At 45.0% G+C, this 123,700-nt stretch overlaps 2 protein-coding genes across 3 annotated transcripts; both read right to left on the bottom strand.

Annotated features, from left to right (window-relative positions):
* Positions 1-8,595: 8,595 nt before the first annotated feature.
* On the bottom strand, positions 8,596-48,706 carry LOC135235617 (LIM domain kinase 1-like). 2 transcript variants are annotated; one of them, XM_064301289.1, is made up of 17 exons: positions 42,668-42,917; positions 36,479-36,575; positions 26,999-27,137; positions 21,838-21,947; positions 21,117-21,314; positions 20,086-20,191; positions 19,726-19,892; positions 19,341-19,530; positions 17,699-17,785; positions 16,054-16,185; positions 15,107-15,166; positions 14,770-14,835; positions 13,760-13,928; positions 12,970-13,025; positions 11,989-12,146; positions 10,676-11,783; positions 8,596-10,266 (listed from the first exon to the last, which is right to left on the bottom strand). In XM_064301289.1, exons 1-16 carry the CDS (start codon positions 42,720-42,722, stop codon positions 11,621-11,623), a joined length of 1,953 nt encoding a protein of 650 aa, XP_064157359.1. In that variant the 5' UTR covers positions 42,723-42,917; the 3' UTR covers positions 8,596-10,266; positions 10,676-11,620. The 2 variants fall into 2 exon arrangements, 1 of the variants encoding a protein (XP_064157359.1); XR_010324418.1 differs by lacking the exons at positions 8,596-10,266; positions 10,676-11,783; positions 11,989-12,146; ... (11 more) ...; positions 26,999-27,137; positions 36,479-36,575 and adding exons at positions 40,842-40,856; positions 45,842-45,898; positions 46,219-46,263; positions 48,337-48,381; positions 48,602-48,706 and having other exon boundaries at positions 42,668-44,832.
* A 31-nt stretch (positions 48,707-48,737) lies between these two features.
* LOC135236737 (elastin-like) lies at positions 48,738-110,220 on the bottom strand. The gene is made up of 50 exons (XM_064303250.1): positions 109,780-110,220; positions 91,715-91,780; positions 91,299-91,334; positions 90,906-90,962; positions 90,078-90,104; positions 80,764-80,826; positions 80,587-80,667; positions 80,249-80,284; positions 79,710-79,799; positions 79,281-79,328; positions 79,050-79,112; positions 78,698-78,733; positions 78,343-78,417; positions 74,652-74,693; positions 74,257-74,418; positions 72,895-72,945; positions 72,145-72,210; positions 70,580-70,663; positions 68,183-68,215; positions 68,017-68,076; positions 66,736-66,765; positions 66,140-66,172; positions 65,226-65,465; positions 63,330-63,362; positions 62,911-62,988; positions 61,989-62,021; positions 61,158-61,178; positions 61,028-61,042; positions 60,462-60,518; positions 60,336-60,368; positions 60,219-60,233; positions 59,376-59,432; positions 59,250-59,282; positions 58,981-59,085; positions 57,924-57,965; positions 56,963-57,001; positions 56,591-56,611; positions 56,461-56,475; positions 55,902-55,958; positions 55,776-55,808; positions 55,659-55,673; positions 55,491-55,505; positions 55,372-55,392; positions 53,600-53,623; positions 53,119-53,160; positions 52,439-52,462; positions 51,953-51,994; positions 49,964-50,005; positions 49,810-49,848; positions 48,738-48,775 (listed from the first exon to the last, which is right to left on the bottom strand). Exons 1-50 carry the CDS (start codon positions 109,853-109,855, stop codon positions 48,738-48,740), a joined length of 2,544 nt encoding a protein of 847 aa, XP_064159320.1. The 5' UTR covers positions 109,856-110,220.
* Positions 110,221-123,700: the final 13,480 nt, after the last annotated feature.

Here is a 123,700-nt window from a genome sequence, read left to right as displayed (position 1 = left end):
ACTCGATATGTTTTGTGTTTGAGGATTTGAGTCTGTAATCATTTGGTGTTAAAGATGGCTGCATCCCTGTGGGGAGGGGGGGGGTGTCAGTGTCTCTTTACCGCCCCCCCCCCCCTCCTCCTCTTGTCTGCCGGCGTTTGGCGCTGCGCTCCGAGCCCCCGGGGACGACGGGGACCCTGGGAACCCCAGACGGCGGGATATTTATAACGCCGGCCTGGCGCGCGGCCTCTTCGGGGCTCGCAGGCATTTCCGGGTCGGGGTTGTCCTGTAAACGGTGGGACAGCGACACGGCCTGCGACAAGAGCGCAGTCACGGCGGGGCAGGGAGGGAGGCGGAGTTACAGACCCCTCGCTGAGAATAACACCGGGAGGTCATTAGCGTCACTCCTAATTACCCACAACCCCCCTGGGGGTGGTGGCCAGAGCCCCTTATAAAACTGGCATCACCTGGAGAGACACGTTTCAGTGCTACTGTAATCGTCTGCAGAGCCATGTTTCAGTGCTACTGTAATCGTCTGCAGAGGCATGTTTCGGTGCTACTGTAATCGTCTGCAGAGGCATGTTTCAGTGCTACTGAAATTGTCTGCAGAGGCTCGTTTCAATGCTACTGAAATCGTCTGCAGATGCATGTTTCAGTGCTACAGTAATCATCTGCAGAGGCTTGTTTCAGTGCTACTGTAATCATCTGCAGAGCCATGTTTCAGTGCTACTGTAATCATCTGCAGAGCCATGTTTCAGTGCTACTGTAATCATCTGCAGAGGCATGTTTCAATGCTACTGAAATCGTCTGCAGATGCATGTTTCAGTGCTACTGAAATCATCTGCAGAGGCATGTTTCAGTGCTACTGTAATCATCTGCAGAGCCATGTTTCAGTGCTACTGTAATCATCTGCAGAGGCTTGTTTCAGTGCTACTGAAATCATCTGCAGAGGCTTGTTTCAGTGCTACTGTAATCATCTGCATAGCCATGTTTCAGTGCTACTGTAATCATCTGCAGAGCCATGTTTCAGTGCTACTGTAATCATCTGCAGAGGCAGGTTTCAGTGCTACTGTAATCATCTGCAGAGCCATGTTTCAGTGCTACTGTAATCATCTGCAGAGGCAGGTTTCAGTGCTACTGTAATCGTCTGCAGAGGCATGTTTCAGTGCTACTGAAATCATCTGCAGAGGCATGTTTCAGTGCTACTGAAATCGTCTGCAGAGGCTCATTTCAATGCTACTGAAATCGTCTGCAGAGGCATGTTTCAGTGCTACTGTAATCATCTGCAGATGCATGTTTCAGTGCTACTGTAATCATCTGCAGAGCCATGTTTCAGTGCTACTGAAATCGTCTGCAGAGGCATGTTTCAATGCTACTGAAATCATCTGCAGAGGCATGTTTCAATGCTACTGAAATCATCTGCAGAGGCATGTTTCAGTGCTACTGAAATCGTCTGCAGAGGCATGTTTCAGTGCTACTGAAATCGTCTGCAGAGGCTTGTTTCAGTGCTACTGTAATCATCTGCAGAGGCTCGTTTCAATGCTACTGAAATCATCTGCAGAGGCATGTTTCAGTGCTACTGAAATCGTCTGCAGAGCCATGTTTCAGTGCTACTGAAATCATCTGCAGAGGCATGTTTCAGTGCTACTGAAATAATCTGGAGAGAAGCATGTTTCAATGCTACTGAAATCATCTGCAAAGGCACGTTTCAGTGCTACTGAAAACACCTACAGAGACATGTTTCAGTGCCATCGTAGCAGGTAAATGTTTATCTCTAGCTTCTGTTATTTGTGCTGTGGAACATTCTACAGCTAAACAGGCATATTTCGGGTGGCTTTCCGGTAGTACTCAGTGCGAGATAAAAATAAATGGGTGCGCTAGCAGATCTCTGCTCAGGACTGATCATTAGCATGAGTCATCACACCCAATGCCTTTCCTGCGCTGCCCCATTCATCTCAAAATGACGTGGGAGCTACACGCTAGCGCTGCTCGAGTTGAGCTTCCTGTCTTTTCCATAATTTAGCTTTAATACCGCGAGACAAAAGACGCTTCATAAACGGAGCCCATTAATATTACTGTTATAATTACAGTCAATTACTAGGCGGTGATTGCTAATGAACACACAGATGCTAACTAGTAGCGCAGAGTGTTACTAATGTATACGGTCTCCAACCTCACTGGCTGCCCAGGCTTGGGAGGGCTCATTGGCTGCTGAGAGACCTGCACTAGCTCAGCTTTCCACTGGGAAGCAGACTCTGGGCTGTAGCGTCCAGCTGATCTCTAATAAAGTCCAACTATAGCTCTGGCCTGCCTGCGTTCGGGCGGGACCGTGTGTTAAATAAAGCCACAGAGGAATGCTGGGATTGGGCCGGGATAGGCCAACTGTACGCACTGTTGCGGTTCGACTGGCCCACGATGACATCACTTCCCCTGGCAGCCTTCATGCATGCACACACACACACACACACACACACATGCACATACATACACACACACACACAGGCGTGCACACAGGCGCACACACACACACACTAAGCATGGGTTTCATTTGTGGTTTCATGGTGTACCACAGTTTTAAAAATTCCAGGTTCTGAAAACACTGAAACTTCCCTTTGTACTGTTCCGACAGTATCAGATGTTTTTGAAATTTAAAATGACTACTCGCAAAGTAGTTTCTATATTTAGCACAGTCAGGAGTTGGTGCTCTTTGTACTGAAACCTTTTCTGTCACGTATGGATAATAAATAGACATCTTACAATGGAAAAACATTCCATTCGTTCAACCAGGATTTACCATCAGCGGTTTAACAAAACAAATTTCACCAGAATGCAATACTGTAGTATAGTCATATTTTGATCAAGGTTATCGTAACGTCAAAATACCATACTGGCCCTTGGCCACCACTCACACAGACAGACAGACACACAGACAGACAGACAAACAGACAGACACACACACCACACAGACAGACACACACATAGACACACACACACACAAAGCACACATAACGCTTCGTGCTAATTAAACAGCTGATGAATGAACGGCTCCACATTCTGCCCCCCTCACACCCAACAAAGCGTTTGCCATTTGGAAACGCCCTTGAGCCAAACACAGCTGCGCAGGAGGCTGTCCCTAGAGCTCCGCACACAGGTGTGAGGCCCAGCACCTCCAGCACAGACCCAATCAGCCCTGAACACATGCTCAGTGAGCACTGCTCTCCTTTCCTGTCCAAATGCAACCACGCAGAATATCTATTTATGTTTTTATGTGGCTGTATGTCTCTAAATGCACAACATTTTAAATATTATTTACATCTTATATATGGAATGAGAGCAAAATACAAAGATGAGAGGGATGGGAAAAATCATTTCAAATATTTCAAATGAAGCAATAAACCTGCTGGCAAGCTTGGGTGATAGTGAAGCCTGTGCTTCCCAGTGACAGCGTGTTGGTACTAATCCCAGTAAGTAGTACTACTCCCAGTGAGTATGCTGGTACTAATCTCAGTGAGTATGCTGGTACTAACCCCAGTGAGTGTGCTAGTACTAACCCCAGTGACAGTGTGCTGGTACTAACCCCAATGACAGTGTGCTAGTACTAACCCCAGTGACAGTGTGCTGGTACTAACCCCAATTACAGTGTGCTGGTACTAACGCCAATGAGTGTGCTGGTACTAACCCCAGTGAAAGTGTGCTGGTACTAACCCCCAGAGAGTGTGCTGGTACTAACCCCAGTGAAAGTGTGGTGGTACTAACCCCAGTGACAGTGTGCTGGTACTAACCCCAATTACAGTGTGCTGGTACTAACGCCAATGAGTGTGCTGGTACTAACCCATGTGAAAGTGTGCTGGTACTAACCCCCAGAGAGTGTGCTCGTACTAACCCCAGTGAAAGTGTGGTGGTACTAACCCCAAGAGAGTGTGCTGGTACTAACCCCAGTGAAAGTGTGGTGGTACTAACCCCAAGAGAGTGTGCTGGTACTAACCCCAGTGAAAGTGTGCTGGTACTAACCCCTGTGAGTGTGCTGGTACTAACCACAATGAGTGTGCTGGTACTAACCCCAGTGAAAGTGTGCTGGTTCTAACCCCCAGAGAGTGTGCTGGTACTAACCCCTGTGAGTGTGCTGGTACTAACCCCAATGAGTGTGCTGATACTAATCCCAGTGAGTGTGCTGGTACTAACCCCAGTGAAAGTGTGCTGGTACTAACCCCTGTGAGTGTGCTGGTACTAACCCAAATGAGTGCGCTGGTACTAACCCCAATGAAATGTGTGCTGGTACTAACCCCAGTGACATGGTGGAGGTACTAACCGCAGTGACAGTGTCCAGGTACCCCAGTGGCAGGGTGTTGGTAATAACCTCAGTAGGTCTGCCGATACTAACCCCAGTGAGAGTGTCCAGGTACTAACCCCAGTGAGTGTGCTGGTACTAACCCCAGTGAATGTGCCGATAGTAATCCCAGTGACAGCGTGACGATACTAACCCCAGTGACAGGGTACTGGTACTAACCCCAGTGCCAGTGTGCTGGTACTAACCCCAGTGACAGGGTACTGGTACTAACCCAAGTGACCGTGTGCTGGTACTAACCCCAGTGACAGGGTACTGGTACTAACCCCAGTGCCAGTGAGGTCTGTGCTGTGTTTAAGGTTCACAGAGAAGTGCTTGTGGTGTAGAACGGATCAACGCCGATGGAGCAACTGTAGCGCACCACATAACTCTGAACAAGAAAAACTTGCTCTCTACTCTCATACATGGATATGCGCTCACACATACACACACACACTCCCACATACACACATACACACACACACACACACACAAACACACACACAAGAGCACAGGACGTATTAGCAAGACAAGACCCCCCCATGGCAGATGACCCATGTCTATGTATGTGAGAATGTTTTTGTGTGTGTGTGTGTGTGTGTGTATATGTGTGAAGGTGTGTCTGTACAGAAGTTTAAGGTCACCAGCAGGTCCTACCTCATCCTCTGAAGGTGGGGCAGGACCAAGTTGAGGGGCAGGATCAGTAAGACAGGTCACACACACGCAGCAAAAAGGAAACAGAAAACAGAGAGCATTATTCCCAACACACACACACACAGGAGTTATCCTTCACACCTATTACATACACCAAGGTTTATATGAAACAGGGGCGTCAGCACTTTTTACTCAACTCTACGTGAATGGATATTGCCCGACTGCTCTGTCTGCACTTTTCACGCACCGGAGCCGAATACTGTGTTAATGATAATTTGAGGGACAACGAGAGTATTGATGTTTCTGGAACCACAGACAGGAGACTGGAGAGGTTCTGCTGCACTGTCAGTAGTACTGCAGGTAAACTGTGTTTTCCCCCAGAAAGCTCAGAGACGTGGGATAGTATCACTCTAGATGTGCATCGCACACAGGACCACTACCCTGACCCTAACACCATCATCAGCTGTTTAGCACTGAGAGAAAGCGTGTGTGTCTGTGCGTGATACGTACTCATTTCTGTCCTGCCTCAGACACATGCAGGAGAGAGAGAACTATAGAGAGAGAGCGAGAGAGAGAGAGAGATAGAGAGGCAGAGAGAGAGAGAGAGAGAGAGATGGAGAGCAGATGGAGACTCGGTGTGCTGGTGATCTGCCCCCTGTACTAAATTTCCTCCCTCTGTCTTCTATCCCTCTCTCTTTCTATCAGTCTCCCTCTTCCCTATACATCATATATATTACATTTGCTATCTTGCTATGGGAAAATGAATGTACACTTGCATTGCCAAAGCAAATACATTCATAATACAGAATGACACACTGTGATGTCAAACTGATACAATGCCCCCAAGTAGACAACCAACGGTATGAGGAGCATTTCACTGATGTCATCCACATATCCTGCCATTCGCCATCAGATGCAACGGTGCAACTCCTGTGAAGCATCTGGGGTTGTGGCTACTGTGAAGCAGATCGGATTGTGGCTACTTATAGGCAGCTGGGGTTGTAGCTACTGTGAAGCAGATTGAATTGTGGGTAATGTGAGACAGATTGAATTGTGGGTAATGTGAATCAGTGAGGATTGTGGGTACTGTGAAGCAGTTTGGATTGTGGGTACTGTGAGACAGATGGGATTGTGGGTACTGTGAAGCAGATCGAATTGTGGGTAATGTGAGACAGCTTGAATTGTGGGTAATGTGAATCAGTGCAGATTGTGGGTACTGTGAAGCAACTTGGATTGTGGGCACTGTGAAGCAGCTTGGATTGTGGGTACTGTGAGGCAGATGGGATTGTGGGTACTGTGAAGCAGTTAGGATTGTGGCTACTGTGAAACAGATTGGTGAGTCTAACAGGTCCCCTCCCCGTGCCTGGGGGATACAGATGATAGCAGAGCTTTCTGCTGGAGTGATTCTGTGCCACACGTTTGCACCCGGAACCCCCTCATAGCTGTGCTCAGTCCTGGCATTTCCTGTAGCGAAAGCCCCGCATGCTCTCCTGAGCGGAGCAGGGCGAATCGCACGCCTGCTGGCTTCACTTACATTAAACTTCCATTACATAAGTTTAGCGGGGAAAAGAAAACAAGCAAGCAATTGTACAGTTTGGACATGACCAAAGAGAGCCAACTACATAACTGGACATTAACAACTGCAAGTAAAAAAAAAAGCAGCATGTGACCTGTGACCTTCCGCTTTTATAAATATACAACTGCAGAATGAGAGCGACATTGGCGGAATTTTGTCCTGTTTGGGAATTCTCCCTCAGTCAGTCAGGACACCAGTTTTTCACCAAATGCTTAAGGAATGCATGTGTTCTAAATATAGGCAAGTGTGGTAACCGTCACAGGCTTGGGGAGGACCAATGGGACGCAGCAGAGCGATTTTCGGTGTGAACTTGAACATTCAACACACCCCGCAGTGACATTTAAGACAAAAACCTTTCCTGCTCCAGTTAGTTTCGATTAAATGTATATTTAAATAATACTGCTAATTTTCTTTGAATGTCCAGTTCACACTGTCAACGACAATTTGGAGAGAGAAGTTATGCACAGCCCCGTCTGCACGTGCACTTTTATACTGAGAAAGTTAAAACTACAGTCACTCAATCGAAGCTATCAGTGGGGAAACTGACTGATACCGAGATTCTTCTACGCGGAGTCAAGAGATCCACATGTGTTAAAATTTATCACCCAGTGCTGAAAAGGGATACAGCTGGTGGTATGGTGTGCTAATACTGAACTGATGTTGATACCTATCCTCGATAAATTCCACAAAATGTGATTCCATGTCCGGGCCCCATAATTCAGACTAAAGAAAATGTACAATCGGTCTTCTACTTGACTAAATAAATAGGAAACTGAAAAAGACCATCAGCGCATAAGACGCGAAGTCGCAGAGCAAACGTTAAGTGACATAACCAAAGCTAAACACAAATATTGTTCTAATTTAGCGTTGTTTGTTTTTTTTGTTTTTTTTACCTTGGCGATAGTGGTCACAAATAAACAGCATAATTATATGTTCTTAAAATCCACTTAAATGTCGAAAACAATCAAATTGCTCTAAAATTACAACTCACCGTGATTGAACATTGTAGTCCTGAATCTACTATTGGCAGCCGAGTTGTCCATGTTAAAGGCTTCTGGTTGATGAAAATTAGATTTCGTATTTCTGCGTTTTGAAATAGGTTGCTGTAATTCCTCTGGTTTATGCTGGGAGCTAGACGCGGCAGATGGCGATTAGGCGAAGTCTGCAGCCTGTGATGTTTTGGTGCAGAAAGCCCCGCTCCTGCACCGCGTCTCTCCGGACCTAGCGCCACAGTACCGACTGACTGCAGAAACGCTTCTGGAACCCTTTAAATTTAACACAGCGCGAGCCAGACTCCTGTGACGTCATGAGGTGCAGCCAGCGCTGCGAGAGGAATGAAAACAGTCGCACATGGGAGTCACAGTGACGTGTGATAAATAAACCTTCCTTTCATGACCAAGATGGCAGGTTTACACTAAAAAAACACTGAACGAGGGTAACACATTGTGTGTTTGTAAAATACGTTTACGTCATAAAAGGTGCAAATTAGCTGAAGCAGACTCCTGTTACGATAAAACGCATTGTCCCCTTAAGGGTACAGTAGAATATACATCATAAACGAATTCTTACATTAAACGGTACATTTCTTCGTCCGGGTTTGCACAGGAACGGTTGCAGCTTTACGCATGAAACGATTCTCCTTACTTTTTTCCCAGACCGCAGGATAACGAACCAAATATCCTGCTGCCTTGCAAGTTCAAACCGCAAAGGGGGCGAAAAAAAACATTCTATAAATTCCTCCCAAAATACAGCTTCACTCATGCCTCCCTTCTGGCGGACACCCGTAAAGCTGTCAGTTATCACAGCCGGAACAAGACAGGAGCTAGAGCGAGAAAAAAATTGAAATAATTTCATAATCGGCTTTACGAATTTTTTTTTTTCCATATGGCTTCGTAAAGGAGTAAATACTATGCAATCCATTACAAGAAAAATGTGGGATCGTCTGGACAAAATTTATTCTAAAACATGAAATAAATTAAATTAAATAAATAAAAGAAAAAAAAGATAAATCTTTAAAGAAAATAGTTTAATATATATATATATAAAGACAAGCAGACAGATGTTTTTAAGGAGAGGTCATTTAATTCCAGCTGTAGTGAGATACAGTCCTCTCCTCGGATTCAAATCCTTAAATAAAGTGCACACTTGTTTTCACAGCTTGTGTAAAAAAAATAAATATACAAGAAGAAGAAAAAAAAAACACAATCCCCACATTTAAATGAAGACAATGGATATATGGAAAATATGGCCCGGGGAGTATATAATAAAACAGGATATCAGTGATGATATAAAATATATTTAGGCATACATTTATTATACAAAATCATTTTTGATAAACATGCTACAAGTCGTTGGCAAGACTAGCTTAAAACAAAGGCACAGCAATGTTGGAGGTAAGGATCCTTTGAAAATAAGAATTAGCAGTTTCCTGGAGACATTCACGCAAACACCATGCCTTGTCCGACTCCCTCCAAGAAGTACATAAAACCCCTCGATTGCGTCTTTGCGCGTGAAATGGTAATGGTCGACACAGTGGGACTACTGCCCTCCTGCGATAGCATGGCTTCACTACAAACACCACGACTCCAGTACATTGTTACCTGAGCAGAACATTCGGGTTTCCAGTGTTAAAAGAGTACTTCAAGTGCGTTCTGAACGAGGAGCGCGAACGGGGCTTTCATTGTGTGTCGTGAGTTCGGCGCGTGAACAGGCTCGTGACACATCGGCTGTGACTGAAAGGATCGTTAGCAAGGCAGCAAAACCGGGGGGCATTTATGTGGCAAATAAAATTAAATATTTAATACGCTAAACTTTAGTCAAAGCACCAAACACCATGCGCCGAGACCCTCAAACTCCTGAGACACAATAGAGAAGCTGCTCTTCTAGCCACAGGGCACACCTTCCTGAGTATCACCAGCGAACATTATACAGCATCGTAGTGAATTCTGTATCCAGAAAGCGCAGAAAAGGTCAAACTACATGCACTGTACATTAGACAGAGTTCTCCAGTATACCCATGTACTCACACTGTAAACTGAAGCTCACATAGTTTTTGTTTACTCATGTAATGGAAATCAACTAACAGAAGCAAACAGTGGGTTTCTCATCTTTGATCTATGAGTTACTACAGTGAGACCTCCCTCTGCTCAGAGAGACCTCCCTGTGCTCACAGAAAGACCCTGACTCTGCTTTGCTCATTACCCAGAGGGCAGCTCCAATAGGGCCTGTTGACATTAGAACTCATGCTTATTTTACACCAGAGAAAATAAGCATAGACCTCAGGGCTGGCTGCTGAGAAAATATAGTGCAAATTATATTAGAGGAAAATCTATATAAAAAGATTACACTGGTTCCATTTGAGGAAGATTCAATGAGATTATTTTTATCCTTTAAACTGGTCTATGTGGTCTGTCTGCTTTTTCCACCAAGGTTCTGCATTTGCGATTAAATCACAGGCAGTACTGGGTTTAACAGAAGGGCCCGGTCCGAAGCAGGCCAGTGACCATCCATGACACTGAGCAGCCGGTCAGAACCGGTTGGGGTTTCGGTACGGGCCGACATCAACACGTCCTTAGTGACGCCATTTACGCACATGCTCACAGTGAGCAGGAAGGCCCAGGGTGGAACACAATCAGATTTCAGAGTGGGGGTGTCTCCTGCCCCCCGTCCCATTCTAAATAGGCACCTAGGACTCCTATCACTCAAACTCAAAATGCACTCGTAACAGCATTAACTATTATTATTATGATTGCGGTACAGATAAAGGGGTGTCTGTTTTCCTTGCTGCTGAAGCCCTGTATTGGTGCAAACATGCAGGCGCTTGTGAGTACATGGACCTGCTTGCGGTTACAGACCACGCCCCACTAAACTGCACGGTTACCGACCACGCCCCACTAAACCGCACGGTTACAGACCACGCCCCACTAAACTGCACGGTTACAGACCACGCCCCACTAAACCGCACGGTTACAGACCACGCCCCACTAAACCGCACGGTTACAGACCACGCCCCACTAAACCGCACGGTTACCGACCACGCCCCACTAAACCGCACGGTTACAGACCACGCCCCACTAAACCGCACGGTGACCGACCAGCCCCATAAACCGCACGGTTACAGACACGCCCCACTAAAACAACACGGTTAAACCACCCACTCAACCGCACGGTGACAGACCACGCCCCACTAAACCGCATGGTTACAGACCACGCCCCACTAAACCGCACGGTGACCGACCATGCCCTGCTTGGATGCACCCCCACCCTGTTCACTGCCACAGACAGTTTCAACCTGGCGGTTACTAAAATATGGCGATGTAGCATCAGTATATAAAATATTTCTGTACATACACATAATTTAAAACATTTACAACACATGATATTGTAAGCTATACAACGTGATTTGAACACTTAAGGTGGGCTTTACACTCAACACAAAAAATAAAATCAAGAAATTACGTAGATTGAGGAATTGCCAGAGTAACACTACAGTACAAGTAATTATCTCAGTGTCTCACACACACACACACACACACACACACACACAAATCAAACAGACTTAGGGTAATGTACACATAATTAGTCTGGCAGATTTCACAATCTCACATTTTCACATGTTTTTCCCCCCCAAGCATAAATAAATAAAACAATGTTATGAGTTCTGGACACTCACTTCTATGAGGGAGGAAAAGCCCTCTTTCAACTGAGTGTTATCTGAGGACTGAATTCCAGGACGGTATGAAAACATTAGACATGATATGCTATTATGAGAATAATAAGTCTTTAAGTGCCGGACCTGCAAGGGGATGGTGTTTGGTTTCAAGCCTCAGTTTAAAAAAACAAAAACAAAATGGCGGCGCAACAGAGACCTCACATTCAGCAGCAGAACCACTCAAGACATTCTGGCTTTGACGGGAGGAGGAAATGATTACACACGGCACAGCTTCCTCAGTCCACCACAGTGCCCCATGTGGCAGGAGCATGTAACTACAGCTCTCCTGTCAGGATCACATGCTGCCTCCCCCACCCCCACCCCCACCCACGCCAGTCCACTGGAGCCCCTGGGGTCCTCTTGGGCGGAGCTGGGCTCACTCGGGCTGCTCTGGGTGAGCGTGCAGCCCGTTCTCCGGGCGAGCGTGCTTCTCCCAGAATGCCTGCTGGATGTGGTCCAGCTCAGAGACCAGCGGGAGCCTGATGTCTAGGTGCATCTTCAGGTTCTCAAACCACTCCTCCAGCTTGAGGAAGGAGGGGCTGCAAGGGACACAACCAATCAGGTGTCAGTATCTGCCAGACCGCATGGGCACACCAATACACAAACGAAGAAACAAAATTCCCACAATGCAACAGAGTGAAATTAAACAGATATTAACATGTGTATAGTCCGACACTGGGAGTAAACGATAACAATATTCCATGCGGATTCTGGCTGGAAAGCTGCCACCAGGGGGCGCCTCACCGCTTCTCTGCATCCAGGTCACAACACAAGGCCGCTATGGGGAAGAAGGATGGGGGGCAGTCCGGGGGGCAGTAATGATCCAAGAAGCCCCTCACGTTCAGCCCAAAGTCCCTGGCGCGGGGAAGGTAGTCAGGGTCCGCATTCACTCGACCAATAATCTGCAAGAGAAGGACAGGGAAATAGTGTGGCGTGAGCAGGCATGCAAGCAGCTTCCTGTCACAGACAGCCTACAGACAACCGGTCTACATACAACCAACCTACAGACAGACAACCAACATACAGCCAGCCTACAGACAGCTAGCCCACATACAACAGCCAACATACAACAAACCTACATACAGCCAGTCTACATACAGTACAGACAGCCTACGTACAGACAGCCTACACACAACCAGCCTATATACAGCCAGCCTACAGCCTACAACCAGCCTATATACAGCCAGCCTACAGCCTACAACCAGCCTATATACAGCCAGCCTGCAGCCTACAAACAACCAGCCCATATACAGCCAGCCTACATACAACCAGCCTAAACACAACCAGCCTACATACAACCAGCCTACACACAACCAGCCTATATACAGCCAGCCTATAGCCTACAAACAACCAGCCTATATACAGCCAGCTTACAGCCTACAAACAACCAGCCTACATACAGCCAGCCTACAGCCTACAAACAACCAGCCTACATATAGCCAGCCTACACAAAACCAGCCTACATACAGCCAGCTCACTCCTCAGCTGCCCAGCATATCCCTCAGTAATGAGCTACTGCTCAATCCACCCTGTTATTTCACTTTTACTGCCTCATTCGAGCAAACGCACTGGAAACCCAGCTAATGGGCCCCACATCTGTGCCTGTGTCTGCCATCAAATAAAATTCCATGACATCTCGGATGGGAAAAAAAGTTATTTTAAACTTTAACACTGATTATTCCCCCCTCGCCTGGCCTCGCCCCGGCCCTGCTCCGAAGCACTCACCTCACACAGCATGATGCCGAAGGAGAAAATGTCCACTCTCTCATCGTAGCTCCTCCCTAAGGCAGGAAAGAGAAAACCAGCTTCACACAGAGCACCGCCATTATGGCTCAGCTAAAGCTCTCATAGCTGAAACATACATGAGCTGAGCACCGCCATTACGGCTCAGCTACAGCTGTCATAGCTAAAACATACGTGAGCTGAGCACCACCATTATGGCTCTGCTACAGCTGTCATAGCTAAAACATACGTGAGCTGAGCACCGCCATTAGGGCTCAGTTCAGGTATCACAGCTGAAACACACATCACAAATTATTACTATAGACTAACCCAATGGTAAACTCTTGTAATCCCAACATCCTCCCTTCTTATTAACTACAGGATATTATGGTTAATAACAGGAATTTCTGGTGCCTCCAAACCTCCTTTGCCATAGTATTTCATTTCTTTGCGCTCTTTAAAGAATTCTCAGAACGTGCATGGATGTGTTAGCGTCAACGGAAGAGGAACAGAACTTTCAATGGTGAGAAAACAGAGACGAGCATCTGCATAGCCTTCAGTAATACCTGTGTGCACGTGAGGTGCCTGGAGACAGTGCTAAACTGGGATGCAGGGATAAATCGCTCCGATTCAGGGCACGCGGAAAATGATGCAACAGGGATGCAAATCTTGAGATGCAGACCCCTAAACTCCACCGACTCCACTGCCCGGGACTCCTCCCACCTCGCACCCCTAAATTCCTCCCGCTCTCCGCCCACCAGTTCTGAGGTCTTCAAGCTCATTGGCTGCTCACCGTGGATCATTTCGGGGGCCATCCAGTAGGGGTTCCCCACCACCGTGTACCTCTTCCTGCGGTCCGGACGCTTCGGCCGCGAAAGCTTTGCCCCGGACTGCGTCTCCTGGGCCTTGTCCTCCACCATGAGGCGCGCCAGCCCAAAATCCGCCACCACCACGCTGTCATCCTGCACAGAGACACAGAGTCAGACCCTCCCACTTCTGGCCTCACAGTTAGCCCCTCCCACCTCTGACATCACAGTCAGCCCCTCCTCCCACCTCTGACGTCACAGTCAGACCCTCCCACTTCTGGCCTCACAGTTAGCCCCTCCCACCTCTGACCTCACAGTCAGCCCCTCCTCCCACCTCTGACCTCACAGTCAGCCCCTCCCACCTTCAACCTCACAGTCAGCCCGTCCTCCCACCTCTGATGTCATGCAGACCTCCACTTCGCCCCAGTACCCTCCCACCTCTGACCTCACAGTCAGCCCCTCCCACCTTCAACCTCACAGTCAGCCTATCCGACCTCCAGTCTCACAGTTAGCCCCTCCCACCTCTGACCTCACAGTCAGCCCGTCCTCCCACCTCTGACCTCACAGTCAGCCCCTCCTCCCACCTTCAACCTCACAGTCAGCCTATCCGACCTCCAGTCTCACAGTCAGCTCCTCCCACCTCTGTCCTCACGGTCAGTCCCTCCCATCTCCATCCTCGCAGTCAGCCCATGCAACCTCTGACCCCTCTGTCAGTCCCTCCTCCCACCTCTGACCTCACAGTAAGCCCCTCCCACTTCTGACCTCACAGTCAGCCCCTCCCCCTCTCCGTCCGCACGGTCAGTCATTTGTGAATCGTGGGTAAAAATTCCACTGCAGGACCCAAACCTGCGCAGTGACAAAGGCCTGACTGTGGCCGCAGTCTGCGATTGCGCAGCTCCGTCAACGCAAACGTCAAACTACCCGTCACCTGGAAAGACAGGTGCGCTGACTAAACCCCAGAGAATGAAGCAGGTCTCTATCACACCCCGATACTTGCCTCTCGCACAAGACAGTTGTGTGAATTCAGATCACGGTGGATTACGTTCATGGAATGCAGGTACGCCTGAAAGACGGAAAAGAGAACAGGATCAGACAGAGCGGCGTCGGCTTCGCTTTCTTCCTTTCCTTCCCTCCTTTCTCTCTCCCTCCCCCTCTCCGACCGAAGGCCATGATCTGGGCCCCGTACGGATCTGAACGCTCGCCGTTCGAGAGCTCGCCGCCCTGTCAGGAGCCCACTGTGGGCACTGCGGCACTAATCCGCGAGGGGCGTGACTCCGCGCAGTGGCTGCGCTCGGCCACAAGGGGCAGCGTAAGCTCGGCGGCGCCTCACTCACCATCCCGGAGGCGATGTCCTTGGCAAAACTCACTCTCTGTTTCCATGGATACATACTGTCCTGTTTAAAAAAAATAACATAAAAAACAGAACCAAGCCCAGTCAGCAAAAACACTAGAACACATACATGCAAATACATTATATGTCATGGGGTAATTCAAGAGTGGGGTGCCTCCTAGCTCCCTGTCCCATTGAACTCAATAGAAAGGTTAGCATGGACGAACCCCACTGCTTAAGTACCCCCTGACATATTGAAACATGGTGTCAGAAAAGGTGATGGTTTTGGGCATTCTGCAGCACAACACACTGCACAGCTGAGAGTCAAACAGCAGTGAAAGACTGACAGAGCTGAGACAGCACAGGATGGTCTTGACCTTCCCCCAGGCAATGTGACAGCCTGTTCAACACATACAGGAAATATTTAGCTAGTACAAAAGATGGTTTTAGCATTAACTGAGGCCAGGGGGGCAAGTACTTTTCCGTTTCAGGATATTAAATGCCTATTGATTTTTTTTTTGTTAAGTAGATAATGGAAGGGTTGTAACTTTATGTGTTATGTACTGCGTTATATCACCTCCTAACTACACCGGGAAATACGCAATGTTCAAATATCCTTTTGACTGAAAATATGCCAAAACCAAATGAGTTAGCAGGGTATTTTGCTTCTTCATAGCATTTATTCTCTTGCACTCTCTAAACAGACGCATACAAAGACATACGTGCACAGACTCACACAAACACATTACACACAGGTGCAAAGACTAGCACAAACAAACACACACACACAGACACACACACACACACACGCACACACACACAGACACACACAGACACAGACACGCACGCACGTACACACACGCACGCACACACACACACACACACACACACACGCACACACACACACACACACACACACACACACAGACACACAGACACAGACACACACACCATGTTTTTGATGATGTCGCGTAGCGTTCCGCCTCTGATGTACTCAGTGATGAAGTTGAGCCTCTTGTCCTTGTAGAGCACCCCGATGAACCTCAGGACGTTGGGGTGATCCAGACAACGCATCACCTTCACCTGGGGAGGCAGGTTAACAGGTTAAAGCCAATTCAGCAGGTAACAGGTTCACCCATTCAGATTACTGCAGTGCTGGTAAACTTAACAAGGCTTACGTTCTGCAAGTCACTGTGGTGCTGGAAATGCATGCACCACACCCGATTTACACGACAATATTATGAACGTTTGTCTGCTTTATGATGATTACTTTATGCTTTGGAATTCTCATTGTTGCTTTTCTTAGATAAATGTTCATTGTGTTATAGGGACGGTTTAAAAATCCAATCCGACGCAATCCTAATTTTTTAAACAAAAGAAACGATTGCACACCACGGTTCAACACCTAATTTCTTTAAAACCCCTTCAGAGCATGAAAGAAGATTTTCAGCAGAAATTTGTGGAAAGACATCTTCTCTACTGGGTCTGAGGTAGGCAAAATTTCATAGTTTCAAACATTTAAACTATTATTGAATTTTCACTGTTCAAATATAGAATGTTTTTACCAAAATATAGTATATGCAAACATGATCTATAGTTCAAAATGAAACGTATACAAGAGACTGTCACATATCTAATTGGGTGTAATTAATCAGACATCCAAGAAAATGACAAATTTACTGCTAGCCATTAACCAGTTAACACAGCTGTCATCACAGCCATAAAGAAACATAATTAGCATTATAATGAGCCCTGCCCTGCTGCCCCATCCTGGAGCTCTGGGGCGTGGCAGATGGGCGTGGCACAGGTGCTTCCTGCTGCAGTGTTTGCATTCTTTCACAGCACAGAACATTCCAGAGCACAGAGAGGACATTTCAGGTTCTTTAACAAGCCATACCTCCCTCACACACACACACACACACACACACACATAATCTCTCTCTCTCTCACACACACACATGCACCCACACACACACATGTAATCTCTCTCTCTCTCACACAAACACACACACACACACACGCACACGCACAACACAATCACACACACACACACACACACACACACAGGCGTGACCAATGTAACGTGAAAAACTCATCCCTGCATCAAAGATGCAATGCCACATATTAATCTGAATGAGGAAATGACATTTCCTAATGAATCAGTTGAAGCCAAACAGGTTTGTTGAGAAGCCTGAGGAAGGGAGTGTTCCTGTGTACCACCTTTGCCTGAGAGAGAGCAGTGTCCCTGTCAGTAACACACTCCAACGGCCATCAGCTCTCACTCCTTACCTACGGTTTAACCACTCACCCCAACCACTGTTCCAAACATAACAACAGACTACAAGTGCGGCGACAGGATAAAGATATTTAAGAGGACAGAAGATTAGAAAGAAAGATATTACAAGAGAAAAGAATGGTTTAGAGGGACATCAGAGAACAGTCGATTGGTTAGAGCAACACCAGACGAGATACGACTGGTTAGAGATACAAGATGATTGGATACAGAGATACTGCATAAAATATCACAGGATACAGAGATTATAAGAGATAACTTAGTCAGACATCAGAGGGATTACTGTGATTGTGTCAGACTTGCCTCCTTCAGGAACAGTCTCTGGGTCTCCTCGTCGAACCGGATCAGCTCCTTCATCACCATCACCTCGCCGGTCTCCCGATGAGTCACCTGACCACACAGAGGCGTGATGTCATCATCCGACAGCAGCAACAAAACCCCGTTCCACTGACGGAACCAGAACTCCACCGGGCCAAACCATGCCTTCATGTTTACGTTACGTCCACTTTCACTCGTTAATACTCACAAAACATCTGATCTCGTTAGTGCCCACTCCAAGTGAGTTTCCAGCTCATTCAGAGCCACACACATCTTACATCCGTATAAACATTAAACTTGTCTTTTTTAATGCAATGTCCTATAACCTCAAAGTACTGTTCTGTACAATTGGTGAATGCTGCCATCTTCTGGCCATAAGGGAAATGACAGCCGTGACTTCCGCTCCAACAACAGCACGTTTCATTCAGCTCAGTGTCCCCTTGCTGACCCCCCCACCAGACAATGACCAGCAGGTCAAGAGGAAAGAATGGCAGGGGGGTGGCCCAAAACAGCAACACAAACGCAAGAGAGACAGAAAAGCTCCCTGTCGCCAGCTTTGAGGAAGGCCCCGTGCTGGAAGAGAGACCTGAGCCCTAACACTGAGAGGGCCCAGGCTGGGTAGAAGAGGGCAACAGTGCTGCGTGAGACAGGGCAACAGTGCTGCGTGAGACAGGGCGACCGCGCTGGGTAAATTAGGTCAGTGTTGGGTAAGAAGTTAATGTGTTGGGTAACACAGATGGCAGAGACGGCAGTGCTGGGTAAGAAAGATGGCAGTGCTTGGTATGAGAGATGACAGTGCTGGGTAAGAGAGTTGGCAGTGCTGGATAAGAGTTGGCAGTGCTGGGTAAAAGAGATGGCAGTGCTGGGTAAGAGAGATGACAGTGCTGGGTATGAGAGTTGGCAGTGCTGGGTAAAAGAGATGGCAGTGCTGGGTAAGAGAGATGGAAGTGCTGGGTAAGAGAGATGGCAGTGCTGGGTAAGAAAGATGGCAGTGCTGGGTAAGAGAGATGACAGTGCTGGGTATGAGAGTTGGCAGTGCTGGGTAATAGAGATGGCACTGCTGGGTATGAGAGATGGCAGTGCTGGGTAAGAGAGACGGCAGTGCTGGGTAAGACAGATGGCAGTGCTGGGTAAGAAAGATGGCAGTGCTGGGTAAGAGAGTTGGCAGTGCTGGGTAAGAAAGATGGCAGTGCTGGGTAAGAGAGATGACAGTGCTGGGTAATAGAGATGGCAGTGCTGGGTAAGAGAGTTGGCAGTGCTGGGTAAGAAAGATGGCAGTGCTGGGTAAGAGAGACAGCAGTGCTGGATAAGAGAGATGGCAGTGCTGTGTAAGAGAGACGGCAGTGCTGGGTAAGACAGATGGCAGTGCTGGGTAAGAAAGATGGCAGTGATGGGTAAGAGAGATGGCAGTGCTGGGTAAGAGAGATGGCAGTGCTGGGTAAGAGAGATGGCAGTGCTGGGTAAGAGAGATGGCAGTGCTGGGTAAGAGAGACGGCAGTGCTGGGTAAGAGAGATGGCAGTGCTGGGTAAGAGAGACGGCAGTGCTGGGTAAGAGAGATGGCAGTGCTGGGTAAGAGAGATGACTGTTGGGTAACAGAGGCTGCGCTGTGGGGCAAATGAGCTGTACCTTTATGGCCTGTCCGAAGCAGCCTTTTCCCAGCACTTCGCCGTGGATGAGGTCAGAGGGACGGAAGATTCTGTGCGTCCTGTCGCTCGACACGACGCGCAGCGACTCCGAGCGCCCGATGTCCTTCCTCTGGGACAGCGGGGAGGCGGCGGCACTGGACCCTGGAGACTTATCAATACTACAGCTCCGCCTGCAGGGGGAGACAGAGAGCTATCAATACTTCAGCTGAACCAGCAGGGGGAGACAGAGAGCTATCAATACTACAGCTGCACCAGCAGGAGGAAACAGAGAGCTATCAATACTACAGCTACTCTATACAGCTATAATACAGACAATATCTCAGTTTGCTTCCTAATAATATGCCTAATAATCACTCAGCTCTTACGTGATGGCTCGAGAGCGGAGGCAGGTGATGTCGGGGTGGGGGGAGCGTATGATTGGTTGAGGGGGACTGGGTCCATCCACCTGGTCCCCCGAAACAGCAGGGTCGTGGGGGTCATGCTCGATCGTCAACTGCAGTAGCCGGCTGGTACTCTGAATCAGGAGATCAATCTGCACACACACGCACACACACACACACACACACACACACACACACACACACACACACACACACACACGCACACACACAGACACACACACACACACACGCACACACACAGGCACACAGAGGGATGTCAGCACTGGAAGGACAGGTAGGCGCTTTCAGGGACAGGCTGTGTGAGATGGGTGTGGCTGCCATTACCTCATCGAGTGGAACATTCCGGATTGGGGTCCCGTTGATCTCCAGGATACGGTCCCCTATGTGAATGGAGTTCCTCACGTCCGGACTGATGCAGTCAGCATCCACCCTGAAACACACCGAGAATGAGATACGGTATGCGCAGACATAGAGAGCAGAACAGTGTGTGTAGCTCTAGTGTAGCCATAGAGGGTACAGTGTGTAGCTCTAGTGTAACCACAGAGGGTACAGTCTGTAGCTGTAGTGTAGCCATAGAGGGTACAGTGTGTAGGTCTAGTGTAACCATAGAGGGTATAGTGTGGAGCTCTAGTGTAACCATAGAGGGTACAGTGTGTAGCTCTAGTGTAACCATAGAGGGTACAGTGTGGAGCTCTAGTGTAACCATAGAGGGTACAGTGTGTAGCTCTAGTGTAACCATAGAGGGTACAGTGTGTAGCTGTAGTGTAGCCATAGAGGGTACAGTGTGTAGCTCTAGTGTAACCATAGAGGGTACAGTGTGTAGCTGTAGTGTAGCCATAGAGGGTACAGTGTGGAGCTCTAGTGTAACCATAGAGGGTACAGTGTGTAGCTCTAGTGTAACCATAGAGGGTACAGTGTGTAGCTGTAGTGTAGCCATAGAGGGTACAGTGTGTAGCTCTAGTGTAACCATAGAGGGTACAGTGTGTAGCTCTAGTGTAGCCATAGAGGGTACAGTGTGTAGCTCTAGTGTAGCCATAGAGGGTACAGTGTGTAGCTCTAGTGTAACCATAGAGGGTACAGTGTGTAGCTCTAGTATAGCCATAGAGGATACAGTGTGTAGCTCTAGTGTAACCATAGAGGGTACAGTGTCTAGCTCTAGTGTAGCCATAGAGGCTACAGTGTGTAGCCGTGTGTAACCATAGAGGATACAGTGTGTAGCCGTGTGTAGCCACAGAGGCTACAGTGTGTAGGGCAGTAGAGTGTGTAGCACACTATCTAGTGCACTGCACCTTATGTAATACAACAGAATGTGTAGTGCTATAGTTTGTAGCACAGAGGAGTATGCAGTAACTCACTCAGACACGCGTACAGTGTGGCCATGTTCAGGGAGAAGGCCATTGGGGGCGTGGTCCTTGTCGATGGACACAGACAAGCCCCGCCTCCCCTCGCTGGAGGCTGGGATTGACACAAGCGTCACCGTGTGCGGAATCCTGGAGCACGGGGAGTCCGGCAGGTTCACTGGGGTCACGATGGTCTGGTAGTAACAGTGCCCACTGCAGGATGGGAGGAATTACAGCAGGACCAGAACAGACAGGGGAGGGGAGAGGGATAATATTAATCAGTTAATGCATGAGCACGCATGTGTGTGTGCGTGTGCTCATGAGTGTGTCTGTGCACATCTGTAAGTGTGTGTGCTTATGTGTGTGTGTGCATGTGTGTGTCTGTGTGTGCATGTGTGTGTCTGTGTGTGCATGAGTGTGTGCCTGTGTGTGTGTGTGTGTATGTGTGCGTGTGTATGTCTGTGTGTGTGTGTGTATGTTTGTGTATATGTGCTTGTCTGTGTGTGTGCGTATGTGTGTCTATGTGCATGTGTGAGTGTGTGTGTACGCGTGTGTGTGTTTGTGAGTATGTGTGTGTGTGTTTGTGAGTAGGTGTGTGTGTGTGTGTGCATGTGTGAGTGTGTGTGTACGTGTGTGTGTGTTTGTGAGTAGGTGTGTGTGTGTGTGTGAGTGTGTATGTGCGCGTGTGTGTGGGTGTGCGTCTGTGTATGTGTGTGTTTGTGGCTGCGTCTCTCACCAGTAGAGCTTGGACCTCTCCACCAGAGCGTAGGTGTCTCCATCGCCGATGAAGGTTCCGCAGTTCAGGCAGGTGAAGCACTCTGGGTGATACTTCTGTTCGCCTGCAACCTGCCAGACAAAGTTCAACACTTTCAAATTTACCGCCAGTACAGGCAAAACATCTAAACCAATACTAGTACATGTTCTACAAATAAGTGCACTAAATACTGAAAATATAATTTATCATTCAAAATTGCATCTTTGTTATACCTATCACATTTAAAAATATTTTCTGTAATCATAATGCAGCAATCGTTATCACAGCATAATTTACATATGGAACTGTGTGGGCGTTGAGGGAAATTCTGGCCCCTAAGAGTGAATGGATTTTGTCTCAATTTAAATCTCCATGAGCCACAGGCCAGGAAGTGATGAAACATTCCAGCTTCCTGTTAAGTGAAATGGTGAGAAGATCAGAGCTTTTGAACGTACGGGAACCCACAGAACATTGGGCACATTACCCCTGACTTTGGCCTTACGCTAATATTTGTTTACATTACATTATTGAGCCAAATTACATCTGCTCAAATGACCCCTGCTTGCATATTCATAAAGAGCCACGAAAAGACATTACCAGCTGAGAGTTCAAATGTTTTTTTTTTCCCTTACACAGAGGAAGGCTTGTATCACCAGACTGCACCAGCGTCCTGTACATCACATGAAGAGCATAACCCCCCACCCCCCCACCCACCCCAAAATGTAGCACAAGGCCTCCACAGTGACCACATCCCTCGCGGGTGGACCGGGTCTCAACCACAGCTCACCTAAGCCGTGTATTTAGAGTGATGTGTGACAGGGGCTGTGACACATGGAACACCACAGACCCAATCAGGCATACGGACGGAACGAGTCACACAGTACACTCACACCCCCCACCACGCGCGCACACACACACACACACGCCCACACACACCACCCTCCCCCGCTCACACCCGCACACACACCACACACACACACACACACACTCACACACCCTCCTCCCCGCTACACACACACACACACACACACACTCACACCACCCTCCCCCCCCGCCACACACACTCACACACACACACCACACTCACACACCCCCCCCCGCTACACACACTCATCCATCCACACACACACACACACACTCACCCCCCCTACCACACACACACACACACACTCATGCACACACTCACAACACCCTCACCCCCGCTACACACACTCTCCCACACACACACACACACACACACTCAGACATGTACACACACACACACACACACACTCATGCACACACTCACACCACCCTCCCCCTGCTACACACACACTCTCTCACACACACACACGCTCACACACACACACACACACACACACACACACACGCTCACACACACACACACAGATGCAGTCACACACACACACACAGACGCAGTCACACACACACACACACACACACTCATGCACACACTCACAACACCCTCCCCCGCTACACACAGTCTCTCACACACACACACACACACACACACACACACACACACACACTCAAAGACACAAACTCACGGGTGAGTGAATTCATGCCCCGAAATCCCCCCCTCTGTTCCAGTCCAACCAGTCATACAATGAAACAGCCACGTGCTGTTTAACATTTCTTATTGTCTTAAACAACAGCCAAATGTTAACAGTTAAAATGTTATTCCACTAGTTTACAAAAGTCATAATATGTCTTCAGTTTCATATCAATCTCTAACGCACACCCAGTTTTGCTGTTTGCCACAACTTCAGTAAAAACTGACTGAATGGGTGTTTTAAAAGCTCAGTGATGTATTCGACTGAAATGTGTTAAAAGTTTAAACACAAACACACACGCACATGCTCACACTCACACATACACACACAATACACACAAACACACAGAATACACACACATAGAACACACACAAACACACAGAACACACACACATAGAACACACACAGACACATACATACATACAGAATACACACACACACACACACACACAGGATACACACACACACACACACACAGAATACACACACACACACACACACAGGATACACACACACACACAATCTCACCTTATTTTTTCTCCAAAGTCTGAAGCAGCAGTAGCTCCACAGAACTAGGTCTCTCAGCATCACTACAACACTCTGCCCAGCACACACCGAGCTGTCAAAAGCCAAAGCCTCCTCACCGGCCTGCACAGGTCTGGCCACGCCTCCTCTTACCTCATAACCCCCCCCACCCCCCCACCACCAGCCTGCACAGGTCTGGCCATGCCTCCTCTGACCTCATAAGCCCATATCCCCAACGCTCTCACTCCCCCGAGCAGTCACAGCTCGTTCTCCGTGACCTCATCGCTTCCTACTCCGCCCACCCGTCGGTGCCCGAAAAAATCCCCTCCGTGCCCCAGCGCAGCAAACAGTTACAGTCGGGGGCTTTGAAACCACAACGGCCTTCAGGACTCAGCTCTCACGGTTTCAATTCTCATTTCATTGCACGTTGACTGGAACTAAAGCGACTTATTTCGATGCGCTGTGATGGTCATGTGCTCCAGGGACAGCATACAGTTTGCCAACTAGAGCCCAGATAGGGGAATTCCACAGCGCAGTTCTTCATTTCAAAACACCCATCACCGACCGGGGCTTCTGGCTCTGAGAAAGTACGGCGAGACCGGGAAATCCAGGGAAATCCTGGGGGATTTGCAGCGATGTCGGAACATGTCCGCCCAGTCAGATAAACACAAGCGCAAGCCGGGTTTGGCCTGTTCATACACGGTAAATGCTGCGCTCATTCAGCTCAACGCGGTCGCCGGGTCAGACAGCGGGAGCAGGGGAGTTCGCGCAGAACGTGGCAACCCCCGGAGCGGACAGGGTGAGAGAGTAAGGCGGGCGGAGTGTTCCGGATGGGCACTGGCAGTACTGCTGCGTCAGCGTCCCGCAGGCCCACCCCAGTACATAAATCACTCCGAAAGCAGCGTTTATTAACTTCGGCTGGACCGCGTCCCGGTACAGGAACCCGTCGCCATGGAGAAAAGGGAGCACTTAATTCTCCAGCCTTTTTTTTTTTTGGCTTCCGGAACCGTCCGTGGTTTTGTTACTGACCGCGCTCTCGTTAAGATGAGAGGACATACGAGGACGGAGTGTAGCACAGTGGGTAAAGAACTGGGCTTGTAACCGAAAGGTCGCAGTTTCGATTCCCGGGTAAGGACACTGCCGTTGTACCCTTGAGCAAGGTACTTAACCGAAATTGCTTCAGTATATATGCAGCTGTATAAATGGACACAATGTAAAATGCTATGTAAAAAATTGTGTAAGTCGCTCTGGATAAGAGCGTCTGCTAAACGCCTGTAATGTAATAATGTAATGAGTGCACACACAAGCACATCTCCATTCAGTATGAGACCCTAAGCACACGGAAGCTCCGCAGAATGAAGCAGAGACATCTCAAAACGGGGCTCAAATAAAGGACTCACACACACCCAGACCTGCCAACCTTAGGAAAATATTTTGAGTACCACAATAGTCAGTGTGATGCTTAGTTCACATACTTTCACATGTACCACTTCGCTTTGCACGCACACACAAGCCTTTCTTCATAACTCTAGTTTTGACTGTTGAAGTGATCAGGCAAAATCGTATAATTTGACCTGATTCTAAAATATCACTTGCACTGCACTGGGCTATATTGTGATATACTTGCAAGTCAAAAGTTTGAGTACACCTGCTTAAAACAATTTTTTTCATGATTAATATTTCATTATATGATATGTGTGCTTATACAAACAGATAACCATAAGTGAATTGCATTCAATTATTTAATAAAAATGGAAATGATTTATTTTGTATATTGTAACATATGTTTTCATTTTTAAGTATTTACAGAAACTTACGTTGTAATGTAAAAAAAAAAAACTTATGTTGCGATGTAAAGCACTGTCAATTATGAATAAAGTTTCTGTTCATGATTTCAAATTTTATTTTAATAAATAATTGAATCAGCTTATATAGGCACACATCATATAGGCCTAATGAAAAAAAAAGTATTCAATTGAAAAATTATCTAGGAATGAAGGCCTTTGTAACTAGAGGTTTAGCTAAATTACTACCTGAAGCTCCTTGGTGGCTAATGTCAAAATCATAATCGCACAATGTGCAAAATGCATGGTGCGGAAGTTTTGAGGGGCGGAGGCACGGCCATTGCTCCTGATATTTTGCGAGGAACTTCTGGGGGGCATGGACCTGCTTCTTTTTAGTAGGTCTCTCTCTTATGCCATATTATGGAAGGCTCTCCTTGTTAGTATCCTGTCGTCATTTGACGTCATGATTATTTTCGAACTGCAAGGCTGGTCGGGTGACTGGCTGCAATAATAGTGATTATTTGCTACGCTAGCAGTCTCTAGTCAAACACCTTTGCAATGGTCACTTTGCTCCAACAGAGCGTGCGCGATTCAAAGTTTGAACAGGGAGTCTCCGTAGCGTTTGAGTCACTGCAGCTAAATTACTCCATCAGTTATTCACACGTCTCGTAAAGAGGTTAAATCGCATGCGAGCTACTACTACGGCTAACTATATACACAAATTTATCTCATTAGGATATACCCCTTGAAATGCATCATCTCGTAAAGTTCCCGAAGTGGTGGTGAGTTTGGTAGTGGAATGTGGTGAGTTTGACAGTGGTATGTGGTGTGTTTGGTAGAGGAATGTAGTAAGTTTGGTAGTGGTATGTGGTGAGTTTGGTGGAGGTATGTGGTGAGTTTGGTAGTGGAATGTGGTGTTTTTGGTAGTGGAATGTGGTGAGTTTGGTAGTGGAATGTGGTGAGTTTGACAGTGGAATGCGGTGAATTTGGTAGAGGAATGTGGTGAGTTTGGTAGTGGAATGCGGTGAATTTGGTAGTGGAATGTGGTGAGTTTGACAGTGGTATGTGGTGTGTTTGGTAGAGGAATGTGGTGAGTTTGGTAGTGGTATGTGGTGTGTTTGGTAGTGATATATGTGGTGTGTTTTGTAGTGATATATGTGGTGTGGTTGGTAGTGATATATGTGGTGTGTTTGGTAGTGGTATATGGTGTGTCTGGAAGTGGTATATGGTGAGATTTGTACACATGCTGTTGTGGTGATGTTTTCGGCATTGAGCGCTTACCATGATGAGGCCCGTGCTGATTGGCTCCGAGCAGCCATGGCAGAGCTCTCCGAAGCGCGCCCAATAGTCTTTCTTACAGAAGAGCTGCCCCTCCTTCTCATAGTACCAGTGTGACAGAGAGGCCTTGCAGTCACAGCATCTGAGGAGAGAGAACGACAGCGCTGACACAACCATAGCATAACCAGACCTAACAGAATACCGACACAACCGTGACTCAACAAAACAGAATGCTGACACAACCGTAACACAACCAAAGGGAACGCTGACACAACCATAGCACAACCGAACAAAATGCTGACACAACCATAATACAAGCAAACAGAATGCTGACACAACCATAACTCAACCCTAACGCATCGATAAACTAACCCTACTGCAATGCGGACACAACACAAACGTAATCCTAACACAGCACTCATGCATCAGCGACGCTAGCAAACCCTATATGGCAACGCTAATGCAACCCTAATACAACCCTAATGTAACAATTAAACAATACTACACACACTGTGATGCAATACTGACACAACACATTCCTCACACAACACTAATACTACCCCCTCTCAACCCTAACATAACACTAAAGAAATGCTAACATAAGGCTAATGCACACAAAACTCAAACGCAACGCAACCCTAACACACCAGTTGCACATCCCTAACACAACAGTAAGGCAACTTAACGAAGCAGCCCTACCACAACACTATCACGCCATTAGCGCGACAATAGCTCAACCCTAACACAACACGGCAAATGGCTGTTTGAACTGGGGGAGCAAGCAGCCAAAGGCTGAATGTCTTTTAAGTCCCAACACTCACGGTCCCGGCCTCTCCGTTACAGAGGAGACGCGCAATCTATCTCACTTAACGTGTGCAGTGGGCCCTTCCCGCAGATGATAAAATGCAATGGCCGCCATCATAAATAGCTTTAAAAACCATGGAGCCGGACCAAACGAGACCGCACCGCAGCCTTGGGACCAGAGGAGGAGTCTAGGCAGGGCTGATGGCACGTTTTCAACAGGCTGGCCGCACGGTCTTTAAAGCACTCTGAACACTGAGGAGGGACGGGGGTGGAAAACACACATGCACACACAAGCACACACACACACACACACACACATGCTCACACACACACACACACACACACACACACACACACACACACACAGAGCGTGTGCTGGTGCAGTACTCCGGAGCTACAGGTGTGTGTTGGTACAGATGAGCTAAGTGCCCACTGTAATGTAAGATGATCGGACGCATACAGAGGTCTCTCCCAGTCAGAGTCTAATTCCAAACGAACTTCATCACTGGGCACAGCTGCACCAAAGAATCGCGTATTGGGTTCAGCTTTCAAAAGCAGTACTTCATCCTCTCAGCCACTGCCTCAACACACAGCATTATACACAGATCAACTGAACATCCGCACGTCATACCTGTTGCTAGGGGAGCCAATTCTCCACAGACAGACAGTTCCTGAATAACAGTGTTCAGACCTCTGGCAGCTGAACGCTCAACCCCTGAAACTCATTTCACACCCAATCTACCTTTTTTGCTTTATTGCTTGATAAATACAGTTAATATAATTATTTTCACAAGACAAAAAACTCTACAGAAGAGCCAGGAGTGTGTGTCAACGCTGGCTCTCCTCTAGTGTGTATTAACACTGACACACCTGTAGTGTGTATTAACACTGGCTCTCCTGTAGTGTGTATTAACACTGACACCACTGTAGTGTGTATCACTGGCTGCTGTAGTGTGTATTAACACTTGTGTTCTCCACGTCTGTATCCACCTCTGCATAGGACATCTGCAAAGTGACTGTAATATCACGTAATGTAAGGCAGTGTAATGTAGTATAATGTAATGCAGTGTAGCATAATATAGTATAACGTAGTCTAATGAAGTGTAATGTAATGTATTGTAATGTAGTGTAATGCAATGTACTGTAGTGTAGTGTAATGTAGTATAATGCAATGTATTGTAGTGTAGTGTAATGTAGTATAATGCAATGTAATGTACCATAATGTAGTATAATGTAGCGTAATGAAGTAATGTAATGTATTATAGTGTAGTGTAATGTAGTGTAATGAAGTAATGTAATGTATTATAGTGTAGTGTAATGTAATGTATTATAGTGTAGTGTAATGTAGTGTAATGAAGTAATGTAATGTATTATAGTGTAGTGTAATGTAATGTATTATAGTGTAGTGTAATGTAGTGTAATGAAGTAATGTAATGTATTATAGTGTAGTGTAATGTAGTGTAATGAAGTAATGTAATGTATTATAGTGTAGTGTAATGTAATGTATTATAGTGTAGTGTAATGTAATGTATTATAGTGTAGTGTAATGTAGTGTAATGAAGTAATGTAATGTATTATAGTGTAGTATAATGTAATGCATTATAGTGTAATGTAGTGTAATGAAGTAATGTAATGTAGTGTAGTGTAATGTAGTGTAATGAAGTAATGTAATGTATTATAGTGTAGTGTAATGTATTGTAGTGTAGTGTAATGTAGTGTAATGAAGTAATGTAATGTACTATAGTGTAGTGTAATGTAGCGTAATGAAGTAATGTAATGTATTATAGTGTAATGTAGTATAATGTAGCGTAATGAAGTAATGTAACGTATTGTAGTGTAGTGTAATGTAATGTATTGTAGTGTAGTGTAATGTAGTGTAATCCTGTCCGAGCTTCTGATATCACGCGGACCCATGGGACGAGCCCCTCTGAAAGAGCCAAAAATCACGAGAACCGAAAGGGGGGGGAGGGGGGCGCGATCGGTCGCCCGTGAGACGGGTTCGAGCCACGCGGAACCCCCCGCCCACACGTGCGACCTTTCACCCCACGCTCATCACGCAGTAGGCGGGGCATGACTCACACAGAGATCAGGAGACAAAGCGCAGCCATCGCCCCGTCCTCCGGCCCGCGCTCTCAGACAGGAAGTGAAACAGTAGTAAGGGAAGCGGGGGCGGGGGGCGTGGTTGAGGAGGTAAACCAAAGCCACAGAGCTGAGGTGAAAACAAACATTCTGTACAGAGTAGGGAAAGATTGTAGAAAAGCTTTGAGGCATTAGTCTGTTACTGTTCTCTGCCACAGGAACTGCCTGATAGAGTCAAACATCACCCCCCCCCGGTTACACCCTCCCTGGCCTCGCTACACAGACTGAGCGCATGATGTCATCTCCCTTCAGACTCTACCCAGCCCCTCCCAATTGGTGGTCCAAATCCTCGCAGGAAACCCATGGTCCAATTAGAGAGCGGCAGCTCAACTACAGCTAGCTTCTCAACACCCCCTCCCCCTCACAGCTACAGCCAGAGACCTCCCAGTGACCCCCATGGGTGAAACACAAGAGGAGGAAACGTGCTGTATTCGTCTGTGTCACATAACTAAGCGTTCCCAAGCTTCTGATCCAAGGACCAACTTCATGAGTGAGCACACTTTTACGATCCATCCGTTATCAAAATGCTAAAATGTGTGAAAGCTTCTAAACGCAATCCGAACGTTAAAGCAATTGCATGTACACAACATTAAAGCAGCATGTGCAAAAGGTATAGTATTCAATATACTGGTCTGAATGTCAATGGTGGGTATTATTTAGAGTATTGTATTTTTTTTTGACAGGCTACGCCCACCAGTTTGGTGACTCTGGTTAGAGGGAACGCGTGAAGCAGGCAGAGGTTGTCCTGTGTGTTCCTGCCATAGCACCAAGTCTCAGAATGAGCTCCACTTCCTCTCAGAGGCGAAAACAATACCCCTCCTGTCACGTCTCAGAGCTCGGTTAGGGGGCCTTTCTGTCTCAGCCCTTCGAAAACACCCGGTTCCTCAATTCGATATGCCACAAACCCCACTCACAGGTCTGGGCCACTTTCAGCCCACAGCTTCAAAGTCGCCGTGGAAACAGCGGAATGACACCTTTGCACGCCTGCATCACAGAAAAAAAACTGGGTGTTTCTGATCATGTCACTGCCTGGCAACCCAACCCACGAGAACATCCTCTTAACTAACCCTGCGAAAACACCCATCACTGAACCACCTACCGTAGCTTCAGCTAAATCACTCTACCAGCTACCATTAGCAAATCAAGAGTGAAACCATCACTCTACCACCTACCATCAGCAAATCAACAGAGAAACAATAAATCTACCACCTACCATCAGCAAATCAACAGAGAAACAATAAATCTACCACCTATCATCAGCAAATCAAGAGAGAAACCAGCACTGTGCTGGTTCCTCCTTCCTAAGTTCTCTCACGTCACTCTTCTGCTGAGGTCACTCCACTGGCTACCGGTTGCTGTCAGGATCAGGTTCAAAGTCCTGACCCTGGCCTAGACTACAGCCAACAGGATGGCCCCCACCTACCTACAGGACATGAGTCAATCCTACACACCAGGTCAACCACTCCGCTCTGCTGCAGCAGGGCGACTCGCACCCCCTGCCACCCGAGTGAATGGGTCTCACTCGTTACAACCATAGAGCTTCTCCACCCTATCTCTCCAGTGGTGGAACGAACCCCCTGTTCCTTTACAAGCCACTCAGTGATTGCCCATCTTCCGCCGCGGTCTGAAATCGCATCTGGACTAACTATCACAACTCTGCAGGGCACTCCCAATCTAGGATCACTTATCACTTTGTGGGTGTACCCTTCTACCTTATTCCTGTACCACTTTCATGTCACACATGTACCTTCGTCCAGCACTTTAATTGCACTTGTATCGTAATCTTGATGTTGCAGCTCATTGTCATGCCTCCTGGTTTGACTTAACATTACTTTCTGACCTAGCCTATGCTTACTGTGTGAACAGGACTCAATGTGTTCATGGCTAAGAATAACTGTTACATAATGAGTATTTTATCTTATCGGACCTGTGTTTTATAGTTGTTCCAATTACCTTCGGTACACACTTATTGTATGTTGCTTTGGATAAAAGCGTCTGCCAAATAAATGTAATGTATCATCAGCGAATCAAGAGAGAAACCATGAACCACAGACCATCTGGTAAAGACAGCAACCGTCACTGTACAACCGTAATCAACTAAAACTAGAGAGAAACCATCACTGTACAACCATAATCAACTAAAACAAAAGAGAAACCATCACTGTACAACCGTAATCAACTAAAACAAAAGAGAAGGCATCACTGTACAACCATAATCAACTAAAACAAAAGAGAAACCATCACTGTACAACCCTAATAAACTAAAACAAAAGAGAAGGCATCACTGTTGCACCTACCATCAGCTAATCAAGAGAAAAACCATCAGCCACTTTACAGTCAATATTGCAGTCAGCACAGCTATGGTGTTCCTTCAGGAAACAGCTGCTAACCAGTCTCTGGACTCAGGATGCTAACTTTCAACACTGAAAGAACATTAGTCACATTAGCGCAGCGCGAGGCATTAGCGCAGTGGCGTCAGCAGTAGCATTTTAAGCGCAGCCAGTTTTGCGCTGTTGAGCAGGATGGGGCCCGAGCGGCTCGGTGGAATCAGGGGTCCGATGAGGATCCGATCAGCTGACACACCCTTGTGTTCTCCCCACTCTCCCTCTCTCGCTCAGTCAAAGCCTCCTTTATTTCACTAAGAACAGACTGTACCGCACGGACCATTAGCCTCTTACTTACAGACACGCAATAATGCAGAGACACTTACTCACACACAAACATGTGCACATGGACCCACATACACACACAAAAACACACACACACACACACACTAACACGCACACACACATACACACACAAAACACACACACACACACACACACACACTAACACTCACACACACATACACACACAAACACACACACACACATTAACACACACAAAAACACACACACACGCTGAAGCACACATAAATGGACACACACAAACTTGAACACATGCACTCACACACATGCAGACATGAACTACAAGAGATTCTTCAGGTTGAGTTCTGTTAGCAGAACGAGGGGACATAAATGGAAATTAGCAGAAGGTAAATTCTGTACAGACATTAAGAGGATTTTTTTAATGCAGAGAGTAGTCAATGTGTGGAATAGCCTGCCAGGTCACGTAGTAGAGGCAGAAACTTCAGGAATTTTCAAGACCAGGCTTGATACTGTGTTAGATACTATCTAGTCTGTGGGGAATCAGAGCAATAGGTACAATTTAGTTAGGAAAATAGCAGGTTCTCGTGATTATGTTATGTTATGAATGCACGCGCACACACAAACACACACACACACATACACGCACACGCGTGCACACACACACACACACAAATGAATAAAGGAGTTGTTACAGTATCCAACATACAAACACACACAGGAATGACACACACACACACCAACACAAACTAAAAATAAAAATATACACAACGCACTTACATACACTAACACATAAACCCTGACGGTTATCACTTGTACTGTCTCAGTCAGAAAACAGGAAGTGAAACCAAGCTCTCACGTGCATCTTCAGTTTAAAAACACTCGGCTTGGAGGCTGAGCAACGGGGGGGGGGTCGGATATTCCGGAAAGTTACTATTCCACCGTGGGCTGGCAGCAGTTTCTGATATCAGACCGACACGTTTCTTTAGCAAGAGCTAGAAATGCCCCCTCACTAGAACCGAAACCCCATTGGCCGGTTGCCCCTCCGGAGTCCGGTTTCTCAGCAGAACCAGAAGACACGAAGGATCGCGTACGGAGATGGTCCCTCCCGATGTCTGCTGCCGGGATACTCACTTTTTAGCTTTCCCAGGATTCCTGAAGTTCTGATTCACCTTTATCCTACTCTCCTGGACCGCACGGGGCCTGTCCGCCTGCTCGCAGAACCGGCTCATCGTTCAATCCCGGGGTACGAACCGCTGTACTCGACTCGACTACAAGCCGCACTCCGCAGCTGCACCGGGGTTTTTTTTCTCTCTCACAAATTTCCTGCGCTCTCTGCTCACTCGTGACCGCTGACTCCCCTCCCCAAACCCGCCCCCTCCCACCGCCTCCCACCCCCGCCCCCGCCCCCCCCTTCTACAGGATAGAGTTACACGCCCAATCTAACAGCACATTTCACAGACTTTTTCCTGTTCAGCCTTTCAAGATGGGACTGGCCTTCGAGTAAAAACAAATAAAAACAGCCCTGGCTGACCCACCGACCTTCTCCTGAAGCGTTTCTCCATCGCCGCGGCTCTTCCCAGGACGGACGGGGGAATCTGAACAGCTCTTCCGCTGATCTCCACGCTATCGTCTGCCCTTCCCTCTCAGACACACTGCTCGCGGAAGCTCAAAGAGCCAATCGGCTTCCCGTGTGACTCGGCCTGAGGTCAGAGGTCTCAGTTCCCTAAAGCGCGTCGGCCAGCCCACGGCCTTTTGTCTCTGAGAGCAGAACGTGGGAAAACTCCACGGAAGAGAAAGCAGAAGCCATCGGGCTTGAGGCAGATGTTCGTCTGCTTTTCCATTTTGGTGCTTTACAGCGATGCGACGACTAGAGTGTGCCCAAGCGGACAGTAAAGAACAGCTGCTGACCGTGCTCTAGGGCAGCAGGTTTCAGACTTTGTCCCGTTTCATCTTCCAAGATGGGACTGGCCTTCAAGTGAAAAAACAGTCCAAAGACAAAAAATGCAGGTAGGCTAACTGGAGAGTCTAAATTTCCCATAGGTGTGAATGGTGAGTGAATGGTGTGTGTGCCCTGTGATAGAATGGCGGCCTGTCCAGGGTGTATTCCTGCCTCTCCCCTAATGCACGCTGGCATAGGCTCCAGCATCCCCGCGAACCTGCTCAGGATAAGCGGGTATGGATAATGGATGGATGGATGGATGATTGAGTTCTAGAGCACCGGGCTCTTTGTAGACAGCGACCGGGAGGCGAGCGGAACTCTGCTCTGCCAGATCACGCACGGGCGCAGCAGCGGTCAGAGCCGGCTGCCAGACAGAGGCTCTCTCTCTCTTCCATTCCAGGCTTCGTTATCCTCACCATGGCTTCTATCACCTCCATCATCATCATCACCATCACCACCATCAGCGCCCTGTCAGCTGATCTGTCTGATGCACAGCGTACTGCACCAGTACAGACCCAGCAGAGTAAAATACCCCCTCAGTACTGCACCAGTACGACCAGCAGAGTAAATACCCCCTCAGTACTGCACCAGTACAGACCCAGCAGAGTAAATACCCCCTCAGTACGCACCAGTACAGACCCAGCAGAGTAATTACCCCCTCAGTACTGCACCAGTACAGACCCAGCAGAGTAATTACCCCCTCAGTACTGCACCAGTACAGACCCAGCAGAGTAATTACCCCCTCAGTACTGCACCAGTACAGACCCAGCAGAGTAATTACCCCCTCATACTGCACCAGTACAGACCCAGCAGATAATTACCCCCTCAGTACTGCACCAGTACAGACCCAGCAGAGTAATTACCCCCTCAGTACTGCACCAGTACAGACCCAGCAGAGTAATTACCCCCCTCAGTACTGCACCAGTACAGACCCAGCAGAGTAATTACCCCCCTCAGTACTGCACCAGTACAGACCCAGCAGAGTAATTACCCCCTCAGTACTGCACCAGTACAGACCCAGCAGAGTAATTACCCCCCTCAGTACTGCACCAGTACAGACCCAGCAGAGTAATTACCCCTCAGTACTGCACCAGTACAGACCCAGCAGAGTAATTACCCCCTCAGTACTGCACCAGTACAGACCCAGCAGAGTAATTACCCCCTCAGTACTGCACCAGTACAGACCCAGCAGAGTAATTACCCCCCTCAGTACTGCACCAGTACAGACCCAGCAGAGTAATTACCTCCCTCAGTACTGCACCAGTACAGACCCAGCAGAGTAATTACCCCTCAGTACTGCACCAGTACAGCCCACAGAGTAATTACCCCCTCAGTACTGCACCAGACGACCACAATCAGTGAGTACCCAATTTACCTCAGTACTGCCAGTACGAGACCAGCGGTAATTCCCCTCTTCCTCGCGGAGTTACTGTCGCACTGTGACCCGGAGACCGTTTTGGCAGTATTACTCTGTCTGCCCAGTACGCCGCAGATTACCTCGTACTGCAGGATGACAATCAATAATTTTGTGGCATGGCTGTAGGGGAGAGGTGTGGCTTTTTGGAGTGTGGCTGTAATGGAGAGGTGTGGCTTTTGGGGGCATGGCTGTGGTGGAGGGGTGTGGCTTTTGCGGGCGTGGCTGTAATAAAGAGGTGTGGCTTTTGTGGGTGTGGCTGTAATAGAGAGGTGTGGCTTTTGGGGGTGTGGCTTTTTGGGGTGTGGCTTTTGGGGACGTGGCTGTAGGGGAGAGCTGTTGCTTTTGGGGGTGTGGCTGAAGGGGAGAGGTGAGGCTTTTGGGGGCGTGGCTGTAGAGGAGAGTTGTCTTTTGGGGGCGTGGCTGTAGAGGAGAGCTGTGGCTTTTTGGGGCGTGGCTGTGCCGGAGGGCGTGGCTGTCATAAAGCGATGTGATTGGACTGGAGCAGCGCAGCAGAGGAGGCGGCTCGGTGCTCTCACCTGAAACAGGCTGTGTGCCAGTCAGTGTTCAGAGCCTGCAGGTACTGCTCATCATAGATCCTCTGAGTGCAACTGGCACACACTGGCAAACTGCTGCCTGCAGAGAGAGAGAGAGAGAGTTATACACGCACTACACACACCATATACACTATACACTATATATACACACACACAGATACTATACACACTACACACACCATGCACACTATACACACACAGGCAAACTGCTGCCTGCACAGAGAGAGAGAGAGAGAGAGAGAGTGAATTATGCACGCACTACACACACCATATACACTATACACACACACACACACACAGATACTCTACACACTACACACACCATGCACACTATACACACACAGGGAAACTGCTGCCTGCTCAGAGAGAAAGAGAGAGAGTTATACACACTAAACACACCATACACATTATACACACTCTATACACTCCATAAACACTATACACACACACAGGCAAACTGCTGCCTACACAGAGTGAAAGAGTTATGAAAACACTACACACACCATACACTATATATACACACACACACACACACACACACACACACTATACACACTACACACACCATACACACACTATACACACACTGGCAAACTGCTGCCTGCACAGAGAGAGAAAGAGAGAGAGAGAGAGAGAGAGAGTTATACACACACTACACACACACACTATACACACCTATACACACACTGGCAAACTGCTGCCTGCACAGAGAGAGAGAGAGAGTTATACACACACTACACACACCATATACACTATACACACACACATACTATACACACTACAAACACTATGCACACCATACACACACAGGCAAACTGCTGCCTGCACAGAGAGAAAGAGAGGTATACACACACTGCGCACAAAATAAATCATGTTGTTTTAGATCAAATAAAAGTACCACATTACATCTTTGAAGCTACATCTCCTCTGGCATAGGCCACATTAGTATAAGCTATAGTCTGATCGTGACAATTGTGCGGTCTATTATACCATATGCCTAAATTAGCCTAGCTAGCAGGGCGTGCCCTCGAAGCAAGGCAGACCTTCCGAATCCTGGCACAGTGGATGTGGTTTTGTTTTCTGCACAGTGCAAAGTAAACGAGAAAGTCCAAGTAGGTTATTTATCATCAGGGGCTTCTAAGAGACAAGCACTTAAAGTTGGCATACGGGTCTGCCTAGACAATAGCCTATGCACAAGTGTTCATTTTTGTTATTTTTTTATTGGTGCTTAATGCATGCTATGAGCAAGCCTCACTGACTGAAGATTTAAGCAATAGCCTTATTAACCTGTGTTGTTTATTTTGGACAGCTAAAAAGCACTTCTATTTATTTCCGACCGCTAAAAGCACTTTATTTTTGCGATAAGACGGTAGGCTATGCCTAGACCAATTAGACCTCACATTTTCGTTGTAGCAGGACATATGAATAAATTGAGATGTTGGCCTATTGTTAGCTAACTTCATCTTTTTTTTTTTTAACTTTGCAAAGTTGTATAGGCCTACTCTTTAATTTAACAAGGCACCTCAGTTTTAGCGAAACAGTAGGCGATATGCTAATGTGATAGCCTTGAGGTTAGCACATTAGCCTATGTTAAATATAGAAACTTGCTTGTTTTACAATATAAGTCTGGTTGGACTTTTATCTACAATAAATGTTTATTTGTTTGAAACTAGCCTGTTATTCTCGTGTTTTTTTGTCTGTAGCATATAGGCTGTTATGTAGGCTGATATCTCACTGATAATGGAGTTAAGCGGGTCAGGTGCGGATTATCTGAACTGGATAAAATCAGTACATAGGAGGGGCTGGGGGACGGGTGATGAATTAGTATGTGTGGGTTCGGGTGACGATAGAGTTGACCCACGCATCGCAACTATACACACACTACTCACACTATACACATACTATACTATACACACACTACACACATACTATAGCATGCACATACTACTCACACTATACACATACTATACACACAATACACACACTACTCACGCCATACACACACTATACATACAGTACACACACTACTCACACTACACACACACAAACTCACTACACACATAAACACATACTATACACACACAAACAAACATGCACAAACACACACTACATACACACTATACACACCAGCAAACTGCTGTCTGCACAGAGATATAAACACTATACATACACAAACACACACTATACACACAAGGCACAAACATGCACTATACATACACTACATACACACAAACATGTCATATACATGACACACAAACACACACTACATACACAAACACACACTATTCACACAATACACTCACTAGACACACAGAAACACACAAAAACACTCACTATACTGTACACACACTATATACACAAACACAACTCACACACTATACGCACAAACACGCACACAAACACACATGTGCACACATGCACACACACACACATACACAAGCAAACTGTTCCCTGTACACAGAGAGTTACACAGTACACGTACACACAAGCGCACACATGCATTATTCATACACACCGAGGTCAGTTAAACAAATACTGACGGACAGACGGACGGGGGGTGTAAGGCAGATAGGAGAATAATGGCACAGATCAGCTAATGGATACACATGTATATGTATATGTACACATACATGTTGATATCACATGTCCACTGGATTAAACTCATCGATCTTCATCACAGAACAGATAATCTGAGGATTACCAATTCACTTCTGTTACTCTCAGATCTGCTCACGTACAGCCCGCAAGGGTGGAGTAGCTGATCATTTCAGTCTCTGACACACAACAGACAGCCTGTGGGGGCATTTTAATCTGAGAAAGCCATTGATTTTTTGCCCGCGCCCTTACAGTGGGTAAATCAATAGGGGGCGCTGGCTTCGAGCACCTACTGAGGGGTTTATCATTTTCACTGAATAACGTGCACTGGTCCGGATTAATGGGCCCTCTCTGTAACTGTTGTTGGAGTGCAATTCCAGAGGGCTTGGACCCAGCCGTTCGAGGCTAACGATAGCGCTTCTGTTTGAGATGTAGTAGAGCTCTGCTCACGTAATTTAAAGACAGCTTAACCTCACTCCTGTTTGTTGTTTACCTAAGAAAAAAAATTGGGCGAGTTATCCACAGATTAATTCAGCATAAAACACCTGGATTTAAAAGCAGGAACTTTCTAACAGGTGTGTTTAATTATCAAACTGGTAAACATTACCCGTAGACAGTCATTGGTTGTTAGCAAGACGCTAACATTTATGACCCTGTTTTTTTTAGACAAATAATGAAACAGTGTCGACAGTATGTTTAGCGTGAGGAAATATATGTCTGTGTGTACGTATCTGGGAGGAAGTGCGGCTATGTGAACACTCATTATTGCCCGAGTTGAGGTTAGGTATGTTCATCTGTGTTCCGTGTAAACACTTGTGGTATTGACTTGCAGTACAAACTTCAACTTCCTCCAGCCAAGAGCTGGTTTTTATTATAAATTATGAGGAACAATAATACAATATGAATATCACTAAATCTCTTTTACAACTGAATATTAGCTGAAGACTTAAAAAAACCCGCAATAACTTGACAGTATGAAATTCACATCCCCTCTCAAGGGAAAATAATTCTATTTTTGATGTAAACAAATGTGTGTGTTTTGCATACTAGTGTGTATGTATGTGTGTGTGTTTATGTGCATGTGTTTGCATGTACAGTATGTGCATCTGTGTGTATGTATGTGTGTGTGTTTATGTGCATGTGTTTGCATGTACAGTATGTGCATCTGTGTGTATGTATGTGTGTGTGTTTATGTGCATGTGTTTGCATGTACAGGATGTGCATATGTGTGTATGTACGTGTGTGTGTTTATGTGCATGTGTTTGCATGTACATTATGTGCATCTGTGTGTATGTATGTGTGTGTGTTTATGTGCATGTGTTTGTATGTACAGGATGTGCATCTGTGTGTATGTATGTGTGTGTGTTTATGTGCATGTGTTTGCATGTACAGTATGTGCATCTGTGTATATGTATTCACTGCAGTAGACTCCAGAGACTACATTAGTTCTTTAATCGCATTACCCATCATGCTCTGTGGGTGGAGTTTGAGCATTGTGCTGTTTTCCCCAGTCACTCCCTCACTTCCACATTATAAACGCAAAACATGCTGACGGGCAGCACAGCAAAACAACAGTAAGACTCACAACTGTGTGAGTGCAGGTGGACAGCTACCCCTGTTGGTGGAATAAATGTATGCAGGAAAGTCAGATGGTGTGTCTTCAGAAGAGGACATGAATGAATTGCCTGAGGTATTCTCTCCAATTCCTGTTTTCTTATCTCCACTTCCTGTTCAGGTCTTGTCACTTCCTATTCCCTTCTGTGCCCTAAATTACAAAGAGAAAACCGTGAAGCTGTGCATCATGGAAATCATATGTCTGGACAAACCACTCAGTTTTGTCCAGTAGAAGACTGAAGTCTTTTTGGTTGTAATTCTCTACCAGTTTGTAATCCCTGCAAGTTCCTGGTTAAACAGAGTGGCCAGGTCAAAGCTGTGAAATGAAGCTGGATCTTAATTACATTTATTATATGGGTTGTTTCTTACAGCACAGCCTACTTCCTGATTCGTGTTCCTATGGATTGCAAAACACTAATTTTGCCCAAAGGAAAAATATTTCACACTGTGAAAGAAGTGTGTGTGTGAGACACATCGTCACCCCCCATAATTAATAAGGAGATGAATACTGCAGCCCGTTTTAATTCTGGAGGAATCCACTTAAAATGTTATTTATTTCAGGGAACTTACTTTAAATAAAGGTGGTGTATTTAACATAGCAAGTTTCACTGAACAGCGATGGAGACTGGCTGGCTGACTTCACTGAGAGATCTGTGGTGTACTCTAGGGTCAAAAAACCCTGAAGAGGGGATGGGGTCTCACCCAATCACGTGATCTAAACACAGTCTCTGTGCTACACACAAACATGATCCTTACACAAAACACATTTGTCCAATTTGCACTTTCATTTTTGGCCGATCGTTGTTCTATTGATGTATTTTCCACAGTTGCGTTGGTTGTCTGATTCGAGTGACCAAGCTGGTGTGCAATTCAACGCTGCTCCCAGACCGTAACTGCATACACATCATATGGCTTTGAACATACAGCATGCGCCAAACAGCTCAATAACATCAAGCACATTTCCGCAAGACGCCGAATAGTTGACTATTTAAAGTATCGTTACCGAGCTTTCCCATGCATATTTGCTATTATCCGTTTATGTCAATTACAAGCATAACTAATAACGAGCAGTACTTGCCACGGACTGCATAGACCGCAGCTATTCTCTACGCACTTCACGTGGCTTACATGACAGCTATGTTAAATCTGATTATAAAGATTCGATCTTCTCCCGGAATTTATAATTGCATCTGCAAATATGGGTCAGAATTACATTGACTATTGAAGGATTTGTGCGGCCAGTGTGTGCAACACAGGAGTGTCAAAAGCAACGCGTTTTTCCAGCGAGTTTACTTTGATTTTATCAACTGCGTTCGGGGGATGTTTGGCTCGGTGTATTTCTGTAAAGTCAATCACAATGCTATAGGTCTGAATGAGAAGCCCTTGTGATCCACAAGAATTGACTAAAAAAAATACTACACGAGGCAACAAATGAATAAAAATAAACAAATCTAATTCAAATAAAATATCACTTTCGTTGAATCGAGAATAATCCGGTTTACAAATAAACCGTCAAGTTTTCGAACACGATCCAGTGAGGACGTGTATAGATGTTTATTTTGCAACTATTTATAATAGGCTTTATGCAGACAACCGAATTTAAATAATTATCGTCCCAATACTTAAGTTCAGCTGCATATAAACGACCCAAAAGCTGCATCCCCGTCACGAGCAAAGATGCGCACTGTGTCCACTGCCACACAGGTTGTGTTCACACGGACCACTGCAGCAAAACACACGCAGGGAAAAAATATTGTTCGGCCACGTGATGAAATATGTTATTATTTACGTGCATTTCTATGCAGCACCTCTCAAATGCGTTTATCAGTTTCGCGAAAGTTACTCCAAGGTTTTCGTTGCAGGGTCATCGCTGTGTATCTTTAGCATCTACCCAACCCCTGCGGTACCATGAGCCGGAGGAAACCGCATCATCCCGTGAAATAGCACCCGCTTTTGACTCACCTTCGTCTCCCATGCGCTCGTCCTTCCACGTGCAGCACAACAGCATCAGCCTCATTCACCCTTCGACCGTCAGCTCCGCAAGAGCCACACACACACAAACGCAGATAATATCGTTCCCGGACTGCCGCCTGACGCTGGGGCTAATGCCCTAGGATAACGAGCACAAGAGGGAAAATGCAGATCTTGAGAAGAGGATGGGCCAGATCAGATGAGCAAGGGAGGGAGCTTGTTGGTGGCCAACTAAAATCAATCCCTGGTACTGAATGGGAGCGTGATTGTGTCTGCACAGAAGGCGGAGGCCAAGGATGGGAGAGATAACGCATCTATGGGCCGTTTACTTCTAATACCAGCCAGTGGGAGTACCACAAATCATTGAAACTACGTTGCGTTGATATGGCGTTAAACACTTGGCTGCAATTGTAGGATGTTCAAATGAAAAGACAGACACCACATTTGTTTCCGTTTAAAATACTCAAGTTTATTACTTTATTTTCTGAAGCAGTTAAAAAGGCCGGGATTTCCGGAAACTATTGAAATGTGCGTCGTGGAAAAAAAGTGCATTTCCACCACCCCACCCCCTTAAATAATAAAAAAAAAACTAAAATCCACGATTGTACTGGAGCGCTGTCAGGGCTCAGAGACAGCCTGAGCACAGCAATCAACCAACGACTGAAAGAGCTCGAGCGGAGACTCGCTGTGTCGCCTAACTGGCGGGAGATTTCCAGTCTGGCCAATCAGGCAGAACTACGTCAGGAGCAGAGGGTAATCATTGTGTCGTCATTGATGCATAGTGACGTAACTGATTGAATAGCTGTATGCCTACAGCCAGCAAAACAAGAGAGATACGCACTATAATTCATATCAGCACCATATCAACATTACCAAGGGGAGGAAACACAAAGAACAACATAGCTAACAGTACAGTTCTCCACAGTGATGTAAATGCACAAGTTAATCATAAAAACCATGATACCACTACAGAGTAGGCTGCTTTACAAAGTTTGGCAAGAATTAAAGGTCGACTTCAACAACAGGAAATTAAATTGCACTACCAATGGGGGTACAGTTTTCATGTCACTGAAACTCAAGGTTGACTGAGTCAATGATGTACCTAACACCTAAGGACAAAAAAAAGAATGACCAAATTTGCATTTAATAAATGCGCATTTTACATGCTTGAGCATGATTCTTTTTACCAAGACTGATCTATGTACTTGTGTGATCTCAGCATTATCCCAAGCCAATAAGGCACAGCGCTTTTAAAAAAAAAAAATAACTTAACAGGCTTGCACAGTACACAAAACATTACAAGAGCACCGCTTCATATCTGTGTCAGATGGCGTTTTCTGCGTTTCTACGTAAAGCCTATTCCGTATTCAGAGCAGATGGCTCTTCATGAAGAAACCCATTTTAGAAGCTTGAATTCTGGCTCCTCGCCCACAAAATGGCCTCTCAGACCAGCCGTCCCCGCCGCGCGTAACTCTGGTCTACGAATTCCTGTGAGCCTGCCGTCCTGCCCCCTCCCTTATCTCGCCAAAAGGGCGTGTGTCTGAGGAGCCGGGGCGAGGCAGCGCGGGACAGCCCGCAAATTCCACTCTTTATGCCGCCAATGTTTCATCAAACAGAGAGAGGCCTTTTATACTAAAAGATAATAAGCTCTCTCCCTGGCGTTTATCAGTCCCCAAAGAGGAAACTCAGTAAAGCTCAGATGCTATAAATGGTGTTTCAAAAAAGGCACATTTCCGCATATTTTAATACTTCTGAGAGTACTGATGCACCTGGACATGTTACTAATCACTGGGGCTAAACAGACACACAGATATTTGTAGCCATGACTGCTGCAGGCACAATCTATGGTACATTGCTTATATAAACATACATGTATAGTGTAGTGCACATATATTATTTATTACACAGTTTTTTCACATTCCTTTGATTGGCTTTAACATTTTTGGGTGTCTGGAATTTTTCGGGCTTTGCGAACTTGTACATAGTCTTCAGCCATATAAGTAAAAAAAAAGTTGAAGATTTGTACATGAAAGAGGGACCTTTGTAAATAAACTGTACATTCTACATCATGCAGTAGCACCATTGTTTCTTGAGGTCACTTCCTGTCTCTCACTTCCTCTTCCTCCCACAGTACTTGCCCTGACACCCAGGAACACCTGCAACAAACACAGAACTGTCCTTCAGCACCACTGTTAGGGTTAAACATCACCTATCTCAGGTAAGGGTCATACCTGCCATGTCACCTATCTCAGGTATGGGTTATACTTGCCATGTCACCTGTCTCAGGTAAGGGTTATACCTGCCATGTTACCTATCTCAGGTAAGGGTTATACTTGCCATGTTACCTATCTCAGGTACGGGTCATACTCGCCATTTTACCTATCTCAGGTAAGGGTCATACTCGCCATGTTACCTATCTCAGGTAAGGGTCATACTCGCCATGTTACCTATCTCAGGTAAGGGTCATACTCGCCATGTTACCTGTCTCAGGTAAGGGTTATACTCGCCATGTCACCTATCTCAGGTAAGGGTTATACCTGCCATGTTACCTATCTCAGGCAAGGGTTATACTCGCCATGTCACCTATCTCAGGTAAGGGTTATACTCGCCATGTCACCTATCTCAGGTAAGGGTCATACCTGCCATGTCACCTATCTCAGGTAAGGGTTATACTCACCATGTCACCTATCTCAGGTAAGGGTCATACTCGCCATCTTACCTAACTCAGGTAAGGGTCATACTCGCCATCTTACCTAACTCAGGTAAGGGTTATACTCGCCATGTTACCTATCTCAGGTAAGGGTTATACCCGTTATGTTACCTATCTCAGGTATGGGTTATACCCGTTATGTCACATATCTCAGGTAAGGGTTATATTCTCTCCCTTATCTCTCCCAGTAAAGGGTTATATTCACTGCATCAGGTCTCCAAGGTAAGGGTTGATGAGACAGTGTTAAAGTAACAGAGTCTATATAGTACTTTTGTGTCTATATAGTCTGTTGTGAGGTTTACCTTACTTGAGAGAGATGGCATTTTTTTTAGCAGGAGACAGAGACATATCACTAGCATAAGCCAGTCAGCTCTCACTTTTCTTGTGTACTTACCTGCTTCCCAAACAACACCACACGTCCAGAGACTCTCTGGTGAACCTGTCGGGTTACTTACCTCCTCGGTATCCACCCCCCAGGAACCCCTGCAGTGCTCCGTATTTGGCAGCTTTGGCTGAAAGAGGAACGAGAGAGGAAAGCGTTTGCGATGCGCACACAGCTTCACGCGCACGCCCGCACACCTGCGCGAGCAGGAATGCGACCCGCCCGGTTTGCCGATAACTGATACATCAAACACGTCGGCCCCTTTCAGAAAACTCCTGTTACGACGGGCGGAATCGACGCCGTGCGCAAATAATCATTTCGGTTAAACTGAAAAGGAACGACATGTCAGAGAACGCAAACTGTACTCATTTAACGCAAATCACTGCGCGATGCAGCTATTATTCAACCTTCACTGAAGAAAACGGAAAAATGGTACGTCAGGTTTCTGACCTTGTTGTTGTTGTGCAGTCAGACCAGCCCCTCCAGGTCCATATCCTATGAGAAAGATGAAGAGTTTAATATTTTACAAATGGGACAATGAAACAGGCTGGTTCATAGCATAGACAACATAGGCTGTCAATAAGGGTGCCAACTGCCTTGGGGGAGGGGGGGCGGGGCTCTAAACAAAAAAAGGGGGCACAAATCTACACGTTTCATTCTTGATAGTCTTCAAATCCAGCCTAGTACACAAAACAACTACACTTTGGGTTAAAATGAGCCTTTTCTCTTTATTTTTCCTCAACAGAAAGTATTTAATGCTGTTAATGAGAAATAATTCTGAAAAAGCTTGGCTAAAACAAAAATCCTCAAATTCCCCCATTGTCCCACTTTAACTGAAAGTACTAGTATTCTATTTTCTACTGAGTGACTAGTGAAAGTCACTCTAACATTGCACATAGAAATATATAATAATTAAAGTGCTTTAATTTAAACTATTTATAAGGTAAATCTATTCTGGAAGCTTTGTTTATCACTGAGCACATTTGTTAATTTGTAGATTTTCAACATAAAATGCTTTAACAGGCACGTAAAGAACATTAGCCGCTGTCATTAGCAGAATTCTAGTCATCCCGTTCAATTGGAACCAAAAATAGGATTGTTTCATTTTAACTTGAAGAACTGACAATCACACATCTGTTGCAATAAGTATATTGTATACCGATATATGTATATATTTTGTGTTACATGTGGCTGGTTATAACACCATACCAAAGGTCTCAGACAACTCTTTACTTTTTATGACTAGAGAGAGAGAATCCTTAATGAAATATTGCTAATAATGTACGGTATGTAATGTTCTTTCAACCAAAGAGAACAATTTTTAGAACCGCTGACATCTCCCTCTCTCTCCAGTGTGTTCAGTAGGGAAGTGGCAGACCCATGAACACACACAGTTTTTTCAGCATTACCTGTCTGTCTGCTTTCTGCCTCAGTCCCACTCCTACTCAGGGCACACAGCCAAGGTTAACGTGTTCTCTTTGGAACTCTCGAACACTTTGTGCCTCATTTCTAAATTTCAGTTTCAAGAGGAAACACGAAGGGATGAGCTTTATTCTCCTACAGGCTGCACATCTCTCTCTCTCTCTGTCTGTCTGTCTGTCTCTCTGATTGTCTGTCTGTGTGTCTCTTTCTCTCTTCCCCTCTGTTCTAGTGTACTATCCCACAGAAGCACGGTTATTCCCGGGAGGAGTCGCTGCTTCTATGCCCAGCTCAGAACAAACGAACCCAGACAATCTGCTATTACAATGTGTGCAAAACTAATTATGTATTAATATGAAATTAGCATCTACACTTTGTCCCAGGTTTGATACAACAACAACGACAATGAGTCTTGTCCTTCATGCTCGTTAAAAAAAGAAATTCCCTCCTCATAGTCTAGGTCAAAACCCACTGTGTGAATAAATCAGGAGGATGTCCCATCCAGCACAGTCCTCCCCTCTCTGGGCTGTGCTACTGCACAGGGACTGGCTTTCCCATCCAGCACAGTCCTCCCCTCTCTGCACTGTGCTACTGCACAGGGACTGGCTTTCCCATCCAGCACAGTCCTCCTGTCTCTGCACTGTGCTACTGCACAGGGACTGGCCTTCCCATCCAGCACAGTCCTCTCCTCTCTGCACTGTGCTACTGCACAGGGACTGGCCTTCCCATATATCACAGTCCTCCCCTCTCTGCACTGTGCTACTGCACAGGGACTGGCCTTCCCATCCAGCACAGTCCTCCCTTCTCTGCACTGTGCTACTGCACAGGGACTGGCCTTCCCATCCAGCACAGTCCTCCCCTCTCAGCACTGTGCTACTGCACAGGGACTGGCCTTCCCATCCAGCACAGTCCTCCCCTCTCAGCACTGTGCTACTGCACAGGGACTGGCCTTCTCATCCAGCACAGTCCTCCCCTCTCTGCACTGTGCTACTGCACAGGGACTGGCCTTCCCATCCAGCACAGTCCTCCCCTCTCTGCACTGTGCTACTGCACAGGGACTGGCCTTCCCATCCAGCACAGTCCTCCCCTCTCTGCACTGTGGCCTTGTGTGCCCATTAAAACCGAAAGCAGGAGGATGGTCCTTCGTACCTGGATAGGGCTGCTGATATCCCCCATAGCCCGGTACAGCGCCACCTGTAGGGGAACATGTGCACAGCACTCACTCTCAGCATTACAGTATCATAAGGCCTAAAACTCAGTCACAGTTCCCCTCTGACCTTAGGGAGCGTGTGTGCGTGTGTTCGTGTGTGTGTGAGAGTGTGTCTGTGTGTGTGTGTGTCTGTGTGAGAGTGTGTGTGCATGTGTGTGATTAGGTGTGTGTGTGTGTGTGTGTGTGTATTAATATTGTACCCACCGGCTGGATATCCTGTTCCCAAGGAGCCATAGCCTGAGGATGATCAGGGGAGAAATATTATTACGATGATGACGACAATAATAATAAAAATTACTATTATGATTATTATACATGCAAATATATCATTTGATTAAATTTACCTCTTGGAGTCAAGACCACCAGTTGGATATCTTGCTGGAGGGGCTTTGGCTGATTCAAGCTGCAAAGGGCATGCAGTCAGAGGTGTGTTGGTGTTGTGTGAGACGGTGGTGCGTGTGTTGTATGTGTATGTATCACGAGGTCTGTGACATGTGTGTGTGTGTGTGTGTGTGTGCGCGGTGGCTGTGTGTGTGTGTTTGTATGTGTATGTATCCGCGTGTCTGTGACTGTGTGTGTGTGTGTGTGTGTGTTTGTGTGTGTGCATACGCAGGTGTGTTTGTGTGCGTGTGTATGTGCGCGTGTGCTTGTATGTGCATGTATCCGTGTGTCTGTGACTGTGTGTGTGTGTTTGTGTGGTGTGTGTCCGTGTGTGTGTGTTTGTGTGGTGTGTGTCTGTGTGTGTGTGCGTGCTTCTGTGTATTTTTGTGGACAGGCATAATCAGATCCGATGATGGTAGGGGTGTCTGTGAGCTGTCGTGTCTTGATTTTGCAGCGCAAGATCCACGCAGAGCCCAGGGCATAACAGCTTCATTCCTGACCCATGGGAGTGTCCTGCCCAACTTCACTCTGTCTGACACCCACTGACTAGATCAGACGATGACCTGCCCAACGGTCACTCTGTCTGAGCCTCACTTATCTGAGAATAGTGATAACCTGCCCAACGGTCACTCTGTCTGCGCCTCACTTATCTGAGAATAGTGATAACCTGCCCAACGGTCACTCTGTCTGATCCCCACTGATCTGAGAACAGTGATAACCTGCCCAACGGTCACTCTGTCTGAGCCACACTGATCTGAGAACAGTGATAACCTGCCCAACGGTCACTCTGTCTGAGTCACACTGATCTGAGAACAGTGATAATTGCTGAATGATCAGCCTGTGCTGTGCTACTCTGAGCACAGTGATAATCTGCAGTACTTCTGGTACATACCTGACTGCTGTGCCTGGCTAAACTTTCATGGGGTCAATGAGAAATAAAGCATCAACATCACCACACACACACACGCATGCACACACGCACGGACGCATGCACACACACACACGCACGCATGCACACACAGACGCTACACTACCTCCAGTTGAAGGCAGAACACCAGCTCCCCCTGCTCCTAAGTAGACAGAAATAATAAGTACACATTCTTTAGCGAATACGTATCCTCTTGCTTATCTAGGAAACGTGACTATGTGTATTGCTCTGTGACTGTGGCGACAGGTATTCCTTACCTGGAGGTTTCGGGGGCTTGGCTCCACCACCATAATACTGAACTGGGGGGAGAAAGATCCCAGCACACTGTCAGTACAGCCAGTTCTGTACTGTTAGCAGTAACATTACACTGTTAGCATTGGTGTCTGTATGCTATGTATGTTTAGCATTGCTGTCTGTATGGTATGTATGTTTAGCATTGGTGTCTGTATGCTATGCATGTTTAGCATTGACGTCTGTACTGGTGTGTACCTTCAATTAGACTGTACTTTTTTATTGCTTATTTATTGACCTTTCAGAATTATTACAGGTTCATAAAGACAGTTGTCATTAAAAACACTGAATTATTTTGCTGTTACAATAAAACATCAATACTAAGTAGACAAAAAATTTAAAATGTTGCAATTATCTAAGCTAAAATCTAATACCTCATATCTCAAATCTAAAATCTTTTGCGATCAGTGTTACTGGCTAACAGGGCATAACCCACTTATAGACAACCGCTCAAGAGTTTACCACAGAAATAAGCACAGGACTCTCACTCCTTACAGGTTATTAAGCTCTGTACCCCATGTAAACACGCAAAACTCAGTGACAGTAATGCTCCAAACGTGGGTTGTTTTGTGTCTATTCCTCATTTACTTCTTAGTATTCTTCTTCTTAATTTCCCCAACTGATTACATCAATCGAAAGAGCTGACTTCAAAACTGTATGTTTATCTGAATGGACCTTATAAAGGACACAGAAATATTGTGGTTTGACATGAATAGAATCACCCACCGGTTGTATTCTCTGTAAGTAAATGTCACCTTATGTAACATTACCACCATAGATATATATGGAGGATGAGTGCTATTTCCATGAATTGTAAGACTACTGGACCAAATAGGAGCAGATCATAGAGTGTAATACTCTTATAGTGTTGTATTAAAATTACTAGTGCTTGAACATTTGGCGATAGCAGGAAAAAGGAACATTTCAGTTATTGTTATTAGGCAAGAACTGTGGTCTCATAAGCATAGATACTGTGTTGATAACGTGTTATTTAAATGGTTTGTGCTTTGAACACAATAAAGTTTGAAAATAGGAAGTACGTGTCTTCCTAACATGAAGTACATTAAATATGTGCTCATGTGTTGGATGTTCAATTCAGTATCATGTATAATGTTTTTCACACACTGTATCAAATAAGCCTCATTGAAAAGATTAGAATAATGCTTTATGTTGTCTGCTATTTTCAAGCACACTTAGAGAATTGTCTTTGAGGTGAAGAAACCAAATGAAAGATGAGATGGAAAGATGAAAAAAACACAAGGCCAGGGGCCTCATTCACAAAAGTTTTCTTAAATTATTCTTATTTCTGTTCTTAAAAATGTTCCTACGAAAAACCAATATGGGATTCATGACGCATGGGCAGACCTTTGTTTCTGCGCATATCCCAGGTGTATAAGATGATGAATGCTCGTAAATGTTATTTTGAAATACTGCAAAACAACCATGAACACATACAGATAAGAAAAAAAATGATGCCGCAACGTTCGTGGAAACGTTCTTACAAACAGTTTACAACCAAATGTGATCGTACGCATGTTTCGTGAATGAGGCCCCAGGTCACATGGACAGATGTATCAAACAATGGAATATTAGGCTGAAAAGACACTTTTCCCCAGACAGTACTTTTTGGACTTTTAAATTCCTAAAAATGTCAGCACATTCCATAGACAGACCAACAAATGGCTCAGTATTGTGTTCACATCCACTTTTTTGTAATCCAATATATGGCTATATATCCAATATATTTGTAATCACCTTGGCATGTGGCTTATTTTGTATATATAGGCATATATGTAATAAAATCATCATTATCTTTTACAGATATAGAGTGTATACTTTGTGTATGTATGTAACATTCCTTTTTTTGCATTGAAAACATTTGTATATAAACTAATTATGTATCCTATATAAGGACAAAATGTTGAGGTATGTTTTTTGTTGAGGTATAAACCTACGTCCATAGCCTGCATATGGATATCCAACAGCAGGGCCGACCCCTGCAGATTGAGGCCAAGGGTTAAAGTTCAGGTGTATTAACAGGTACAGGAGATAATGTTGTCCAACAGGTGTGCATTTGGATTCCACTGCACATTTAATTCAACAGTAATCACGCAGTACATCAGCAGCAGTGTTTGGTGCCATCGTGTGGTAAAACATTTTTATGGCAGTCCAATTTGGTGTCTTGTGTTGCGTATTTTTTGCGTATGTTGTAAAAATATGCAATCAAATTCAATTAATCACATTAGAACAAATGACCAGATTTTATGACTTAAACAGCATTTCATAATCCTACTGATTAAAACTATTGCTTGCAAACTTATAAGGCTGTAAAGCAGTACATTTTCTGCACTGCTCACTGTACTGATGACAATATAATTTTATGATGCCTTTAACTTTAATTTTGTCAGTAATTGTGTCATTACCATCGCTGTGGTACTCACCTCCTGGTTGGACTCCTGTAGCAACTGGCAGAGAAAAATTAGAAAGATTAATAATGTTAATAAGTTTTCATACGGAATTCATTTATTTATCAGACGGCTGTGTTCTGCTGAATGTGACAGGACTGTTTCTGTGTATGGGCAGAAGATGGAGCAGCTGGTGAGTTCAGGTAGACCATGAGAGTCAAGCCTGGCTCCCCACACAATATCAACCAGGCGAAACCACAAAACCACACCATATCAACCAGGAGAAACCACAAAACCACACCATATCAACCAGGAGAAACCACAAAACCACACCATATCAACCAGGAGAAACCACAAAACCACACCATATCAAACAGGAGAACCCACAACCACAAAACCACACCATATCAAACAGGAGAACCCACAACCACAAAACCACACCATATCAACCAAGAGAAAGCACAACCACAAAACCACACAATATCAACCAAGAAAATCCATAACCACAAAACCATGCAATATCAACCAGGAGAAACCACATCCACTTTTTTTGTAATCCAATATATGGTCACCTTGGCATGTGGCTTATATGTATACTTTGTGTATGTAAGTAACATGCCTTTTTTTGCATTGAAAACATTTGTATATAAACTAATTATGTATCCTATCTAAGGACAAAATGTTGAGGTATGTTTTTTTTTGAGGTATAAACCTACGTCCATAGCCTGCATATGGATATCCAACAGCAGGGCCGACCCCTGCAGATTGAGGCCAAGGGTTAAAGTTCAGGTGTATTAACAGGTACAGGAGATGTGTTGTCCAACAGGTGTGCATTTGGATTCCACTGCACATTTAATTCAACAGTAATCACGCAGTACATCAGCAGCAGTGTTTGGCGCCATCGGGTGGTAAAACATTTTTATGGCAGTCCAATTTGGTGTCTTGTGTTGTGTATTTTTCATGTTGTAAAAATATGCAATCAAATTCAATTAATCACATTAGAACAAATTACCAGATTTTATGACTTAAACAGCATTTCATAATCCAACTGATTAAAACTATTGCTTGCAAACTTATAAGGCTGTAAAGCAGTACATTTTCTGCACTGCTCACTGTACTGATGACAATATAGTTTTATGATGCCTTTAACTTTAATTTTGTCAGTAATTGTGTCATTACCATCGCTGTGGTACTCACCTCCTGGTTGGACTCCTGTAGCAACTGGCAGAGAAAAATTAGAAAGATTAATAATGTTAATAAGTTTTCATACGGAATTAATTTATTTATCAGACGGCTGTGTTCTGCTGAATGTGACAAGACTGTTTCTGTGCATGGGCAGAAGATGGAGAAACTGGTGAGTTCAGGTAGACCAGGAGAGATAAGCCTGGCTCCCCACACAATATCAACCAGGAGAAACCACAAAACCACACCATATCAACCAGGAGAAACCACAAAACCACACCATATCAAACAGGAGAACCCACAACCATAAAACCACACATATCAACCAAGAGAAAGCACAACCACAAAACCACACCATATCAACCAGGAGAAACCACAAAACCACACCATATCAACCAGGGGAAACCACAAAACCACACCATATCAACCAGGAGAAACCACAAACCACACCATATCAACCAGGAGAAACCACAAAACCACACCATATTAAACAGGAGAACCCACAACCACAAAACCACACATATCAACCAAGAGAAAGCACAACCACAAAACCACACAATATCAACCAAGAAAATACATAACCATAAAACCATGCAATATCAAGTAGGAGAAAGCACAAACCACACCATATAGACCAGGAGAAACCACCACCACACAATAATGCAATATCAACCAAGAGAAACCACAAAACCACACAATATCAACCAAGAGAAACCACAAAACCACACCATATCAACCAGGAGAAACCGCAAAACCACACAATGTCAACCAGGAGAAACCACAAAACCACACCATATCAACCAGGAGAAACCACAAAACCACACCATATCAACCAGGAGAACCCACAAAATCACACAATATCAACCAAGAGAAACCACAACCACAAAACCATTCAATATCAACCAAGAAAAACCACAAAACCACACCATATCAACCAGTAGATACCACAAAACCACACCATATCAACCAGTAGATACCACAAAACCACACCATATCAACCAGGAGAAACCAGAAAACCACACCATATCCACCAGGAGAAACCACAAATCACACCATATAGACCAGGAGAAACCACCACCACACAATCATGCAATATCAACCAAGAGAAACCACAAAACCACACCATATCAACCAGGAGAAACCAAAAAACTACACAATGTCAACCAGGAGAAACCACAAAACCACACCATATCAACCAGGAGAAACCACAAAATCACACAATATCAACCAAGAGAAACCATGCAATATCAACCCAGAGAAACCACAAAACCACACAATATCAACCAAGAGAAACCACAACCACAAAACCATTCAATATCAACCAAGAAAAACCACAAAACCACACCATATCAACCAGTAGATACCACAAAACCACACCATATAAACCAGGAGAAACCAGAAAATCACACCATATCAACCAGGAGAAACCACAAATCACACCATATAGATCAGGAGAAACCACCACCACACAATCATGCAATATCAACCCAGAGAAACCACAAAACCACACAATATCAACCAAGAGAAACCACAAAACCACACCACATCAACCATGAGAAACCAGAAAACCACACCATATTCAACCTATCATGATCAGAATCCTGGAACCAAGACGTATATGGGGGTGTCTCTGTATGCCTGTGTGTGTGTGCATGAATGCCTGTATGTGCACGTGTATGCGCGTGAGTCTGCAAGTATACGTGTGTATTTTTGCGTGTTTATTTGTGAGGTCATTCAAAGGCCAGTTTCACACAAATAAAAGAGCAAAAATTTGAAACCACACTTACCACTTGGCTGAACGCCACCAACTATAATAAGAGATATAAATTCTTATAATCAATGAGAAATTCTAATATAATAAATACAAACAGAGTAAATTATCAAACTGAACTAAAAACATACTTACCACCAGGATGTACACCTACACCAAATACAAAACAAAAAAGTATTAAAACTCAACAAATGAAAATTAGTTTAGTTTGAGAAAATATGATAATAAGGTGGTTAATAATAAAATCACGATATACAAAATATAAATAGAAACAATTATCAGAAAATAAAGAAACACACTTACCGCCAGGCTGCACTCCTACACCAAATATAAAACAAAAACTATTAAAACAGAGCAATTGTAAAATTTGTGTACAGTTTTTTCAGAAAATGCAAGAAAAAGAAATGGGAATGCCCTTACCGTATTTGGGGGGTTTAACTCCAGCTGGATAGCCTGAAATATAAAACATCATGATGCCCTATTGGTGCAGTGACTCAAAGTGGCAGAATGTGCTCCATAGCCCCGCCCCAGTGGCGCAGGCCTTACCTACACCGCCGGTCCCGACCCCCCCCACACCTCCAGCCACTCCCCCGCTGGGCAGCCCTACAGAACGGGGTACACACACGCATCAGAGGTCTGTATGTGTGGAGCCCATTTCACTTTCAGTGAATGATAAATGTGTAATGCACACTGGTAGAAACACCTGCACAATCTGAGAGAAGCAAGAGGAAATGCACACTGTGTGTAAGTATGGGCGTGTGCCTGTATGCCTGTGTGTGTGTGTGCGTGTGTGTGTGTGTGAATTCATGTGTGTGTGTGAGTGTGTATGCACGTGCGTGAAGTTATGTGTGTGAGTGTTTGTAGGTGTGTGTGAAAGCATATGTATGTGTGTGTGGGTGTTTGTGAGTGTGTGTGAATGCATGTGCGCGCGTGTGTGTGTGTGTGTGTGTGGTCATTTACAGGGCAGTTTTACAGTAATAAAATGAATAAAACTCCACCACCAACTATAATAGGAACAATTTCAATCATTATAATCAATGTGAAATTATGACATATAAAATATAAATTGAAACAACTATCAGAAAATAACAAAAAACATATTTACCACCAGGCTGCACTCCTACACCAAATATAAAACAAAAACTATTAAAACACAGCAATTGCTAAATTTGTGTACAGTATTTTCAGAAAATACAAAAAAAATAAATTGGTTCAATTCCGTCAGATATACACACCTGTAGCAACCCCAGTAGCACCTGAGAAAAAAAAAACAAGAAGGAAATCACACAATGTATGCACAGGCTTCAAACAGGATGCTCTGTGTTTCAGTTTTTCTACGCCTTGTTAGTCTACTTTGGAAATCCACGTTGAGTGTTATACACATATGGAAAAAAGATATTTGTCGTCACGGGTTTTAAATCTGCAGAGATCTTGTGGGGAGAGAGGAACCTGTCCGATGACCTGAAGAGGGACGGGAAAGAGGTTTGGCCATGGAGCAGTGGGGGAAGAGAGGAGGGCAGAGCAGCAGACGGAAGAGAGCAGTGGAGGAAGGGAGGAGGGCAGAGCAGCATGCGCTAAACTGGTGCGAGCAGCAGAGGCAGGCTTACTGGTTACAGGCAGCGCGTCCACAGAGGCATTGGCTCCTGCTAAAAGACAACACGGCGTCAGCACAACACGGTTCCGCCCCCTCCGCGCCCTGGCCCGAGCCGCGCGGTCGCGCGTTAGTGCCCGGCAGCGATTGGACCCAGGCGCTAACGTGCGACCGGCGGCGTTTGGGACCCGGGCGCTAACGTGCGACCGGCAGCCTTTGGGACCCGGGCGCTAACGCATGACCGGCAGCGTTTGGGACCCGGGCGCTAACGTGCGACCGGCGGCGTTTGGGACCCCGGCGCTAACGTGCGACCGGCGGCGATTGGACCGGCTAACTGTCACCGGGGGATTGGGCCCAGGCGCAACGTGCGACCGCGGCGTTGGACCCGGCCTAACGTGCGACCGCGGCGATGGGACCCAGGCGCTAACGTGCGACGGCGCGATTGGACCCAGGCGCTAACGTGCGACCGGCGGCGTTTGGGACCCAGGCGCTAACGTGCGACCGGCGGCGATTGGGACCCAGGCGCTAACGTGCGACCGGCGGCGTTTGGGACCCCGGCGCTAACGGCGCTCGGAGTGGGAAAACCACCGCGAACGGCGATACTTAAAGGCCTGAGCGCCGAGCGGAGAGATTAAGAAGCTTTAGCGGTCCTGTCAGGGGCACAGTAAAGCTGAAGAACGGTTAGGATGCTAAGCCCTGTATCCAAGAGGTTGCCGGTTCAATTCCATTGGCGACTAAGAGAAGGGGGGTTTTCCCTCGGGGTGCTCACACAGATCTCTTCAGCATAATACTTAAAATGAGCTTGGATGTTCAAAATCCTGTAAGAACCATCAACATTTAAAAGCTAGAGTGACCTGAAGCTCTGCTAAAAAGTGTGTTTCACCTGTGGGATATCAGGAGGGAGAATGTATCAGAGGCATTAACTCTACCTGCCCTATTTCTACAGTGCCTATGGTCTGTATTTCTCTCTATATTACCTGGTGCTAAAGTCCCTCCAGGAGCCAGTATTGGATCCTTTGCTGTAAAATGCGGAATAATAGGATTACAATACAGAACATTATGACAAACAGTGTGCAGTGCACAGACAAGTGTTTTACATTGAGAAGAGCACAGGTGAGTGTTTTACATTGAGAAGAGCACAGGTGAGTGTTTTATAGTGAGAAGAGCAGAGGTGAGTGTTTTATAGTGAGAAGAGCACAGGTGAGTGTTGTATAGTGAGAAGAGCACAGGTGAGTGTTGTATAGCGGGAAGAGCACAGGTGAGTGTTGTATAGTAAGAAGAGCACAGGTGAGTGTTATATAGTGAGAAGAGCACAGGTGAGTGTTGTATAGTGAGAAGAGCACAGGTGAATGTTGTATAGTGAGAAGAGCACAGGTGAGTGTTGTATAGTCAGAAGAGCACAGGTGAGTGTTGTATAGCGGGAAGAGCACAGGTGAATGTTGTATAGTAAGAAGAGCACAGGTGAGTGTTGTATAGCGGGAAGAGCACAGGTGAGTGTTGTATAGAGAGAAGAGCACAGGTGACTGCTTTACATTGAGAAGAGCACAGGTGAGTGTTGTACATTGAGAAGAGCACAGGTGAGTGTTGTATAGTGAGAAGAGCACAGGTGAGTGTTGTATAGTGAGAAGAGCACAAGTGAGTGTTGTATAGTGAGAAGAGTGCAGGTGAGTGTTGTATAGTGAGAAGAGCACAGGTGACTGCTTTACATTGAGAAGAGCACAGGTGAGTGTTGTACATTGAGAAGAGCACAGGTGAGTGTTGTATAGTGAGAAGAGCACAGGTGAGTGTTGTATAGTGAGAAGAGCACAGGTGAGTGTTGTATAGTGAGAAGAGCACAGGTGAGTGTTGTATAGCGGGAAGAGCACAGGTGAGTGTTGTATAGAGAGAAGAGCACAGGTGAGTGTTGTACATTGAGAAGAGCACAGGTGAGTGTTGTACATTGAGAAGAGCACAGGTGAGTGTTGTATAGCGAGAAGAGTACAGGTGAGTGTTGTATAGTGAGAACAGCGCAGGTGAGAACAGGTGATTGGGTACCTGGTTTCACAGCGGGGATGGGCTGCCCTGTCCCAGCCGGTACTACACCAACACCTGTTCCCGTCGCTGTGGCTCCACCTACCGTCCCCGTGCTCACTGGCACACCTGTGCAGGGGAGCCACACACAAATCACACGGAACAGTCTAGAACAGCTGCCCTGCGGTTTTCTTGGGCAGGGATATTATCAACTGCAAAGATGTCCTTTTCACTCGAAATAAAATGCCATGTGACGTCATAGGAGGCTTGCACAATTTGGCCGATGCCCTTACCGTATTTGGGGGGTTTAACTCCAGCTGGATAGCCTGAAATATAAAACATCATGATGCCCTATTGGTGCAGTGACTCAAAGTGGCAGAATGCGCTCCATAGCCCCGCCCCAGTGGCGCAGGCCTTACCTACACCGCCGGTCCCGACCCCTCCCACACCTCCAGCCACTCCCCCGATGGGCAGTCCTGCAGAACGGGGTACACACACGCATCAGAGGTCTGTATGTGTGGAGCCCATTTCACTTTCAGTGAATAATAAATGTGTAATGCACACCTGTAGAAACACCTGCACAGTCTGAGAGAAGCAAGAGGAAATCACACAATGCACACTGTGTGTAAGTACGAGCGTGTGCCTGTATGTCTGTGTGTGTTTGTGAGTGTGCGCATGTGTGTGTGAGTGTGTGAATGCATGTGTGTGTGTGTGTGTATGCATGTGCGTGCGTGTGTGTGTGTGTGCGTGTGTGCGTGTGTGTGTGCGCATGTGTGTGTGAGTGTATGAATGCATGTGTGTGTGTGTGTATGTGTATGCACATGCATGCATGTGTGTATGTGTGTGCGCATGTGTGTATGTGAGTGTTTGTGAGTGTGTGTAAATGCATGTGAGTGTGTGTGTGTGTGTGTGTGTGTGTATGCATGTGCGCGCATGTTTGTGTGAGTGTTTGTGAGTGTGTGTGAATGCATGTGTGTGTGTGTGTGTATGCACATGTGCGGGCATGTGTGTGTGTGTGTGTGAATGCATGTGTGCATGCATGTGTGTGTGTATGCATGTGTGCCTGGTATGTGTGTACATGAATATCTGTGCGCGTTTGGTCATTTACAGGCCAGTTTTACACTAATAAAACCACTTGGCTAAAAAACTCCACCACAAACTACAACAGGAACAATATCAATGATTATATATAATCAATTTTAAACCATGATATACAAAATATAAACAGAAAAAATTATCAGAAAATAAAAAAACACACTTACCGCCAGGCTGCACTCCTACACCAAATATAAAACAAAAACTATTAAAACAGAGCAATTGTAAAATTTGTGTACAGTATTTTCAGAAAATGCAAGAAAAAGAAATGGGAATACCCTTACCGTATTTGGGGGGTTTAACTCCAGCTGGATAGCCTGAAATATAAAACATCATGATGCCCTATTGGTGCAGTGACTCAAAGTGGCAGAATGTGCTCCATAGCCCCGCCCCAGTGGCGCAGGCCTTACCTACACCGCCGGTCCCGACCCCTCCCACACCTCCAGCCACTCCCCCGCTGGGCAGTCCTGCAGAACGGGGTACACACACGCATCAGAGGTCTGTATGTGTGGAGCCCATTTCACTTTCAGTGAATAATAAATGTGTAATGCACACCTGTAGAAACACCTGCACAATCTGAGAGAAGCAAGAGGAAATCACACAATGCACACTGTGTGTAAGTACGGGCGTGTGCCTGTATGCCTGTGTGTGTGTGTGCGTGTGTGTGTGTGAATTCATGTGTGTGTGTGAGTGTGTATGCACGTGCGTGAAGTTATGTGTGTGAGTGTTTGTAGGTGTGTGTGAAAGCATATGTAGTGTGTGTGTTGTGAGGTGTTGATGCATGTGTGTTGTGGTAATTGTGTTGTGTGTCATGTGCAGCAGCGGTGTGTGTGTGTGTGTGGTCATTGAATGAATGAATAAAACTCCACCACCAACTATAATACGAACAATTTCAATCATTATAATCAATGTGAAATTATGATATATAAAATATAAATTGAAACAACTATCAGAAAATAACAAAAAACATACTTACCACCAGGCTGCACTCCTACACCAAATATAAAACAAAAACTATTAAAACAGAGCAATTGTCAAATTTGTGTACAATATTTTCAGAAAATACAAGAAAAAGAAATTGGTTCAATTCGGTCAGATATACACACCTGTAGCAACCCCAGTAGCACCTGAAAAAAAAAAGGAAAGAGGAAATCACATACTGTACCCAACTGGCTTCAAGGACTACACAGTGTTTCAGTTTTTATACACATTGTTAGTCTACCATGAAATTAAACTAATGATAAAACTACAAATATCTATGTTGGGTGTTAAATGTGGAGAAAATATTTCTTGTGACTGGTGTTAAATCAGGGGAAATCTTTTGAGGTGACAGGACCACATCAGGAGAGAGTCAACATGAAGGAGCCTGTCTTTCCGTCTTTTTCGATTTAATTATACCTAACGTGGTAGTAAATACACACGTACTCTGAGGCCGTGTGAAATGCTTCTGGAGAAAAAACGTTATCCACTGTTATCCATTGGGTGCCATAAGACAGCCAATCACCTGCAAGGCCTTGCAGCTTCCATGCGATTGATAAAAAGACATCACATGATCACATGGAAGCTGTAGGACCTTGCTGCTGATTGGCAGCCTTATCAACACCTAATAGATAACAGCTGTTATGTTTTTTTTTCCGGAAGTATTTCACACGGCCTCTGAAGGGTGGTTGTTTACTACCGCACCGGATATAATCAAGGAGAAGAAGATAAAAAGAAAGGTAATACACCACATGGTGGCGAAGACCGTTATTGCAACCGATAACTATCATTGTGGTATATTGCCCAGCCCAAAGTTGCATTCACTTTCAGTGAATAAAGTTTTCTTCGACAGAAATGATTCACTGTTTTCAATATTTATAAATCGTAACATAATCAGTTTTTGAAAAGAATAATTCATAATGAAATTACATTGACTAACAGGAGAAACATAATCATACCATATTTTGGAGGTTTTGCACCAGCTCCATATGCTGTCAAAAAAGCATAAAATATATCATAAATTTTGATTGCTGATTAGCATATCTACAATCTGCTAATACATACCCATTAATACACTCTCATATCACCTATCTTACCCCCATATCTACTATCTTACTCCCATATCCCCTAACTTACCCCCATATCCCCTAACTCACCCCCATATCCCCTACCATACCCCCATATCCCCTAACTTACCCCCATACCCCTTAACTTACCCCCATATCCCCTAACTTACCCCCATATCCCCTAACTTCCCCCCTTTTCCCCTAACTTACCCCCATATCCCCTAACTTCCCCCTTCCCCTAACTTACCCCATATCCCCTAACTCACCCCCATATCCCTAACTTACCCCCATACCCCTAACTTACCCCCATACCCCTAACTTACCCCCATACCCCTAACTTACCCCCATATCCCCTAACTTACCCCCATATCCTCTAACCTCCCTCATATCCCCTAACTTACCCCCATATCCTCTACCTCCCATATCCCCTAACTTACCCCCATATCCCCTACCTTACCCCCATATCCCCACTTACCCCCATATCCCCTAACTTACCCCCATATCCACTAACCTCCCCTCATATCCCCTAACTTACCGCCATATCCCCTAACTTACCCCCATACCCCCTAACTTACCGCCATATCCTCTAACTTACCCCCATATCCTCTAACCTCCCCCTCATATCCCCTAACTTACCCCATATCCCCTAACTTACCCCCATATCCCTTAACTTACCCCCATATCCCCTAACTTACCCCCATATCCCCTAACTCACCGCCATATCCCCTAACTTACCCCCATACCCCTAACTTACCCCCATATCCCCTACCTTACCCCCATATCCCCTAACTTAACCCCATATCCCCTAACTTACCCCCATATCCATATCCCCCCGGGACTGCTCCTGGCACTGCTCCGGGCACCCCGCCTATTCCAGTGGCCCCTGGTACCCCTGTTGGAGTGATATATTTTGACCGGGGTGTAAACAATGTAATATTCAGTATTGCTCAATTATTCTCTCTTTGCCTTTCTGTTATTATATAATATCCCTGTAACCATAATAGGTAACTATGGAAGACAGTATATGGCATATGTAATAACATTTCCAAATGATAAATAACAACAATGTTTTAGCAGCAATCAGACAAAGGGATGTAATGGAGTTCTGCAGTGTGCTGATTGCTCAGTCAGAGTGTTTAAGTTCCTTTCTTGTGTGTTCAGACACAGCATTAACACTAGTGTTAGCACATCCATTGCTCACCACCAAGGATAGATTCAAAAAGCTGATCTTACCATATTTAGGAGGCTTGGCCCCACCCCTGTACCCTGTAACACAAACACATGTTATAAGCATGCCTTAGTGCTTAGTGCACAGCATGGCCTGCTGGGATGTGTAGTTGTAGACAGTGTTGTGCTTTTCTTCTGTACTCCAGTGTTTCACTACCTTCAGATTGAGTAACTTTCAGCATTTACTTCTCCCAACTCATCCCAAAGTCTTTTTTTTTTAATAACACCTTTCATACAAAATGCAGCTCAAAGTGCTGAACAGGAATAATAAAAGCAAAGGAAGATGGAAAAACACAATGATCATAGTCAGTTATACAATCTAAAACATAAAACAAGATGAAGAAAGGGAATAAAAAATTAAATAAAATATTAGAAGTAATAAATAATCAAATATTAAAATAAAATACAATAAAATGTTACATTGAAAAATGAAATGTGATGAAGCAATAAAACACAGGGCAGAGTAAAGGAATCAAAAGCCACATCAGAAAGGAATGATTTGAGCTGCTTTTCAAAGTTGCCAAGTGACTCAGCTGTTCTAAGGTTCTGGGGCAGAGTGTTGGTCCATAATAGCAGAAGGCACTCTCACCACTATTTTTGTGTTTAACCACAGGTATACCGAGTAAGCCCGTTGTGGATGTCCTAAGTGCTTGCGTTGGCACATAAAATGACAGGCAGTCTTGGATATAATAAGATGCCAAACCATTAAAAGCTTTACATAAAAGGAACAAGACTTTTAAATAATTTCTAAAAGAAACAGGGAGCAGATGTAAAGCAGCAAGGATGGGTGTAACAAGTTCTTTTTTTCTTAGTTTTTGTTAAAATTCTAGCAGCAGTGTTCTGAATAACTTGATGTTTATCAATAGATTCCTAGGGCAGGCTGGTAAAAAGTGCATTGCAGTAGTCCAAACGGCTAGAAATAAAAGCATGTATCAATTTTTTGGCATCTTACTGTGTAAAACTCTTACTTTGGCTATGTTTCTTATGATTAAAAAATACAGTCTTGGTCACCTCGTTTATGTGTGATTTGAGTCCAGTATCTAAAATGACTCCCAGTTTTCTCCCAGAATTCAGTTTTCGTCTGTCGAGTCAGGCTGCCCATCTTTGTTAGCGGCCTGTTTCAATTTAGCTTAGGACCGGTTGGAAATTTCCTATGTCATATCTTCAATTAGTTTTAAAACGTTTTCGTTCATCCATTCATTTACGTCGGACAGACAAGCTGCCAGCACGATCATAGCATTTTGTATCATCGGGCTCAACAGAGACATATGGGGTGACATAGCTCAGGAGGTAAGACCGATTGTCTGGCAGTCGGAGGGTTGCCGGTTCAAACCCCGCCCTGGGCATGTCGAAGTGTCCTTGAGCAAGACACCTAACCCCTAACTCCTAACTGCTCTGGCGAATGAGAGGCATCAATTGTAAAGCGCTTTGGATAAAAGCGCTATATAAATGCAGTCCATTTACCATTTACATAGTACATGCGTGTCATCAGCGTAACAAAGGAAGTTCACATTGTGATGACGGATGATCTTACACAAAGGAAGTACATACAAGGAAAATAAAAGAGGTCCAAGAATACTACCCTGGGGTATGCCGCAGTTAACACCAACTGACTGTGAAGCGTGGTCCCCAAGTACCACAAAGAATTGTCTTTCCATTACATAAGTATTGAACCGGTTTAGCACACTACCAGAGAGACCGACCCCCTTCTCGAGGTGGTGAATTAGGATGTTATGATCTATAGTGCTGAATCGTAAATCATTCAGTACTTTAACTAAGGCTGTTTCAGTGCTATGATTAGCATGAAATCCTGACTGAAATTTTTCAAGAGTTGTATTTCTGAAATTAGGAATTAATATGTATAAAAACAACTTTTTCAAATATTTATAATTAATAACTCACAAGGGAGCACGCCACCCGGAACTCCGCCTGGAACGCCTCCGGGAACTCCACCTGGGACCCCGCCTGGAACTCCGCCTGGAACTCCACCTGGAAATCCACCTGGAAATTTTCCTGGGACTCCGCCAGGAACGCCGCCTGGGACCCCACCTGGTACTCCGCCTGGAACCCCACCTGGAACTCCACCTGGAACTCCACCTGGAACTCCACCTGGGACCCCGCCCGGAACTCCGCCCGGTAAACCTGAGGATAAGAGCAGTAGCTCACCCTTAGGTCAGTATAACACAGTCAGCTCCACTCTTAGATCAGTATAACACAGTCAGCTCCACCCTTAGGTCAGTATAACACAGTCAGCTCCACTCTTAGATCAGTATAACACAGTCAGCTCCACCCTTAGATCAGTATAACACAGTCAGCTCCACTCTTAGATCAGTATAACACAGTCAGCTCCACCCTTAGATCAGTATAACACAGTCAGCTCCACCCTTAGATCAGTATAACACAGTCAGCTCCACCCTTAGATCAGTATAACACAGTCAGCTCCACTCTTAGATCAGTATAACACAGTCAGCTCCACCCTTAGATCAGTATAACACAGTCAGCTCCACCCTTAGATCAGTATAACACCGTCAGCTCCACCCTTAGATCGGTATAACACAGTCAGCTCCACTCTTAGATCAGTATAACACAGTCAGCTCCACCCTTAGATCAGTATAACACCGTCAGCTCCACCCTTAGATCAGTATAACACAGTCAGCTCCACCCATAGATCGGTATAACACAATCAGTCAGCTCCACCCTTATATTAGTATGAGATCGGCAGCTCTAGTCTTGGATCAGTATAGCATAAATTTCAGTACAGTTTGCCAGCAACATGTGCTAATGAAAGAAAGCAAACATTGTTAATATATTCTTACCATATTTAGGAGGTTTAACTCCAGTACCATATCCTGAAATGGAAATGATACCAGTTATACTTTTTATAATTCCTTATTTCATCCTCTTTACATTGCTGGATGTTGGTAAACATTAGATTAGATTAGATTAGATTCAACTTTATTGTCATTGCACAAAGTACACGTACTGAGACAACGAAATGCAGTTAGCATCTAACCAGAAGTGCAAAAGAAGCAGTGAAGTGCAGTAAGGTGTATGTACATATGTATAATATAAATATAGAATATGGAATAAAAAGCTAAGGTATGCTGAACCTGCTAAACTCCTAGATGGAGGTAAATCTGCTGAGCCCACAGTAGTGTTACTGTAAGCATAAACACATACTGTGGTACTGTTGCAGAGGGTAATGCTATTCCTCATATGAGCCCAAGGCAAACAATTTGATAAAACTCTCCTTATATTTTTCATAAAATGCTGAAACAGCACTACTGTAGTTTGGTTTAAATGTATCCTGCATATAACACTTAATTTCTTAAGGGACGGTTCAGTATTTGAATGACGGTTCAAAATTGCACTGTCCTGCTTGTACACCCAACCACCGTTCTGGGCAGCGCACCTGGCAACACTCCAGCACCTCCTGGTAGACCTGAGGGGCAGAACACAGGTGTGAACAGTCCAGGTGGGGTTCTGTTCCCCATTACACTGACCGAGGAGTAATTAAACACAAGCATAGTGCTATGGCCCGCCCGTATTTAAAGGCAGCCGTGGTGAAGTAGCGTATTCATAACCAACCAGAACCACAGACATTTAGTTATGCTTGCGGTGCAGTCTGTGAGTATTTGGACACTGTTTTGGCTCTGTACTCCAGCACACTGGTGAGTCTATGTCTAAAAAGGGCTGTAATTCCCACACAACTTGCCCAATATGGACGTAAATACCCAAAAATGAGAGTCTGCACAGTAATCTCATGTTCATTGTTTCATTTCAATATGCTGGAGTCAAAACAACAAGAAATTGTTTCACAACAAAAATTATGTCACTGTCCAAATACTTTTGGACTGTACTTATATTACAATGTGTCAAGGGGCTATTTTAACAGACATGCAAAAAATAGTGTACCATATTTACAGAGATCTTCCCAGCAGAGGCAAATTTGCATATATTTCTTTGTTTTTCCACAGAAACTACTTGTTTATTTTTTGCACAACGACCACCAGGAGGCAAATGTGAGCACTAAAATCCATATCTGACTGTTAAAACTCTGCCGCCGCAGAGGCAAATGTGTCAAATGTAACCCTAAACCACTGTAGGACGTTTAGCAGGAAGACCATAGCTTGTAAAACAAAACACACAATCAAACACAAATATCATAATATTCTGGATAAGGTTTAGAATTTCTATAGACAGACTGACATAAAAACACCACATGTATTGGAGAATATCGTATGTCACAATCGCCAATAATTACTCTCCAGCGCTTGTTCTATACTTGGTACACTACAGCACAAGGGGCACTAGGTAATGTTTGACGATGTTTAACACATTCATATTAAATTAAAGTATCACACGTGCCAGTGATGCACGAGTGAATCTGTATTACCCCGTTAGGTACACATATGGTGGCAGTTTTAATTCCTGCGGCTATATGGAGCTTATTATTGGTTTCATTTCACAAATACCTGTGCCCAGGAGTCTGTTCAAACATGTTTTAAAGCAAAAGATTTATATTTTTGGCAGTTTATACTGGAATTCACCATAACATCATGGCACATATATACTGTAAACTCTGTATTAAGATACCATAATATCATTACCCTTAGGTTTACTGTAACTGGTATTTAAATTCATGACCTGGCCACCAATGATGCTCTGCTCATACCAGGGCCTGACACGTTACCTGGGTAACCACCCCCTCCTCCGATTCCAGTGCCGGGCACCAACCCCGCTCCACCAGGACCTGTGGCACACGGAGAGCTCTTCACTTCCTTCTGTCTGTACACTTACAAGCATTTACATGTATGTATACAGCACTGCATCATACATTTTGAGACAAATCTGCGTACCATATTTGTAAGCTTTAGCCCCTCCTGGATATCCTAAAACACAAAACATTGATTTACATACTCATTCATTTACACTGATACTACAGTACCTTACGCATATATTGTGATTATGGAAAAATGGCCTTGGGGATGTGGTTAAACAGCACTGTGGGGTGTGGTTATAGGGCAGTGTGGGGTGTGGTTATAGGGCAGTATGGGGTGTGGTTATAGAGCAGTATGGGGTGTGGTTATAGAGCAGTGTGGGGTGTGGTTATAGAGCAGTGTGGGGTGTGGTTATAGAGTGGTATGGGGTGTGGTTATAGGGCAGTGTGGGGTGTGGTTATAGAGCAGCATGTAGTGTGGTTATAGAGCAGTATGGGGTGTGGTTATAGAGCAGTGTGGGGTGTGGTTATAGAGCAGTGTGGGGTGTGGTTATAGAGTGGTATGGGGTGTGGTTATAGGGCAGTGTGGGGTGTGGTTATAGAGCAGCATGTAGTGTGGTTAAAGAGCAGTATGGGGTGTGGTTATAGAGCAGCATGTAGTGTGGTTATAGGGCAGTATGGGGTGTGGTTATAAGGCAGTGTAGGTGTGGTTATAGGGCAGTATGGGGTGTGGTTATAGAGCAGTATGGGGTGTGGTTATAGGGCAGTGTGGGGTGTGGTTATAGGGCAGTGTGGGGTGTGGTTTTAGAACAGCATGTAGTGTGGTTATAGAGCAGTATGGGGTGTGGTTATAGGGCAGTATGGGGTGTGGTTATAGAGCAGTATGGGGTGTGGTTATAGAGCAGTATGGGGTGTGGTTTTAGAACAGCATGTAGTGTGGTTATAGAGCAGTATGGGGTGTGGTTATAGGGCAGTGTGGGGTGTGGTTATAGAGCAGTATGGGGTGTGGTTATAGAGCAGTATGGGGTGTGGTTATAGAGCAGTATGGGGTGTGGTTATAAGGCAGTGTGGGGTGTGGTTATAGAGTGGTGTGGGGTGTGGTGATACAACAGTATGAGGTGTGGTTATAAAGTGGTGTGGGGTGTGGTGATAGGGCAGTATGGGGTGTGGTTATAGGGCAGTATGGGGTGTGGTTTTAGAACAGCATGTAGTGTGGTTATAGAGCAGTATGGGGTGTGGTTATAGGGCAGTGTGGGGTGTGGTTATAGGGCAGTATGGGGTGTGGTTTTAGAACAGCATGTAGTGTGGTTATAGAGCAGTATGGGGTGTGGTTATAGAGCAGTATGGGGTGTGGTTATAGAGCAGTATGGGGTGTGGTTATAGAGCAGTATGGGGTGTGGTTATAGGGCAGTATGGGGTGTGGTTATAGGGCAGTGTGGGGTGTGGTTATAGAGCAGTATGAGGTGTGGTTATAGGGCAGTGTGGGGTGTGGTTATAGGGCAGTGTGGGGTGTGGTTTTAGAACAGCATGTAGTGTGGTTATAGAGCAGTATGGGGTGTGGTTATAGAGCAGTATGGGGTGTGGTTATAGGGCAGTATGGGGTGTGGTTATAGAGCAGTATGGGGTGTGGTTTTAGAACAGCATGTAGTGTGGTTATAGAGCAGTATGGGGTGTGGTTATAGAGCAGTATGGGGTGTGGTTATAGGGCAGTATGGGGTGTGGTTATAGGGCAGTGTGGGGTGTGGTTATAGGGCAGTGTGGGGTGTGGTTATAGGGCAGTGTGGGGTGTGGTTATAGAGCAGTATGGGGTGTGGTTATAGAGCAGCATGTAGTGTGGTTATAGGGCAGTATGGGGTGTGGTTATAGGGCAGTGTGGGGTGTGGTTATAGGGCAGTGTGGGGTGTGGTTATAGAGCAGTATGGGGTGTGGTTATAGGGCAGTGTGGGGTGTGGTTATAGAGCAGTATGGGGTGTGGTTATAAGGCAGTGTAGGTGTGGTTATAGGGCAGTATGGGGTGTGGTTATAGGGCAGTGTGGGGTGTGGTTATAGAGTGGTGTGGGGTGTGGTGATAGAGCAGTATGGGGTGTGGTTATAAGGCAGTGTAGGTGTGGTTATAGGGCAGTATGGGGTGTGGTTATAGGGCAGTGTGGGGTGTGGTTATAGAGTGGTGTGGGGTGTGGTGATACAACAGTATGAGGTGTGGTTATAGAGTGGTGTGGGGTGTGGTGATAGAGCAGTATGGGGTGTGGTTATAGGGCAGTGTGGGGTGTGGTTATAGAGCAGTATGGGGTGTGGTTATAAGGCAGTGTAGGTGTGGTTATAGGGCAGTATGGGGTGTGGTTATAGGGCAGTGTGGGGTGTGGTTATAGAGTGGTGTGGGGTGTGGTTATAGGGCAGTGTGGGGTGTGGTTATAGAGCAGTATGTAGTGTGGTTATGTAGTAGTGTGAATTTGGCAGAATAGTTGATTTTACCAGTTTCAGAGCTGCTTGTGTATCCCTACATATTTACCTCCAAATCCAACCAATGGCCACCCACCTGGCGCCACACCTGGAGCCACACCTGGAACTACACCTGGAACCACACCTGGAACTACACCTGGAACCACACCTGGTGCCACACCTGGAATACCCCAACGGAAGGACACTCCATCAGTGGTTCAGTGGTTCAAAAGGATCAGTAGACCTTCATGCAATAAAAGCGGTAACGTGTTAACGGAATATATTTCCACTGACTGGTCACATATCTGCTCAGGAATGACATTAAAATGAGATGACATTATGTCAATATATATCCAGCTGTATAATTGAATACAATGTAAGTCTGCTAAATGCCTGTAATGTAATGTAATGTAATGTCTGCAGGTGATGGTGTCATTATGGCGGCTGCATTGGATGAGCAACGAGCATGAAGTCCACTGAGCAAGTTTGGGCAGGAAACTCTTGGTCAGCCAACCATGGGTCAGCCTCAGCAACCACATTCTCATACTCAACCAATCGCATACACGCATCACTACATGTTCTCATACTCAGCCAATCGCATACACACATCACTACATGTTCTAATACTGAACTAATCACATACACACATCACCATATGTGCTCATACTCAACCAATCACATGCACACATCACTACATGCTCTAATACTGAACCAATTGCATACACACATCACTACATGTTCTAATACTGAACTAATCACATACACACATACCATATGTGCTCATACTCAACCAATCGCATACACACATCACTACATGTTCTAATACTGAACTAATCACCATATGTGCTCATACTCAACCAATCACATGCACGCATTGCTAATGAAGTGCCTTTTTTAAATCAACACTCGGACCTCTCAGGTGCCGCTCATTGTCTGCGGTGCTTTTTGCATGCTACCCTTGCTGCAGCTCACAGAAGTGCGCTCACCCTCCACCACTCCGGCTTCCACCTGTAGTTTGGATCTGCTTGTGGCTACTAGGGGGTTTCGTTATTCCTCCTGTTTAGTAGGGGATATGTATTTTGACCCCTGTTTGATAGGAGTGCATGCTGGTGTGTGCACAGACATTCCTAAATCAGATCCATCTAGCGCCAAACCATAAACAGTTACTTTGCATATTCAGTAATATATTTAATCTAAATATGTGAGTTGTCCTGACTGAAATTATGTAATTCTGGTGACTGTAGTGTTGGTGTTATAATGATGGGGGCAGTGTTGGTGTTGTTATTGCAGGTACATTGTTGGTGTTGTTTTGGCAGGTATAATGTTAGCGATATTATGGCAGTTATGAGTCGTGTAAAATGTCCACAAACAGGCCTGCACATACAGGTAATGTCCTGTAGGGGGCTGATGTGCTTCACCGAGGCTCTAAAACAGGGGTGTCCAAACTTATCCAAAAAGGGCCGGTGTGGGTGCAGGTTTTCGTTCTTGCTGAGCACTATGACACCTGATTGTACTTATCAAAGTCTTGATTGAAGACCATGATTAATTAATTAGTTGAATCAGGTGTTGTAATGCTGGACTGAAACAATCACTTGCACCCACACGGGCCCTTTTAGGATAAGATTGGACACCCCTGCTCTAAAATTTGGGGTCACTTCTCACCTCCGGGATAAAAACCCCCGGGGACGACCCCTGGGTACACCCCAGCACCTGGCACCCTACCCGCACCTGGCAGAGAACAGAACCATTACCTAGGGACCCTCAGCAAATGCACAAAATGTGCTTTAAAGGAAAGATACATGGCAAAAGAGAGAGTTAAATATATAAAGGGTTGTAAATGTAATGTACAGTCACAATGTCTTACTGTAACCAAGAAATGTCTTACTGCAAAACTCAATACTTAGGAGAGTAGTTTTTTAAATACTAGTCTTAACAATGCAGTAATGTTGTATGGTTAACTTTTTATTTAAAACAGGTTAATAAAGAATAAACATGAAGAAATCTCTTTACTTTTACAGACATTATGTTTTAACAAATATTCTGTCATCCTGTGTATAAGTGCCAAGTCTGAATAGATTACAGTGTTCTGCCTATAATATGTTTTCGAGGACTTGTTACTGGCAAAGTTTAAATCAGTAACAGAGCCTGGCACTGTACTTCATATTTGCTCTGCCTAATGGTCACCGATAACCAGAAACACTCCGTGTCCCACACACTATACACCCCAGCACCACACACGCAAGGCACCCCAAACACGCCCGAACATTGTTTCCTCTCAGACAACACTGGCAATGATTTCCTCCTCAAGTCAAAAAGTGAGCATTTCTCACCAGCTGTGTAACTGTATGTTCTCTGTGTCACAGCTTGTCTGTATGAACTGTGTGCAGGATGTGAAGTGCTTGAGGTCTTTACCATATTTAGCGGCTTTGGCCTGAGCTGGCGTTAATATTTGTGTTCCCACACCTGTAAAGGAACAGGTGAACATTACAATCAGTAGGTGCCACCTCCTAATTCTTGTAATCATACCTGTTTCAAGTAAAACACATCTCCTGGGAAACCGCACCTGGTCCAGCTAATTTACCCCTGTTACTGGTGAATCACATCTGCTTCAGCCTAATAACACTGCTTCAGCCTAATCACACTGATTCAGCCTAATCACACCTGCTTCAGCCTAATCACACCTGCTTCAGCCTAATCACACTGCTTCAGCCTAACCACACCTGCTTCAGCCTAATCACACCTGCTTCGCTATACATGCTTCAGCCTAATCACACTGCTTCAGTCTAATCACACCTGCTTCAGCATAATCACATCTGCTTCAGCCTAATCACACTGCTTCAGCCTAACCACACCTGCTTCAGCCTAATCACACTGCTTCAGCTAACCACACCTGATTCAGCCTAATCACACCTGCTTCAGCCTAATCACACATGCTTCAGTCTAATCACACTGCTTCAGCCTAACCACACCTGCTTCAGCCTAATCACACCTGCTTCAGCCTAATCACACTGCTTCAGCCTAATCACACCTGCTTCAGCCTAATCACACTGCTTCAGCCTAATCACACCTGCTTCAGCCTAATCACACTGCTTCAGCCTAACCACACCTGCTTCAGCCTAATCACACTGCTTCAGTCTAACCACACCTGCTTCAGCATAATCACACCTGCTTCAGCCTAATCACACCTGCTTCAGTCTAATCACACCTGCTTCAGCCTAATCACACCTGCTTCAGTCTAATCACATCTGCTTCAGCCTAATCACACCTGCTTCAGCTTAATCACACCTTCAGCCTAATCACACCAGCTTCAGTCTAATCACACCTGCTTCATCTTAATCACACCTGCTTCAGCCTAATCACACCTGCTTCAGTCTAATCAGATCTGCTTCAGCCTAATCACACTGCTTCAGCTTAATCACACCTGCTTCAGCCTAATCACACCTGCTTCAGTCTAATCAGATCTGCTTCAGCCTAATCACACCTGCTTCAGCTTAATCACACTGCTTCAGCTTAATCACACCTGCTTCAGTCTAATCACACTGCTTCAGCCTAATCACACTGCTTCAGCCTAATCACACTGCTTCAGCCTAACCACACCTGCTTCAGCCTAATCACACCTCCAGATAGTCATCCCTGCAGGGTCATTCTTCTCTCACAGTTTATGTCAGGAGATAGCAAATCCTGTGCAATGTGTTGCATATTCTGATAGAATTCACACTGATGAACATCAACCAGTGACACTCACCAAATATACGAGCCTCCCCAAATACTGACCAGTCCCTGTAGGGTATCCTGGCTTAGCTCCCGCTCCACCTCCCGGAAGTCCAGCTCCACCTCCCGGAAGTCCAGCTCCACCTCCCGGAAGCCCCGCTCCACCTCCCGGAAGTCCGGCTCCACCTCCGGGAAGTCCCGCTCCACCTCCAAAGCCACCGTAGCCTGGCGCACACAGAGTTACATTACATTCCATTTATTTGGCAGAGGCATTGCAAGTTACAACATCAAGATAATGATACAAGGCACAACAAGTGCTGGATGGAGGTATACATAACATGAGTCGCACAGGAGGTACATGTGTAGCATGAAAGAGGGGACAAGGGACAGAGTTGACAGGTCACATAGTGCCCTCTGGGAGGCGCTACACACAAGGTTTAGAGGATTCTCTGACGTACCGTAGGGGAGTTTGCCACCGCCGTAAGGTGAGCCGTAACCGCCTGTGGGAGAACACAGACCGGCAATGTCAGAACGACAGCACGATAGCATGACAGCACGATAGCATGATAACACATTCCACTCTATCAACACCTAATCACAGACATTAGACTCTATTCCCCCCAAGTCTTGATAGTTTAGTCTGGAGAACCTCATCAGTTTTGTTCACTGTTTACATGCTCGAGTTTTGTAACAGGATGAGCGATGTGAGAGCATCCCAGTCAGTCTGGTCCAATCCCACAGAGACCGGAGGAGAGCCAGCTGCTGCTGAATTTAAAAAATGCTCAAAATGTCCTGTTCTCGGATCTATCATTTATCAGCTGGTATAAACCAAAGAATTTATACAGTATGTCCAAATTGGGTTATTTTTTAATTTTATGACACACTCGTTTGTTTGGATTTTTGCACTTTCTTAAGACTGAAATAACATGCTTTGAGTTCATGGAGATTAATGTGTAATAAAATATATACACTGAGTTCCAGTTACAATTAAACCTCGATAAACTGCCAAACTGTGCACTGCTTGGATGAACCAAATCCAGAGAAGAGATGCAACTGAGCAGGGCTTGCAAGTCCATTCAGAGCATGGGGGAGGAGCATGTTGGTTCATTCAGAGTATGGGGGAGGGGCTTGCAGGTCCATTCAGAGCATGGGGGAGGGGCTTGTTGGTCCATTCAGAGTATGGGGTAGGGGCTTGTTGGTCTATTCAGAGTATGGGGGAGGGGCTTGTTGGTCTATTCAGAGTATGGGGTAGGGGCTTGTTGGTCTATTCAGAGTATGGGTGAGGGGCTTGTTAGTTCATTCAGAGCATGGGGGAGGGGCTTGTTGGTCCATTCAGAGCATGGGAGAGGGGCTTGTTAGTCTATTCAGAGTATGAGGGAGGAAACCGATCTAAATGTGGAGGTTATTCCTCCTATGTCAATGTTTTTTGTGCGATACAACATCCGTTTGGAAGATAAAGCTTGGGCCAATAACAATTAAAGTTACTGCATATTATGATATTACATATCGCGGTGAACAACATGCATATTCAAATGATATTCAAATATAGGAAGTTAAATTCTAACTTAATCTCAGGCCAAAGTTGACAGCCCTAGTGCCTTGAAATCTGTCATGTTAAAAATGAAAGAGTTAAGAAAATACTTATTAAATCATTCTGCAATCACGAAACTGATTTAAATGAATAATGAAGCACTTATAAGCTGAACTGATTTCAATGCACAATGGAGCATTTGGATGCTCGTAGTGCAAACATTAGATCTTGTCTGAACCCGGCTCCCTGCACGTCCAACCTGTCTGTGCAGGCTGGTCCCCCGTTGAGATGTGGCCTAAATACAGCCTGTCTGGTCAAACCAACAGGCCTATCATTTCACTCAAACACCGCTGGAGGACTGATGGAGAGACTGAGGTCCAGGAACGGGTTCCAGTGACCCAGCAGTCCATTGGCAGACAAGCCCCTGAGAAAGGATGAGTCCCGGTCCTTCAGCAGAATTTCCCCAGCGTCAGTCCACAGCTGGAGGACACCGCCCCTCCCCATGCGTCCAGCACCTCCACGTAGGACAGCAAAACAACTCCAACCGTGGAGCAGCTGAACATACAAGGCTGTCTTTAGACTCGTCCAGGCAGATTCAGCACAAAAGCATGTATCGTTTAAAATGTGAGAGTCTAAGATAACAGTTGTGTTACAAAAGATAAAAGTTGCTTGTAAAAAATATATACAGTGCCGTGAAAAAGTATTTTCCCCCTTCCAGATGTCATCTATTACTGTATATTTGTCCCACGGAACGGTTTCAGATCTTTAGTAGTATTAGACAAAGGGAACCTGAGTGAACGCAAAACACATTTTCAAAATTATGATCATATTATCATTTATTTAATGAAAAAAAAGTTGTCAAATTCACATATGACCTATGGGAAAAAAGTAATGCCCTGCTTATGTATTCAATCAACCAATTAATCTAATTTATCTGATAATTAGATTCAGCTGATTGAACACAGACAGGCTTGATTGCACCTAGCCCAGTTGATCCTAAACCTCACTCATATTGAACCTTGAACTATCAGATTGAAGTAGTCACCACCAGGTTTCTACAAGAACAACATGCCACAATCAAAGGAAATTCCAGAAGAGATGAGAAAAAAAGTTGTTGAAATATATCAGTCCAGAAAGGGTTACAAAGCCACTTCTAAGGCTTTGGGACTCCACCAAACCACAGTGAGAGCCATTATCTCAAAATGGAGAGCACTTGGAACAGTGGTGAATCTTCCCAGGAGTGGCCATCCTGCCAAAATTTCTCCAAGGGTGTACCAACAGTTCATCCAGGAAGACACAAAAGATCCCAGAAGAACATCCAAAGAACAGCAGGCCTCTCTAGCCTCAGCTAAAGTCAGTGTTCATGACTCCATGACAAGAAAGAGACTGGGATGGGATTCCTGGGAGAGAAGCAAGGCGGAAACCACTGCTAACCAAGAAAAACATCAATGCTCGTCTCACATTTGAAGCACCTGGATGATCCCCAAGCCTTCTGGGATAATGTTCTATAGACAGATGAGTCAAAAGTGGAACTTTTTGGATGACATTATGTCTGGTGTAAAGCAAATACAGCATTTCACAGAAAGAACATCATACCAACAGCCAAACATGGTGGTGGTAGTGTGATGGTGTGGGGATGCTTTGCCTTGGGACCTGGAGGACTTGCCATTATTAAAGCAACCATGAATTTTGCTCTGTGTCAGAAAATTCTTAAGGAGAATGTCTGTGAACTGAAGCTGAAGTGTAACTATGCAACAGGACAATGATCCAAAACACAAACTCCACAGTCTGGAGTCCACATCTGAATGACTGCAAAGAAACAAAATTAACTTTTGGAGTGTTCCGGGACCTGAAATGAGCAGTTCATGCTCAAGAACCTACCAATTTGTCTGAATTTAAAGCAGTTCTGCAAAGAAGAGTGGGCTAATCATCCACGGTGATTTGGAGGACTGATATCAAATTATAGGAAGTGTTTTAGTTCTTGCTGCTAAAGGTGGCACAACCAGTTATTAAGTTTAAGCAAGAATTACTTTTTTTCACATGGGTGATATGGGTGTTTTATAACTTTTTTTTCATTAAATAAATGAAGTAATACATTTAAAAAAATGTGTTTTCTGTTTACTCAGGTTCCCTTTGTCTAATATTACACTTTGTCTGAAGATATGAAACCATTCAGTGTGACAAATATGCAATAATAGAGAAAATCAGAACGGGGGATCTGTAATCTGTATAATTCTTTTAAAAAATGATTTGTAAATAAATTGCGTATGTGAAAAAATGTGTCTGTATGCTCAAATAATTTTAGTAATAAAATCAGACTATATGCAGAATCAAGAGGTTATTGGATGAACAGTGTCCAAGTGTTCAACACACTGGGCAAAGTTCACTCACAGGTCATAGTGCACTAACAGGATGAAGTTCACTCACAGGTCATAGTGCACTAACAGGATGAAGTTCACTCACAGGTCAAAGTGCACTCTCAGGACAAAGTGCACTCACACGGCAAAATGCACTCACAGGTCAAAGTTCACTCACACGGCAAAATGCACTCACAGGTCAAAGTTCACTCATTGGGTGTAGTGTGCCAATAAGGTGCACAGGTGCTAAGGTGGCTGTACCTTGGGCTTTAGGTGATTTGAGGGGATATCCGTAAAATACTCCAGGCTGTAGAGGTCCCCCATACCCACGTCCACCTGCAGACATACAAAACTGATAAACCGATTTAGAGAAACACCAATATGGCAATTACACTCTGAACCCAACCAGCCTGTCCAGAGACCAGCCCGATTAGCCTGCTGTAATATGAGCATGCTGTGATTGATAAGTATCCTAAATAAGCTGTTTGCTAGAGAGGTACCTTATAGAAGCTAGAGAGATACTCTACAGGACTGTTTAAAAGAGAGGTACATTATAAAAGGTGTTTACTAAAGAGGTACTGTATAGGTGTGTTTAATAGAGAGGTAAAGTACTGACCATGGCCACCAAGACCAAGCTGACCTCCGCTTCCGACTGCATGAAAACAGGAAGGACACACATTCACTCACACGTGAACTCTCACACACGTAAATAAATCAGATGTCCTCTAAAATAACACACCGTTGCAGATGGAAACCAGACACACAGAGTTCTGGTCATGCAAAATATACACTGGATGCATAGTACAACAAAAAGTATGAATATTTGAAAGAACTTTGTATTTCATACAATCTGATAGCTTTCCAATGACAGATAAGCCATACCTCTGTTTATGTTTGCAAGATTCTGATTGGTTGTGGATGCATGTGTGTTAATGAAGAGCAGTAGCGTTACTCCGGGGAACTCTTACTAGATTTTGGCTTGAGTCCCGCTCCAGTGGCAACCCCAGGGAGAACCCCTCGCTGACCATATCCTGAAAAAACCACGAAAATGCTTCAGTCACCATGGAAACGCTGCAGTCGCAACAGAACAACCAGACCCAAAACCACAGAAAAGGCATTGAACGGCAGGCTGTAATAACAAGCAGCAGAGCTGCTGTGACCAATGGTAGACAGCCTTTTATTCTGGAGCACAAACCTACCCTGTCCAGGAACGAGCCCGCCTTGGTACAGCCCTGGTATTCCCACACCTGCGGCATACCCAAGCACAACACACCTCATTACTGCCTGCAGCACACCCAAACACAACACACCTCATTACTGCCTGCTGCACACCCAAGCACAACACACCTCATTACTGCCTGCAGCACACCCAAACACAACACACCTCATTACTGCCTGCTGCACAGGCACAGATACACACACACATACGCACACACATACACACATACACACACACACGCCCACGTGCACATGCTCACGCATGCACACACACACTCACACACCTGCACGTGCATGCCCACGCGCACACACACACGCAGACACGTGCACATGCACATGTACACACACACACGCACACACACAAGTGCACGCACATACACACACACGCACACACACACGCAAACACACACCTGGTAATTTTGCAGCCTTTCCAGGCTTTGCAGCTTTTGCAGCCTTTCCACCAGCGCCCCCTGGCAGGCCAGTCTGAGGTATGACAGGTGCTAAAACAGGCATGGAGAACATTTTTTAAAAAGCCATTTGTTGCATTTCAATGTGACAGGAAATAGAGACATAGCCTATTTTTCTATGCTTTATTAGTACTTGTGTCTCAATAGGCTGTCTCATTATTACTACAATTGTCTCTTTAATATTATATTTGTGGGTTATTGATTAGATAATTGTTTTTACAATTATCGTACCCCCAGCTGGCACTGCTGGTCCAGTACCACCTGTTCCTGTTCCTACCCCAGGCCCCTGAAACATCACAGCCTATCACAGCCCTTACAAACCCAGCACAGCCAATCACATCCTGCACGACCCCGACACTCACTACACTCCGCTACACACCTCAAAACTGTATTGCAGTTTAATTAATAATAATAGAGTGGCCATATTGTATTTTTTCAGTTTTCCTGTTGAAACAGGAAGTAGATCGATAAGTGACCTGTACCTGTGCCACCAGGAAGTCCTCCTCCACCTCCAACACCTGGGAGAGAGACAGAATAACCGTCAACACTGACCTGCACACACACACACACACACACACGTACACATGCATACACACACACACACATACACGTGCACACACACACACAGGCACACACACACTCATACACACACACACACACACACACACACGTACACACACACACGCACACAAACACACACACTTCTACTCACACGCGCACGCACGCACACACACACACTCACACTTATACACACGCATGCACGCACACACACACACTCACACTCACACACACACATGCACGCACACACACACACACACACCTGTCTTTTGAGGTTTCAGTCCTGCTTGCGCTCCAGGATAGACTCCGGCCAGCCCTCCATGCCCCCCATACCAGTACCCACCTGCGGAGGACAGCAGGGCGGGTTCAGGTGAGTGACAGGGGAGAGTCACCTGTAACCCTTTCATCTCTCAGCATGCAAACAGTGATTGCACCTCACCCAAAGGGCTGCCTCCTGCTCCCAAGCCCCCACCTGCCGCACCTGCCCCCAGGTTCCCATAACCTTACAGAGAGAGACAGGAGAGAGAAAAGGACGTCAACCTGAGGAGGTCGCCATGGTAATACTCTCACATACTCACACATGCTTGCTCACACGCGCATGTACACAGTACTGGAATAGACTAATGCTTCCAAATTCAAATGACGGGTAAGGTACTCTTGTAACAAAGGCACAGAAATAGTTATAAGAGTTGTACAGAAGAGCTATAACGCAGCACAACAGAACAGTCTCCATTGCTTGGCTGCAAGTAACTATCTGCGTGAGGGCCTGAACTGCGACTAACTATTTCCTCACATAGCATATATTTGATTCAATTTGTTAATGATCAATTGTTTAAAAAAATCAATCATCAATTAAATCACCAAATTCATTAACTGGCAGATGGTCTAGGAGGAGATGTTGGTTTTGATAAACATTAAAAATGGCGGAAAATCTATTCAGGCGCAAATAAAAATGCGCGGCAACATCTGTTGTGGCTTCACCCATGGAATCTCTAGAAATTCCGTTCTAAGCCAAATGCATCAAGTGTTATAGGCCAAAAGTCTGGGCAGGTTTAGTAACCTGTGTAGTGGGCAATGAAAGGAGTACCATGTTTGGTAGCTCTAGGTCTTACGGTTTAGGAGCTATAAGCCTTAATAGAACAAAAATCAGAACAAAACCAATAAGGTTCCAGCACTTCATGCTTCGACCCCCTTAAAAAACACACAAACATCACACCTGAAATCCATTTGAAACAAACCAGTTTGATTTCTTTTCACACCAGTTTACAACCACTACAAACCAGCAGGACCTTACAAAACATGAACAGAGCACTACTATGCAAAATAAGTTTTGGGTCCGCTTATATTACTGAGTAATGCAGTGCAGATTTTCCAAATATTACTCTGTAACCCCCTAGGATTTGTGTTATTACTGTTATTTCAAAGAAAAACATTACTATTAAAGTTAAGTGTTCATTGGAAAATTAGGCAGACAGTCTCATGTATTTCCACCTGTCAAAATAACACAGGCACTTGGCTTTTAGATCACACACACACACACACACACACACACACATAGACACACACACACACACACACACACACACACACACACACGCAGACACACAGACACACACACAGAGAGACACACACACACACACGCACTCGCACACGTGCACGCACACACGCACACACACACCCACAGACATGCTCAGTCATGCAGCTGGACTTCACTGTCCCACTAATACACACACGCCGCTGTGGTTTAAACCGGAGGGGAAACTGCAGTGTGAGAAAGGCAGGGACGCCAGTGAGGAGTCGCAGAAACGGCTGGCGATAGCAGGGGAGCGTGCCCAGTGATCCTGTATTCCCCTTCACTACGCTCGAGAACAGAGAGGGCTAGTCAGGTCAGCTACAGGAAAAACACACTTACAGACTGAAATACTGCCATAAATCCCCCAGTGGGGCCTTCACATGTTAACTTAAACTCATATCCAGCTTCAGCCTCTTCTTTAACCAGCGGATGTGAGCACAGTCGTCAGCGTTCGTCTGAAATTCATCCCGCAGCTTACCTAAATCCAGCCCTGTAATGAGGGCAGAGGTGTTAAAAGCTACAGGCAGAGGGAGCCAAGCGAGTGAGGGTTTTTCATTTCAGGGCAGAGAATTCCCGGAGAATTCCCGGAGAATTCCCCGGCGTGCTCCACCAAGACCAGCAGACCCGCGGAAGGACGGCGGAATCTGATTGGGCGGAACGCCCGGGGGATCCGAAGGACCGGTTCAGGCCAGTCGTTTAAAGCGGTTTTAGTTTACGCCACGGTCACCAGGACGATTTTCACAGTCGTCGCTATGGTGACGCGCGATTACGGCGCTCGTTCCGGTGAACCTTTGAACTCGCCGGCCGAGGTGAAAGGAACGGAAATGCAAAAACAGCCGGATAACTTCACTTTCACCGAGAGGAAGAGTCTTATCCCAGGATGTTCTCCTGAGTCCCCTCTGCCATTTCTTTGCTCGCTCGTTCACTCACAAACATCTCTGTGATTACTCAATTACGCTAATTTTAGTTTAGTTTAATTGCTCTATTAGCACGTTTATAATAATATTGCATTACATTACAGGCATTTGGCAGACGCTCTTATCCAGAGCGACGTACAACAAAATGTATAAACATAACCAGGAACAAGTGTGTCGAAAACCCTAGAGGGCAGTAGCCTACCGTTCCAAGTGCAGGGAACAACCGCATAGTTCAACTTGGACCCTGAAGGTTAAACTGATTAACACTAACACAAACGAGAACAGCAACAACGCAGTCTATGGAAAAATACAAGCAATAGTTAAGACAGGTGCATTAACTAAGTCACCTACGAAACAGCTACCTAGTTACAACCCTAAGCTTACAGTCATTTAAGAGATTACAGGGAGGTAGGGAGGGATGGGGAAAGGTGGAGCCTGAAGAGGTAAGTCTTCAGCCGTCACGAATGTCAGAAATCGGGTCAGTGATGTTCTACCAAAGGTAGTACTGGTAGCAGCTCGGAAGATCGGAAGGAGCTGGGTCATCTACCACGCATAACAGCTACGGGAGAAACCAGTAAAAACAGACAGACAGTGCTGTTCTGAAGCGCAGTGCGAAGAGGTGATGCCAGTCTCCTGGGGTAGCAGAAGAGGATCGGGTGGCATGTAGGTAAATGCTTAAGATCTGCTGACCACTCTAGACTGCTGGATGCTCAGGCCATGTAATTTAATTTATGCAAGCATACAAGGCGTCCTATGTAGGGTACTAGTCAGCGAAATATTGTCTAAGATTGAACAAGAACAAATCAGATTCTGCTAACCCAATCATGCTGTCCACGTCTATCAGTGCAGCAAAGGCTTAGCTATGCATCATCCCTACATACTTATTTCCAAGAAATTATGACTAAATGTACAATACTCTCGCGATTTGTAGATGGACTGATGATACGGACCGGGACATAGAACCTACCCACCCTATGATATGATGACTACTACAGAAACAGACAGGTTAAAGGATAGTATCAGTTATGCTGACCTCTCCAGCCACCAGGTGTAAACTGATACTACTCAGCACTGATTATACACCTCAGCCACAATTTAGGCTTGTAGCTTCCAGCCATACAGGCCACCACATAATTAGTGATGGGAGCACATGCAGCACATGTTTTGTGATATATTTTTTCTGATCTGGGATCAGCCAGATAAACGTGATGAATGACTGTATATGACCTCCCCATTTCCTTGTCATTTCCGCATTCCTCCAGCCAGCAGTCATGTAGACATTATGTCAGTGAGCCTGGGAACATGAGAGAATAATTAAGCAGGCCGTCTCTCTCTCTCTGACCCTGCAGCTGCTCTGGGCGACTCGCTGACGGCTTCTTCATTCTTACTGAGAAACTGTGGAGCCTTTACACAGCATCCTGGTTCTGTGCACCCCAACATTACACAGCAACCTAGCTCTCTGCACCCCAACTTTACACAGCATCCTGGTTCTGTGCACCCCAACATTACACAGCAATCTAGCTCTCTGCACCCCAACTTTACACAGCATCCTGGTTCTGTGCACCCCGACATTACACAGCAACCTAACTCTCTGCACCCCAACTTTACACAGCATCCTGGTTCTGTGCACCCCAACATTACACAGCAACCTAGCTCTCTGCACCCCAACTTTACACAACAACCTAGCTCTCTAACCTCAGACTTTACACAGCATCCTGGTTCTGTGCACCCCAACTTTACACAGCATCCTGGGTCTGTGTACCCCAACTTTACACAGGAACCTAGCTCTCTGCACCCCAACTTTACACAGCATCCTGGCTGTCTGCACCCCAACTTTACACAGCATCCTGGCTCTCTGCTCCCCAATTTTACACAACATCCTGGCACTGTGCACCCCAACTTTACACAACAACCTAGCTCTGTTCACCCAAACCTTACACAGCATCCTGGCTCTCTTCACCCCAACTTTACACAACATCCTGGCACTGTGCACCCCAACTTTACACAACATCCTCCCTCTGTGCACCCCAAATTTACACAACATCTTCCCTTTGTGCACCCCAACTTTACACAGCTTCCTGGCACTGTGCTCCCTAATGTTTCCACTTTGGTTAGTGTCTATTTCTCCCTGCCACTATTCCTGCCAGAAGTGAAATATATTAGAGCTGAGTTTTTTGGCTCATACATCCTCTACTTTTCCACCCTCATTCAGGATCATTCTTGCTGTGAAGAAATGCTTCATGCTGTGGATATATTCTCCAGACTGCCATATATGCTCTGTGCTTTCTGAGGTAGTGGAGCTTGGAGGTTATCAGCAGCACAGACAAATTAGCTTTCTTTCTTAATTGTTTTTTAATTTTTAATTCATGGTAAGTTATCTGTCTGAGCCAGAGGCCTAAACTCTTCCCTTCTGCCTATGCACAACTCCTCCAGTAAACCCACCTCCCCTAAACCCCTCTGCCCCTACGCCCAACTCTACTGTCACTCTGTGTTCTCTCTGGTCTGTGCGGTCTCTGAGCTGTGTTCTTTCTGGCCTGTGCTGTCTCGAGCTGTTTCTTCAGGGTGCTGTCTTCGAGCGTGTTCTCTCAGGTCTGTGCTGTCTCTGAGCTGTGTTCTCTCAGGTCTGTGCTGTCTCTGAGCTGTGTTCTCACTGGCTTGTGCTGTCTCTGAGTTGTGTTCTCTCAGGTCTGTGCTGTCTCTCTGAGCTGTGTTCTCTCAGGTCTGTGCTGTCTCTCTGAGCTGTGTTCTCTCTGGCCTGTGCTGTCTCTGAGCTGTGTTCTCTCAGGCCTGTGCTCTCTCTGAGCTGTGTTTTCTCTGGCCTGTGCTGTTTTTGAGCTGTGTTCTCTCTGGCCTGTGCTGTCTCTGAGCTGTGTTCTGTCCTGTGCCCTCTCGGTGCTCTCTCATTTTTGTTCTGAAGCTGTGCTCACGTTGACACAGAGGAAAGGCAGGGTCACATCCAGAGCTTTTAAAGCTTTGAGCGTGCTTTACCCTGGCCCTCAGAATCACCACAAATACCAGCTCATTTATTCCCATTATTTATTACGTCTCGAACAAAGCCGAAATGCAAATCATGCACTGAGATCCCTGAACAACGGGGCCAGCATCGTTGGTATGCAAACCTGGCGATGCAGTAACCCAGCCCAGCTGCTCCGCACATGCTGAAGGAGCTCCACTGCGCAAAAGCTTTCCCGACAAGTCAGATGAGAAATGAGCACCACCACTGAGCAGGTCTGCCTTCCCCCCCTCTTCATCACCGTCACCTTACCTCCTCTTCATCATCACCCCCACCACACCTTTCTGATTTCCACTTTATACTTTACCTGTCGCTTCAACACTCGTGACATCCAACAAATAGAGGAAGAGGAGGACTATAGACTTGGCTTCTATAATAAAGGCCCTTTAATAGGGTGAAAATCTAGATGCAATGTTCAGTCGCTGTTCTGAAGTAACACAAAAATATAATTTTGCTACCTGCATTGCAAACTGACAAACTGAAATAATCTTTCTACATCTTTAATATTCCTCAGATTATGTACTTGTCTGTGCTTTTATACTGAGCAACACTTTTATATTACATTGCATTTAGCAGACAGTCTATTCAATACAACATAGATTAAATACGTGCTTTCATCAGTGATATAAAGTTAAGTAGTACCAAAGACAAGGTTGACAGATACACTTAAGAGTACCAGTGTGATAAGCACAAGTACTAAACTAACCCAATAAAACTGTTCAGACTTTTCAACAAAATTCTCAACATTTTTTCATCTCCATAAAATTCTGCATATATTTTTACAACACACATGGAATGCTGGGATTGTGGTAAAAAGAAAGGTATCTGTTTGAACATTACAGAGCATCTACAGAAGAGCAGAGCAGTTAAGAACACCCTTTTCTACTGACCTCACTTTTCAAGGACCAGTGATTTCGTTTTTAGAAAACTTGTGACTTGTGAAATTGCGAAGCTTTAAAAAGTAAACACCCAGCAAATTAGCGCTAGTGTTGTTCAATGTTCCTTCCTCTCATGAGTGTGTCCGCATTGCTGGTGAATGTCTGAACACACTGACTGGTGTATGGAATTCCTCTTTGTAATTGGCATACTGGCAACTGTTCCTTAAGTTAGCGTTTATGAAATTGGCATGGGAATATGCCTAAATGATATGCACATGGCTTTCAGCACTGTGGGAGCTGGGGTACTGGGCTGGCTTCATCTGAACCCATTTCAGTTATTGACGTAAAGCAGGGACCGGAGCAATATCGCGGTCTGGTTAACCGCGGCCACACCGGGGAGTGGTGGCAGCACCGCGGACACAAAGGGCCCGATTCAGCAGGGAGACCTTTCGGGCACCGCGCCCACCGCTAAAGAGATTAGGAATCCATTTTTAATGAAAAGCAGAAACCGCACGCAGTCTCGCGCAGACCGACAACCCCGCTGTCCCGCCAACGTTTCTGCTACGGCGTAATCCTGTTGTGAACACAGGACACTGCCGCACGGCTGAGCGGAGCACTCCCCCTGTGGCCGAACCGCCACACTGCAGCGCAGAGGAGAAAATGAAAATGCAGCACACGCTCCGGCTTCATGTGACATCACAGGGTCAAAGGCCAAGTTCAGTGCGGAACTCTTGCCCAGCCACTGTATCCAAACCATTTAACGGCAGGGTTTGGAAATGTAATTAATCCTCCGAATACCTTGGATGCTGAGCTACTCCCTAAAAGGCAATAAATAACCGGACGCTGGGAAATAGGCATAAACATGTCTCCTATCCGACTGTCATATTTACCATAACCTTATGGAGTAGCCACTTGTAAAAATACATCTTTAGTCTTGCCAGGGGAGGAAGAGAGAGAGAGAGAGAGCTCTGTTCACAGCGTTATCAGCCGAATGGGGACCGAGCCAGAATGTACTGTGCACTTTATTTGGCTTTCAGGGGGTTTCTTGGAAGAAATGATTTTAAGCAGCCAAAGCCTTATCTGAATTAGCAGCGTTCACTTCTCCCCTTATCGCCGGGGACACATAACAGGGCCCCCGATACAATCAGCACCGCCGTAGGAAATTAAATAACGGCAAAGTGGCCCATAATGCACCAGCGCTGCGCGCCAAGGAGGGAGAGATAAACATTTATTCTACGGAATCCGTGTGAGACCAGCGGCGCGTATCAGATGGCAGGTTTCCCCTTATTGTACGGCCGAGGTTATGATAATAATAATAATCAGGGGCCGTGCCTCCGTCTTTCTGCCACTCTCGAAGCCGGTTTACGCTTTGCCATCGCCGCGGAGATAAGAGAGAGGAGCGCCCAGGTCTCCTTCTCGTTCTCATGCTGAGGTGGGACCCGACCAGGATATTTGGTTTTGCGGAGCAGATGGAGCAAACCAGCCTCGATGCGAAGGCCTGATAATACTGCTGTGTGACCTGAAATCTCACTTTCCTCATTTGACCGCGGAACGCCCCCAAATCTCGGTGCCTCCACGCAAACAGTGCTCACACTACACACGCCATTCTGTGCGCACGCTACTCTCACTGCAATTAGAGATCGGGCGGCAGCGTAGTATAATGGGTAAGGAGCTGGTCTTGTAACCTAAAGGTCACAGGTTCAATTCCCACTGGTGTTCTACCCCTGAGCAAGGTACTTAACCTGCATTGCTTCAGTATATATCCAGCTGTATAATACATTACAATGTAAAATGCAGTGTAAAAAGTTGTGCAAGTCGCTCTGGATGAGAGCGTCTGCTAAAAATGCCCTGGAAACCATAAACTCGTGTTTCAGTGCTCATGCTCAGCATGTCAGTGCAGGAACTCTGATTGTAATAATCGGTGGTCCGCAGTCAAAGTGACCAATCATTGTAAATAAAAGAGCCAGGTGAGAAGCTTATGGGTGCAGGAATGCAAGCCTCTACGCTTGCGCTGTTTCAGATTTAAGTGGAGTGTTCACAAAAAGGAACACGGAAACTCCAACCACACGGACAAAATGTGTACGACAGTATTCGTCTGGTACACCGAGCATAATGCACACAATTTGTTTTGTAAAACTAAGACATTTCTCCACAGTGAGAAAACTGTAGAACTGATTCTCATACACAAATGCACCAGAAGCAAAAAACAAAATTGGAACTCGAGAGGCGGTGTGACATCTGTTATGTCTCGTTAGAGGTTCTCATCAGCTCAAATATCCAAACAGAGAACGCTAACAATCCAAACGTTCCAAATGTCTGCACTTTTCTAAACAAGCATGTGAGAAATTGAAGGGACATTCTAACTGCTAATGGAGCATTTGTCACACATCTCTGACGCCCTCAAAAACAATGCTAAACGGCTCACCAAAAAAATCTGATACAGATGCTGAAGATTGATATGTTTTGCACATTTAGATGAGAATGATAAGAAGAATGGATTCATTGAGAATAGCAGTGGCGGACATTTTGTGAATTATTCCACAATGGGTACAAGAGGTAAGGTAGGAAACTGTAATGCATATTACATCTCTGACCTGCCACTGCCCAGAGTGTAGTAATACCGCCACCTACGCTGTGTAAATCTTCACAGTGCTCTGTGAATGCAGCAGTGGTTTGCCATTTTTAAAGAAATCAGTTTTTACTGTTTGTGGAGGACAAAATGGATATCTCACCAAGTTCAGGTACATTGACAGAAATGAGGATATTACTGAAGGACCTTAAAGCACGTGGGAAAGCTCTTGTGTCAGGGATTTGTGCACAGAAAAAGCCTAACTGAAATGATTTGGTGACGTTACAGTTAAAAAAAAATTGATTCATAAAATGCACAATAAAACAAAGGACCTGATCCATGTATACCAGACCTGGGTCAAATACGTATTTGTTTTGGATTCAAATACTTTTCTGTGCTCTGTTGATCTTGCCTGGTGTAATTGAGCCAATATGACCAGAAGGCGGGGTTTGCACTTTTATAATTGGTTCCAATACACCAGACAAGATCAGTAAAGCGTAGAAAAGTATTTGAATCCAAAACAAATGGGTACGTGACCCAGGTCTGTTGCATACCCAGGACAGACGCAGCAGGTGCGCAGTGAAGACTGGCGCATAAACAAAAAGCTCCAAGGCCTTTCCTGGAATCAGTTCCCGTCTCTGCCAACAGCTAAATCCGAGATGGAAGAACACATACATTATGTGAGGGGGCCTGGCAGCCGCGCTCTGTCTGACTCTGGAACAGTCCAGAAACAACGAGAGCGGCACGGTCTTCTCACACACGAGTCGCCTGAGTACACAGGGAAAGAGAAAACCCAGCCTTACCTGGCTTAGGAGGCTTTGCACCAGCTCCTGTTAAAAAAAAACAAATACATAAATACGGTAGTGCACATCGAGTTTAAAACAACATTTCACATCCTGAAAAATGGTGCCAAAGTAAGACGAGATGAAGACATCACACATTAATCCAATATCAACGATGAAACGATCTAAGTATTCAAATGTTCACATGCTCACAAGCAGCTGGACATACAGTGTCCTCCAAAAGTATTGGGACAAAAACCTCAAATTGGTGTTTTTCTGTTATATACACAAATTTTTTAAATTCAGGTTTTAAAAAAATATTAATCAGAGATCAGAAAAGTAATCTTTATTTTTTTTCTTTTACAAATATTTTGTGTTCAGTCCCCCTGACCTAGCTCCTGTGTTAAGTGTGCTGTATCTCTCTGATGAGCACAGAGTCATAGAGGTGGTCTTGTGCTCATAACAGAGTCATAGAGGTGGTCTCTTGTGATCATAACAGTCATAGAGGTGGTCTCTTGTGCCTACGTCATAGAGTGGCTCTTGATCATACGAGTCTAGAGGTGTCTCGTGATCATAACAGTCATAGAGGTGGTCTCTTGTGATCATAACAGAGTCATAGAGGTGGTCTCTGTGCTCATAACAGAGTCATAGAGGTGGTCTCTTGTGATCATAACAGTCATAGAGGTGGTCTCTTGTGCTCATAACAGTCATAGAGGTGGTCTCTTGTGATCATAACAGAGTCATAGAGGTGGTCTCGTGATCATAACAGTCATAGAGGTGGTCTCTTGTGCTCATAACACAGCTAGAGGTGGTCTATAAGGGGTCTCTCAGTGTACATGAGTCTCTTACCTGCTCCGTAACCTGGTACCAGACCTGTACCTGTACCTACTCCTGGGACATATCCACCTGTTGAAATGACAAATTATTCCTCCTTAATAATCACCTTTAACATTAACTGTCTCTTCATACAATTATACTATAAATTATTGTAAAATATGTTCATATCTCTAGTATACAAGTATACTTTAAAAGACATTCTCTCTATATGATTACATCGTAAAACGCATCATTCTTCAGTAAAACTACACTGTAAAACATGCACATGTATTTATTTAATCAGTTAAGTTACTGTAGGTATGTGTGACTGGACAGCTACACAGCTACTATATACCAGCTATACCCATTTACACTCAGTTATACTTTTTATAGGGAAGAAATAGAATGTTAGGCCGTGATTATCACCTCCAGGTTTTGCTGGTTTGTATGGTCTGCCTGCTCCTGAAAAAAAAAAAAAAAGTGTTAATATTACCCTAATTAGATGACGTCATAGGCTTGCGATGACATCAAATGAAAAAAAAAACATCACACATTGAACCAGAGATATACCTATGGACCTGGTTCATTGATCAGAGAAATACAATAAGCTAATAAAAAGATGTGTTATAGCGAGTTTCCAGCTTATCCACTTGACGATGTAAAATAAAGAAATGAATGTCGGAGAAGTACAAAGTAGTTTTACAGTTCTGTGAAAGTGCCTACACTAGTGACCCTTGTCTCAGATGCAAATGGGTTTTTTTCTGTGTGGGGGGTTTGGGTAGATACTTTGGGGTGCGGGGTAAGTATGGGGGTATTATTTTATTTTGTTTTTGTGAAGGTACCTGGGTATAGACCTCCTCCAGCTCCTCCAGGACCTACTCCACCTCCACCGGCTGGGACGTACACACCTGAAACACAATGCGCAGGTGGTCTAATTAAGATGCACATCAAAGCAACTTCTGCAGTCACTGCACTGCTGGTTCACCAATAACATTCAGTGATGGTTAAAAAAATCCTTGGTGGAAAAATGGAGGCCATTTTGTCCCACATCAATTACATGCACATCAGGTCTTGGGTAGAAAAGTTGTTGTGTTTGATGAAGTTTATCCTGATCATCCCAAAAAACCAGCCTTGTCTCTTGAACACCCCTGCGTCTCGACCGTCAGCGTTAGACGGACGGGGTGCAGTTGGCATGCTCGAGGCAGGTATGCGTGCGAGAAACATTGCCGGTCTGGTTGTGCACGAGACCACTGCTAATGTACGCGACCGACGGCGAAGTGGATGACCGCAGTGTGTCGACAACCAACGAAAGACCGCCATATTGTCCAACAGCACCAGAAGCTGACAGCGTAACTGCAGCCAGACAACTAGAGACTCCATTACACTACATTACAGGCATTTAGCAGATGTTCTTATCGAGAGCAACTTACACAACTTTTGTACATACTGTAGCATTTACATTGCATCCAATCATACGTCTGGATATATACTAAAGCAATGCAGGTTAAGTAGCTTGCTCAAGGGTACAACGGCAGTTCCCCCACCTGGGAATCGCACATGTGACCTTTAGGTTACAATATCAGTTCCTTACCCATTAAGAGACTCCAGGGAGTCACAATGTGGGAAGAAGAGATGACACAGGAACAGGAACCAGCTTCGAAGTGCTGGACCCTACAGAGGTCTTTTAAAAAAGTTTTATTTCAGATTTTTTCCCCCCAGATTTTATCCCAACTTAGAGGCCAGTTATACCCTAGTACTATTCAGTTCCCTGTGTGCTGGGAACACAGCCCCGCCCGCCGCGGTAGGAAGGAGGTCGCCATGCCTCCTCTGAGGAGTTTCTCCTCACCGTGAGTCTGATACTATGAGGAGCTGCTTTGTGTGGCGACCCACCAAGACCCTCCCACCCTCTCACATCCCTGTGCTCTTTAAAGGAGTAACATGGTGGTTGAATGTGACACTTGCACATTCTTTAGGCAACAACAAAACAAATGTGCATAATTTTTTATTATTCAGTCATTTAAATGTATTTTAAAACATGTTTTTCTAAGCCTAAATTTCCCACTATAAAAGTTCACCCGAACCGTCTGGGCGTGGTAATGAGAACTGTCAGTTAGCTATGATTGACAGACCGTGCCCCGTTACCATAGCTACCTCAATGATACGCGCTCATGTTGGGACTTAATAAAGTTCCCACTTTATTAGGTGTTCTTTTACACAAAATAACCAGCTCCTTCAATTAGGGAATCATGTGGCAGAAACAGAATATTTGAAACATGCAGACATGGTGAAGAGGTTTTGTTGTTGTTGACCAATCAACATTAGAATTGGCAAGGCATGTGATCTAAGCTACTTTGGCCATGTTATGACTGTTGATTCTAGACTTGGCGGTTCCAGCATCTCAGAAAAATGCCCTACAGTCTCTAGAGTTTACAGAGAATGGTGCGATAAACAGAAAACACCCGGTGAGTGACAGTTCTGTGGCCAAACACAAGCTGTTAATGAGGTCAGAGGTTAATGGGCAGGCTTGTTCAAGCTAACAGAAAGGCCACACATGCTCAAATAACAGCTGTTTACAGCACTGATATGCAGAAGGGCATCTCTGAATGTACAACACGTTGAACATGGAAGCGGATACACTACAGCAACAGAAAGATGAGGCTACAGTGGTCATGTGACCACCAAAACTGGGTACCTGAATATTGGATAAGCATTGCCTGCTCTGACAAATCTCGATTTCTGCCACAACATGGAGATGGTAGGGCCATAATTTGGCATGAATAGCATGAATAAATGGATCTTTTCCGCCTTCGGTCAATGGTGCAGACTGGAGGGGGTAGTGTAATGGCATGGGGAATGTTTTCCTGGCACACATGAAAACATTAATACCAGGTGAAGATCATTTGAATACCACAGCGTACCTAAGCATCCCTTATGACCGTTTTTCAAAATGGATGCTTCCGCCAGGATGAGGCACCACGTCAGAAAGCACGCATCATCTTGCGCTGGTTCCACAAACATGTCAGTGACGTCAGTTTACTCCAATGGCCAGCACAGTCCCCAGGTCTCAGTGCAATACACAGAGCACCTTTGGGACGAGGTGGGGGTTCACAGCATGAATGTGGTGCCGGAAAACATTAGCAGGAACTGCATGATGCTATCGAGTGAGCATCCTGTTGAATCCACACTGTTACAAAAGCGGCTTCTACCCAGTACTAGATAGGGCGTACCTAACAAAATGGCCACTGAGTGTGTGAGTGTGTACGTACTGTACGTAAGAGGGACTGTTTTGAAGGAGGCTTATTTGAAAGGCTTAAGTCTTAAATACTCATATCACCGACTTAAATCTCATGTCACTGGATTTAATTGGACAGTGATGGCTTTTGGGCTGGAGCTGCAGGGATATCTGATTACATGATGCTGTGCCTTTTGGTATTAACGTCTCATATGAAAATATTTGACAGTCGTCAACATCTCAGAATCCAACAACAGGCTGACACAGTGCATTACATCACTCTGCTCTTCATCCTAAGAAGACAGTGTGTTCTTTGTTCTGTGACTTCCATCTGAACCAAAGGTGGATTTCAGACTAAAACACTAGGAACCTTTCCAATTTACCCAGTGCATTTTAAAATGCTCTTGAGGATGTGGTGGAATTTCGAAGAACTTATTTGCTTTAATTGCATTTAATTCTCAAACAGTCTGAACCACTTAAGCCATTTCCTTGTTCAAGGATGTTTATGGTTGTAGTTGTTAATAAAAGTATGCCTTTCTTCCAAGAACCAAATCAACCATTCCCACTACTACGCAGGACAAACCACCCAGTATATTCGGCTAGTCAGTAGATTAGCGCAATATAATTAACATCAAATATAAGCTTATAAAATGGAGCTTTGGAGCTTTGTCACGTGACTTCAATATATTCAACAATTGGACCAGACAGCAGCTGCCAACATTGCATGCAGAACCATAAAGACATAAGCATAGAACAGAAGAATACAGAATGATAAGTACAGGCTGTTAAGCCTGTCCAGGCCAGTCATTACCCTGCAGTCCAGAGAGCACCATGCACTGCTTCAGGCCAGGGTCTGTGCACTGATCACATGAGCTAGCAAGTTCTACACATTGATAACCCTGTAAAAACATACTTCTTGATATCAGTGTGAAATTTACCTGGAACCCCCTTGGCCTACTGACAGAACTCTAAGCCTAATCTTTCGATCAACCTCTGCTCCTGCACTTTGTACCTCTGCTGTGCTCTGAGACAAAAGACCAGGCCTTGACACAGAGACAGAACTGGCAAGGAGCTGCGGCGCACGCAGAGAGATGTACACAGAGATGAGGCACGCGTAGGGACAACACGCATGCAAAGCGCAGCACCCACTGATGCGGCTTGCACACAGGGGGACAACACACCACACTCACATAGAAATGGTACACAGGGACAGCACACATACAGGGGGACAACACACACCACACTCACATAGAAACGGTACACAGGGACAGCACACATACAGGGGGACAACACACACCACACTCACATAGAAACGGTACACAGGGACAGCACACATACAGGGGGACAACACACACCACACTCACATAGAAACGGTACACAGGGACAGCACACATACAGGGAGACAACACACACTGCACTCGCATAGCAACGGTACACAGGGACAGCACACATACAGGGAGACAACACACACCGCACTCGCATAGCAACGGTACACAGAGACAGCGGTTCCGAATCAAAGGCCGGATTTCCTGTCTCAAAGCTGAAACCAATTACAGTGCAAACGGAGCAGCGCTCCAAAGCTCTCCCCAACAGCACTTCCTCAGAAACTCTGGCGCTTCCACGGCAACACCGACACAGCCATAAATACAAACAGCCTCAAAATGCTGAATTCATAACTCGGTTGCTGTCGCGCAGAAATCCAGAGGCGCAGAGAAGGACGCATGGGATACGGGAGATCACTAAGCTAAATTAAAGTGCTTCACCATTGGCCGAGCTTTAGCTTGCCTCACCGATGCATTACTGCTACATTCCCAGTGAGGCCGTGGACACCGCTGTGTGTACAGTATTTGGACTCTGAACCGCTGGCTTGCCAGAGTTTTTTTAGAGTTTGCAAGACCGGGTGAATTACCCAACATTACTGTTATTTAGTCTACTTTGTTAAACAATGTTTTTATTACATAAACTGGTTAATTACATTTTTCCATTGTCGTGGGCAGAATGAACTCCTGGCGTTCTAAGACACTAAGCAGTTTGTGTAGTCATGATTTGTGTACAAAATTTGGAGGGCTCCAGTGTTAGAGGAAACAACTCTGGCATATTTACTGACCATTATTTGGCGCAATATTTTATTATATATTTTCTAATCACAATATTTATTCTGGGAAACTGAACCTATTAAACTGTCATATTTTCTCTAAAGTTCAAAGTGTTCTTGTGTGTGGCTGGAATTGGACATGACAAGTATAAAGGATTGGCACTGTGATCACAGACTGATGGAGCACCTACCCCCCAAAATAAAATAAGCTTTCTCAGTCAGAATTTATACAGATGCACTTTCCAAAGTGAGACTCGCCATCTCAGACAACTCAAGGTTGCAATCCCTGTCTGAACTATTGGCTTTTAAAATAATTGGGTTCCTTTTTTTTCAACCACAAAACTGTATGAGAACTAAAAAGGCACTTGCTTACCCAGCTAAGTGGTCTTTTGATGCCCACGGCCTTTTGGCCATAATAATGAAAGATCCAACAAGATGGAAATGTACAGATTCAGAGACTAGGGAGGCTAGGTCAAGGCAATGTGCAAAGCATTTTTGATAATGTTTCTCTCTTCTCAGTTCAGCCAGGACAATTTTTTGAATGAGGAAAAATACTATTGCCAGGTTCTGTTGATTACCATACCGTGTGGTTTTGGCAGCCGAATTGTGCTGTGAGCAAATTCAACGAATGGCTTCAGCTCTCTTGGAGCAAATGGCAGAAGTTAGTTGTTGTTGCCTTTTTCGGGGCTGTGGCAGCCATGTTGTGGAGGGGCCACTTGCAGAAGAAGCACCAAAAGGAATGGGGGTTGAATGGAATCATGTCACCCTTTCCTTTTCTAATTCTTGTCCAGTCCTGTGATTTCTATTATTGTTCTGTAATACAGCCATATATGTGTCTTGGTGGGTCAAAAGGTCAACGGTTATATGCTAGTGCTTCTACTGTGAAATAGTCAGTTGTAAACTCTCTGGAGAATCAGAAGGATTAGAATTCATTTAATGGATTTGGCATGTGGACATTCACCACTGTGACTACAACAAAAGATTTTGTTACCGGTGCTATGTAGCGACCTGTGTGGGTCTAAATTTAATGCCCTGCAACTGAACTGAGCCAGCCAGTCCAGCAGCACTCCCTCCCTGGCTCGAACCCACAGCCCAGACTGAGCCCCAACCAAACAGGCCATTCCCCAAAACCTCACTTTCAGTATTTCATGTGCTCAATGAGCCATCACAGTATGCTGGATTTTACTCTGAATAATACTCAGGCCTGCATTCAATCAACATTTTTCCTTAACTTTGACCCATGAATAAACACAAAAGTATTCACAAACACCAGTGTTGGGGAGTAGTTTAACTACTTGCAGTTAAACCAGTAGTTTAATTATATTTTGCAGCAGTTTGCTGGTAGTTCAACTACAATCAAACTTGTGTAGTGGTTGTAGTAATTAATTACTTTTTTGTTATTTTGAGGTGTAATTAACGACAGGAATGACCAACTACTTTTAGCCCTAAAATGTTAATTTTAAAAAACCCCTTTGAAGAAATACTGCCTTCTCTCCCTCTTTTTCCTCCAATCCTGATCAGCGAGAAGCACTCCAGTCCACTATAGTTGCCAACAGTCAACTACCAATGGCCACACATTGCTGGTTCTGCTCACTGAGCCATATAGTTGTTCTCACCCATTTCCAAAAAGAAGGCGTTGCTGACACAATGATAATTTTCTTATATATTTTTTTCTACGAAGTAATTTGAACTACATTTTTTTGAGTAATTGTAGTTTCACCAGCTACATTGCTCTAGGGTAGCTTCGCTGTAGTTCAATTACTTTCAGTGTGAAGTAATTGGCAGTTTGTACAACTAAGCTGGCAGAGTTTCCCCAACACTGACAAACACTATTTGGCAGATTCACACATTATTGTAATTACCTCGCCTAACCATGTGTGTGTGAAGAAAAACAAAAACAACACAGTTGCAGTTATTTGTGAGTAAGGCCAAGGACACAAGTTGATTGAATCCAGGCCACAGTGTTCCACTGAAAGTAAAGGCTTGAATTAAGGCTTGAGTTTGCCAATAACATTTAAAAGACTAATGACCAACACCCACTCTGTACACTGAGAGAATACCTATCCTTTAACATGCCTACACACCCAGAAAGAGTAACAGACAGTACACATTATCCAGTGAATGAAGGACATTTTGTGCAACTACAGAACAGGATCTGGCTTGTTACAAACTCAATTTATTATCTGAAAATGCTGCACTCTTTGAACTGTTTTCTTTAGCGATGGATAGAGATAGCACAGACAGAACTCAAAGCATTAGCTTCCTCTTGCATACACAGTGCATGTACTGATCCACATACAGTCAACTCATTCACATCTCATACTGAATCTAACCCAAATTATGGCCGCAAAGCAGGTAACTATGGGTACTTAAAAATTAAGCAGGGAGCTCATTTTAAGGCTTTTTCTCCAACCTGTTGCTAATGCTTCAGGGTTTATGCAGCATATATTGTAAAGCCGTAATTAAATCAACTATATATAAATGGTACAATCTAGTTGTTATGCATTTCACCAACTTCTTATCCCCTGTATTACCACAGTTGCCTGAAGGACCACAGGATGAGCTTTTGAGGGAGGGGGCAAGGACACTGTACCCTAAGGACCATCTGGCATATCCCTGCTCAAGCAGTTGCTCCAGAGCCCTTATCAGCCTTCTTGTACTTCTACCATTCTTTGGAAACATACACAATTCACTAAAGGCCTGATACTGATTTGAAATATGTAAGTGCTTCTTAGCTGCTAAAAAGCAATTAAGTTAGCTTTTAGCTAGCTCTTAGCTACTTTTTAGCACTCCCAGTCACTAGCGCATCTTGATGACACTTGAGCTATGTCATTAGGAGCTAATGCTCCTGTTAGGGTCACCCAAGCTGGGCAGCTTGAAGGGTAGAGACCGGAAGAGATGTGAACACTTTTCTCCTCTCTCAAGGGGTTGTCTTAGGGCCAACTACCCTAAACCATAAAAAACTTATGCTAGGAATGATCAATACATTTATATTCACAGCAATAGGACTTTGGTAAAGAGGGGCCTTTATCACAAAGGACTATGATGCAGCACAGTAAAATCCAAAGGAACTCTGTGAGGCTGGAATTTCCTTCTGTCACCTGGGAAGATTATCAGAATAACCAGTTGGAATTTCAGGACAATGTAAGAAACTGGGAAGATAGCTAAGGAAATAAGACATTACAATTGATCAGTTTTAGGTATAAGTGAAACAAAATGGCTGCAATCTGGCCAGTTATCATTGGGAGAAATTATTTTGTATTCTGATCATGAAGAAGTCGTCATCCCTCACTCAGAGGGTGCGGTATAATGAAGCAATCAGACCTCTTATCAGTTGGGAACCCGTTAGTTCTCGTACACCAAAGTTTTCTACCACGGATAAAAACATCAATGTTTCAGGGTATAGATAGGAAATATTATAAAGAGTTATGGGAAAGCATGGTCTTGACCATATGAATATAAATTAGTTATTTACTGACCTGTGTGCGTTAAACCAACTAGTCATGTTTTCCCACAATATACGCAAGGCTACCTTGGTATCTCTAGATCATGTGAGTGAAAATGAAATTGACCATTTTTGCATTAGAAAATATTTTTGGAGAATATTACAAGATGTAGGGGTAGCTTCAGATCATCATCTTTTTCTAGCTACACTGAATATGCATCTTAAACATCATGTAATATCTACTGGTTCCAGAATGCAGTACAATGTAGACTTATTGAGGGGAACAAACATGGAACGATCTGTTCGGTATAAATCTCTTGAACCAGTAAGAGGTATTCCAAGAACGTGCTGAAAGAGATATTGAGACTCAGCGGGAGCAAGTTAACAATGTTTGAATTGATACTTGCATGGTTACCATTAGCAGAAGAGTGGATGTGGCCGGAAACCTTGGAGGAAATACTAGTGAGAAAGGAGTGTGATGCAGAGTCGTACCAGAGCAGCTACATCCGGCCCTTCAGCGCATAGCAGCATCCATAGAGATAAGAGCATACTCAGAAAAATTGGCAGAAGATGGAGGAGACCGCTGCCAAGAGAAATATGAACCATTTTTACATTTCCACTACTTGCAGGCAAGCATGAGTGAGCATAGAAACAGGTCAAGAACAGGCAAAGTAAGCCTCTAACTACAGCCCGAGGAGCAGCTTAAGCACTCGGCTGAACAGAGGCGCCACTAAATCTGCCTGTTCCAGGAAAACCCCCCAGATATACCACCATCTGACACAGCTCTCCCTTTCAGGTTCTAAAAACATAGAAAGTCGGAGATCGGAGGAGCCATGACAGTGTCAGAAAAGTAAAAAGAACAGAAAAGTAGCAGGACCAGATAGTGTACCAGCTGAGGTAGTGAAGGTAGACATGACGCCCACACCGTGCACAAACCTGCCAGCGACATCACACGGCAAGCTTCAGCCTGCAGGCCCCAGGGGTAGAGGGGGCTGAGGAGCAGCAGGAGGAGGGACTCAGAAGGGGGGCTGAGGAGCAACAGGAGAAGGGACTCAGAAGGGGGGCTGAGGAGCAGCAGGAGAAGGGACTCAGAAGGGGGGCTGAGGAGCAGCAGGAGAAGGGACTCAGAAGGGGGGCTGAGGAGCAGCAGGAGAAGGGACTCAGAAGGGGGGCTGAGGAGCAACAGGAGAAGGGACTCAGAAGGGGGCTGAGGAGCAGCAGGAGAAGGGACTCAGAAGGGGGCTGAGGAGCAGCAGGAGAAGGGACTCAGAAGGGGGCTGAGGAGCAGCAGGAGAAGGGACTCAGAAGGGGGCTGAGGAGCAACAGGAGAAGGGACTCAGAAGTGGGGCTGAGGAGCAGCAGGAGAAGGGACTCAGAAGGGGGCTGAGGAGCAGCAGGAGAAGGGACTCAGAAGGGGGGCTGAGGAGCAACAGGAGAAGGGACTCAGAAGGGGGCTGAGGAGCAGCAGGAGAAGGGACTCAGAAGGGGGCTGAGGAGCAGCAGGAGAAGGGACTCAGAAGGGGGGCTGAGGAGCAGCAGGAGAAGGGACTCAGAAGGGGGGCTGAGGAGCAGCAGGAGAAGGAACTCAGAAGGGGGGCTGAGGAGCAGCAGGAGAAGGAACTCAGAAGGGGGGCTGAGGAGCAGCAGGAGAAGGAACTCAGAAGGGGGGCTGAGGAGCAGCAGGAGAAGGGACTCGGAAGGGGGGCTGAGGAGCAGCAGGAGAAGGGACTCAGAAGGGGGGCTGAGGTATTCGGGTTTACATCGGCCTGATGTCAGCAGGACGTCCCGAGTCGTGTGTGCTGGAGAACTTTAATCCATGGCCTACGGTCTGCAGGGAGCTGTGGTCTTAAATTGAGATGGACACATCCTCATCCACACTTGAGGTACCCACGCCATGTTGACCTGTACTGCTTCTGCTGACCCTTCCCCACAGGTGGAAAATGCGAAATTGTCCAGAGTTCCAGTTCTGTTGCAATTTCCTTTATGAAAAACCCATTATTCAGTACTGCAAACCATAAATGACTCAAATCATAAAACAGTCAACAGTATATAAAATAGACGAGGGTCTGTTTCCGTACCTCAAGTGCCCCGAACCCCAAGAGAAAATGTAGCTTGCAAAGAAACAACAGACCCAGGCACACGCTTAGGTTATGGAAACAAAGCTAAAATAAGCTGCGATTGCTTGGGTTTTCAGCTCAAGTCAGTGCAGCTTATTGTGTGATTTACATGAAAAGCTGCAATACTTGACTTTACAAATAAATTTAAAAAACGCTGTCTTGCAAACGACTACACTGATTTGACTCAGTTCAGCTGAAAACCGATATTGACTGGAACAAAGACAGTGGCACTCCCTGAGATGCAAATCAATTGCATGCCAACTGTCAGTGATAATTCCCAAAGTTGTCACGTTTTTTTAATCAAGCAAATTAAACTTAGCATTTTGAGAACTTGAACTATGAAAACAGCTGTTGTCCACTTGGGAAGAAATCAACTGAGCTGTATATTCATTTTCTGGACAATAGCTTTGGCCTATTTATCCCATATCTTCATGTGAACAGAGGCTGTGCAGATGAACCTTGATAAAAACCATGTATATCTCAAGCCAGGATTTACGCAATTCTGAATTCAGTGGGGGACACTTGCCTTTCAATGAGATTCCACCCCAAGCGTACATCTGTCACAGCCAGTGTCCAAGCCAAGATGCGTGCCGGGAAGTATGACTTAACTCGACTTGGAGTTACACTTGTGTGTTTAAAGTGCACGTTGGGCCTGGTCCATTACTGGCTATACATGAGCCTTGAGCCTCCAGCTTTTTCCATGAGTAACAACATCGTGCCAAGCACCAGCATCCTCTTTCATAAGATTTATAGGAGTACGACATCTCTATAAAGGTTTAGCTTAGTACGCTTAGTACATAAAACTGGTATAGCAGTATAAACAAACTCATAAAAGAATTTTCTTGAGAGATAGTGAAGCTAAATAATACAGTATGTCGTATGTGTTACCAATTATGAACCACCATTTTCATAATGGTAATTGTACTTGTTTTTAAATAGTGGGATGAATCAAAATTACACTAGACACTAGTGTTTAATTTTCTAGTGTTAAAGGAATTGGTGATGTGTAATGGATTAATGTGTCATCTGAATTTAAATTAAGTTTTGTAGTGTGCATTTAAGGAAACTAATGTAAGGGACTAGTGTTGTGTAAAGGAATATGGGTGTATAATATGGGGTTATTGGGACTTGTGATGTGTAAAGGATCTGCAGTGAAAAAACTGGTCTTCCTTGAATTAGTGATGTGTACAATAAGGTGTTGCTTATGTGTAAAGGATGCGTATTTTGTAAGCGGTTAATGATGTGTAAAAACAGAAACTGGTAAAACTGTGGAGTCAGGGATGTATAAAATAACTGGTCTCGTATTCAAGGTCACAATCAATGTTTAGCGTTGAATAAAATCAGTTGAGTCCAATATTGGGATATTTAATTTCCCCTTGTGTATATGTGTGAGTGACTGAGTAAGTGAGAGAGAGAGAGAGATAAAGAGCGAGAGAAAGAGGAGAGATTCTCTTCATTCTCTTGTTTTTCTATGTCTCAGAATGTCCACTTATCTAATCCAGTGTACTGTAACACCCACAATTGACTGCAAAGAGACTTCCCTATCTCAGTGAGTGCACAATCATTCTGGCAGGAAATCCCTTTCCATACATTGACATTCATGACACAGTTTTAGCTTGGCCATGTCCACACACTATGTCCAAATGCAGGCACAGAGGGTATGAAGCCTAACCCAGTTTCCTGGGAAAGGGTGGCATGTGGACCTGCACTTTGTCACTTTTAAGACTGCCATACTCTGGCGCGCTGAGCAGGGTTTAAGATCTAAAAGAGTTTAAGAGTGCATATCGCTGATAGAAAAAAAAAAACCCCTTCTCGTACTGGAAGAGGGCCGAAGCACTGCTGTCACACACGCACATGCGATCCAGCAACTCAAATAAACAACAGCAGAAGGGCCGCCGTTCCTTCCCAATCAGGGCCGCGTTCATCCAGGCTCCGTTTCCACGGAGACTGTTAGCACTTATGAGGTGGGCGTCTGAGCAAGACATTCAAGGTCAAGCTTCCAGAGCTAAAAGCAAAATTAAAGAAAATTGTGAAACCATTCCTTTTGTGTCGGGGACGGTGGAATTTTACATCAGCAAGTCGGTGTCCAGTTTGGCTTTCTGCACTGAGTAAATACGGTGCAACCCAATTTTTTTTAGAATAGCATCTGTCCCGGCAGCAACTTTTTTCTTAAATGCGGTATGTTAATAAAAGCTGAGTGCGTTCAAATGGATGGAATGAGCATCTTTATGTCCAAGAATGCATGAATAAATTACAGGTATGTTTTATTGACAAAACTATTCTTGTCTCTTAAGTTTCATTTACTGAATGCTTTTAACCGTAGTTATAGAGCTGTACATTGAAGTGACCATACATTATTATTTATTTTTTTTAGGAATGCCAATTACTTGCGGAAACCACAATGCGATGCTGCATTTTAACTTCGCGAAATGCATCGGCCACATGTTGGCACGGTCAACGGAACAGAAATAAAGTTAACACATTTTATTTAGAGCTCATTTGTTAAGAATTAAAGTTACATTACCGGACTTTCCACCGATGCTAAATGAATAGGCAGAAACATGCTGTTGCCAAATGAACCGTGGTAACATAAATGAACTGCTTGACCCATATCATTATGTAATTTGGCGGTCGTACAACAATGCTATGCACCGGTAAACCTCAGTAGCCTTAAAGGCAATTGGACAATCTGTTCTTGCTGGTTTATTCTGCTCTCTGTTTTCCTCATTTTAAATTAAAAATGAGGAAAGTCTTTAAGACGTTTCGAGATTACAGTCTGGACGTTGTCCCAGTGCCTTGATTTTTAATTTTCAGACTGACATACTGTCCAATATTTTGGCAATATTTTACTTATAACTTTTGACTGACTGGTTGTAGAACAAATACTTTGTTTTATTTGATATTTTTTATCTAGACATTTTACATGAGGCTACCTGATATTGGGTAGGCCATGCAAAATTACGTCGATTTCAACCAACAATAGTTTTAGTTGTTCACTTGCTATGCTGTAAGAAAATAAAAGAAAAAATATTACAGGGTAAGAGATTCTGCTCCATGCAAGTATTTAATGTTTTGACAGAACCAAAACATATTCCTCGAAACATAGCATTTTATTATTGCGTGTGTTGTGCTTTAAATAGCGCTTGAATAGGAACCGTTCCATCCCGCAGGTTTCATCACCACGTCCGGGATTCTGAGACGCTCACAAATTGGTTGCACCACAAATGAGGGCAGCGGTCTAGTGGTGTTTTAGACCGCATGTTATTACGATTATCATTAATAATCCGGCACATGCTCTTATGCTGCGGTGGACTGGCGGCCTGTCCAGGGTGTAGTCCTGCCTCTCGCCCACTGCATGCTGGGATGGGCTCCAGCTTCCCCCCCGCGACCCTGCCCAGGATAAGCGGGTATAGATAATGGATGGATGGATGGAGGTACTTATAATTCTTATGTTTTATGTTTGTAAGTTGCACTGGATACAGCGTCTGCTAAACGGAGGTCAGGTAATACAGACCCCCTCATCAGTCATGTTACGTGACTGCAGGGGGTCTCGGCGCCACATCGCCACGGAAACGGTGATAGCGACCGGGAACCTGGCCCAGGGGAAGGCACAGACAGGTGGACAGTGACAGGAAGTTACAGGCAGTGGTAACGTACAGGCAGCAGACAGAAAATGGCGCCCCTTTAGTACAGGAAAGGGCCCGCGGCGGGACGTTACCGCTGCTCGGGTCCCAAAGTCAAGTACTGATCAAAGCGTGCCAAAAGCTCTGCGCTGGAGTTTACGACTCCACTGGAGCCGCAGGACGCCTCTTAGTTCACCAGAGCCGAGCGAGCTTGACCACGAGACAGAGTAGCTGAAGGACAGACCTCACACCTGAACTTGGCCGACGGACACCAGGCGCTAGATTACGCTACGCACACGCACGTCCACAGACAGGAAGGACGGATTCCGAAAAGCAGCGCAGAGACGTAAACGTGAGCAAACGCAGCGCGGGCGCGCGCCTTGGACTCCTCCGGCCAGCCGCGCGTTTTTATTGGAGCGGGGATTTCCTGGCTCGTTAGAGCCTTAAACGCAGCGGGAGACGTTCACGGCTGACCGGAGACTCCAGGCCCTGGACGGCGGAGTAAGTGCGCCGTAAATTCCGCGCGGACACCGCGGGTCACACGGCCCCTCAGCGGCGGTAAGGCCCGCGGTTTCGTTAAACGTTCGCCACGGTCCCCCCTTCGGCCAGCTTATTTTAAAAGCACATAAAAGACGTACGTTTGGAGGAATTCGTAAATTCGCGTGCTGTGAATTCTCACAGCTGTGGCCGCTCCGGAACGCGACGCTGAAACGCTCTCCGTTTTACTGGGGGGGAAACCCCCTCCATTTCACAGCCGTGAACGAGTACCCTGGGACCCAACCACACGACAGTGGGACACTTCAAAGCAGGGAATAGTTTTTTTATTTTATTTTTTATTTTTTTTACAGTGCTGAGGTTTTGGTTAATGTAATTTACAGTGCATGACTTCGATTACAGGAGTCAAACCAATTTGTATAAACATCTTCAGTAATTAAAGCGTCAGTTAAGGGATTGGTCTAATGTGCGGTGACGCATGAACAGAAATGATGTGACATTCAAAGTGATTTATAAATGCATAGCATACAACTGCTCTGTGCAGCACAGACCCCTCTAATCAAGGACTGCTGCAGACCTGGGATCTCTGACCAGTCTGCGACAGGTTCGTGGGATCTCTGACCAATCGGCGACAGGTCCGTGGATCTCTCAATGACAGTGTCTTGACTTGTACAATCAACAGTTTTGGACATCTTCCATCATTACAGGTCAGTAGGGGATCTTCTGACGCATGCGTGTGACATTCAGTGATTCTAAATGCACAGGTCCTGTTGTGACTCTGACCCAATCAGGACTGTGTCGACTGGGATCTCTGACCAATCAGTGACAGGTTTCTGGGATCTCTGACCAATCAGTGACAGGTTTCTGGGATCTCTGACCAATCAATGACAGGTTTGTGGGATCTCTGACCAATCAGTGAAAGGTCCATGGGATCTCTGACCAATCAGTGACATTAACCAGCTTCCAGTCAGAAAAAAACAGCATCCCTACTGCCCCCAAGGGCCAGATTTAAGTATCCAGTCTCTACAGTATTCCAACAACATATTATATACATTAAGTATTTTTCTGTGAATGATAGAAACCTGAAGTTTATTGTGGCAGTGTGACAGGGCCCAGTGTGAATCGCTAATGTTGGTTTTGGATGTTTGGAGAGCGATTTCCCAGCACAGCTTGCCTGACTGTAACACAGCAGAGTCCACCAAGAAAACCTGTTCTGAGGACCGGACTGTTCATATGGTCTGGCTGCCAGGGAAACGGAGAAATGCTCTTCCTACTGGTCACCTAGTGTTAGCGCATCTCTAGCGACAGATAAGGCATTACATTTTAGCAGGCGCTCTTATCCAGAGCAACTTACACAACTTTTTATTACTATTTTTTTTTTTTTTTTACATGCATCCAGTTATACAGTTGGATGTATACTGAAGCAATGCAGGTTAAGTACCTTGCTTAAGGGTACAATGGCGGTGTCCCACCGGGGAATCAAACCTGGACCCTGTAGGCTACAAGACCAACTCCTTACTCACACTGCCAACAAGAAATACCATTTTGCTTTAGGGTTCATGACAGTACCACTCTCACACAGCACTCTCCCAGCTCTCTCTCTCGCTCTCTCTCTCCCAGCTCTCTCTCTCTCTCTCTCTCTCCCAGCTCTCTCTCTCTCTCTCTCTCTCCCAGCTCTCTCTCTCTCTCTCTCTCTCCCAGCTCTCTCTCTCTCTCTCTCTCTCCCAGCTCTCTCTCTCTCTCTCTCGATACACACAGGGAAAGTTCACGTTATGGATCCAAATCCGCTAAATGCGCTCTTTTCCCACGCGACATTACAGCGCTCTCTGATTGCGGGCGTGTTAAAACTTCTCTATGGCTCCACAGGTAAAATGTTCCTTCGCTCACACCGCATATTGACTACACTCTCACTCCACCAGGTCGGCTCATCAGTCAGCGTAGGGTGTTTCACGGCTAACATGGTACTCATCCTGTACTCTCACTACACACACCTACACTCACAGTACATTCAATCAGACTCCACTCATTTACTCTCATCCATCTATCTTCACCGCAATCACACAGCACTCACAGCACTTGCACTGTACAAATATTATAGTCGCGCCGCGTCCGATTGGCTCGTGAACGTTAAATTAACGGCAGTGTTTAATTTCTGAATGTTTTTTTTTTTATTTACCGAGAGGTGATTAATCGCCGATAGACTGTTACCAAAATGCCGCGTAATGTCATACGTCCTCACATCTGTATTCACCCATGAGAGATGTCCTGCAGTTTAAACAACATCGATCACAAGGTGCTCAATTACACAGAGCATACTTAATCAACTCATTGGTGTAATTAACAGCATCACTTAGTTTGGAAAAAAAACATGCATATTTCTTGAAAATTAATTTACCCTTAAAAATAAGTTTTATTTTGGTTGTAATAAAATCTCTGAAGTGCTACGGGTCTGGTAAATTGCTTCTTATGTAAAATATAAAATGTCATGAAACAGGAACTACATTTAAACTAAATCTCTCAGGATGGACAAGAAATTACTTTAATCTATTAACTAGCGCTGCAATTTCCTCAGTACTACTGCTGAACATAGTAATGAAAAAAAGGCTATACAAAGTGTTATTCGTGTGACATTTCGTAGCGCCAGAATTTTGGTAGTCGCATAGTAACATGGTACATGTAAAATACCTGTTGGTGAACACCTGTACACGTTCTGGAATGCCATAGAACACAAGGATAATGTGACCTCAGAACTGGCCTTGCCAGATTAAACTGTCTGATGGTTTATGCCAAATCCAAACAGGCAGGATAAAAATGTAGAAGAATCAATGTGAAAAAAAAAACTTAAAATTTTTTTATTGCATGAGTATATTATTCACTTGTAAGTCACTTAATTGTAGACTACCTACACTACACACAGACTGCATTTCAGATCAATTGCATACCAAACATCTACATTTAAGACAAACTTCATTGCGATCAGAATTATAGACCATCTACATAACAAAAAACATTACAGGCTAAGTGATTTACACACCACTGACATTACAGACCACCTGCAATACAGACAAATAGCAGGACTGCTTTTCTCAAGAGGCACATGAAGCATTGTTTTAAATACTCTTTGCATGAAGCACTTTCATATTTAATTACCTCTATGCAACAGTTACCAGACATAGGAAAGCATTTTTGCTTTACGAGAATCTTTACTCAGCTTCATAAATTACTGATCAGGTGAGCACCGAGTGAATTCTACTGGAAACACTGGAAGCTGACCAATGGAAAAAAAACAACAATCTGGCCATCTGTAATGTGCACCACATATTTTCTGTCAGAAAACTAAAAATTAAAAAATGTATCACATCTCAAAAATAAAGTATGCATATGGAGGTACTATTATTGCAAATGTAAACTGAATGCTTTTGCAAAAATAAACCAAAAGATTCAAGTAAAGAATGTGGAAAATCCAGGGCCAGCAGAGAATATCACTGGCAAATATGGAGCACATGAGAATTATGTTTTTAATTACAGCGGTTATTTTCAGACAAGCAGCTTCATAACTAGACATTCAGTGCAAAAAAGTTGAATAGATAATATTGTGCTAATTTCTGTTCGCTTATTTTTTTTATAACAGTCATCATCTATGATACCTTTAGAAAACCATACCGAAATACTTATGAATAAAGATACTTGCTCAAACTATTGAAGACAGCTGAACAAATAACACATGCACTAAATGCTGCAGATTCTCATGACTGCGCTGTGCACACATGGTGTTATGCGCTCAAACAGCCAAAAAGAGTGCTTTCGACACGAGGAACGAACCAACGAGGCTCTGCTCTGGGAAGACAGACTGCCAGACGGACGGACGGACGGACCCCTGCTGAGCCCTAGCGTTCCTACCTCCTTGGAGAGAGGGACCGGACAGCACCAAGAAGAGGAGAGCCCGAAGGAGGTGCGGAACCTGCCCGTTAGCCATCTCGCTCCTAAATGCGCCGCTCTTTCCCAGATCACTGGTTTTATCCTCCTCAAGGCTAATTACCGCTACTAAAGTCTTCTTGGAAAGGAGAAAAAAAGAAGAAGAAGAAGAAGAAGAAAAAAAAAAGATACTGGACGCTACGTAATTAAGAATGGGCGAAGGCTTTGAGCTCAATGGAGCATTTCACTTTTTTCTCCTCGCCGTCTGATGTTCCTGTTTTTATTCTGGTCACTCCTGCCAACAGCACAGAACTCGCTGCCAGAGAGAGAGAGAGAGAGAGGGAGAGAGAGAGAGAAAGTGAGAGTGAGAGAGAGAGAGAGAGGGAGAGAGGGAGAGAAAGTGAGTGAGATAGAGAGAGGAGGAGGAGAGTGGGCAGAGAAAGCAGCGGAAGAAGAGGAGAGGGAGAAAGAATTATAACAGTAAAAGAGAGGGAAGGAGAAAGAAGGAAGGAGAGCAAGAAAGGTAGGAGGAGAGACACTCAACATACAGAGGGAATAAAATGTCATGAGGATAGAGTGGCCCTCTTTTCTGCTGGCCCAAACTTTATGCACATAGACCTCACATTCAAACGCAGAGTTTTAAGCACAGGAATCATTGGGAAAAGGATGTGCATCACAGCTACAGATAAACATCTCAGTTTCTTTGGGTACAAACACAGGCAAACACACTGGAGTCATGTAAATATTCAGGAAATAGCAGCCCTACTGCTGCCCAGATGCCCCGGCACTGTGGTGTGGAAGCCTGGCACAGACTGGCACCCTGAGAATAAACAGATTCACAAAAATACCAAACTCAGAAGCCCACCCATCTGTCTGTACCCTACTGGTTATACACATCTGCCTGTACCCTGCCGGTTATATCCACACATCTGTCTGTCCCCTGTAGATTCTACGCATTACATTACATTATAGGCATTTAGCAGACACTCTTGTCCAGAATGACTTACACTTTTACGTAGAATTTACATTGCATCAATTTATACAGTTGGATATACACTCACTGGCCACTTCATTAGGTACACCTGTTCAACTGCAAACTGCACCCCTTAACGCAAATATCTAATCAGCCAATCACGCGGCAGCAACTCAATGCATTTGGGATGTAGATGTGGTCAAGACGATCTGCTGAAGTTCAAACCAAGTATCTGAATGGGGAAGAAAGGTGATCTAAGTGACTTTGAACGTGGCATGGTTGTTGGTGCCAGACGGGCTGGTTTGAGTATCTCAGAAATTGCTGATCTACTGGGATTTTCACGCACAACCATTTCTAGGGTTCACAGAGAATGGTCAGAAAAAGAGAATATATCCAGTGAGCGGCAGTTCTCTGGGCAAAAATGCCTTGTTGATGGCAGAGGTCAGAGGAGAATGGCCAGAGTGGTTCGAGCTGATAGAAAGGCAACAGTAACTCAAATAACCACTTGTTACAACCGAGGTATGCAGAAGAGCATCTCTGAACGCACACCACGTCAAACCTTGAAGCAGATGGGCTACAGCAGCAGAAGACCAACCCGGTTGCCACTCCTGTCACCTAATGAAGTGGCCGGTGAGTGTATACTGAAGCAAAGCAGGTTAAGTACCTTGCTCAAGGGTACAACAGCAGTGTCCTACCCAGGAATCGAACCTGCGATCTTTAGGTTACAAAACCAGTTCCTTACCCATTATACCACACTGCCGCCCACACCTGTCTGTTCTGTGCAGGTTATACACACACCTGTTTGTTCTGTACAGGTTATACTCACACACCTATCTGTCCCCTGCAGGTTGTACTCACACACCTGTCTGTCCCCTGCAGGTTATTTTCACACACCTGTCTGTCTTTTGCAGATTATAAACACAGACCTGTCTGTTCTGTACAGGTTATACTCATAAACCTGTCTGTCCCCTTGAGATCACACCCACACACCTGTCATCGAGCAATCTACCAAAAAATGTGCCTGAGTGAACACACTGCCTTCATTTGGTCCTTTCACATTATTCAATGGATTTGTCAACACTATGCACTGAAACATGAGAAATGACATTGAAAAATGGTGATCCAGTTAATGTAATTTAGTAGTGTTTTTATAGTAAAAAAAAGGCAGACAAGGGCACCCCATTCTCAGACATAATCATAATAATGAAAGACGTAGATGAAAGCATCGTATTATTGTATACAAAGGTACTGGCTATAAACGTTACAAATGACAGATTGATTGAGAATGCGTTTATCGACAAAATATTTTATAAAACAACAAGGCAGATAACTTACTGGCCGAGGAGCACGGACCACATTAATCTACATGTTGCTGAGAATATTTGTAATTTTAACAGGCTATCATATCATAAAAATATCCAAACACAAAAGCTACCATTTCAAAATGGCGTTCGGTTTAATTAAGTTTAGTCAGTCATCTTGAAGTCTTCTCCTACAACTCCCTCCTCCTCTCCACATCCCTCTGTCCCCTCGGTCAGGTTAATTAGGTCAGGTTAGTTGTGCCAATCACACCTTCTGTTTTCAAACTGACTTTAAATGAGCTCTTAATTGTGGCAGGGAGGTCAGAAATTTTTTATACACAGGTAATGTTACGTTTTGTTATGAAGGTAACGTTTAGAAATCTTTAGGCCTGTAAGCCACCTTAACTGATACACATTGAGAGTAGATCTTGTAAGATTGTAGTTGCCTTTGGTCTATGGTCCTCAGATTTTAAACAAAAGCGTAAGACATAAGATCACAATCAACTCCTATTTAAAATGTGAGCTAATGACTCTTACCTCACTGAGCACAGGTACTGTAAGAGTGAAGCCTTATCTGTACGGCTGTGGTTCACAGACTCTGTTAGTTAAGACAAAAAAAAAACAACTTTCCACCTATGCGGTTCATGTACAATTGGTCTCTCCAGCAAACCACCCGTGGATCCCCATGTCTCCGCTAGCTGTCATGTCCTGTCACCCCGCCCAATTTCACCCCAAACATCTTCGCCCCACTCTCTTATTCCCACTCCTTTTGATATTCATGTACGATTTAGTGTTGGCCTCTGCGACAAAAAGAATTTGGCAGAGAGGAAAGAAATGACATCAGGAATCATGATATTGATATCTGAACGTTTCGGGAATGCGGAGCAGGTTTCCCAGGGTTCCTGAGACGCACAGATGCATGATGGTCCAGCGGAGACCCCAGAGGAGGGACGGAGCTTTTTGGCAGCGCGCACACCAGGGTCCTCCTTCCAACAGGCTTCTTGGCGTTCTCCTTCCCTGCAGCAACTCTTCACTGGACCGTAAAGCACGCGGGAGAGCCACGCTTCGTTCCAGGTGCGCGTTCAACGGTCCAAGGTGCACGTCGTCCGGTCCAGATGCACGTTAAACGGGCAATTATTGTTGATATAAATATTGAAATGTTCACGTATTGGGTTTCGAAGATGGCATATATAGACGTGAAATTAATATTTGTTCTTCCAGAAAGGTTTACTGGGAGATCCAAGATTCAAGGCCACGAAGAGGCCTGTGGGTAATGAGCAGGGCCTTAACTCAGCCCTGAGCCAGTACGTTCGGTAAAGACAGGGGTAATGTGTTTTGAATATTGGAGGGAACCGGTGCAATGGGGGGGGGGAAGACAGTGGTAATGAGCTTGGAGCTGCTTGTGGGTGAGCCCTGCTACATTTATGTAAAATATATCCAGGCACAGCTTTTTTCCATTTTACAGTTCTATTGTTTTCTGAGAATGGCCATCGAAGGGGATTGTCTACGCATGGTGAGCTGGTGAAGTGGTGCCTTGAATAAACAAGCAACAAGTCTGTAAATATGTGTCAATTTTGCGAGGACTGTTGCAACTTCTAGTTAAGGAAACAGTTTATGCATAACTCACAACACCTTTGTAATTAATCTCTTTCGTTATTTCTTCTTTCAGTTATATTTCTAATTAAACACTCACTGAATTTACTCAATCAGTGAGCACAAAAACAGTTCCCAATTCAAGTCAAGTTAGAGCCAAGCAAAGAATAATGTCATCATCCGCTGCTGTACCACCTGCACAGAATTTTCCAGAAGGCTGGCCCCGGTTCTCACACTCGGGCTGCAGAAAGCCAGGCGTAGGTTTGGGCACCGAGGGGGAAACGCTCTTCCTGGTCATTGTTCTGCTTTCCTCGTGTCCTTCAGTTCTGCGGCGGGAGGGTTATAAACTCAAACGGGCGTATCAGCGACACGTGAACCTGTCTCTGAGGGGCGGGCTTGCTAGCCGCACGCTTCCCCGGTTTAATTAAAAAGGCAGGGGAAGGGAGGGCTGCCCTAATCTTCAGATAAGCTGGCGTGCTCTCACGCCCAACCGTGCCAGTTCCCTCCCCCTCCCCCCCTCACCCCCCCCTCGGGAGATACCTGCCAACGCCCGGCTCCCACTGAACTATGGGCGGGGCTTTCCACAGCCACTTCACCCAGCAGTCAAGGGCTCAATAAATCACCCAGACGAGCCCGTTAGCCTGAAGCTACCGCAGGGAAATTCCCATATACTGCAATATATTGGTGTGGACTTCTTACAAAATATAATATGACAATATATTTCAATATATATGAAATATTATTTGCAGGTATGTATTTTAAATTATATGAATATACATTGAAAAGTGAAGTCAGGATAATATTATTATTTCAAAATATTTTTATATACATTTCATTCGCGTAGGGCCTGGGTTCTGACAGGCAAATGAAATATTACATCGCTTTTACAACATATTTTTTGTATATGTTGATAATGTAATTACTTCAATATATTTTTCGGTGTATTTCATCAGCGTAAGGGCTGCGTTCTGACAGGTAAACGCTCGCGCGCTAACGGGCCACTTAGCCGTAGCCTTGCGGCGAGAAAACGGTGGCATGACGTGGGACACTTGAAGACAGCTTCCTTTGCCTGGTTCTGACTGGAAATGGGAGGGTTCCTCTCTCTTTCCTTCTCAGTCTCCTTATCACTAGAAGTGGAAATAACTGGAAAGGGCTCCAGAATAGTCTAGCGGCCAGACTATCCTGGGAAAGTTCTTTCTCCTCCATGTGGCTGAAGAGAAACACATAATATACCTTTATTAGGCATTTTCTAATCTTCCAGTAATCTTTGTCATGATGTCACTTGGTCATTTAAATGACATCGTGTGTACACCGCGTTGCAAAAAGCATAAATTTGAAAACTTTTATTCGAAAACGTTCATGAGAACATCTTGATGAAAGTGCGGGTTGACAATATCTTTAGCTGATTTCAACTGATATAAAAATAAGCTTTGATTATTTTTCTGGGCTAACCTCTCAATTGCTTTGGCATGTGCCCGATTTGCCTTTTAAAGTCAGTTCAGAGTCGAGGCGCAGAAACACTCAGGGCTAAATGCAGCCTTGCCTTCGAGTGCATTCAGACAAGTGACCTATGGTCTGAGTTCAAACAGTGATGACATCACATTACTGATGATTAAAATCCTGCGATAGCACACAAGTAACGCTGATTAAACGCTGATCGTAGGACAGAAATGAGAACACGGAAAACAAGAAGAGACCCGTGAAACAAATGGGTTTATTTTGTTGAAGAGAAAGAATGAGTAAAGAGGAAGTACATCCCTTCAATTCCTTAAACAGCCAACCCCTCCACACCCCCCCCCTCCCCAACAGTAATATATCAGCATTAAAAACAGCTTCTGTATATTCCAGAAACTTCATATTTCATAAGACTTAACGGAATAAACGGCGGCGTCCCCCGGTGCGGCTCTCGGGCCTGTTTGTGGGTTTCTCTCCCAGCAACGTGCTAAATCACGCGCCGCGAGCCGTCCCTCGGGCCGGCTTCACCGATTGGCCGGTGAAAAATGCGCGGCGCTGCCGCAGACACCGCGCAGCCGAAAGCGGGACGATAACACAGACGTCGGAAAGAGGCCGTTTTGTGCTGTGACTGTCAACGGAACTCACATCACAGAACACGACTGGATGGAACTCACATCACAGAACACGACTGGATGGAACACACATCGCAGAACACGACTGGACACGTTTCGCTGGACAATTTCGGAGAATAATTACGAGAAACACTCGTACAACGGCAAAAGGAAAAAAAAATGTATCAGAACGGAAAAAATTCCTTCAAATAATTCTTGGCATTGCATGAAGCACAGCTGAATAATTTCAGATGCCACCTCAATGCAGCGCATTGAAAATAGACATGGATATTTGGCGGCCTGAGTTATGATTGGGACGTCAATAGTGCATGGGTTTGTGTCAGTCCTCCACTCCGCACGAAAGAACAGTCCAATCATTCTCCACCTGGCTAAAATTCAGACAGGAATAAAAAAATTCACAAATTATGCAGTTTTATGAGTAATCAAATATTAATCTGAGGGTGACGAAGAAGTTGGGTGTTCGGCCAGCAAAACCGAAGCCAGAGGTTGCTTCTGGGTTTGATTTATTTGATGGTTTTAAATCAGGGGGACCTATGGTCTCTCATTCAGGAGACATCGATTCATGAAGGGTGGCAGAAGTTGTGTAGATACTGTTGGCGTGTACTGAATGACAGGGGAGGGTCGAACTGTGCACTGCACCCCCTAATCTCTTCTTCTCTGATCTCGGACCAGAGCGCCATGCCATGAACGGCGCCCTCAACTGGCGGGATTCCAAAGTTCCTGACATTTATTTAAAATGATGAACTGTTTTTGAGCTGTCAGGAGCCATCCCCAAAAAAAAAAAAAAAAAAAAACCCTTCCAAAAGCCTGTCTCAGTGACGAGGAAATGATGGCCTCAGATCCTGGATGCTGCCACGGTGACGGATGCTGTAGCTGCTTTCGTGTCTATCACTCAGTTACAGAAAGCCTGAAGTAATGCGAACATACGCACGGGGGAATTTCACAGGGAAGTCCAACTAAGAACTAGACATAATGGGAGCTAGAGGTGGGAGCCATGGCGTTTGCATCGATGTGCTGCGAAGACGCGCTCCCTTACGAGCAATTTCCCCTCCGCTGTCACGCGCGTATCCTGAACGTGCTGGGCTAGGAGCGGAGTCGAATAAATCCAGACCGCCTCCGTCCGGTTCAGCTATGCAGGCTACAGGCCCTTTGTTAGCTGTCAGAAAATCTCATTTTGAATAAGTGCAGCAACAGCCAGTCTTTTCCAGTCATTCTCTCCAAAATGAGCTTTTTCGCTGTACCCTGGCAGAACGCGAGATATTTGATTAAACTCAGGGAGACGAGGGAACGAGCCAGTCCGTTTTAACCCCTCAAAAAGAAAAAAAAAACTAAAATGACCTTGTCGGATTATAAAAGAACAAGTGAGCATTTTTATAACCATTATTACAGCCATTTTATTGGTAAAACAGTATCTTTACACATAAAAATATAGGAGACATTTCTGGATGGTCAGAAAGCGTATAACTATATTTATCAGGAGGAAAGTAACTCTCTTTTGCTGTGAGCCAATATTACAACGAGCGTGTGATGTCATTGTTTTGCAAAGAAAGGTTTTGCCATTAAAACCGTTCTTGTGTTCCAATGCAGGCACCTCTGCAGGGCCACTGTGTGGAAAATGTTCACGAAACACCCATAGGTCACACGGTCACGCACACGCGCATGCGCACACACACACACACGCGAACACGCACACGTCTGCTAAACACATTTCCAGCGGCCGCCGGCTCACGCCCTATCAGCTTCACGCGTGTACTTTCTCCTGCTCCGTGGCCAGCAGCGCACTGGACTCTGTGGAAAAGATACGCACGGTTTTCCCATCATGAAGTTCAGAACTGAGTGATGATAGCAAAATCGGCAATGTCTCCAGCGGAACGCTAGTCGTGCTCATAATCAGCAGGCTATGGCTGCGTCCGAATGTGCAGCTGTATACGACACCAGCCAGTGTTAATGTACAGACATATGACACCAGCCAGTGCTAATATACAGACATATGACACCAGCCAGTGTTAATGTACAGACATAGGACACCAGCCAGTGTTAATAATGCACAGATGCATATAGCACCAGCCAGTGTTAATGTACAGACATATGACACCAGCCAGTGTTAATGTACAGACATATGACACCAGCCAGTGTTAATGTACAGACATATGACACCAGCCAGTGTTAATCTACAGACATATGACACCAGCCAGTGTTAATGTACAGACATATGACACCAGCCAGTGTTAATATACAGACATATGACACCGGCCAGTGTTAATATACAGACATATGACACCAGCCAGTGTTAATATACAGACATTACATTACATAACATTACAGGCATTTAGCAGACGCTCTTATCCAGAGCGACTTACACAACTTTTTACATAGCATTTTACATTTTATCCATTTATACAGCTGGATATATACTGAAGCAATTTCGGTTAAGTACCTTGCTCAAGGGTACAACGGCAGTGTCCTACCCGGGAATCGAACCTGCGACCTTTCGGTTACAAGTCCAGTTCCTTACCCACTGTGCTACACTCCGTCCATATGACACTAGCCAGTGTTAATAATGCACAGATGCATATAGCACCAGCCAGTGTTAATGTACAGACATATGACACCAACCAGTATTAATATACAGACATATGACACCAACCAGTGTTAATATACAGACATATGCAACACCAGCCAGTGTTAATAATATACAGATGTATATATCATCAGCCAGTGTTAATGTACAGACATAGGACACCAGCCAGTGTTAATAATGTACAGATGCATACAGCACCAGCCAGTGTTAATGTACAGATGCATATAGCACCAGCCAGTGTTAATGTACAGACATGACACCAGCCAGGGTTAATAATGTATAGATGTATATAGCACCAGCCAGTGTTAATGTACAGATATATGACACCAACCAGTGTTAATAATGTACATGTATCGCACCAGCTAGTGTTAATGTACAGACATATGACACCAGTCAGTGTTAATAATGCACAGATGCATATAGCACCACACAGTGTTAATAATGTACAGATGTATAGAGCACCAGCCAGTGTTAATAATGTACAGATGCATATGACATCAGCCAGTGTTAATGTATAGATGTATGTACCCAGCATTTCCTTGCAGTCCTTGCTTGGCAGTCAGTAAGGAAGAAACTCAAAAATGATAATTGTCCATTAGCTGTTCTAAATAGTTTTAAATAACGGAGAAAAATTGGCAAGATTTTGCAAGGGCCAATCATCAGTAGAGCTGTTTTCATTTCAGTGTTTAATGTTGATGTCACAAAGAGATCACAAAGATGGGTTTAATATAAAACCAGCTGTTGTCGAACTCCCCTGTTTCCCCTAATTCACAAGCACCACCAACTTCATTCCACCATTTGGAATCACAGAAAGTCTCTAAAGTTGTTTACAACTTGTTTTTCAGTCACGGCACAAACAACACGAAGATTTCCATCGAATGAAGCTCATTCGCTCTGCCATTTTCTCACACAGTTTTCTCGAATCACGTGAGCGTGAAGCTGGATTTACATTTCTCGCGGAAGTTGGCGCGCGTTAGCTCCCGCGTCACCTGACTGCAGTTGAAAAGGCAGTCGGCGCTGCCTCTTCGCGCGCCTCGCGGAATTTGAAACGTGGACCGCGGACGCACCAGGTACGCACGGGACACTGTCTGCAATTGGCTCTTGGTGCGTGCTAGCCGACTCCTACTACGGCTCTTTTAAAACCCAGTGGCGAGTGAGGAAGCCAGCACATTCAAGATGCAAGAAAAATGGTGAGCTCCAAGGAGAGAATCTGCATACTATATATGCTGTATACAAGGTATGCTTTGTGGAAAAAATAGAGTGGGAGGATTTTGGAATGCGTATAGTGCAGTCTGCAAGAATTTGGATGGTGAAAATTTTTTGTTTTGTTGTTGAACTTGAGCACATGGGATTTGAAAAGAAACAATTAGCACGAGGTAAAAGTGCAGACCGTCAGCTTTAATTTAAGGGTATTTACACATACATTGGGTGATCCATTTAGGACTTACAGCCCTATTTGTACATAGTCCCTTCATTTTCGGGAACAGTTGGCTGCTCAGCCGTTTCTTGGCCAGCTGTGCGTCATTGCATCATTAGTTCAAGCACAACAAAGCTGGAGTTGATTCTAGGTGTGGCATTTGCACTTGGAGTCTCTTGCTGATGTCTCTCAACATGAGGACCACAGAAGTGTCAAAGCAAGTGAAGCAGGCCATCATGAGGCTGGGAAATGAGAATAAAATGAGACATAGCCAAAACATTGGGTGTGTCAAAATCAACTGTTTGGTACATTGCTAAGAAGCAAGAATGCACTGTGGAGCTTAGAAATAGCAAACAACCTGCTAGACCACGGAAGACCACTGTAGTGAATGACTGAAGAATACTTTGAAGTGTGAAATTGTGGAAAAAACCCCTTTCAACTGTCAAAACAGATGAAGAACACTCTCCAGGATGTAGGCACAGATGTGTCAAAGACCACATCAGCATAACCTCAGAGGGTTCACAGCAAGACACAAACCACTGGTGAGCCTCAAGAGCAGAACTGCCTGGTTAAAGTTTGCTAAAAAAAGTACATTTCAAAAAAGTTCTGGAACAAAGTTTTAATGAGAAATGAGATGAGGGTATTAACCTTAACCAGAGTGATGGAAAGAGGAAATTGTGGAGAAATAAAGAACTGCTCATGATCCAAAGCCAACCACCTCCGTGGTGAATCATGGAGTGCTAGTGTTAGTGCTATTTAGGGCGTGTATGGTCTTAGGGCGTGTAAGGTCTTAGGGCTGTATGGTCTTAGGGTGTGTGTGGTCTTAGGGCTGTATGGTCTTAGGGCTGTATGATCTTAGGGCGTGTAAGGTCTTAGGGCTGTGTGGTCTTAGGGCTGTATGGTCTTAGGGTGTGTATGGTCTTAGGGTGTGTATGGTCCTAGGGCGTGTATGGTCCTAGGGCGTGTATGGTCCTAGGGCATGTATGGTCTTAGGGCGTATATGGTCTTAGGGTTGTATGGTCTTAGGGCTGTATGGTCTTAGGGCTGTATGGTCTTAGGGTGTGTATGGTCTTAGGGCTGTATGGTCTTAGGGTGTGTATGGTCTTAGGGTGTGTATGGTCTTAGGGCTGTATGGTCTTAGGGCGTGTAAGGTCTTAGGGCTGTATGGTCTTAGGGCTGTATGGTCTTAGGGCTGTATGGTCTTAGGGTGTGTATGGTCTTAGGGTGTGTATGGTCTTAGGGCTGTATGGTCTTAGGGCGTGTAAGGTCTTAGGGCTGTATGGTCTTAGGGTGTGTATGGTCTTAGGGTGTGTATGGTCTTAGGGCTGTATGGTCTTAGGGCGTGTATGGTCACCACTGGAACAGGCCTATTGATGATGGGATTTCTAACAGCAGCAGAAAGAGTACTGAAGTGTACAAACATCTGCTCAGATCCAACAAAATACCTCAAAACTCATTGAACGGCCCCTCATCTTGCAGCAGGACAGTGACCCCCAAGCATACTGCTAAAGCAACCAAGTACTAAATATGATTACTTTATTTCAGATTTATGTTAATTTGTCCCATTACTTTCGGTCCCATGTAATGAGGGTCTATGTATAAAAATGGCTGTAATACCTACGCTGATCGCCAGATGTGGATGTAAATACCATCAGCTTAAAGCTGAAAGTCTACACTTTAACTTCATAGTCATTCTTTCATTTCAAATCCAATGTGCTGGAGTACAGAGCGAAAAAATTACAGAAGTTGTGGGCCACATGTACAGTGTTGGAATATTATGACAGCACCTTACGTGTATTCAAAAGTGTCCCTGTTTGATTGCTTCAGACAGTGCGTGCGCCCGCCAAGGAGTTGGCACACACGTTAAAGCCTTAAGTCTACACTGGCTGGCCAGCACAGGGGCGGTTCAGCAGAGCTTTCAAATCCCTGATATGGACAGCCAGTGCCATGGGAGATCTGGAAATTGGGAAGCATTAGTACAGGCATCTGTTCAGCGTACACAGTAAATATGTGTCAATTAAATATCCACAAGTAGTATAAATATCAAACATCTTTCTGGAGTATGTCAGTTTACACTGTGTACACTGCTCTGCAACACTGTCAGAATTGTTGGCTCTTGAATAGACAGTTAATAAAAAGCTGTTTGCCAATTTTGCAGATATCTGATTGATTGATTGTGTTTGCCCCTCTTGGTTGGCAACCTTAAAGATGGCTACTACTGATAGTTGTTTAACTCTTTGCCAGATCGGAGATAAATTATCCAACACGGCATTAACAAAACAATGCAGACATTACTCATGAATGGTAAATAAAATACATTAAACTTCACTGAATTCAACAGCTGTGAGAAGAATTTTTTTGCCTTCTTCCACCTCGCTGCTGGTCCATATTTGTCCATTGAATGTCCATATCTGGTACACTGTTGACACTGGTTGATATGATTGGCCAACCAAATGGAAAAGTGATGCACTTTGGAAAATAACGAGTGTGTAAACTGAATTACAGTACATTGCAAAAAATTTCAATGTGGCTCTACTTAAAACTCCATGTAACCTGACTGACTTAAAATCTTAAGTTAGTCAAACAACAGATCTTCAGTTCTTCATACTTCCACTGTGTGAACTGTATGAAAAAGTATGAAGAACTGAAGATCCGTTGTTCGCCTAACTCTAGATTTTATGGCAGCCAGGTTGCTTGTTATTTTAAGTACAGCCACGTTTGCATTTTTTACAGTTTACCATTTTTAATCCAAGGTTGGCCAGATGATGGATATCAGTAGAGAAAGGCGATCATTGTTGCAGTCAGGACAGGAAGTATGAGCTTGCAAGCCATGTCAAGAGCAGACCTGTGGATGAAGAAAGCCAAATCCACCATGCCTGCTCCACAAATAATTTTAACTGGTCAAGTGAATTTTTTTAAATCCGTAACCGCTTATGTGTTACAAAGCGACACCTGCACTGTGAACGTTGCTGCAGTCGCACCCTGTGTATGTTTTAGGAACATATACAGGGTGCAACATTAGAGACAGAGTTGTGGAAAGTTTACATCTCACACCTCCACACACATCTGCTACCTGCCGCCCTGCCCTAAACTACTGTGACCACTGTATACGTTGTTTCAATACATCCATCCATCCATTGTCTATACGCGTTTATCCTGGGCAGGGTCGTGTGAGGTGCTGGAGCCTATCCCAGCGTGCACTGGGCGAGAGGCAGGAATACACCCTGAACAGGCTGCCAATCTATCACACCTTTCACTCACCATTCAACTCACATACCTAGGGGCAATTTAGAGTTTCCAGTCAGCCTACCTGCATGTCTTTGGAGTGTGGGAGGAAACCGGAGTACCCGGAGTACCCAAACGGACACGGGGAGAACATGCAAACTCCACACAGAAAGGCCCAGGCCAGATTATAACCCAGCACCTTCTCGCTGTGAGGCGACAGTGCTACCCACAGCACCACTGTGCCGCCCCTGTTCCAATACATGCATTACAGGCATTTGGCAGACGCTCTAATCCAGAGCATCCACATGCAATATAAAAAATCTTCCCCCATCCACGATCAGGTAAAATTACACTGCCCTTGTTATGAACCGGAGCACAACTCATGTACTCCACATATTGAAATGTCCATGTGGTCTTCCGTATGTTGGACAGACAGACACAGGCAGCGGCCGCTGCTCATATTAAGAAAATGAAATACTCCATTGCGTGCCATTACGATAATGGTTCTTGAGCGTCATGAAGGTCAAAGTGCCAGCGATGGCGGTCTGGTGAGCAAATTGCTTAGGAGGGATGCATTTTGGGTTTATGCATTGTACACAGTAGAGCCCAAAGGGGTAAATGAGCAACAGCCTCTATTCCGGCTGAAATGTTAAGGACATATAATGTTCATGTCCTTTTTTCCTTCTGCACCACACCCTGCTCTTTATAAACACTGTGGAATCAAAGCTC

This window comes from Anguilla rostrata, chromosome 12 (genome assembly GCF_018555375.3).
Source record: "Anguilla rostrata isolate EN2019 chromosome 12, ASM1855537v3, whole genome shotgun sequence".
NCBI lineage: Eukaryota > Metazoa > Chordata > Actinopteri > Anguilliformes > Anguillidae > Anguilla > Anguilla rostrata.
Note: the sequence above shows the minus strand (reverse complement) of the source record. Positions and strands in the feature narration are given on the sequence as shown.

Bases quoted from the DNA above. Each gene is read 5' to 3' on its own strand.
- LOC135235617 (XM_064301289.1), bottom strand. From the start codon at position 42,722: ATGAGGCTGATGCTGTTGTGCTGCACGTGGAAGGACGAGCGCATGGGA. The intron at 19,531-19,725 runs GTAAGAGCTGAG...CTCCCCCTGCAG, and splicing joins CTCCGCTCTCGAGCCATCAC to GCGGAGCTGTAGTATTGATA. The intron at 17,786-19,340 runs GTACAGCTCATT...CTGTGTGGTCAG, and splicing joins GCTTCGGACAGGCCATAAAG to GTGACTCATCGGGAGACCGG.
- LOC135236737 (XM_064303250.1), bottom strand. From the start codon at position 109,855: ATGGCTAACGGGCAGGTTCCGCACCTCCTTCGGGCTCTCCTCTTCTTG. The intron at 79,113-79,280 runs GTAGGTTTGTGC...TGGTTTTTTCAG, and splicing joins CGGGCTCGTTCCTGGACAGG to GATATGGTCAGCGAGGGGTT. The intron at 55,809-55,901 runs GTAAGGCCTGCG...TTTATATTTCAG, and splicing joins GGTCGGGACCGGCGGTGTAG to GCTATCCAGCTGGAGTTAAA.